The sequence below is a fragment of the Acomys russatus genome, chromosome 18 (genome assembly GCF_903995435.1).
Source record: "Acomys russatus chromosome 18, mAcoRus1.1, whole genome shotgun sequence".
Taxonomy (NCBI): Eukaryota; Metazoa; Chordata; class Mammalia; order Rodentia; family Muridae; genus Acomys; species Acomys russatus.
This window is the reverse complement of record NC_067154.1, coordinates 6,377,884-6,520,725: the sequence shown is the minus strand read 5'-3', so window position 1 is coordinate 6,520,725 and position 142,842 is coordinate 6,377,884. Positions and strand designations below refer to the sequence as shown.

The 142,842-nt window shown below is 46.3% G+C and overlaps 5 protein-coding genes across 5 annotated transcripts; 3 read left to right on the top strand and 2 right to left on the bottom strand.

Annotated features, from left to right (window-relative positions):
• The first annotated feature begins 23,380 nt into the window (after positions 1–23,380).
• Positions 23,381–24,476, top strand: LOC127202081 (60S acidic ribosomal protein P0-like). The gene has a single exon (XM_051160682.1). It carries the CDS (start codon positions 23,445–23,447, stop codon positions 24,396–24,398), a length of 954 nt encoding a protein of 317 aa, XP_051016639.1. The 5' UTR covers positions 23,381–23,444; the 3' UTR covers positions 24,399–24,476.
• An 11,434-nt stretch (positions 24,477–35,910) lies between these two features.
• Mtmr9 (myotubularin related protein 9) lies at positions 35,911–58,954 on the top strand. The gene is made up of 10 exons (XM_051160675.1): positions 35,911–36,480; positions 37,896–38,004; positions 40,286–40,411; positions 43,539–43,712; positions 48,148–48,365; positions 51,277–51,438; positions 54,219–54,360; positions 55,758–55,978; positions 56,831–56,982; positions 58,772–58,954. The coding sequence occupies exons 1-10, from the start codon at positions 36,299–36,301 to the stop codon at positions 58,933–58,935; spliced, it is 1,650 nt and encodes a 549-aa protein (XP_051016632.1). The 5' UTR covers positions 35,911–36,298; the 3' UTR covers positions 58,936–58,954.
• An 11,144-nt stretch (positions 58,955–70,098) lies between these two features.
• LOC127202080 (L-threonine 3-dehydrogenase, mitochondrial) lies at positions 70,099–87,050 on the top strand. Its single transcript, XM_051160681.1, has 9 exons — positions 70,099–70,178; positions 79,382–79,584; positions 82,037–82,079; positions 82,650–82,720; positions 83,526–83,675; positions 83,770–83,942; positions 85,161–85,251; positions 85,737–86,006; positions 86,681–87,050. Exons 2-9 carry the CDS (start codon positions 79,398–79,400, stop codon positions 86,809–86,811), a joined length of 1,116 nt encoding a protein of 371 aa, XP_051016638.1. The 5' UTR covers positions 70,099–70,178; positions 79,382–79,397; the 3' UTR covers positions 86,812–87,050.
• A 7,141-nt stretch (positions 87,051–94,191) lies between these two features.
• Positions 94,192–97,629, bottom strand: LOC127201981 (40S ribosomal protein S3-like). Its single transcript, XM_051160584.1, is given in 3 exon segments — positions 94,192–94,317; positions 96,872–96,909; positions 96,912–97,629. Coding segments are annotated over 3 exon segments (858 nt in total). The 5' UTR covers positions 97,606–97,629.
• A 25,990-nt stretch (positions 97,630–123,619) lies between these two features.
• On the bottom strand, positions 123,620–137,692 carry Fam167a (family with sequence similarity 167 member A). The gene is made up of 2 exons (XM_051160693.1): positions 137,064–137,692; positions 123,620–124,003 (listed from the first exon to the last, which is right to left on the bottom strand). The coding sequence occupies exons 1-2, from the start codon at positions 137,448–137,450 to the stop codon at positions 123,740–123,742; spliced, it is 651 nt and encodes a 216-aa protein (XP_051016650.1). The 5' UTR covers positions 137,451–137,692; the 3' UTR covers positions 123,620–123,739.
• Positions 137,693–142,842: the final 5,150 nt, after the last annotated feature.

The following is a 142,842-nucleotide window of genomic DNA, read 5'->3' as shown; positions in this document are numbered from 1 at the left end:
TTATTTATTTATTTCAAGGTGCGGTGTGTGGAGGTCAGAAGACAACTTGTGGAACTCAGCTCTCTCCTTCCACCTGTGGGTCCTGGGGCTCCAACTCAGACTGCAGGCCTTATTGGCAAGGGCCTTAGCTCACTGGGCTGTCTCTAAAGCCCTGTTATTCTTCGGATGGCCACTTCCTTTCATTCTCCAACAGGCTTTAACTTACTTGCAAGTTCTTCTCGAGTGTCATCAGGTAAGCTCAGAACAGGCAGTGGAGCACACTGAGCCACAGCAAGGCACCGCATGTTGACCAGGGGCTTGCAAGATTCAGAATCCAGAAACACCGCTCTGTTCTCTGGTCCTTTCTCAGCAGATGCTTTTTTTTTTTTTTTTTTGCTTCAGAGGCAACTGGGGAGCCCCAGAAGAAAAACACCGCAGGCAACAGCCAGCTTCCCACCCCCACGGTTTCTCCAGCCCTGCCTAGCAAGTCACAGTAATGTTTGCGATTGGCAAAGCAGCCTCTTTGCAGAGAGCTCAGAGCCTGTGCGATGCGTTCCCTCATTAATGCATGCCAACTCCTGCAGAGGAGGTGGGTGGCAGGCAATTTCAAATCCTTTTCTTCTCCACCTACCAAAGAGATTTAGCTCTCAATAGCTCACACGAATGAGTGAACCATTTCGGTTATAAGATTATGATTTGCTCATCACCCCCCATTAACACCATTAAAGCAACCTTTGTCCTTTTTAAAATCTGTGCAGCCAAGTGCGCACAGCTAGAAAAAGGAGCATAAAGACTGCCCGGGACAGTCTGCGGGTGAGACCCGGGGTTAGACAGGAGCTCCTTTGTCTGGTTTTAGAAAATTCCCATAGGACAAATAGGATTAAAGGGGACACTTTCCCTTCTCTGCAGCCTTCTAAATCTCACCCCGCCCCGTTTTACAGCCTTCTTGCCCTGCCACACAACCTTCCAGACCTCTGCCCTGGTGTCATGGCAGATGTCCACAAATCCCTGTCTCCGTGTCTTCCACCCCAACATGGCAGATTGATTATAACCATTGTTAGAAAGTGAGTGAACAAGCCAGAGGCCAGAGCCACAGGGCTGTGATGTAGCTCCATGGTGAACACTTGCCCGAGTGCTGGTGAGACCCTGGAGGCCATCCCTTATTCCAAAAAAAAAAAAAAAAAGAAAAGAAAAACCAAAGTCAGGTTACCAAATTTGGAGTATAACTGGAGTTTTTATGGCAAAATCCTGGGCTCCAGGAATCCTGAATGGCTAGACTTGACCACCAGTAGCCAGAACGCTGGTTAGAGTGACAAGAGGTGGTGAAAGCAGAGAGGGAGTGGTATTTGGAGTGGCCACACTGAACAGAGAAAGAATTCCAGTGACCCCCAAGTCTGTCTTGGGTACCGATGTGAGGTTTAGGTTTAGACAGAGGAGAAACTGGGACAGAGGTTGAGGTGTACACAATTAGCAGTCCTGGTCACGGTGTGCTGGGTCTAGTTAACATTGTCTCAATTCCAGGTCCTCCAGAAGGTCTGCATAAGCCTTCACTGTGGTCAACATTTGAGGGGATCAATCTGGCTCTTGGGAGACAGTGACTCCAGGGTGCATCCCCACCACTAGGGATAACGGGCGGGGGGAGGCATTCTTTCTTAGGGGATTCTGCTATCCCCTTGGACTTCGGGTTTAGGACCTGCAGCTTTAGTACCATGACTTATCCCTGTGTGTTCTGCCTTGAAGGGGGATGAGATGGATTGGGCAGATGCTGCTTATGTGCAGAAGTAAGCAGATACCCCCAAAGTAAAACAGGCACACACAAAAGGAAGTCAGAAGTACCCATTTTCCTCCTGTTTTTGTTTACCTCATCCCCCCCCCCCTTTTTTTCCTTTTTTTTTTTTTTTTTTTAGTAAAAGCAACTTCTAAGTGGCTGTTTCAGGAGTATGCCTAGCTCTTCCATCTCTGTGTCCATGTTGGTCTTCCAGAGTTACTGCCATGACAATCCACAAGAGCCCCCCTTAGGGCGGCAGCAGCAGTTGCTGACCTGCTTTAAAGCCATTATCACCTTCTTTGGGGCTGCCCTCTGCAGTGTAACTTGCTGGTGGACAGTGGCAAGTTCACTACAGAGAGGAAAACAGGGGCCAGCACGTACAATGCACCTGCTATGTGCTGGATGCCCGGCCCTGTTCAGCACCACTCACGAACACTGACAATCACTCGATTGGCACAGTGGCTTATAAAAGAGGCGCTAACATCTACACTTGGTGTTTCCCTCACTCAGACCCCAGGGACTCAACCCAGGGATGTTCTGTCCTCCCCTTCCCATCATGCCTCCTCTCCACAGTGTCACTAAGGCTCCCAGATGATGCCGGTGCTATCTTCTGCAGCCACTTGGCCCGGAACCCTTGCTTGACTCAGTCAACACAGAAAAGAAGGCCTGGGTTACCAACAGGCTCATCAGATTCTGTCTTAGCGGAGCTGCTGATCTCCATTGCCTACTGGACTCATACAGTCTCACAAAAACTCACTGCAAGAGGGCAGGGAAATTCATGAAGGCAGATGGACTGCTCAGGGGTGTGGGGGTGGGGTGGGGCCATAGCTGTGGCCTTGCCACGGTAGTAGAAGTCTGAAGATTGATACCTATAGTATATGGGTTTTTGTTTTGTTCTGTTTTTGGTTTTTTTTGTTTTTGTTTTTTTTTTTTTGACTTTTGAAATGGGGGTTTCATGTAAGCAAGGCTGGCCAATAACTCACTGTATAGCCAAATATGGTCTTAAACTCATGACCTTCCAGCTTCCACCTCTTGAGTTATTAGGGCTAGAGATGTGCTCATCTTCACATCCTGCTGCATGTTCTTTCTGACCTGGAGACCTGAACGCCATCCCCCTAATGATATCATAAAACCACACTTTGGGACCATGCTACACCAGATGCCCCTTAGCTTCTGTGTTGGACACTTAAATGGATTTCTGCCCACTGACTTATTTTCCCCCACACACTTTTGTGTAGTGCTCAGGGTCCTGAAGCTAGAAGGCAAAAGAATACGTGTACTGATTCTGAGGAGAAGTCAGATATGCATATAAATAATTATCATTTTAATAGAAGGTGGGTTTTGATAAACAGAAGAAGAAAACTAGCAAGTGTTTCGGGGTTACAACTGCTGCAAAGAGACTTAGAATGGATTTTTATGGTTCAACTGAGCCTTCTGAATTAATTTCTATTTCCCAGTAGGTTGGGAAGTAGTGAGCTGGAGGCTCAGACAGTAAAGCCCCAGGCAAGGAGAGCATACAGCACACGGGTTGGTGTATGAGACAGAGGCCAGAGGGAAGAGACCAGAAAGTCCATGGGATTTTGACAACATGACAGGTTTGTGGTTGCCATGCCTAGAGCTGACATTCTCTGGATCTCCTGGAGTCCCTCACAGAGGGTCCCATGACAGGTTGGGGTAGCCTACCCTACATGCTCCTATGGACAGTAGCTACCACAAGATTAACTGAGGACTCTTTCCCCTCCTCCCTTTGGAAATCTCTCATCTGCATGAACATATTTATTTTCCTTTTATCCTGGGGTTTGTAATCAAACATGAATTTAATCTGCCTAAACACATATATCAGAGAAGCAAAGTTTCTATTTTATCCAAAGAAGCTAGGCAGAAGTCAGGCATTCACACTCCCTCAGCTGCCGGGGTGTTCTTTTTTTCCTGCTTGAAACAAATGTTCGGGCTAATTACTGCAACTTCAGGACAAAGATCAGGGCACAGAGCCCAGCTCCATACTGTAGCTTGGATCTGTCATGTTGCGTTTGACTGTGCTGTAGTCACACCGCCCCTGTCATGAGTAAAGCCCAGCTCACCACCTACTTACTGGGTGCTTTAGCCAAGTTATTTAGCCTCTCTGTATGCTCAAAATTTTTGATGAAGTAGAAAACAGCGTGTTTTTATGTTCCCTCCTTGAGCAAATGTTGATCAAGATAGTTGTAAGAGTCAGAAACTTAGCAGTCATGTCTGACCTCCATAAACACTGTTTATCCACTTACAAAGACACAGGGCTGGCCCTTCCCTGCTGGATAGCTTTCATAGTCCTGGCAGATGCTTCTGAGGAAGAAACAGACACAGTGGCCTTACCAAGCATAGCGTAATGCCAACCTGCCAGGCAAGATATGCCTGCTGGTGCAATAGTGGCATAAAGGTTATGGGGCTAGCCAACCACTTTCTACTTGGATCTGAAACCTGTTTCACAGAAGGAAATTTGTGCCCTGTCATGAAAACCTGGCCAAAAGCCCACGACTTTGGAGTTCACGAGCTCTATTGAGGAATGGTTGTATTATCAACCTGCCTTCTAAATATCTGTTTATACCCACAGATTTGTCATGCTCTCAACCTCGGTCAGAGCAGCTTGTTTCTGCAATGGGCATAGTTAATGCAGACACTCATTACTGGTCAAAGTGTTGAAAATTGAGACTGTTTAAGCTCAGGCCTGAATGGGATATCTAACACACACACACACACACACACACACACACACACACACACACACACACACACACACACACACCATACACACAGGGAACATCATAGAAGAAGAAGTAGAAAAATGTATAAGTCAGAGGATGAAGGAATACAGTGAAATTCGGTCTTCTGGGCATGGTTGGCTGTTGTGCTCAAGAGCTTACATCAGATATGGCTACCTGGTCAGCATCCCAGTGTAGAAGAGATGGGGCTAACAGAGCCACCCGTGTCCCTGAGAGGCCATTGGCAGTTGATGGCTATGGATCGAGGGCTGGTTTTCCTTTAGGGTATGTGGCCACTGGTAGATTGTTTTTTGCTTCAGGGGGTGGTACCACATCTATGCATGTGTGGCATCACATGTTAGATTTAGTGGGAGAGGAGAAAGAGGGGGAAGTGATAGGAAGTGTGAGGGAAGGACATGTTGAGGGGGAATCCAAAGGGAGTTGGAGGAAGGGGTTAGATGGGTACAGTCAGAAAGCACAAATTTAAAGCTCTTTTTAAAATTTGTTTTCAGTAAAAAGGAAGTGAAGGAATAGAAATTGCATCCCTACTGTGTGTGGAGATGTCTGCTCAGGCATATCCATATGCTTGTGGATATGACTCCTGCCAGGCAGGGATTGGCCACGTTCTGCGGTGAGGAAGCCAAGAAACACCCACAGTAACTTGATGGTGCTATTCAGCTGATGAGTGGCAGAAGCCAGCTGGGAGCTGAGCAGAGTGCGAGATCCCAGGACCCACGGGATTCTGCATCACTGTGCCACTGTGGCACAAGGCACTGGTAGGGGAAGGCCCCAATTGTGCACTCCCTCCCTCCCTCCCTTCCTCTCTCTCTGTCCCTCCTTCTCTCTCCCTCCCTCCCTCTCTTTCCCTCCCTCCCTCCTTCTGTCTCCCTCCCTCCCTCTCCCTCCCTCCCTCTCCCTCCCTCCCTCTCCCTCCCTCCCTCTCTTTCCCTCCCTCCCTCCCTCTCCCTCCCTCTCTCCCTCCCTCTCTCTCATTCCCTCCCTCCCTCCCTCTCCCTCCCTCCATCTCTCTCATTCCCTCCCTCCCTCCCCTCCTTGGCTCTCTCTCTCGCTCTCCCTCTCTCTCTCTCTTGTTTCCTCCCTCCCTCCCTTGCTCTCCCCCCTCTCCCCCTCTCTCGTTCCCTCCCTCCCTCTCTTCCTTGGCCCTCTCTCTCTCCTCTCTCTCTCTCTCTCTCTCTCTCTCTCTCTCTCTCTCTCTCACACACACACACACACACACACACACACACACACACACACACACACACACATACACATGTGTCCCATAGCCTGAGATCTTCCTGCTTCAGTCTTTTGAACACTAAGGTTACAGTCACGTCACGCACCATCACAATCAGCATTTTTTTTCATTCTGAGACTCTCAAAACCGTCTCTGGATCTCTTGATAAGTAAGAAGCAGTTTCTTGGCCATCTTGATGTGTGCTTTTCTGCTTCCCGTTCAGCTTTGAAGGATGGATGCCCACAGTCTCAGCTCCCGCAGCCTTCAGGGACTCCTCGCCCATCCTGCAGGATCCCTGCTTCTGTTGATGTCTCTGGAGGCTTCCTGCGAATCACCATTTGGTCACTCCCTCTTAATTATTCACAATTACCCAAGTTCCCAGTCCTGTAATAAGCAGAGAGAGGGGTAGCATTTTCTAAGACATGTGTGTTTAGTGTTGCTGGCAGACTGGTAAACTTATTAGTGCCTCTGCACACCATATAATTAAGACCAAATTATCAGAGTTTAAAATAGTGCCTGCTGCCATTGTGCTGCTGAGAAGACTCAGGGGAACTTTGCCTTCTCAAGTTATACAGTTTACCATCATCCTTTGGCTGAAATTTCCATTCTCCAAGCACTGGACGCTAACTGGACTGATGTCAATGGCTCAGTATAAAGGCATTCGCTTTCAGAAATATTTCTTTCTTCCAGGCATGGTGGCATACACCTGTAATCCCAGCACTCAGGAGGCTGAGGCAGGAGGATCAGGAATCTTAGGCCAGTTTAGTCTACTTAGTAAATCTCAGACGTGTCTAGGTTACACAGTGACCCTATATCAAAAAATAGGAAAGAGGGGAGAGAGGCGCTGAAGAGAAGCCTCAGCAGCAAAGAACACATACTGCTCTTCCAGAGGACCTGGATTTAGCTACCAGTACCACATTAGGTAGCTTGTAGCTACCTGTGACTCCAGATTCAGGGGCATCCAATGCCGCTAGACTCTTCAGGTATCTGTAATCACATACAAAACCTTCTAACACACACACACACAAACACATACACACAGACTTAAAAATAATGAAAATAAATAAGAGGACCTAGGGAGACGGCCCAGTCAGCACAAGCATGTACAAGCAGGGAGACCTGCATTTGGCTTCCCCAGCACCCACAGAATAAGCCAGGCACTGTAGCAGATGTCTGTAATCCCACTCTATCTGGACAGGTGACTTTCCTGTTTAGTGAGAGACCCTGTCTCAGAAAAAGAAGGTGAAAAGTTGCTGGGGAAGGTGCCAATATCGCATGCTCCAGCCTCCACACACGTGTGTGCATGCACCTGAATACACACATGCACATGAACATGTATACATGTATACACCACACACAGGAGGGAGAGTGAGATGTATGTCAGAGCCATCAGATTCCAGGGGGCACAGTCTTGGTCATCTGCTGTAGCCCCAAGAGGTGAGCCTGCAGGTGAGTCAGCAGGCACAAGGCTGAAAAAATGATTACTAAGGCAGACACTGGCCTCAGCTTTAGTGAGCCTGGCACAAAAAGAGGCCAGAGCAGATTTTTTGGGGAGGGGACTTACAGTGTGTAAGTTATTGATACCTGGAGTCATAAGTAAACAAATGAAGGCAAGATTGTCTGCTCTGGGGACCCAGGGAAAACTATACAACAGAAAAGGGACACTCCAGGCGCATGTATGAATTGCACATAACAAGGCAAGACTCCTCTTGGCTATGTCCCTAGCGATCTAGTCAAGGGGGTGGGGTGGCAAAAAGGCTAAATGAAGGTGAAGGTGATGCGTGCCTGCAGGCTGGGGTGCTGAGCTGAACAGATTCGGGCAACTTTCTCTGATAGGCAGGTGTAGAGAAAAGCCCCCAGGGGCCAGAGCTCAGATGAGAAAGTCTGAGGTTATACAGGATGAGAAAGCGTGCCAGAGTGCCTCCCTCCTTTCTATGTCCTCTGGCCCGCCATCCTCAGCCATGGTGTCTGTGAAGATGCCACCATGGGTTTTAGGAAGACATATGCCATCGTGGTCGACTCTGCCGCCTACTGGCTCCTAGAATAGTGCCAAGCATACGGCGGCACGTAAGTGAAGGCGTGAGTCAATGGCAGAGTGCTAGCTGTGAAGCCGAGCAAACGGGTGGTGCTGAGTTGCTGTCTCCTCCCTGTCAAATGGAGAAAACCAGGGCTCACAGGACTGCTGAGAGAATGAACAGCAATGTCAAATGTTTGTACCAACTGATGCCTCAGGGCTTGGAGATGAGCCTCTGCCCCCAGAGACAGCAGCATTCCCACCACCCACCTGAGCATCGCTTCTTAGCATGGCATGAGAACCACCTTCTTTCAACCATCTGGAGCAGGAGAGGAACATTTGAAGGCATCAAGGGAGACAGCTTGGCCTTGCTGAAGACCTATTTGAGAGGGAAATATAAAACCACGATGTTCTAGGAGTCCCTTAAGTGATAGCCGAACCTAAGTTAATGGTTGAGAGTCCTGCATCAATGTTTTAGTTTATGGATAAAAATTTAGCCGATACATGGCTAGAGCTGAAGACATCAGAGCGACGCTTCTTGGTGAAGGTGAACCCTTTGCAGTTGAGTATGTGACTCGGTGACACAGAAGACCTTAATTCTTTGATGGAGTGATAAATAGACATCTGACACTGGGAGTCGAACTGTTTTCGCATGAGGTCGCATGATACTGGAGAAGCGATAGATCTGCCTTGACAAGGTTAAAAAAAAAACCCAGCACTTGATGTAGATAAGATGTAAACAAGGGAGAAAGTAAAGGAAGGGAAATAGAAGGTAAGGCTTGGCAAGAGAGGAACAGGAAGAGCAGATGTGAGCTTCATCCAGCTGTGTTGCTTGACCTCCCTGCTGATGTATCTATAGCCCTCACTGTGACCTCCAACCTTTGACTCTCACTGGGATGTACCACTAAGTCTGCTCTCTTAGTTCAGTGATGTTGGTCAAATCCATCTCTTCTTTTCCATTGCTGTTGCTCAATTTTAGAAACCTACCACAGAGTGCTTCCTGGCTAGTGTCTGTCTATATTTCTCCCACCAGAGTCACGCACCAGCTTACATAACATCACCAAAATTAATGTTCCCATGAAGCCTTACAAGTGAGATGTCCCATGGGGACAAGAAAAGAATATAGAGTCTGCAAAACAAGGCATGCTGGGGTGCAATTTTGAGTCACCCTGTGGCGAACTGTCTGTGAACTGGGCAAGTGCCTTAATCTCTCTTTGCCTTGGAATTCTCTTGCGTGAGATAGGGGTCGTGATAACAATGCCTCCTCTCAGTCAGGAAGATTAAGAGCTAACAGGTGCAAAGTATATCATTTTCTTTTTTGAAGAGACTTGTGTGGAGCACCTATGGAATTAGGGATAAAAGTCATAATTTTATCTGCAGATATATTATGTTCAAAGCCTTGAACATCCAGGCTGTGGGGAGGGGGAATCTCTTAATCGAGATGCTTCTGGGTCAGTTGTATTCTCACATGGGGAGAAGCAAACTATGATCCCTCACACCAAACAAGGCTATCACACCAAATGGACTGCATTCCTAATATGAAAAGAAGACAACAGAGACTACAGGGAAAAAGAAAACAGGAATTTGTTTGTTTGTTTTGTTTTTCGTGGCAGGATTTCTCTATGTAGTGCTGGCTGCCCTGGAGTTGCTTTGTAGACCAGGCTGGCCTCGAACTCACAGAGATTCTCTCCCCTGTGCTTCCCCAAGTGCTGGTATTATAGGCGTGTGCCACCACACCTGGATAATACATAGTATTTTAAATATTACAATAACGTATACAAAACAGTGACTTTAAAAGAAAAAAATGATACATCTTAGATACATTGCACTCAATTTTGGACATAATATACTAAACTTAAGAATATTATCATTACATGGAATTGTTAAAAGAATAAAAATAGGATTGGAAAGCTGGCTTTGCAGCTAAGAGTACTCACAGACTGCTCTTGTAGAGGACCCAGGTTCAGTTCCCAGCACCCACATGGTTCACAGCCATCTGTAACTCCAGTTCCAAGGTGTTCACCACCTTCCTATGACCTCCACAGGTGTCAGGCACACAGATGGTGCACAGACATACATGCATGCAAACACTCATATACATAAAATAAGTAAATCTAAAAATTTTGAAAGAATCGAATATGACCCATGGAGTGACAGAAGTTATTTAAAAAATGAATATACAAAAAAAATCTTTTATCCAGAACACATAATTCCTACAAGCCTATGTTTTTAAAAAGACATCTGTTCAATAGGAAAACAAGCAAAAGACCGGAGTCTCCTTAAAAAGACCTACAACAGAAAACAAGCCCGTGGGAAGGTGGTAAAATCCTTTAATCAGTGAAAGCCAATTAGAGTGGCTAAAATTTAAAAGGAAATATTAAGTATCGAAACCTAAGCTTCTCATACATGAGGTCAGAGTGTATGTGGCTGTGACCACGGTGCATGCTGTTCCCCAGCATATCCACTCTTGGATGTGCAGTCCACATGCAAAATGCACACCAAAAGATATTTGTAAGAATGTCCATAGCTGCTGTATTCACAAGAGCCAGAAGCTGCTACACAGAGGAAAAGAGACTTCCAGCACAACCTGTGGGTTGTGACCCGAAAGAGGTCACATATCAGATGTCCTGCATATCAGATAGTTACATTACAATTTATGCCAGTAGCTAAATTACAGTTATGAAATAGCAATGAAAATAGTTTTATGGTTGGGAGGGGGGTCACCAAAACACAAGGAATTGTATTAAAGGGTTTCAGCACCAGGAAGGTTGAGAACCATTGTGCTATAGAGCAGTGAAAGTGAAAATGAGTGAATATAGCCGTGCGTAACTTTCATGGGCATAGCGAGGAATGGCAAGAGGCTAGGCATGCACAAATACATGGTATGCGATTCCGCTCATGTAAAGCAAGGTGGGCAGCAGATCTGAGGGCCACTCAGAGCACATGTCAGGGAGGAGGATGAGCCTCAGACAAGGAGATCAGCTTCAACTCAGGAGGGACTGGGGTGATTCTAACATAAGCAATGCTTCAGCCACATCTCGAGGAGAGCCCGGGCGCTTTCCACGTACACAGGGAAGGGCGCTAGAAGAGCTGTGTGTTTCCGTGCTTCGGTGCAGTGGCTTGAAACTGCATGGAGTGTTGGTGGGAAACAGCGAGAGGCGGGTGCTCTGGCATGGAGACTGGACATGTCCCCGTTGGTGGCACGAAGTCACTGAAGGATGAAGCCGGGGAGGCGTGGCCCGGGTTGAGAGTCTTCAAGTGATGCTTGTGGCCACAGAGTGAACAACGGGTTAAAGGACACCAAAGCCTAGACAGCTTGGAGACGGCACTGTTGTTGGTCCAGGTGGGAGAGGGGAAGGGCTGACTGAGGTAATCGGTGGGAAGGGCAGGAAGACATTGACCCGGGTGCTCCTGTAGATAGAGAGTCTGAAGCAGCCCAGGTGATAGGCGGGAACTCACACATGCACTGTGAAGATAGAGTTTGCTTTTGCAGTTTTCCCCCTTGGGGCAGGAAAAAAATGTTGAAGAAAATGGAGAGAAGAAAAAGAAGAGGGAAAAACAAAAACAAAAAAACAGGAGTGGGGCGTGGGTTTCAAACAAGATACATATGTTAATGTTGCTTGGGAACTGAAACCAGCCTACACCTCCATCTCTTAGGGGGGAATTCACTTCCAGTTGAAGAGAACAATTTAAAAACACAGGTATGAAACAATGAGCACGTGAATCTGTGTTGTCCAAAAAGCCCCAGAGGAATGTTTTCCTCAGAGTAGTACAGCCAGCATATTGCTGCTCCAGCAAGGATCTGTACCATTGTAACTATGTGATTTGCAATGAGATTTAAAAAAAAAAAAAAAAATCCTTGCTTATCTAATGCAGGCATCTGAGGCTGCCTGGCTAGCAGGTGCCTAAGAGCATTGAACAGATGTCCGTTTGATGTACCAAAAGTCCTGCGTGTGCTCTGAAAGCACATATGCACTGGTTCTCTGCCAGAATGGTGGGGGAAACACCCAGGGAGACAGCAAAGGCTTTGCACATGCGCCTTGCTGACTTCTCGCCAAATGGTAAAGCCCGTGTTGGTGACTTCCCAGAGACGTCTGCTCACCAGCACTGGGGGGGCTTCCTGAAGGTATTTACTTTGTCATCTACAAGCAAGACTAGCTTCAGTAAGCAGGGTGTGGTGGTGCACACCTTTAAGCCCAGCACTTGGGAGGCAGAGGCAGGCAGATAGCTGTGATTTCGAGGCCAGCCTAGTCTACAAAGTGAATCCAGGACAGCCAAGGCTACACAGAGAAACCCTGTCTCAAAAAAAAAAAAAAAAAAAAAAAAAAAAAAAAAAAAAAAAATTAGCAAGATTAGCTTCAGTTTACTCTCTGTCTCTCTCTTTCTCCCTCCTTCCCTCCCTCCTACTTCACCTATTTTTTCTCACACCCCTTTGCGGTGTATGGACATGTGGGTGTAGCTGCCCTCACCTATTACCCCCCCATGTGGGTGCCATCACCTACACCCCACATGTGATGTATGGATGTGGGGGTATGGATTGTTCTCACCCATACTGGCAGGTATGGAGGTCAGAGGGTATAATCTCTATACCTCATTTATCTCTCCACCTTAATTTTTTTTTTAAAGACAAGGTCTCTCAGTGAACCCCAAGCTTACAATTTTGGCTAGACTAGCTATCTACCAACTCCCAGGGCCCTCCTGCCTCTGTCTTCCAGTGCTAGAGGTACAAATGTGTACCACTGTGCCCAGCTTTGACGTGGGCTCTGGGGATGTGAACTCAGATCCTCATGCTTGTTTAGCAGTCCCTTTACCTACTAAGCCAATTCCCCAGCTCTCCTCAAAAGTTTCTGGCGGCAGTTGGGTGCAGTGACACATGCCTGTAATCCCAGCCCTCGGGGAGGCAGAGGCAGGTGAATCTACAGAGGCCTGGTTTACAAAGTGAGTCCAGGACAGCCAAGGCTACACAGAGAAGTGCTGTCTCAGAAAGTAAAGTTTCTGAGGGCTTCTGATGAGCTTGTGTAGCCTTGCTGATGCATAGCCCCGCCCTTCAGACCCCCTCCCACCAGTCTCTGTCCCTTGGACACTTACTTGTTGCCACTTGGGCTCCTGTTCTACGTAGCCCTTCAGTCTTGTTAAGAAGACCCAGGCAAACCTTTGCCAAACAAGACATGAGGCACCACGATTGACCCTGACACCTGCTGCCTGTCCCTCCAGAGGTGCCCAGGTAGCAATCTCTATTTGACTCATATCAGAGGGAGGAAACAACCCATTTTACTCCTGCCCCAAGACCCTGGTGTTGGTTGGTGTGATAGGTGATCTTGATTATCAGTTAGATGGATTTAGACTCACTATGGAAACAAACCCCTGGGTGTGTCTGTGAGGGAACTTCTGCACTAAGTTCACTAAGCTCATTGAGGTGAAATGACCCATTCTAAACATGGGTGGTACCAATTCCATGAGATGGGGTCCCTGACTACATAAAAAAGGAGAAAGCTAGGTGCAGTGGCACATGCCTTTAATCCCAGCACCCAGCACTCAGCATTCGGGGGGCTGGGGGAGAGAGGCAGGCAGATCTCTGTGAGTTTGAGGCCAGCCTGGTCTACAAAGTGAGTCCAGGACAGCCAAGGCTACACAGAGAGACCCTGTCTCAAAAATAAATCCAAAAGGAAAAAAGAAAAAAGGAGAAAGCTAGCTGAGCAAAAGGACTCATGTTTCTCTGAGTTTTGACTGTGGCTACAAAGTGACCATCTACCTCAAGGCCATACTGCCATGCCTTGCCCACAATGGTGGACTCAAACTGTACCCCCAAACTATGAACCAAAATAAACCCTTTCCTTTTAAAGCTGTTTTTGTTGGATATTTTGTCTGGCATTTTGTCATAGCAATGAGAAGAGTAACTAAAACAGTCAACAAGTGAACAGGGCCTGAGATTTCACTCTCCTGGGAAGGTTAAAAAGTGAAATTGCTCGCTTTTATGGACGGTGGCAGAAGCCACAGAGCAGACCAAGGAGCAAAGGATCGCATTATCATCACAGCTTATCTTAGTAGCAAGCTGTCAGAAATGGGGCTTGTCTCCCAGTCCCAGGTTCTACATGGTGATGTGACAGGGACAGTTGTTGTCTGAGAAGCAGTGGGTGGCAGGGGGAAAAAAAGGTGGAGCAGTCCCTCAAGATTAACTAGTCCCCATATAGCTCAGAATCAACATGGAAAGATTCCATCTAGAATAATGTGAAAAACGGAAAATAACGATGGGTATGGAGGCGGTGGTAGATGTCAAACCTAGCATCTCTGAGGCTCTAGATTTAATACTCAACATTCCGCCCCCCCCAAAAAAAAGACAACCCTGCATTTTAGCAAGGAGACTTAAATTTCAGAAGAATGTGAAAAACAAATCAAGCCCCTTCCCCACCTACCCTCTTAGCCCTGTTCTTTCTCGGTTAATCCAAGACTAGCTCAGCAGTGAGGCTCGGAGATTTAGAAGTAAGCCACTCTCTGGGCAGTCGACAAGCATCTACTGAGGAGGTTCCACTGTGCTGGGTACTAGGAAGACAAACCAAACATATGCTCTTCTGTGTCACGAAGCTTAGGGTCTAGCTGCGGAGCCACGTGACATAGAGTGAGACCCCAGTAGTTGCATGTAGACCATGAACCACATACTTAGCACACGTCTTCCCAAATGAGAGGTGCTTTTCCCTGGGCATACACATGGATCTTGCTATTGAGAGCAGGAGGTAAAACCTGGACAAGAAATACACTGGTTTTATTCCCCCTTGCTAAAGATGGAAATGTCTCTGTCCCTATTGACAGTTCTGTCCTTGTTGAAGACCAAAGATGTCAGACATATTTAAGCCAAAATGCCCTTTGGTTCTGCCCTGAGCAGTGGCCAGGGATTCCAGGAGGGAGCGAAATCTGTGCTCTTGTTATCTCCTCCTCTAAATGAATGCTCCTGACACAAAACTACACACAAGAACATGATTCGAAACAGAAAGAAACCACGTGGACACCTCATGGTTGAGCCGATGGGACTGACCAGTTTATCCTCCTCCTTATGGCCCTAGAGTAGCAGTTTTATGACGTCACATTATGGGGAACCTATTCCTGCAATAGATGACTCTGTGTTCTTGCTCTTATTCTCCCATCTAAGAACCTTCAATAAAACTTTCTAAGCACATCTTCTCGTCTGCAAAGCTCATTGTTTGACTTTTAGCCAAGAACCCAGAGGCTACTGACTCTGTGGGAGTTAAAACTGTGAGCTGTGAGCCTCTCACGTGCTAACCCCTGACGTAAATCCCACTCAAGGCAAAAGAGAATGCATACATTGGATTCGAAGACACTTCGCTTTTCTCAGATCAGTATCGTCTGAATATAATTTGTTTCCCAAATCTATGTTATCAGAGATCAACACCCTGTGTTAGAGTGTTGGGAGGTGGTGAAGCCTTCAAAGGGCAATTAAGCCACAGGGCTTCACTACCCAACAGGGGTTACCGCAGCACCCCAAAGGAGTGGGTTGGTTACAAGGAGAAGAACAGATTGTTACGGAACAGACTTGGCATCCTCTCACTTTAGTCCTCCGTGTGAAGGTAAGTTCTCCTTGTGTATATATTTCCAGCTGGCTCCTGTGCTTTCCTGCCTTATGAGGGTGAAGACAGAGCGGGAAAGAAAAGAAAGAAAGAAAGACTGACTTTAATCTACCCCACGTCAATGTTGGTTATAACAACAGAAAAATGGCCTAAGACATGCCTGAAGACACGGTGTCATCCTAGACTCATGGTATGTGGCATAGGCAGAAAGAATTTGCTTCCTGGCACTTTTGTCCCCATCAGAGAGGTGTTTGTTTCCAAGGTTGGCCCAGCAGCACTACTGGGTCCTGAAGCCTCCCCTCTGGGCTGCAGAATGGTTTCTTGGTGATGTTGGTTGAACCGTTTGTGAGGCTGTCTCAATCCTGCTGCCGTTCTCCACTGAGCTCTTTGGAGATATCATGAGAAATTTCACAGCTCAGATGGGCATTCCTGTTTGTGTGTAGGGAGTTCCCTTCCATTACTAATCCTCACAGCCCTGCTTACTTGCTTAGTTGTTCTTATGCAGGGTCTCAGCCAGCTGCTGAGGAACTCCCATTCTGCGTCCTTAGCTCCCTGGTGCTGAGCTCATAGGCCTGTGCCACCACACCGGGCCCAGAGCCAGCTTTAATCACCGTCTCACCTGGGGCTGAGGAACAAGATGACTTGAGACACAGATGTTGACCCAAGGAAAATGGAACACTCATAATTACGCAGATGCAAACTTTTTGTTAAAAAAAAAAAAAAAAAAAACACCTAGGTGAGATGTCTGGTTGTTTAAATCGTGTCTCAGTAAAATGTCTCAAGTTGGGTTTCTGGCAGTCACGGTGATCCTCTCATGAGATATAAAAGTACACAGGAAGAAGAGCTAAGATTATTTTAGATTTTGTCCCCATCTGCTGCCGTCCTGTAACTGTGTGAGAAGGGACAGTCCTTGGAATCCATCTGCAGTGTGAAGACACGTCACGATCCCTCAGCTTTCGAGGCTTAGGGTCTGCTAGTTTGGGAGTTTGCTCTTGTTGTATAGCCTGCTCCTAGAAATCCCAATCCTGGGGTTCTGGTCTCAGAGGTCAGGTGAGGAGATGGTGAGCCTGGGGAAGGGTTGGAAGCAGTGTTTCCTTCTCAAAGGCTGCCCTGTGGTGACTACAGCTTGACTATGTTTTATCTTTTCCAAAAAAGGGGGATCATATGAAACTTTTTTGTTTGTTTGTTTTTTGTTTTTGTTTTGGGTTTAAATTTATTTTGTATACAGCGCTCTGCTTGCATGTACACCTTCCCACCAGAAGAGGGCATCAGATCTCATTGTAGATGGCTATGAGCCACCATGTGGTTGCTGGAAATTGAACTCAGGACCTCTGGAAGAGCAGACAGTGCTCTTAACCACTGAGCCATCTCTCCAGCTCCCCCATAGGAAACTCTTAAAAAGATGAGCGGGTGAGGCATACTCACCTCAGGATAGCTATTAATGCTGTAAAGTCATAAACTTTAGAACAGTTTGAGGGGTGTTGTTTGCTGGTTGGTTGGTAACTTTGTTGAGTAGTTTTGGAGCTTGGATTTCACAGATGACAGCACTGTGCTGTAATGTCAGAAAGCCAGACACATCAGGGCCCCTTCATACTAGTGGCTATCTCAAAGTAAAGCTTCATGGGCCAGGTCTCTGGTGTACTCCTTGTGTCTAACCATCTGATGTCCTGCCCTTCCTCAGGACTCTGCTAACAAAAAGCCATCAGTGGGTGGAACTCTTCCTTTGTGGAGCACAACTCTGAGATAAAGTAACTCCCCTCCCCCCTTTTTTATAACTGTCCCAGGCTGAGGTATTGGGTTATTAACCACAGAAAATGGAAAGAAGACAAACACTTTAGTGTCAGAGTCTGGCTCAGCATCACCTACGGCCTTATTGGAAGTTCTAAATCTAGTTCCCCTACCCCGATCCCCACCCCCACCCCTGCCAGAGGCCACAGAGGATTCTCACAGCCATGGAAGCTTGGCAAGCACTCCATCAGGGTGTCTATAAGTGTGGGAAAAGTCCTGAAGATGAATGGTGATCTTGCTGTCAGTCCAAACTTCATGGGGGAGTTGGGATTGTAGAGGACGTGGAACTGTAGAAAGCAAACCTCTGCCCTTTGCTAACCCACAAAGAAACTGAGGGGACAAGGGAAAGCCAGAGGAGTTCAGGCATGGAATAATGATATTCTGTGTCCCCATTTTGCTGAGAGGTGGAATGCAAATTTGCTTGATTGTTGTGTTGTTGCTGTCACACGTGGGCACTTGCCTGGGTATTCACCGAAGGGCACTTTGGTTCATACTCAGTTGCACTCAACCAGGGAAACAGGCTACCTGATGCCAAAGAAAGTCTAGAGAAACCAGGTGGCTGGGGCTGGATCCAGCAGTGGATATAATCCTGCTACCCTGGACCGCATGGCTCTGGGAAGGTCGGATAGAATCCAGTGGGTGTTTGTTTGCCTCTTCTGTCGGGCGTGGAGTGGGGTTGTCTCACCAGGTGCTGTGCCTCACTCTGGAATAGACATTTGCAAATCTTCTCACTTCACTCATCTAGAATGAAAATCACAGATATAGGTGTCCACGGGAACACTTTTAAAAGACCTCTTTGGCTCACATCTGTAATCCCAGCTCTTGGGAGAGTGATGCAAGGGCATTGCCTAGAGTTCAAGGTCATCCTGGGCTACAGTCTAAGTTCCAAGCCATCTGGACTGCAGAGTAGGACCATTTCAAAATAACAACAACAGGCCACTCCGATGCCTTACCTGTGATTTAAATGGAAAATTCAAATAATAGTAGATTTTAATGAAAAATTTTGAATATGTAAACACTTGGGCAGTCTGTTCGCCATATCTTCTGTTTTCAAGGCACTAGTGTATTGCACAACTGGGGACCTGCTGACTGTGGAGGGACCAGTCAGGCTTTTCTGTATGCAAACCACTCACACGCCAACTACCCCTGGGCTACCATGCATCTGTCTTGACCATGCAAGACCAGGGTCCATTCATTCATCTGATGACGGTCCCTGTGCCCCAGAGCCTGTTGGCAGTATCCACACTAACATACCCTGAACCTGCGCAGCTTGCCTTTCCTGTTTCTCCCCCATAGAAAGCCAACTGAAGGCTCTGGCCCCAAGTCCCTCCCCTTGCTTGGTTTCGTGAACTCCCACAGTGACATTGTGCCAACCCTTATTTTATAGATTGCAACAACAAAGGCTCTTTCTTATTTATTTATTTATTTATTTATTTATTTATTTATTTATTTATTTATTTATATGAATGGTCTATCTGCATGTACACCTGCATGCCAGAAGAGGGCATTAGAGGGTTTAGGTGGCTGTGGTTCCTGGGAATTGAACTCAGGACCTCTGGAAGAGCAGACAGTGCTCTAACCACTGAGCCATCTCTCCAGCCCCAAGAAAGGGTCTTTCAAAGGCAGTCACCTGATCTGATACTCACACTACAATCTCCAATTTTATAGTATGTTTTTACATCTTCTTTTATTTGTATTATTTTTGTTCATGATGTGTGTGTGTGTGTGTGTGTGTGTGTGTGTGTGTGTGTGTGTGTGTGTGTGTGTGTCTGTGTCTATGTGGAGACCAGAGGCTAAGATCAGGTATGCCCTCAATTGCTTGCCATCTTCTATTTTTTTTTTTAGATTTATTTATTTATTATTATATACACAGTGCTCTGCTTGCATGTACATGTGCAGGCCAGAAGACGGCATCATATCACATTATAGATGGGTGTGAGTCACCATGTGGTTGCTGGGTATTGAACTCAGGACCTCTGGAAGAGCAGTCAGTGCTCTCAACCTCTCAGCTATCTCTCCAGCCTTCCACCTTCTATCTTTGAAGCAGAGTCTCTTGCTGGCTTGCCAGCAAAACCCAGGGATCTTCCAGTCTCTACATTTCCAGTGCTGTCATTAGAGGTGTTCCCTCTGTGCCCACTTCCTGTCCATTCAGCTTTTATGTGAGTTCTGGGAGTTGAACTCTGACCCTCATGCTTGCGTGCAAGCACTTTATCTAGTGACCACTTTCTCAGATCTAACATATGGCTTCTGTGGGTTTTTAACTTTTGTTGTTTATTTTTAGACAAGTTCTCACTATGTAGCTCTAGCTGGCCTGAAACTCACAGATAGCTGCCTGCCTCTGTTTCTGGAGTTTGGGAGTTAAAGGCATGCGCATCTAACCATGTTAGCCATGGTCCCTAAGATATGTTTGGTTGGTTGGTTGGTTGGTTGTTGTTGTTGTTGTTTTGAGACAGGGTTTCTCTGTGTAGCCTTGGCTGTCCTGAACTCACTTTGTAGACCAGGCTAGCCTCGAACTCACAAAGATTCACTTCCCTCTGCCTCCCTGAGAATATATATGTTCTATAAGCTCTGTTCCTCTAGAGAACCCTCATACAGAGACTGAAGAAGCAGAGGGACAAAACCCAGTGTTTACTAACAGAGCCCAAAGCTTACATAAGATAGGGAAAAGACAAAAATCCTTGAAAGACACTAATATGAAATATAGATTGTAGAGGAAATAAGCAAGCAGCGAGACCTTAAATCAGTGTGGTGTCAGAATAGCTCCTGGTTATCACATGTGATGTCACAGAAGCAGCATCTCTGATGCCAGACTCCCATCACAGCTTGCCTCAGAGTGTCCTGCAGAATGCCTTCCGAACCTGGGTCAGTCCCTGTGCACGTGACCTCTTCTGGTGTCCCCCAGCCCTCGCTTCTACCCGCACTTCCTCTGAAGACTGTCAAGATGTCCTTGTAAATAAAATGCTAACTAGGTAATCTGATTCAGAACAGCGGGGCTGCACTGATGAAACACCTTACTGGCATTCTTCAAGGGGCCTACTATGGCCAGTCCTGTCATGATTCCCAACCATGATGGGTTCTTTTAAAAATTTTTTAAAATTTATTTATTTTTATGGGTGTTTTGCCTGCATTCCTGTCCGTGCACCAGGTGCATCCCTGGTGCCCACAGAGGCCACAAGAGAGTGTTGGAGGCCCTGAGATCAGAGTTATAGATGATTGTAAGCTGCCATGTGGGTGCTGGGTATCAAACCTGGGTCTTCTGGAAGAGCAGCGAGTGCTCTTAATCACTGAGCCATCTCTTCCTTCTCCCCCTGCCCTTCCTTGTAATGGATTCATATCTCTTTGGAACTGTAAGCCTAAACAAACTCTTTCTTCTATAACTGGCCTTGGTCATGATGTTTTATGACAGCAACAGAAAAGCAAAACACTTGCTTTTGTGAGTAAAATTATAAATAACAAATGAACACTTGAAATTATTTTCAGATCTTAATAATACAATTGAGGGGTCACTATGGTGTGCTGGCCATTGGGCTGCAATGGGGCCCTGTATCAAAATAACAACACCAGACCACGCTGAAGATTTAAATGTGAAATATGTGAAAGTATATTATAACAAATCATCTATTTGAATATGTAAATTATTGGACAATACATTAACTATCTCTTCTATTTTTTTTTTTTTACAAGCTTGGGCTTTGAAAACTGGGGACCTACTGACCCTGGAGGGGCTGTCCTTCACAGGGTTGGTCAATCGCTAGAGATAGTAAGGCCCCTGCTGCTGAGTCCCTCAAGCCCCCAGGCTTCTGACCTGGCAAGTGGCTGTATGGCCGGGGACACCACAGGGGATGCGGACATCTTTCAATCTCATCTTTGTCACTTGACAGCCGTGTGGCTATGGTCTATTCACTCTCTGTGCTAGCTCTGTGATCAATAACTTTGGAATCCGATGTCTAGTTATCAGGTAGTTATAAAGAAGCAAAACGGCACACAAAGGGCTGTATATGCTCAGACTTTCCAGCAGAGGGTGCCAAACACCAGCCTGGAACAAGCTTAAACTCCTAAATCAGTGACGTTGCAGGAAGGACTTTGCTGACTTCTATTTCACGGTTCTTCTCCCTTATCCTACAACACTACAAACAAACAAAAATCAGCTTCAAGGCTATTCATTTAAATAAAGTAATTCTGGAGTTGGAGAGATGGCTCCGGTGTTTAAGAATACGTACGGCTCTTCCAGAGAAGCAGAGTTCTGTTCCCAGAAGCTCTAGGACACCCTGTGCCCACTTCTGGCATTCATGGGCATCTGCACATGAAGAGATACACACACATGTGCAAATGGAAATAAATGTGAAAATATTTAAAAACAATTCTTACAGGTGTGTGGTCAGAAGACATTTGTGTAGTTGGCTGTTGCTTTAAAGCGGTGGAGAGAGATGGGGCAGAGCTACAGGTGCTGTCTCCTCCACACAGCAGCAGCCAAGACTGCCAAACGTGGTATTCAGCTGTTGGAAGTCATTTCCAATTACCTCGTGTGAGGTCTTCTAAGTAATGCCAGCAGGCGCCATGAGAAGTCTTCTGATCTCGGAAGGCCTAAGTGACATCTGCATTTTAGAGTTGCACTTAGCTGATGTATCAGCTTTAATCTGGCCTGTTTTCTTGTCTGGTAATAGTCCTGTTCTGTCTGAAAAGCAAGCGCAAGAACCACAAGCTGCCCAGAAGTTTCTCCCCCTATGAACTCTTCCTACTCCACGTTCAGGAATACTTTGCACTCAGAGTCTGCTCCCTCAGCAAACTGTCTCTAACTTTTGTGTTTAAATAGTAGGTTAGAAATAAGCCACGATAGCACACTAAAGGTAAACATTAAAAAAAAAAAAAAAAAAAAAAAAAGAAGCTCTGAAGAGAGAGCTTGGTGGTTAAGAGACCTTGCTGCTTACTTCTGTTCATAAATGCTGTGATCATATGTGTTGAAAAAGCCTAAAGACCCAACAACAGCAATAACAAAGTGCTTGCTTACCACATGTGAAACCATGGGTTTGTGCTCTAGAAACACCACACACACACACACAGAGAGAGAGAGAGAGAGAGAGAGAGAGAGAGAGAGAGAGAGAGAGAGAGAGAGAGAGAGTTAAGATCACACAAAAATATATAACGCTATAGTCCTTCATACTAAGTTAAGATTTTTCAAAAGTCTTCTCTTTTGAGATTCTCCTTTTCCGAGGAGGAAACGGTCAGATGTTTTAGTGTGTAGAAGACTTCCTTCTGTAAGGACTTAGATATCAGGACAGGAGCTGCGAGCGTAGCTGAGTCATGCTTAACACGCTCGAGGCTCTCGGTTTGTCCCCACCACCACAACACATATTCAAATTCCCACACAGATATCATTCTGTTTTGATTTGCAATCATGGCTTATTCAGACAAACGTCCTGTTTTATTTCTCTCAGCTGGGGAGTTTCACAGACGGCAGCGCCGACCGCATAGCCTGTTCTGTTTTGGCATATATCTCTTAAACCTTTTCTGGTTTTGTGGTGTCTTTGAGGTTCTTTGTCTTATTCATTAATGCTCATTGTAACTTCTAGAAACCATCACATCAGAAGCTGTACTGAATTTGAAAGACTTTCTGGCTGTGTTTTCTAATTCCCTGGGGAGCCTAGATGGCCTGTCTGTTCTCTGTGCCTTTCTGGACCGTTGCCTTGGTTCTGCCAGGGCTGTAATTAGTCCCCACATCTGCTATTACACGGATTGGCTTGTGGGTAGAGGTTTCACAGATTAACACAAACTTTTTTTTTTTTTAAGTTGAAGGGTTCTTAATTAGTTTAAAAATAGCTCTCAACTCAGCTCATGAGCAGCGGTTTATGGATTGTACAATGTGTTCTTGTACTGAGGTTGAGATGCAGATGGGGAAACAAGGTTGACAAGAGGCCATCTGTGGAAGAGCAACTTGCAAAAGAAAGGGCATGGCTGGGTCCTTGTCTTTTTCTGTCTCTATTGCTAGCTGCACACTGGGTGGGGTTGGGAATTCTATCCCCACAGCTTGGAGTCAGGGAAGGAGGGCTGAAGTGTAGGGGTGGGGTGAGGCAAAAGTTCCACGTAAGACTTAAAGCAATCGCAGGAGGCAGTGTGCTTTCACATCTTTAGGTTCAAGAGCCTTTTGAGCATGTCAAATATGCCAATGAAGGCCCCAGCAAGCTTAGGGGAGCCACACACTAGTCCCATATTTCCACTTGTTTTAAGCATCATTTATATGATACATGAACATATAAAAGTCATGAGTTTCGTCTCTCTCCAGGCGTCCTCATTAGAGTGACATCGTCTTTAAACCCTGCGTGGCAATCCCTGACGCACCGCCATGATGCCCAGGGAAGACAGGGCGACCTGGAAGTCCAACTACTTCCTTAAGATCATCCAACTTTTGGATGATTACCCAAAATGTTTCATTGTGGGAGCAGACAATGTGGGCTCCAAACAGATGCAGCAGATTCGCATGTCCCTTCGAGGGAAGGCTGTGGTGCTGATGGGCAAGAACACCATGATGCGCAAGGCCATCAGGGGCCACCTGGAAAACAACCTCGCTCTGGAGAAGCTGCTGCCTCACATCCGGGGGAACGTGGGCTTTGTGTTCACCAGGGAGGACCTCACTGAGATTAGGGACATGCTGTTGGCCAATAAGGTGTCTGCGGCTGCCCGTGCTGGCGCCATCGCCCCCTGTGAGGTCACTGTGCCAGCCCAGAACACGGGTCTGGGGCCTGAGAAGACCTCGTTCTTCCAGGCTTTGGGCATCACCACTAAAATCTCCAGAGGCACCATTGAAATTCTGAGTGATGTGCAGCTGATAAAAACTGGAGACAAAGTAGGAGCCAGCGAGGCCACACTGCTGAACATGCTCAACATCTCGCCCTTCTCCTTTGGGCTGATCATCCAGCAGGTGTTTGACAATGGCAGCATTTATAACCCGGAAGTGCTTGACATCACTGAGCAGACTCTGCACTCTCGTTTCCTAGAGGGTGTCCGCAATGTTGCCAGTGTCTGTCTGCAGATTGGTTACCCAACTGTTGCCTCGGTGCCACACTCTATCATCAATGGGTACAAGAGGGTCCTGGCTTTGTCTGTGGAGACTGACTACACCTTCCCTCTTGCTGAGAAGGTCAAGGCCTTTTTGGCGGATCCATCTGCATTTGTGGTCGCTGCCCCTGTGGCTGCAGCCACCCCAGCTGCTCCTGCTGCTGCAGCCCCAGCCGAGGCTGAAGTCAAGGAAGAGTCTGAGGAATCAGATGGGGATCTGGGATTTGGTCTCTTTGACTGATCACCTCTCAAAGCAACCAATTCAGCCAGCTTAATTTGAGAAACACGGGAATAAAGGCATACTTCTCTTAAAAAAAAAGTCATGAGTTTCTTTGGTGAAAATGTTTCCATTGGGCCGGAACAGGAACTGGGGTACAGCTCAGTTGGCGGAGTGCTTGCTGAATATGTACAAAGACCTGGGGTTGAGCTCCAGAGACTGAGTGTGGTGGCATTACAGAAATACTGCCATAGGTTTTTTTTAAAAAGTATTTTGTGAAGAATTGGCATCAAGTCTTTCTAAAAATGTTTGCTATAATTGAACAAAATCTATCTGGCCCTAGACGTTTAAAGTGTACTAATTTAATCTCTTGTTGCAGGTCTATCCATACTGTCTATTCTGCCTTGGGTCATTTTCAGTCACTTATGCCTTTCTAGAGATTTTTTTTTTTTCTTCCCGTCTACCTTGCCTACTTTACTGGTAGAGAGCTGTTCCGAGCATTCCTCTTCAGTCCATCATGTTTCTGTCAGGTCAGTAGCAAATGTTCTTTCTTATTTCTTGTTTGAATTTAGTCTTCTGTTAACTTGTTTTGAGACAGGGTCTCACTTTGTACCTGTGGCTGGCCCAGAACTTTCTATGTAGACCAGAATGACCTAGAACTAACGGAGATTCCCCTGCCTCTGCGTCCTGTGTGCTGGAATTAAAATTGTGTGTCACCATGTCCAGCTTTGACCAGCTTTTCACAGAACAAACTTGTGGTTTCCCTAAGAAAGATACATGTGATGGTAACTGGCGAAGTTAACAGCCTGACAATCCAGTCCCCACAATGCTGCCTACCAGCCCTTAACACAGCAGCTTTAAGGAATCCCTCATACCCAGCCCATAACACTGTCATTCTTGGTAGTCACACTTCACAGGAATATGGTCTTCCATCCCTTGAGAAGACACTTCTGAGTTGAGACGCATGTATCGGAGACAGACGAAGGCTTGCCAGCTGCAAACCTGTTTAGGTGAATGCTCTAAGGAGGCTAAGACTCAACTGTTGGGTTAAGCTGGAGGATCATGAGTTAGGTGGGCTTCGGATATATATCCCTGCTGAGGAACAAAACAGGGGAGAGAGAGAGAGAGAGAGAGAGAGAGAGAGAAGGAGGGAGGGAGATAGGGAGAGAGAGGGAGAAGGAGAGAGAGAGTAGGAGGGAGGGAAAGAGTGAGAGAGGGAGAGGGGGAGAGAGGGGAGAGAGAGAGAGAGAGAGAGGAGAGAGAGAGAGAGAAGGAGGGAGGGAGATAGGGAGAGAGAGGGAGAAGAGGAGGAGAGAGAGAGAGTAGGAGGGAGGGAAAGAGTGAGAGAGGGAGAGGGGGAGGAAGGGAGAGAGAGAGAGAGAGAGAGGAGTAGCTGGAGAGAGAGAGAGCAAGAGAGAGAGAGAGAGAGAGAGAGAGGAGGAGTAGCTGGAGAGATTACTCCAAAGACCCGAGTTGGGTCCCTACTGCTCCTGTTGGGTAGCTCAAAGCTGCCTGTAACTCCACTTCTAGGGGACAGATCACCTTGGGGCTCTAAGGGCAAACTATACTAACATGTAAATGCGTGTGCACGCCCGTGCGCACACGCACACACACACATAATTTCAAAAATAATAAAAAATATTTTTTAAAAGAAAGGAAGAAGAGCCGGGCGTGGTAGTGCACGCCTTTAATCCCAGCACTCAGGAGGCAGAGGCAGGTGGATTGTTGTGAGTTCGAGGTCAGCCTCGTCTACAAAGTGAGTCTAGGACAGCCAAGGCTACAGAGAGAAACCCTGTCTTGAATAACAAAAACAAAAACAGACAAACAAAAAAAAAAAAAAAAAAAAAAAAAAAAAAAGAAAAAAGAAAGTGTCCTAACAACTGTGAGTGTTTCCCATGGGGGACCTGGCTGAAAATGCACAAAAACCCTTGGAGCAAGGCTCTGCTTCTTCCCCTATGTCCAGGTGCACAGAAGGATTGTCTCTTCGCTGGAAATGAGACACTGTAGAAGTCAGAGAGCAGAGATGAGCCCTCCGGGTATACATGTAAGGTGGTTATGTGGTGTTTGTAGGCAAGTCGATTCAGTCTCTATTCCGCAACAACTGCTTCAGAAAACAAATATTCAATGATACGTTTTTTTGTTTTTTGTTTTTTGAGACAAGGTTTCTCTGTGTAGCCTTGGCTGTCCTAGACTCACTTTGTAGACCAGGCTGGCCTCGAACTCACAGTGATCCACCTGCCTTTGCCTCCCAAGTGCTGGGATTAAAGGTGGGCGCCACCATGCCCGGCTCAATGACACATTTGAAGTAAGATAAGGAAAACAGGCAGGCAGTGATGGCACAGAGGCAAGTGGATTGCTGTGAGTTCAAGACCAGCCCGGTCTACAAAGCAAGTCCAGAATAGTCAAGGCTACACAGAGAAACCTTGTCTAGAAAACAAACAAATAAACAATCCGAAAAACAAACAAACAAAAAGGAAAACAGCACTTGGGACCATGGTGATAAGAAATTGGCCCACTTGAGGTAGGGGAGAGAGAGGTGGGGTTCAAGTTCAAACACAGTCTGATTAAATAAGGATGCAAAGCCAGAGAAAAGGGTGGAAGTCAGAGAGTGGGAAAGAAAAGAGCATCAGCCATAATAGGATTCTAGCAGAACCAACCAATATGATTCTTGCTTAAGACAGGCAATACTGTCACATATGACCAGTGGATGGTGGAGGGTGGGAATCCTAGTCAGATCTCAGGAGCAGTGGGTAAAAGATGTGCTAAATTGACTTAGCTGGTATCTTAGTTAAGGTTTCTACTGCTGTGATAAAAACACCATGACTAAAAGCAACTTGGGAAGAAAAGGATTTATTTCACATTACAGATTACAAACATCACCAAGGGAAGCCAGATCAGGAACCTGGGAGCAGAAGCTGTGGAGAGACACTCATGGTTTGCTCATGTTTTTTTAGAGCACTCAGGTCCATCAGCCCAGGGGTGGCACCAGCCATAGTGATTGTTGCCATCCTGGGTCAAGACCCATCAAAATGGAACTGTCAGCATACCCCAGGTCACATGTGATGCTGAGCCACACTACTCATGATCATTATTGAATAACTAAACCAACAAATGCCAGACTTCTGCATCAGTGCCTCTGGTCTCACTGTGTGACACAGGCTGACCTTGAACTCACGGCCCTCTGAGGGTTGGATTATAGTGTGTGCTATCTTTCTTGGCTGCATGCTAAGTTTAAACTTTTAAACTCTTAAAAATGTAAATTTTGGAAATTTTTTATACCACATAAGTTGAAAGAGCAGTACAATAAACATTTTAAGCCCTTTGCCAGACTAAACAAATTCCAATAATTTATATTTGTTCACTCCTTCACCATATAATTGTTTATACACACATGTACATATAAATACATATTATATATTTAAATACATACACATAAATATTTGCACATACATTTTAAGAGGTAACTAGAAGTAAGCCACAGACTTACTGAGATGGCTTGTCTTTAACTACTCTAGTATACACCTATGGAGAAAACTGACAGTATTTTGTGTAATTTGTAACATTATATCCAATGTAAGAAAATGAAATTAACTCAGTAACATCGTGTGGTATGCAATCTGTGATCATACTTCCCCAAATGTCTCTTGCAGCTATCTTCTACGAGTCAATGAAGCTATGTCTGTCTGTCTGTCTGTCTGTCCATCTGTCCGTCTGTCCATCTATCCATCCATCCATCCATCCATGTAGCCCACACTGCCTTCAAACTGCTCCCCATGCTTAGATTCTGGTTCATTACTACTCAGGTGAAGCACATTTGCCACTGTGTCTGGGCGTTGTCCTGTTATCACAGGGCTGTGGAGAGGATCATCAGCTAGCGCCGCTTGAAGTGTTCTTTCCCTCTATAATATCACAATCATCGGTGAGATGGTATTTGTAGAACCCTGCTGCCCACCAGGAAAAAGATGAGGGCAGGTAGAGGGAAAGACAGTGAAGGGGGAAAAAGTGAAGGAGAGTTGGCTGCAAGAGGTGTCACATATGTTGAACCCCACTTAAATGGTGCCTGGGAAGAAGACAGGTGCATCAAAGAGGCATATGCCAAAAATCAGACTGATGTGGTTTCCTAAGTTCAGGGGACATATGTGTCCCTAGCACTAACCATGGAATTAGCATTGTTGACATTTGCACCTAGTTAATTTTCCTACTTTTAAATTAGCCTTTTATTTTAGATATGTCTCTTTATTTTAATTATATCCAATTATATGTAATTACATATTCTTAGTTCATTGCATTATGGCCATGAGCAGAAAAAGCACTTTGCCAAAGTAGTGTTTCGACTCTCCTGATGTTTCCCTCCCTCTTGTATTTAAAGTTCAGTGTGTCCGAGGAAGTGGCATTTATCCACAGGTAATCCATGTTTCTCACTTATAACAGGGCCCTGCATTACATGCTCTTAGTCACTGCTCCTATGCACAGATGGTATATGCCATCATGAAATTGGGTGGGCTTTTGTGACTCTATAAAGTAGTGATGGTATAGCAGTTTAGGTGACAGCAATTTGTCATATAACCCCATCTATCTTGGTAACCTGGCCAAAGTAAATGCAGTTTTTTTTTTAAATTCCAACTTTAATTACTAATATTAGCTCTCATATCATTTATCACACAGCAAATATATTTATATATTCACAAATCTATATCCATATATGGGTAACAGGATGAATACAAGTTAAAGAGGCTGCAGCAGAGTTCCAGAAGTTTCAGAAGAGGGCTGAGAGAGACTCTTTGTGGGAAGCTAAATTCTGCCAAGTCAGAAATCCCATGCTTAGGCTGCATGCTATGACCTTCCAGCTACTGATCTCTGCTGGAGGAGGTCTTTGTGTTCCAGGGCATCCTTGAGCCTTTGACCTTTGAAAGAAGTAGGGAAATTCCTACTGAGAAACACCTGGAGGGTTAAGGAAGTTCTTGCAGAGAGCTATTCAGGCTATTGTGTTCTTCTTGCCTTGGGAGCTAGGGAGAGAGGGATCAGAATAGATCCTATTGGTCTCACTATATAAAGTCTTACTCGTCTGCATTAAAGAGAATCTTGACCAGAAATTTCCTGACTTGATTCGTTATTTCTCGCATCTCTGTATCCTACTTTCAATCCCCACTCCCTCTTTCAGGTGAACCCTGATCCGATTTTTCCAGCGGGCCGGAACTCGATAACTCTTTATTCATAAGACAGTGGACAAAGCCGGGCGTGGTGGCGCACGCCTTTAATCCCAGCACTCGGGAGGTAGAGGTAGGCGGATCGCTGTGAGTTCGAGGCCAGCCTGGTCTACAAAGTGAGTCCAGGATGGCCAAGGCTACACAGAGAAACCCTGTCTCGAAAAACCAAAAAAAAAAACAAACAAACAAACAAAAAAAAAAAAAAAAACAGTGGACCAGAGCAAAGCCAGGAGGCAGCTGCTGCAGTCAAGGTTTGTGAGTGACGCTGCAGGGTTCAACTCTAAAATAAAAGGCCAAACTGGGTCAGGACCCGCAAACACCATGTCAGGGCCAGGGCCAGGGCCAGATGGATAAGCATGGGGACAGGCAGCAGTGGAGTAGGCTGCATCAATAGCAGGGGATGTAGCAGAGCCAAAGCTCCAGGGACAGCAATGGACTCCTCCTTGCTGGCCTTTGACCCACACTAGGTATGGAGGGTCCATGATACCAAAGCACAATATGTCCATCACTTTATGGGGTCTCAGTAAGGGAGATACACTCTTTCCTTGGTCTGGTGTGTTTGGCAAGTTCTTGGGCCTGGTTTCTGTGGTATAATTTTCATACAGTTATGTTGCCTTACTGTCCCAATTCATCCCCAATAAGCTTATAGTGTCTCCCTTTTTATTCCCAGAGACAAGTCACTTGTCAGGCTGTGTTGACTGATGGGTGGAACCTGGCAGATGTGCAATTGCTGGTTCCACCCAGGGGCTGTAGTCATCCGTCTCCCTCAAAGCAGAGCCAAAACTTTCTTGTAAAATGAAGTCCCATAGGGCAAGGTATAGTGTGAAAAACCACTGGAAAGCCCAGCGTGGAGTAGCTTAGAGTAGGGAATAACCTGGTCTCAGCATAGGCTAGGAGTCATCTTTTTTGAGACCCACCCCATGGGAGAGAACCAACCCCCGACAATATTAATGATACTCTGCTATGTTTGCAAACAGGAGCCTAGCGTACATAGGCTCCACCCAACAGCAGAATTAAACAGAGGGTGAGACTCAAGGCCCAACAGTAGGTAAGCTTGGGGAATCCTCTGGAAGAGTTGGGAGAAGGATAAAGGAACCCAGAGGGACAAGAACTCCTCAAGAATCAACTAACCTAAGGCAACACAGAGAAACCGTGTCCCACAAAATAAAGACAAAAAAAAAACAAAACAAAACAAAAAAACAAGACAAAACAAAAAAATAAACACAAACCTAAAACTGGAAATGCTACAGGGAAGGGTGGGGTAACTGTGAAGATATAGGTGTAGGCAGGCATTCCTAAAATGGACTTTAAATATATTTTTATTTAATTTTTAATTTATGTGCATTGGTGTGAGGGTGTCAGATCTTTGAGTTACAGACAGTTGTGAGCTGCCATGTGGGTGCTAGGAATCGAACTCGGGTCCTCTAGAAGAGCAGACAGTGCTCTTAAGCACTGAGCCAACTCTCCAGCCCCCCTAAAATGGACTTTAATAACAAGGAAAGTCATCTGAAGAACTGACACTGATGAATGGATTGTGTGAATCTAAAAGCCATCTTCACAGTGAAGGAACCAGCAGCAGCACAGAGAAGGGACAGCTTGCTGAACGGGAGAGAAATCTTTGCCAGTATATCTGGTAGAGGACTAATAGGTAGAATACAGAACTCAAGAGACAAGCTACCAAACAACCAAGCAATCTTATCAATAAATGGACTAATAAAATGATGATGAGCAAACGGCCAACAGATATATGCAAATGTGTTCAGCATCCTCAGCCATCAGGGAAATGCTAATTAAATAAACACTGAGATTCCATCTCGTTGCAGTCAGAATGGCTATCATTAAGAAAAGAACAGATGCAGCCTCAGTCAGTAAAATGCTTGCCACGAAAGCATGAGGGCCTGAGTTTGAGGCCCCCCAAGGACATGTGGAAAAGCTGAGTATAGGGCAGGTGAGATAGCTTAGCAGTAAAAGTGCTTGCCACCGAGCTTGACCCTTTGAGTTTGCTTCCTAGACCCCCAAATTGTTCTCTAAACTCTACATGTCCATGCATATGCACACACACACACACACACACACACACACACACACACACACAAATACACACATCTTTAATGTTCTTGAAGATGGAGAAGAAAAGTCCTCTTATACTGCTGGTGGAAATGTAAATTAATCCAAGCACAACGGAAAACAGTATGGGGGCTCCTCAGAATAAGATCATCAAGATGGTTTGGTAGGTAAGGATTCTTGCTGACAAAGCCTGCTGACTTGAGTTCAATCCCTAGAATCCTCATTCTGGAAGGAGGAAACCACTCCTTGTAAGTTTTACGAGTTCTCTTCTTGTGGGGCTCTGCTGGATAAGGCTGAAGTCTGACATCTTCAGATAGCCGTTTTGTGCTCTGGCTGCGAATGTGGACTCCCTTTCCTCAGCTGGGTTCCCGCTCCACCTGATCTGGTAACCTCAGACCTTGTACAGCGTGTCACATAGCCCTCAAGGAAACTACAGGCAGGACCCTTTCCTGATAAGGAACTTGTTCAACAAGCACAGGGAATTCCTGGGAGTACCCCCACCCTATGCTGAGGAGATCCTAACCTCCACAAATGACCTTCACTCATACCTAGAAGACATTCCTTCATCCGTAAGATAATTAAGTACTGTTTTCTCCTTTTTGTCATAGGATCTGGCACTACTGCGTGCATATGAGATACTGCACCGCTGTATGTAGATTAAGAATCCTGGCACCCTTGGCCCTAGCAGTCAGACACATGCACCCTCAAATCCCTCCCCACTGCCCACGGTTTATACATAAAGGCTTGCTAGCTCTCGTGCTCGACATTCCTCCATGATGACCATCTGAAACTCCATTTTTTTTTCCCCTGGGAGTGAGGGGGGAGAGCTGCTGACCCCGGTGAAGCATTGCTAGGCCTGCATCTCACCAGACCTGCCTGCCAGCAGGTTTCAAACATCTGCTTGCTTCCTATGCTGTGTGCTCACCGCAGCAGCTGAAATGAGGAAGGAGCTGTAACACTTTTGGTATCATCATTGGCTTGTAGAGCTCCCAAGTCTCCCCACTGCCTTCTGATACCAGCCATCTTGTTCTAAAAGGGCTAAACTATAACACTCTGTGGACATCACCCTGAGTGCTTTAGGCTGTCCTGGAGCAAGAAAAGGGCACCTTAGAACTCTTGACCTCGAAGCCTGGTCTCATCCAGAGGCAAGCAGCACCTGGACCAGCCCGCCAGAGGTGGATCCCAGTCCACCCACTGCCGGATGATGAATGACATCTTCTAACCTCTGTGCCTGTGTCATGGCACACTATCCATCAATGTAAAAAGAAATTCACTGGGGGAAAAACCCTCTAACAGCAGGAGTGCCACATGACCCAGCTAAACTAAATAGCTATATAACCAAAGGGCTTTCAATCAGCATACCACAGAGAGCTTTGCACATCAGTGATTATTGTAGCGCTGTTCACAGGAGCTGAGTTATAGATCAGCCACATATGTCAACACGTGAGTGGATTAAAAAATGTGACACTCACAATGCCGTTTTATTCAGATGTTTAGAAGAAATAAGTGTTTTTAGGAAAGCGGATGAACTTTTGACCTTGTTAAGGGAAATAAATCAAACTCACGTTAATTTTTTGTTTGTAGTTCCAAGAATAATATTTTGCTGATTACACATACATACCATTTCAATCTCAAGAATAGAGATAATAACAACACCTGCAAAACAATGAAGAAATTATTTTAAATTTTATTTTTTAAACATATTTACGTGTATGAGCGCTTTACCTTTGTGACCTTTGTTTTTGCCTAGTGCCTTCAGAGGCCAGAAGAGGGCACTGGATCTCTGGTACTGACTGGAGTTAAAGATGATTTTGAGCTACCATGTAGGTGCTGGAAACTGAACCTGGGTCTTCTGGAACATCAGTGACTACTCTTAATCTCTGAAGTATCTCTCCAGTGCTCTTTAACATTTTAATTACTTTTAATGGTGGGCGTTCTATATAAGTATATGCAGGTGTATATTACTGTGTTGGCCAGTGGGGTTTGGAGATCAGCATCAGGTGCATTTCTTGATTTTTCTCTCCACTTTATTTTTGAGACAGTGTCTCTTACTGGTTGGTCCAGAGTTTGCTGTTTCTGTTACACTAGGTGGCCCATGAAACCCCTAGGATCTTCTTGTCTCTGTCCCCATATCCAGGCACTGGGGTTTTAGACCCATGTTTCTGGTTTCGTGTGTGTTCTAGGGATTTCAACTTAGGTGTTCACACTTGCTCTCCTTTACCCATTGAGGTGGATTGAATAAGAATGGCCCCATAGGTTGATGTGTTTGAATGTTTAGAGAGTGACACTATTTGAAAGGATTAGGAAGTGTGGCCCTTGTTGGAGAAAGTTTCTGGGGGATGGGCTCTGGGGTTTTAAATGCTCAAGCCAGGCCGGTGGCTCTCTCTCTCCCTGCTGCCTGCAGATCCAGATGTAGAACTCTCAGCTCCTTCTCCAGCACCATGTCTGCCTGCATGCTGTTATGACCTACTATGTTGATAATTGTTGATAATGAATTAAACCACTGAAACTACAAGCCAGCCCAATTAAATGCTTTCCGTTAGAAGAATTGCTGTGGTCATGGCGTCTCTTCACAGCAATAATCACTGACTAAGGCACTCATTGATCTATCTTTATAGTCCTTGGATAAACTCTTTGAATACATTATAAATTCCATTATCTTCTTGGCTTATCAGAATCCGCCGAGACCCTTATTTCTTGGCTGTTTGGACAGTTAATATTTGACTACATCATTGGACTATTTTAATAGAATGTATGCATAGCCAATGGAAGCCTTTGAATTCTACTGCCACCTACTGCTCATGTAGGGAAGTGTTCCTCACAGTCTACCCATGCTATCTATAGTTCTAACTACTGAAACTTGGTTTTCTAAGCGCTCGTGAACTTTAAATCACAGTCGATGTATTTTTCTCATAGTTTTTGGCATTCCTTTATAACAACTCAGAAGATGATGATTTTTTTCTCATGGGCAAACAAACAACAATGAAACACCAAGTTATGGTTTCATAGAACATGAAATGTTTTTTAAACTTAATGATACAATATTTTCACAATTGATTTTCAAGAAAACCAGAAGGTTCATAGAATCCCTGGAGATTTTCTATCTTCTAACATATACTAAATTGGACGCTAAATTCTTCCATGGACATCGTCCATTCAGAGAGCTTCACGCACCCTTCAAGGCTCTACTTTCATGTTTTCTCTGTAACGCTTTCTATTGTTTTTCAGATTGGAAGTACTTTTCCAACCCACAATTGGTAGTTATTATAATGAGCCACGTAAGGAAGAAAAATGAAAAAATTCAGTTTGAAAAACAGCTTCATGATACTTTCCCTCATTTTCACTTAGTATCCATTCCTGGTTGGTTTGTTTGTTTTTTTTTTTTTTTTTTGCAAATAAATTGGAATCTCAGGAGTAATTTAAGAAGGGATCGTTTTAGGGAAGATAAGACCAAAAACAGGGCCAAGTGCTGTGCAATCTGGTCAGGTTCATTTTGCATACTCTAAACCAATTTACTGGTCTTAAGACATTGCAAGGTGAGAATTTCCAACGCTAAAAAAAGTAAAATCAGGCCAGGCCCCAAATGTAATTCTTATTCTGGGATAAAATGTCAGTTTAAAGAGGAGATATAGGAAGCAAGAAGGGAGAAATTACATGAGCAAAACTCTGTGCAGCTTCTAGACTGTGCTTAGCCGGGAGGCTATGAGGTGATGAGGTTTTGGATTTCAGACGTCCAGGCTTTGCTTCAGATTAACTGAGCAGTCTCCAAAGTCACTAGAGTTCTTTCACAGCTCGAGGATTAATCAGTTTCCTTTTCCATTCCCCTTTTAGGTGTTTATATGCTTTTCTTGTTTAAAGTCATGGCACTCTCAAAGAATCTGAGGCATAGCCCCCGTGACCCTTCCAGAAAACCAGAGGCTTCTTCTGGATCACAATCACTACTAGGCATCCCTAAGTAACCGATCCATGAGACTAGGCACCAGTTACTGCAAATGCCCAGAAGAGCCCTTAAAGGACACCACTCAAGCGGAGGGTGGCAGGTCAGCAACTTCTTCGCGTCCCACCTTCTCAGATAAGACGTATTCGAAGGGCAAGGACAGTGCGGGTAAAAGGTGAAAGAGTTTTTTTTGTTTTTGGTTTGTTTGTTGTTGTTGTTGTTTTTCCTTTTTTTCTTTTGTAGGAACATAAAGTCATTGTTTCTGACTGTGTTCCACCGGATCTAACAACGGACCAACTTCCGGTCCTTCCCCTATGTCTTCCGAGTCTAGAGTTCCCTCTATTTCTGCCCGGAGTTACTGCCGGGTGCGGCAGCCAGTAGCTACTTCCGCCAGAAGTCCCTAGCGGCTCAGGCTCTGGCTCCCGCTCAGATGCGGCCCCGACGCCGGGTCCTCCTCTTCCGTAGCCTGCCCGTCAGTGGCCCTTGGCAGCGAAGACTGCAGGGCCTGCGGTAAAGCCTTCTCTGCGACCAGCGGTGCGGAAGAGACTCCGGGTAGTGGCCAGGGCGGTGCCCGCAGGCCTTGACACACCCGCCCAGTCGGGGCGGGGCTCGACCTCCCGGGCCCGCCCAGCCGGTGTCCTGGGTCTGCGGATTAACCGCCTCGCACCTGCGGGAGTCGACACCATCCCCTAGGCTGTGGCCGCGCCGGGAACATGGAGTTCGCGGAGCTGATTAAGACCCCGCGGGTGGATAATGTGGTGCTGCACCGGCCTTTCTACCCCGCCGTGGAAGGGACCTTGTGTCTGACGGGCCACCACCTGATTCTCTCCTCCCGGCAGGACAACACGGAGGAGCTCTGGCTCCTCCATTCAAATATCGACGCCATTGACAAACGGTGAGCGCCCACCACACCCAGGTCCGTGGGGGAACTGGAACCGACGCTTCCAGGTGTTTGGTTTTTTGTTTTGTTTTGCATCCTCGCCCAGACAGCCAAATGGACCTTCTGTGGCCTAGATCTGAAAGCCGTCTGCACTGGCTACCTGGCTTTTGTTATTCCTGGGCTGAGGTCTCAGGGTTGCAGTGGTCGTTTTAACACCATTTGGGAGTTTTTTCGGTGTTTAGATTTTTTTTTTCTTCCATCACATTCCTTGAATGTTCTTGCCGTTTCTCGACGCATTAGTGGTTGTCAATCTCACTTCACGAAATTGTGATTGAATACAATTGAAAGACACCCCTCCCCTTCCCTTCCCCGAAAATGGACATGCTCACCCTTGGCAGCACAGGCCAGTCTTGAACTCCCGAGTCTCCAGCCTCAGCCTCCCAAGTAAGTGCTGGAATCACAGTTGGTCTACAGAGTGAGTTCAGAACAGCCAAGGCTGCACAAGGAACCCCCCTCCCCCTGCAAGGTTTAAATTCAGTACAGTGGTGGGAAGGCTGAGGCAGGTGGATGACAAGTTTGATACCTCCCTGGCTCATGCAGGGAAGACCAAGTTGAGTTTGTCATGTTTCGTCTTGTTTATTCTCTGGGCTGTTTACTTCCCACTGAGGGGCATCATCCGTCCTCAACATTGTTCAGTTTTGCTTGTGAGGAGAAGAAAAGCGCTGGCCCCTGAGGAGAGTATAAATGAATTTGTCTTTTTCTTTTCCCACTTCATCATTTGTAATATTTTATTTTTATGTGTGTGTGTGTGTGTGTGTGTGTATGTATGTATGTACACATGAGTGCAGATGCCCTAGGACAGACGAAGGTGTTGAATCTCATGGAGCTGGAGTGTCAGGCAGTTGTGAGTCAGTCCATGTGAGTTCTAGGGACAGAGCTTGGAGCTTGTGGAAGAACGGAGAGTGTTCGTCACTGCTGAGCCACCTCTCCTGCCTCCCACTCTACACTATCTGTGCAAGAGAGTATCACAGAGTCAACCAGCTGTGTATACCTTCATCTGTGCTTAGATTCTCTGCCTTCTCAGTATCCCTGCGAGCCCTGTGCACTCTAGCCAGGAGAAAGCAACTTAATTATCCACTTCACTAGGAAGTATGTGTGAGTGACAAAATACTTTCTATTGCTTCACCGCATACTTTGGGTGTTAAGATTTCTTTAGAGATTGTGCCTTAAGACAATCCGAAGTGGTAGTGTTACCAGCAGTTTGGGTGAAGTGGGGCAGATCATCCACACCGGCAGCGGGCTCATCTTTAGTGCATACATGTATTCAGTGGTCTCTCATGCGTGTGTGATAAAGGCTTTCTGTGTTCTGGCTCTAACATGTTGTCCTCACTTGTTTTCTTAGCATTCACATGATTTGCAATTTCTTACAGATTTGTGGGCTCTCTGGGTACCATCATCATAAAGTGTAAAGATTTCCGAATTATTCAGTTGGATATTCCTGGAATGGAGGAATGTTTAAATATAGCGAGCTCCATTGAGGTAAGTATTTTCAGCCAGGTGTGGTGGTGCACGGGTTTAATCCCAGTGCTCGGGAGGCAGAGGCAGGCACATCTTTCGTGAGTTTGAAGCCAGCCTGGTTTACAAAGGACAGCCAAGGCTAACATAGAGAAACCCTGTCTTAAAAAAAAAAAAAAAAGTCTGATGAGAAAGGTTATATTCTTACTGTGTACAGCCCTTGTCACGTGAGAATAATGGCGCTTCTTGTCCTTGTGCCCTTTTAGTGTTACTTTACATGAAATTCTTAATTCCATCAATTGCACAGAAGTTCATAGGATTTCATTTCAATTTCTTGGTAGAATTTCCTTACGTTCATATTGGTCAAATAATAGATGCTGTTTCACTTGAGTCTGAATGAATTCTTATTTAGAAGAAAATCCGGGATCCATGTGTCCTGTACAAATGTTGAGACAGTCCACAATGAAGGCAGTTTGTGAACTGTGGTTCTGTTTGAGTGGCTTTCTCAGAACATCGTATGTGGTGTTTGAAGCCAATGAATCAAATGCAGTTAGTTGGATTGATGACATGTAACAGTGAGTGGGCGTGGTCTCCCTGGGTCTAGTGTATTGTTGGAATAGATACAACCCTCGAGCCCTGAACAGTAGTACTCTTAATTCTGTGATGGTTGAGGCAGTATAGCTCTGTTAGTGTGCAGCCCGCCGGTGAAGTTCCTCACCTCTCGCAGATTGCCTTTTAGGGGTGCTGTAAAGTTACATTCGTGAGTATATGTAGAATGCTTAGTATAATACTTGGTCAATGGTAGCTGCCATTCGAGGGCCCTCCGTGAGAAGACTTTCACGCTGAGACTTTGTGGTAGAAATGGCTGCATCACATAAACTTCACTGTCTTAATGAGTTCTCAGCTTACTATTCAGCTGTGTGTCAGAAGTATATGTAAGAGTAAAGCAAGTGACTATCACCAACAATTGTCATCTGTGACTTTAGTGTGTCTGAAAGTATGTATTTGTTTTCACCAGTTCACTTACGATGTGTATATAAAAGTTTTGAACATTGGTTTTGGCCACGTAGAAACTTTGCTTGGCTAGGTTAAGGTCTCAATTGAAAGCTTCCCACTCCTTTTTCTTCTTTTGACTATTTTGATATGCTCCCCAATTTTAAATTGCCTTATTTTAAATCACTTCCACTAAATCATATCATATCAACTGATTCTTGCATTTAAAGTAATTTCTAAGTAATCATAGAGTCAAGCTGATTTTTTTTTTCTTTCTGTATAACAGATGTTTTGGAATTTATGTAAAAAAAAGTGAGTTTAGCTATTAAAAAGAGAGAAAGCCTTAAATCTATGATTAGAATTTTGTTTGGTTTTAAACAGGAAGTAGAGGATGAGATGACGTGTTATTAAGGGAATCACACACACACACACACACACACACACACACACACACACACACACCTCTGCCTTTACTGAATCTGAAGAAATGAGAGTGAGTTGAATAGTCTGCCATATGTACTTGTCATTTGGATGCACAGTCTTGACTTGGCTGTATTCCACAGCGTGAATGGGAAAGCAAGTTAAGATATGTTCCACTGTTAGGAGAAAGGAATACCCCAGGCTCACTAGTGTAGCATAGAGATAGGACAGTGCCTAGCCAATTGGCAGGTCCCTTTAGGAAGGAGGAAGTGAGCATGGGTGCAACTTTTATATGCGTATGTCTTGTAAGAACCCAGGTTATTATGTACTATGTGCTGAGGTTGGCCTGTTGGATGACATCTCTCCATGAAGACTCCCAATGAGCCTGAAAAGTGTCCTCCATTCAACATGGCATAGGGAGGCTATGTGACAACCACTGTGTAACTGGGCTTTGGAGCTTGAGGCTTCTGATACTTGGCAGCTGGCCAGAGTTGAGCATGCCTTTTTATAGTGACAAGCAGGCATAGATTTTTTTTGAATGACTCCCAATGTTTAGTTAATTACTGGATTTGTAGCTGAGCCTTTACTAACTGACCCAGACCTCTTTGTTCCCCAATGCCCAGACATTCTTGGACGTTTTTATCGAGCTTTGTTAAATCGTGTCAGGAAGCATTACTTCGCTGGGCACAGACTGTCCCATTTCTTGTGTCTGTCTGTCTGGTGTTTTGTTAGATGCTGAAGTGTGGTGCTGGCTGCAGTCTGACTATAGCTCCATGTAGAGATGTGACACTGAACACCTGCACTGGGTTCTATCTTCGCCAGGTCCTGTATGCTGACTGCTGCTTTGTTAGAATGCTTTCAGTTGTAGAGTCATTATCTTTCTGTCCTCTAGGCTTTGTCCACTCTGGACTCGGTCACCCTGATGTACCCTTTCTTCTACCGACCCATGTTTGAGGTGATGGAAGATGGCTGGCATTCCTTCCTTCCTGAGCAAGAATTTGAGCTCTACTCTTCTGCTGTGAGTCTGCGTTGACATTGTGGGTGATAAGAACTAATGCAACACCTTACTTTACCTGTGAAAGCACTCCTTTCCCTTTGAAGACTAGTGAGGTGGGGGTGGGGGTGGCTCATGCCTAACTTTAGACTGTGCCCTGGACTAACTGGCTGTTGATTCAGCCTCTTTCATTCCGGGTTGGTCCCTGTGTTGGCATAGTTGCAGCAGCTGGCAGTGCTTCTCCTTCTAATAGATTAACATAGTCCTGGTATTTTAAATTTTTTGAAAATTACATTTATAAATGTTGTTTTAAAAAATAAGGGGCTGGAAAGATGGCTCCGAGGTTAAGAGCACTGGCTGTTCTTCCAAAAGTCCTGAGTTTAATTCTCAGCAACCAACTGGTGGCTCATAACCATCTATAATGAGATCTGGTGGCTCCTTCTGGCCTGCAGGCAGGCATACAGGCAGAATACTGTGAAATGAATGAATAAATAAATAAATCTTTAAAAACAAAACATTGTTTTGCTTAAAGCTCCCTGGCAGACCATACATTAATTAGTAGGTGTCTCTTGAGTAACAACTTAATATGTAATGAGTTTTGAGCCACTCTTTCAAACGGATAGTGAACCCACAGTATACCTAAGATGGCTCTGGGAACCACCTGGCTCATGTGCTGCTCGTGGGTTAACCTGGACTGGTCTCCAAGGCCAGCTTGCTAGAACCAGGTTTTCTTTCTTGGCTATTTGACTTCTTTCCTTATCATACCTCTATAAATTGTCACTTGGAAATCAAGAAGTAGAGATTAGGGTGCCATGGAGTTTGAAGAACGAAGACACACATGATGTCAGTGGAAGAAAGAAGGGAGTTTTATACGGTAAATACCATTGACTATGGTGAAAATATAGTTTTTCCTAGAGCTTGTTTGAGAGATCTAGATGAAAGATGATATGTTAACAGGAATCATACTGTATGTTATGAAAAGCATGGGGCTAGGGGGAGCCAAAGACTCCTGGAGGAAGTGTCTAAAATGAGAAGGGAGCCAGGGTCTGAATCTACTGAGAAGTGGGAAGAGCAGTTTATACAAAGCATCCTTGGAAGTGTGAGGAAGCAGCAGTCTGATGCTTACTGCCCTCCTGGGCTGGGAAGCAAGCAACAGGAATGTGTGCTTTGCAATGTCAGGAATCATGAGGTGTTTGTTCCTGGCACATGACCAGCAAGTGGTAGGTAAGGATTCAGTAAGTAAATCAAAGAATGTAAGAATGTATGCATTTGTAGAATGGGACAAAGGACCAGGATCTTGTGTCTATCATTAAAAAACCTTTGTAAAGGACAGGCATGTGTCTTGATCTGTAGTCATTGGAAGGCTGGGTTGGTTTGTTTGCTTGCTTCCTTGCTTGCTTTAATCTTTTTTTGTTTGCCAACCACATTCTAATCATAGTATTTGCCACTTCTGCTTATCAGTTATTCCCCCTATACCTCATGCAATGTGATATTAAAAGAACAATATTTAAAATAGGTATAAAGAGACCTCATTAGTCTCACTTGGTGGCTTTGCTTAGAGGTTGGTATGACTGTGGCATTGATAGTACAGAACAGCTTGTACTCTGAGAGGAGCCCGTGTTCCTCTAGGGGAAAAGCCAGAGGCAGGCGCAGGGCCTAAGATCATCAGTGATGCAGGAGAGCAGTGAGGAACCCTGGGAAGGAGTAGTCCCGAGAAGGAAAACCTTTAAGTTGTGTGCAACCCAAGTCTCTGGCTGACTGGCATGCGGGCTGACAACAGAGCAAACGTGGAGCTGAGCCACCATGCACCGCAAAGCTAGCCAAGGTCTAAAAACAAAAGTTACCTCCTGCACCAAGCATATCTGCATCCACAGGGTCTATGGTGCAACCAAAATTGAGTCATAAATGTCACCCATTCTCCCAAGAAAGAATTAATAAGCACTCACCCAAAATTGGCCCAGATGTTTGAAGGGTGTTAAAGTAGTAGTTAAAGCTGCTCAAGGAAGTAAGAGAAAGTGACCATAAAGTGAAACAACAATAAAATCATCAATGGGGGCTGGAGAGATGGCTCCATGGTTAAGAGCACTTGCTGCTTTTCCAGAGGGCCTGAGTTGGGTTCTAGCGTCCACATGGGGCAGCTTGCAATCACCAGTAACTCCAGCTCCAGGAAATCCTATGGCCTCGTCCAGCCTCCACAGACACCTGCACACACGCTGTACAGGCACATATGTGGGCACATACACTTGCTTGCACACAAATTAACCAAGTAAGCAAAATAAATAAAACTTCTGTAAAAAGTTAGAAAATTGAAGAAAGTAATTAAAATTCCTATAAGTTTGATCTTAAAATAAAAAGTTTCTGTTAAGTTTCACATTTTAATTTAATTTTCTATTAATGTAAGTCAGGGTTGATATGTTGGGCCAACTTGGATTTCTAAGTACATTAAAATTTGCACATGTTATTTTGTTTTTTACATTTTACATGTAGTTTTCAGTTTTGCTATTTGATGGTTTCCTGTCGTGTGCTTCCAGGACTTAGAAATGATCTCATGACACCTAAGGGCTTTCCAGGAGTGTGTCCATGTTGTCTTAAAGATGAGCCGATCTCACTGTGTTCTTCCTTCCTAAACAGCAGAAGGAGCAAAGGATTTGCTATATGTAATGTCTCTACTTCAGTAGAGCATTCTGGGATGGCAGTCTGTTGGTAACTGTGTTAAGATGACTATTATCCAAGCAGTACCCAGAAAGAGATGGCTGGGCTGATGTTGGCCCCTATAACCGCGGAAAGACTTGGTATATTCACTAAGGGGAAAGGACTGTCTTTAAATCTTTGCTAGGCTGTCTTGCAAATGGAGGGTTTAAGCTATGCTGTCTGAATTGTGGTTAACCTGATAAAGGAGCTCCAAATACAATAGTTTTGGCCTGGCATGGGGAAGAACCATCTAGGGTCAGTGACACCATCCATGCAAGAAGCTGGTGGGGCTGGCCTGAAGAGTGGAGTTTTTTTTTCCTCTAGAGGACTTGAGGTGGGCTAGATTTCCAAATTTCCTGCTGAATGGCTTCCCTGGAAATCATCTCCAAAGCCTTTCAACCTTACAGGCTTTATGACACTGAGTTGCATGCTTGGCTTTGAAGTGCTGTGTGTTTTTCAGACCAGTGAATGGAGACTAAGCTATATCAATAAGGAATTTGCCATCTGTCCTTCCTACCCACCAACCGTCATTGTGCCCAAGTCCATCGACGATGATGCCCTTCGGAAGGTGGCAGCCTTCCGACACGGGGGCCGCTTCCCAGTGCTGAGCTATTACCATAAAAAGAATGGCATGGTGAGTCTGAGGGGCCGCTGCCCTGCTGACAGTGTGGTCTGGGGTTGGTGGGATCCTTTGCTTAGGAATGTTCCCTCTTCTGTATGGCTTGGGCTGAAGACATGGGCCGGATAGTTTTCACTAGTACATCGCTCATGGAAACTGCAGGGCGCCAGGAGTGGGATGCTTTCCTGAGGAGACTCTATGAGATCTTCCAGTACTGCTCAGCTTTAGAAAGGTTGAGTTTATGTTCAGAGCACAGTGTGAAGGAAACTGTGCTTATTTTATGCTTGCTGCAATGTTTTTAAGACAGAAGAGTGACATTTCTCTTCGCAGAGCCCTGCTTAGATGTTTATTGTAATTATTCTCACCAGATTTCCGTGTGAAAGGCGAGTTGAACAGACACTGATTCACAAAAGAGAGAATGGCACGTGCCATTTACTCATAGTTTAGGGAATCAGGGAATTAGGTATTGCTGAGACCAGTGGTGTCTTCAGTCCCTGTGCTCTGACGGGGCAGCCAGGCAATGAATAAAGAATGGATGCTATAGAAAAATCTGCTGGGCACAGTGCTGCATGCCTGTAATCACAGTACTCTGGGAGGCAGAGGCAGGCAGACCTCTGTGAGTTCAAGGCCAGCCTGGTCTACAAAGTGAGTCCAGGACAGCCAAGGCTACATAGATAAACCTTTTCTCAAAAGAAAAGAAAGATGGATGGATGGATGGATGGATGGATGGATGGATGGATGGATGGATCTGGGATCAGATAGGCTCTGATGTAATGGTACCAACTTTGCTGTAACCCGAAATCTCAGCATGTTTATTATGTACAGTTTAGGGGAGGGGTTAGCTAGTCTAGATAAGAGGTCTTTGTAAGCTAGCAGTCTCTGTGCTTGCTAGTTTTGCATACACTGTCAAGATCTACAGTTGGACTAGAGGAAGGTTGTGCCATTTCTCTGACCTGACCTGGGGGCAGGGCTTTGTCAGTTTCCCGTGGGTTTGTGGCACTGGTCTTTAACACATGGCCTGCTCACAGTAACAACATACTTCACTCAGGGCTTTCTCAGTTCCTCACAGGGGATGCAGCAATCCAGAGCTTGCTGCGTGTAAGCTTTCTAAATTACTTTGTCCTTTCCTCCCCTTCCCTTTCTCTCTCTCTCTCTTTCTCTCTTTCTTTCTTTCTTTCTTTCTTTCTTCCTTTCTTTCACAGAGTTTCTCTGTGTAGCCCTGCCTGGTCTGGAACTCCCTCTGTAGACCAGGCTGGCCTCAACTTAACAGAGATCCTCCTGCCTCTGCCCCCTGAGTGCTGGGATTGAAGGAATGTGCCACCATGTCTGGCACTCTTTCCTCTTGCTTTTCAGTAACATTTCCTTCTCATTCTGTAGCCTATTTTAAATTAGGCAGTCACAGCTATCTTTCATTGCTCTTTCCCCTGGGACTATGAGAGAGGGGATCAATGTGACGGAGTTTTAGATTTTTGCTCTTTTGTCAGCAGGCCATCTCTCCTGCTAGCACTGATATCGCTCTTTGGTGTTTATTACAGAGTGTTTTAACAACTGGCACTAAATGTAGTTTTGTGACCCCTGGAAGCATCAGTATAAAATAATTGCTGTTTATCCTGAGCCAGACAGTAGTTGCCTGCCCTGGGTGACATGTTTTGGCAGATCTTATATGAGTCCCAAATAAAAGAAAAGTACAAGTGATACACTGGTGAGAGCCTTGTTAGGTGGGTGCAGCAAAGCAGAGAAAGCTCTTCTGTAGGTTTCAGATGTCACAGCTTTAGCTTTTTTAAAAAATATATTTTATTAATTTACTCATATTATATCTAAATTGTTACCCCATCCCTTGTATTCTCCCATTCCTCCCTCCCTCCCATTTCCCCTCACTCCCTTCCCGTATGACTGTGACTGAGGGGGACCTCCTCCCCCTGTATATGCTCATAGGGTATCAAGTCTCTTCTTGGTAGCCTGCTATCCTTCCTCTGAGTGCCACCAGGTCTCCCCATCCAGGGGACATGGTCAAATATGGAGCACCAGAGTTTGTGTGAAAGTCAGTCCCCACTCTCCAAACAACTGTGGAGAATGTCCTGTCCATTGGCTAGATCTGGGTAGGGGTTCGGAGTTTACTGCACGTAATGTCCTTGGCTGATGCCATAGTTTGAGCAGGACCCCTGGGCTCAGATCTGCCTGTCATAACGTTTTTCTTGTAGGTTTCTAGGACCCTCTGGATCCTTCTATTTCCCCATTCTCCCATGCTTCTCTCATCTAGAGTCCCAGTAGGATGTCCTCCCCTCTGTCCAACCTATTCCACTCCTTGGAATATACCCAGAAGATGCTCCAGCACACAACAAGAAACTTTGCTCAACCATGTTCATAGCAGCCTTATTCATAATAGCCAGATCATGGAAACAGCCTAAGTGTCCCTCAGTAGAAGAATGGATAAAGAAACTGTGGTACATTTACACTGTGGAATGCTACTCAGCTATTAAAAACAAGGAATTTCCGAAATTTGTGGATAAATGGATTGAACTAGAAATGATCATAATGAGTGAGTTAACCCAGAAGCAGAAAGACTCAAATGGTATATACTCAGTTATATCTGGACACTAGGCCAAGGGACATGTCCCCATGAAGGTCTTCACAGCTTTAGCTTTAGGGCTTACAGCGATCAGAGATTGACCACGCCTAGTGGTGCATTCTACAAGGCTTTCCTTGTAGTCACCAGGATATTGGGTCAGATACAGAGATGGGCAGTTGTTGTAGAGAAACAGCTTAAATGGAGGAAGGATGTCTTCTGGCTTACAGAGTTTCAGTCTCCCATCCTACTGGCTCCTCTGTTTTGGGCTTGAGCTATGCTGCTCTTAAATTACCAGTATGGCCTAATAATGTTTATTATCAGGCCTATAATTGTTACTACAGCAGTGTTTTCTAACCCACTAGCAATCAATCAAGACACAGACATGTGTTATATTTTAAAACAACCTTAGTTAACCTGGAGCAGGGCAGATATTAATCCTCTAAACTACTTCCCATAGTGGGGCAGGTATGGGATACATGTCCCAGTCCCATGCCATCTCATTCTAATAATTTCTGTCAAGCTACCTCCTATCCACAATCCCATATACTTGCGAATGTTCTTCATCTGGGCAGAATCTCCCTCTATGCGGGCCATGTGCTTCTCCTCCACCTAACCCATGATGAGGTAACCTTCTTCTCCTCTCCTCTCCTCAGGTCTCTTTTCTCCCAAGATTCTCTGTCTCCCCCAGCCCAGGAACCTTAGCCAGCCTATCCCATTTGCCTTGCCCAGGGTGATGGCCTTTTATTGGTCAAATAGGTTAGGCTCTTAAGTGGGTTGGGTCACAGAGACAGCAAACAGTAATCAGCATCAAAATACATCAGACCAACCTCCAACAAGGCTATTGACCCACCAGCACAAGGAGTATATGCTTTATTTTGTGTTTCTCTTTGTAATTCTTGCCAAAGCCTGCCAATCTCATGTATATAAAGTAGAAGTTTACTCTTTCCTCCAAGATTCAGTAATGTTAGTCTGTCAGATAAAGTCATAGAGATATAAAGAGGGAAAAAACATACAGATTTTATCCTATGTCTAAGTGTGGGACCATGAGACTAAGAACTGGAAGGCAGAGGTGTGAGCTTTGGGCAGGGGGAGTGAGTAGTTGGTTGCGGTGTGGAGGAAGATACATGCACTCAGCAGGTTAGTTTATTCTATTGATGGAGCCTCCGAGGTCACAGCCTCTGCTGGGTGTCAGACCCAGTGTCTTACTGAAGGCTGCATGGGCAGAGTGAACATCAGACAGAAAGGCTCTACCTGCTTCCTCTGTTGCTACTATAGACAGATGGATGCTTCTTTTTCTAAAGGGGAGGCTCTTTGGAGCCACTGTTGGGTCTGCAGAGGTCTGCAGTTTTGGTATGGGTTATTTTACTCTGCCACAAAGCTCAGTTTAGTGGCTCTTAGGCCATTATCTTCATTATGGGGCCTGATCTACTGCACATCAGTTCATGCACTCGATGAATAGTGCTTGATCCTTTTTTTTTTTTTTTTTTCCCAGGACAGGGTTTTTCTGTGTAGTCTTGGCTGTCCTCGACTCACTTTGTAGACCAGGCTGGCCTCAAACTCACAGCGATCCACCTACCTCTGCCTCCCGAGAGCTGGGATTAAAGGCGTGTGCCACCATGCCCGGTTGTCAGTGCTTGATCCTTAACAAGGCGATAAATGAGTTCACTGTGTTTGAGCTAGCGGGACAGTGATTGTACCAATGTGCAAGAGTTATCTTTGTTTTTACGGTTATTAACTGTTAATATATGCAGGGTTTTGTGTATGGAATGCTTGCTCATCAGAGTCCATGGCAGAGTGCCACAGATTGTTTTTGAGAGAATCCTGACCCAGCTCCTTGTCAGAAATGTCAGCTAACTGCTGTTGAACTCTCTCTGCTTCCAGGTGATTATGCGAAGCGGCCAGCCTCTGACTGGCACAAATGGGAGAAGGTGCAAGGAGGATGAGAAGCTGATAAATGCCACCCTCAGGGCGGGAAAGCGTGGCTACCTCATCGACACCAGATCACTAAATGTGGCCCAGCAAGCCCGAGCCAAAGGAGGCGGCTTTGAACAGGAAGCTCATTATCCCCAGTGGAGGCGGATTCACAAGTCCATTGAGAGGTAAAGGGTAAAGGTCCTGGGCACTCCCTAGAGGCTGATTGGCGAGGTGGTCTTGTGGCTGTTCAGAAATCACAGCTACTCCACATAATCGAGGGTCTGCAATAGGCTGGACAGCTTCCTGTGGCATCCTCTGCCCCATCTGCTTTACTAAGGTTTAGTGGACAGAAATGTATGTTTGTCAGTGCAAACAACTCTTATCTCAAAGGGAGTGAGAGTGAGTTCACTCTTGAGCCAAATCAGTGACTCTGGCCCAGAAACACACATTCGAGTTGCCACAAATAACATGTTCCAATGTGGAAGTGGCTTCATGAATTTTTCATAGTCATAGGAAGAAAGACAGAAAGTAAGGCATTTTCCAGGTACATTGGTGGGAACATGTGATAGGTGGGTTACAGCAAATGGGGGAGCTCTCTGCTAACAGGCCTCAGATGTTGTCTGAAAGCATTCTTAGCTTCCATGCTAGAGGTTTGCCAAGTTAATACCTTCCTAAGTTTCACTGGTGGAGAAAAGGTTAGGCCAGACAGAGATGGGCAGTGGGTGGCTACTAAAGGGACAAGAGACAATCACACATAATTTGTTGACTCTGCAGCTCAGCCAGCCTTGCAGTCCTTAACATGGGTGTGGCTATTTTCTGCAGACTTTACTTCATACTGCTGTGTGTGATGTGCAGTTTGGATTCAGCTGTGGATTGCAACATGATGAAGCAACGTATCCATCGTCTCACCCACCTGTCTGTTGCAAGAATACATGTGTCTTCTCTGTCAGCAGTTTCCAAGTGGTCTTGCAGCTGCTGCCACTGTGTTCTCTTGGGTCCATGGCTTGCAACATCCTAAAAGAATAAAGCAGGGGCCAGATACTGGTGAAGAAGGGTGGGTTTTAAGCCAGAAGAGAAAGGAAAGAAGGTTCCTAATTCCTTCTGCCATGGCTGTGTCAGTGTTAGGACTTTCGGAAAGTCATGAGACAAAAGCCAGAGATCCATAGATTGAGCTGTCAGTGTGATAAGTCCTTTCCTAGGAGAAGGTGACTGGGCCACCTCCATTCTTGGCATGGCGAGTGTGCTGTCCAGGCCCAGGCAAGTTTTAGCATTGTCTTTCCTTCTGTTTCCGGCAGAGTGCTATTAGAATTTTGTAAGGGGTTGTATAGAGTCCTGTAGGTTGACTTGGGTAGGATGGCACTGTTTTTCCAGTGATTTGTTCTACGTTGATTTCTTGAGCATTTTATAACTTTAAGTGTACAGATCTTTTACGGTCTTGAGTAAATTCACTCCCGAGTATTTTATTTTTTTTTGTTGCCCTGTGAATGAGCTTTCCTGTTTCTTTTTACATAGTTCACTGCTAGGATGTAGAAGTATACCTGACAGGGACTGGGGAGACCGCTCCATCAGTTAAGGTGCTCACTTCCCCAGCACCCACATAAAAGGCCAGATGTGGTGGTATATACCTGTAATCTCAGAGACAGGAGGATGCCAGAAACTCATTGGCCAACCAGTCTAGCTGAATCAGCAAGCTCCAGGTTCAGTGTCTCAGAATCTGTGGTGGAGAACAACAGAAGAGACACCTACCATCAACCTCTGGCCTCCATTCATATACTTGTATACACATGCCAATGCATACTCATGAATACGCATGCACGCACGCACACGCGCATGCACGCACGCACGCACGCACGCGCGCATGCACGCACGCACGCACGCACGCACGCACGCACGCACGCACACCCCCTTGTGAAGCCTTCAGGACCTGGCAGATTTGATGGCAGATTTTTTTTGCTTTTTGTTACTGATTCAGGTTTTTGTTTTGTTTTCGTTAACTCATTGAACTGTTCACATTTTTTGTTTCTTCCTGATTCCCAGTTCTGTTTTGCCAGGACTGCACTCACTTTTTAGGGTATTCGGTTTGCTGTTGCATATTGTTCATAGACATCTACAATCCTTTCTTTTCTCTTTTCTTTTTCCTATTGAGACAAATTCTTACAGTATAGCCCTGACTGGCTGGGAACTCACTATATAAACCAGACTAGCCTCAAACTCACAGAAATCCACCTGCCTTTGTCTCCAGCGTGCCTGAATTAAACAGTGGTCATGCCACATGCATGCCCTATGGTCCCTCCTACTCCTGCGGTATCACCTGCAGTATCTCCCCTTGCATTTCTCATTAGATTTACTTGAATTTGCTCTCCTTTTTTAATTTAGTTTAGCTAAAGAGTTTTCAGTTTTAGTCAACTCACTTTTTTGGGTGTGTGGGTGTAGCAACTGAACACAAGGCTTGGGTATATTAAGCAAATGAGCTCCACCCCAGCCTTCATTGAATTTTGTAAAATAAGCAAAAATCTCATGTTGAATAAGCACAGATGAGCCTTACTAGATAGCAATCTTTTTAAATTCAGCCCTGAGCTCTTACAGTGTGTCAACTGTTGCCAGACTGGCAGAACAGATTTGCTACATATAATTACATCTTTCTGCATTAGAAGGCTTAGAGGTTTAGTCTCTCTTGTATCCACCTGTTTCTTCCTTGTGTTCCCTCCACCTGCTTCCTCCTCCTTAAAGGAGGACTTTACAAGTTCTGGCTTGGGGGGCTAGAGCTAAGATGAATAGATTTCTGCTGGTCTTGCATCTAACTGCAGAGACCTGGATGTATAATCTAGATCATTCAGTGCCATAGGGTCGGGGTGTAAGTTACCCCCAGTGTTGGGGCCAGGCAGTCACAGGAACAGTTTGCCATGAGACACTGAAGCATCTTTGCATTGGTGCTAGAAGTTTTTCGATCCTTAATCCTCAATTTGCTTCATAGCAGAGTAAGTTTTCTGAACTGCTTCGCCACTGGATGCTCGGGCGATGGATCTGGGCTTGCTTGGTCATTCTGTCTCATCTATCTGCCTTTCTTTCTGGAACGTTCTCTTTCTTGTTTTAAAGATACCACGTTCTTCAGGAGAGCTTAATCAAACTCGTGGAAGCATGTAATGAGCAAACCCACAACATGGACCGATGGCTGGGCAAGCTGGAGGCCTCCAACTGGCTGACACACATCAAGGAGATTCTGACCACCGCCTGCCTGGCGGCGCAGTGCATTGACAGGTAGCATGTGTTTGGCCTCCCTGGATGACCAGACATCGTTGTTATCCAGCCATGTGTGCACAGAGCAAATGAAAGTCTATCCCACTCCATAGCTTCCAGGTAGCTTTTATCAGATGCCCTGTGAAGGAGCCTGTGTGGGGTGATGCTGAACAGACCGTGACTGCCGAGTAGATGTGATTAGTGTGTACATACATGCCTCTGATGACGCAGGTTTTAAGTACCATAGGTCTACGTTTTGTGTGAAATCCTTAAATTATGAACTTACATGAGAAAGAATGAAAGGAAGTTTTGCTCCACAGAATCCATAGAATAATACTGCCCCGTGCTATCGCTGTCCTCTCCTGTGCTGGGTTTCTCGTTCTAAAGCACTTGGCCTGGGTTCTCAGCTGGGAAGTCCTCCTGGCGGTTGAGCAGCTTGCCAAGTAATTTCAGTATTCCCTCGGTTAAAGGCTCCTGACCCTTGAGACTCCAGGCAGAAAAATGAGCAGAGGCAGGAGGATTGTATACATTGTTGCAGAAGTATAGAGCTTTTTAAGAAGGGGGTGCCGCCATAGGTATGCATAAGCATTGTCACCATCTCCCTGGTGACACTTGGAGATGTTATAACTTGTTTGTTGCTTGCAAAGTAGGGAGATTCATTTTCTGTGTCCCCCCCCCCTTACCCTCCCCTCCAGGCTCAAGAGGAGCTGGAGCCCGTCGCTTAAGATCTTGTGATAAGTCAGTAGACAGGCAGAGACCCTGGGCTCTGAGACGGCAGCTACTGCTGCTCTGTTTTAGGGTTAGATTAGATTAAGTGGGGGAATTAAAGACAAAGGTTCTGTGATAAGAAGTCAACAGCTCAGAAGGGCGAGCTGCTGACCTGCCGTTTTTGTTTCTTTTAGCCAGTCTACCGAATGACTCCCTATGTCAGGAGTCCAGTGGCTTTTTTCTTCGGCGTCTCATGTAGGCCAGGCTAGCCTAGAACTTCCTTTGTAGCTTTGCTTCAACCTACCAAGTACTGTGACTGCAAGAATACACCACTACACCTAGTTTAGGTGGCAGGGAGGATAGAATCAGGGCCTCCTGCGTGCTAGCAAACACTTGCAGCTGAGCCACGCCCCCAGCCTGCACCTCCATCTTTACCTTTTCAGCAGTAGTAACAGGAGGGAACCCCAGGAGCAGCCACCATCAACTCTCCAAGGGGCTGCATTTTTACTATGTCTGGGTTCCCTCTTCTGATTTGTTGAGATTTATACCTCCATTATAATTTGGCTTTATAATTAACTGCTCAAAATGAAGAAATCAACTTTAAACTAAGTAGAATAAACAGCACTCAGGGTTAAGAAGTAAACACTCAATATATATGAAAGCCATAAAGCACCTATTGACACTCTTTGGCATAATCACTAGATTTTGTTCCAAGAATGGGGTTATGTAACCTAGGTTTCTATTGCCATGAAGAGACACCATGACCACCTCAATTCACATGAGGGAAAATATTTAATTGGGGCTGGCTTGCAGTTCAGGGGTTTAGTCCTTTGTCATCATGGCGGGTGCAGGCAGACATGGTGCAGGAAGAACTGAGAGTGGTCCATTTTGGTCCACGGGCAGCAGGAAGAGAGACTGAGACACTCTGGCCAGGCTCGAGCTTCTTAGAATTTAAACCTGCCCCCTGTGCCCCACTCCCTCCAACAAGGCCATAGATCTCAGTAGTGCCACTCCCTGTGACCAAGCATTCAAACCCGTGAGTATGTGGGGCCATGCCCATTCAAGCCACCACAGCCTGCCATTGGTGGAGCGTGTTGGTTGTATATTCCCACAGACACATACATCAATCATAGTATCACAAAATGTATAGGACTAAGTAGATTATAATTTCATCACTTAATGGAATATTATATAGCCATTACTATAGTAATTCTAAGCATGGCGTAAAACATTGTTAATGTGTACAATAAAAATGAAAACAGTGGGAGATTGCCTTTCATTATTACTATATACTATGTATATGCATGGGAAATAATTGAGAGTAGATTCTAAACATGAGTTTTTCCAAAATTGTCTTTATGGTGGGTTCAATAAAAAGGGTGGAAGGAGGAAGAATGTGTAGTCCAGTTTAGTATCGCTTTAGGATTATGGGGTCCCAAGCACCTGTAACTCTCATGGTCAGAAGTGTCCTTGCCAGGCTTTATGGGATGATAGTTGCATGTTTTTGCTTTTTCCCACTTCTTTTGGCTTCACAGTATGGCTTAGGACTTGTCTCTTGGGTCCACTACAGTTGGTGAAGGCTGATAGGGGAAAGGCTGAGCTCAAAGCTGGAAATATTTTTTTTTTTCCCCAAGATATGTCAGTTTCTATGTGTGTAGCCTTGGCTGTCCTGGATCCCTTTGTAGACCAGGCTGACCTCAAACTCACAGAGATCCACCTGCCTCTGCCTCCCAAGTGCTGGGATTAAAGGCGTGCACCACCACTCTCGGCTTTGGAAAAGTAATAGATGGGAAAGATTTTACTCAGCCACTGATGCAGTGAAGGCAAGTACCTGCCGTGACAGCGACACTGTGTCAAGGGTCAGATGGTCAGCTGAAAGGTGCTGTGAGATTTGTTGACTTAAAAAGAGTCTTACTGTGTGAAGTGTGTGACTTACTGTCGTCTCGTGTTGTCCCCAAGCGGACTTCCCATCTGCCCAGTGCTCATTTAGACTCCATAGCCTACAGACAGCCAGGGCGTGAGACTGCAACACTCCTGTCATGGAATGTTCACTGTTAAGGAGTTCTCATTTGTGCTGTGGGCTTCCCTCTCAGGGAAGGAGCGTCAGTACTGATTCACGGCACGGAAGGAACTGACTCTACCCTGCAGGTGACTTCTCTGGCCCAGATCATCCTAGAACCAAGAAGCAGGACCATCCGAGGCTTTGAGGCCCTGATAGAGCGAGAGTGGCTGCAGGTGAGCGAGCTGCTGCGTGAGAGGGGGCCTCCAGCCATTGAGAGTGAAATCCCAGTTGTGAATGAAATTTCGACTATTTAAAATTTTTAAGTTGTATGATTTAATTTTCTGTGAGTCAGTTAATCTACCTTCACCCAAATAAGTGTCTAGGATCATTACCAGTTCCAGTTTCTCAGTCTCCCATGTGTGTTGTACTGGGCCTGTGTGCGTGTAGGCAGGCAGTCCACCATGGAGCTGAAGGCCCATCCCAGCATCTCTCTTTACGTATATGCTTCACTAAGTACTTCATTCACTTTCATAGCTGAGCAGGTTGAGCATTTCTAATGTGAAAATCCCAAATGCTCCAAACTGCTGACCTCTGACCTCCCGTGGTTACTGCAGTGCAAGTGCAGGTGGAGAAGAAGGTCACACAGAACCACCCTCAGGCTATATAGACAGGATGCATGCTATATAGGAGACTTAGGTTCTGTCCCCAAAATAGCTCATGTGTGTGTGTGTGCACATTTTTCAAAATATGAAAAACCCTGGAGCCCAGAGCATTTCTGGTCCCATTAGACAAGGGATTTTCAGTTTGTTCTTTGTTACCAACAAGAGAAATAGACACAGAAGGCTTCTGGGCAGTTGAGTCTTGATACTGATAGGCCAGGGATGAGCGAGGGTGGGACTGTGACTACGAGAGAGGACCTCAGCACGTTCTGCCTTTTGTCCATCTGCTCCAGCTTCACCCTTCCTTTAAGATGCAGTTAAATGCCATCGCTTTGTTTTTGTTTGTTTTGTTTTTCAAGACAGGGTTTCTCTGTGTAGCCTTGACTGTCCTGGACTTGCTTTGTAGACCAGGCTGGCCTCGAACTCACAGCAATCCTCCTGCCTCTGCCTCCCGAGTGCTGGGATTAAAGGCATGCGCCATCACGCCCGGCCTAATGCCATCGCTTTGGTGATGCGTTTGAGACCTAAGCCTCATTTTGCACATGAATTGATTCACTCCCTTCCTGTCCTGTCTTTGCAGTTAGAGACTCTTATCCTGTTCACGTATTTCTCCCTAGGACACAACACCACCGTGTACTGTCAGTATAATGCTGTGTAATGACGATTAACAGACAAGCCTTAAACTGTGCTTGAAATCAAGTCAAGGTTTTATAAATCTGCCATGCATTTGATGTCTGAAGGACATTTGCAGTCCCCATGTTCATATCCTCACTACACAGCTTCTCTAAGGACTTGTAATTTTTCCTTGTCACAGAAGTTGTTTTAAACCGAAAACTCACCTAGCCAGGAGCTACCTCGGTTTTACGATGGTCTGGTGACTAGGAGCGCCACTGTGACTGTGTGAACTGCTGTTCTTGGGTGTGCCATAATGTGGTTGGGCGGGACTTTCACATTTCTGTCTTTTCCCTTAGGCTGGTCACCCATTCCAACAGCGCTGTGCACAGTCAGCCTATTGCAACAGCAAGCAGAAGTGGGAAGCACCCGTGTTCCTTCTCTTCCTGGACTGTGTGTGGCAGATCCTGCGGCAGTTCCCTTGTTCCTTTGAGTTTAACGCGCACTTCCTCAGCATGCTCTTTGAGCATGCTTATGCCTCACAATTTGGAACATTCCTGGGCAACAATGAGAGTGAAAGGTGGGCAAGCTCACCTCAGATCACTTCCTAAAGAGGCTGGGCTGGGGTGTGTGTGTGTGGATGCTCTTTATAAGAAGGCAGACTCTGCAGTTAAGTGCAAACTAAGTGCACAAAGTACAGATGTCTGCGAGCCAAGCGTGTGCTAGGTGAGGGGACCCTACGCTCTCTGCTGCTGCATCAGAATGAAGTGATGCACTGCTTAAGAGCTTGGAGTAGATTAGGCAGCCATTGTCTTGTTAATGTCTTGATTATGATCACAGTTTCATATGTTTGGGAGACAACTTATCGTATGACCAGGCATGCCCTCCACCCATGTCTGCGGTTTAGGAGAATTAGACCAAGAGAAATTAAGTGGTGTCACAGGTACACAGCTAGAAGGTCTGACCTGGGGGCTGGAGATGGCTCAGCAGTCAAGAGCTCACACAGCTCTTACAGAAGACCCAAATTGTGTTCTTAGCACTCTCATTGGGTGGTTCACAACTCCTGTAATTCCAACTCCAGAGGATCCCGTGCCCTCTGAGGGCAATTGCATCCATGTGCACATATATACCCCACTTCAGCAGACGCATACTCAAAACTGAAAACCTGAAAACTGATCCTGATTACAAGTATCACCTCAGTACAGGTCTCTGGCTCCCGTTTTACCTGGGAACTGTCCCCAGACCCCAAGTGACAGTGCTGCTTCATGGTCCTCACTGCTGGGTTACAGAAGGTTTAGGAGTTTCACAGCAGCTGCCCCTGACCAATCTATTCGCCCCTTTCTGTCACACAGGGAGTAGAAGTTAAGAGCAGTACTTAAGGGTGGTTGTTAGTCATTAATGACTTTAATGGTGATTTTTCTTTCTTGAGCAGATGTAAGTTGAAACTACAGCAGAAAACAATGTCGTTGTGGTCATGGGTCAATCGGCCCAGTGAGCTGAGTAAATTCACCAATCCGCTCTTTGAAGCCAACAACCTGGTCATCTGGCCCTCTGTAGCTCCACAGAGTCTCCAGCTGTGGGAAGGTAATTCCCCCACTGTGTGCAGGGATTTACCCATTCCAGACGGTGCCCTGAGCTTGCCTCGGGTCACATGCCACAGTAGTTGGTTTTTGAAGATGACCATCTGGAGACCCACAGATCGGTGTGTGGGTGTTAGTGTTTTCTCAGTGTGGGCGTGGCAGCTCACTAACATGCAGAGGTTAGCAGGAGCACTTTGATAGGAGTTAGTAGATGGCTGGGACATGAACAAATTATAAGTTTCTCAGAGGAGGTTTCTATCTGTTTCATTAAGCATTGTAACAGTTAAATGAATGTTAAATGATGTCATACAGTCATTCCAGTGGGTTCTGTAAGTCGGTACAAAATACCATCAGTGGAACTGCAGATGCCAGGGTTCATGTAGAATAGCAGTTCATATGCATTTCTAAGTGCATTCTAAAGCAGATTCTTACATATGTAATTTTTCACACCACTGACTCTAATCTCCTTAAATAGCAGAGCTTGTGTTTTAAAAATGACCAGGTTGGGCCATAGTGGTGCACATCTTTAATCCCAGGACTCAGGAAGCAGAGGCAGGTGGATCTCTGTGAGTTCGAGGCCAGCATACTCTACAAAGTGAGTTCCAGGATATGACTCAAAACACCAAACAATAAAAAAGGGACAGATAACATGTAAAGTATGTTAGATGTTCATTCCACTGGGACAACAGTAGAAGTTCCATCCAATTTATTAGTCAGTCAGTTTGAAGACAGTGTGTCTCTGTGCATGTTTGCACTAAGCATCATAGTTACAGAATGGCTGTTCTTTGGTAAGTTCACCTAGGTTACTGCGCATGTCCATTGACAACTCCTTCTGATGAGTTGTGCTCTCGGGATAGCTCATGTATCGAAATGACTTGCCCATAGCGTGATGCATCCTCTGTCTGGTTTGCCTCTTGTTCCTCTTGGCTTGTCTCCTCAGGCTAGATGCCTCCCCCCTTAGAGTGAGAGGAAGCTAAGTGCCTCCATCAGTGTCTATGTTCCCTGAGCAGACCCCTCTGACTTGAATCCGTGAAGGAGTTTGGCTGCCTAGAGAAGCTCTCTGCTTACTCTCTGGATTGTTGTAGCCAGCCACAGGTCACAGACTAAGTGATTTCCTGAATGAGAGAATGCTGCTAGGCTTCCTTTGTAAAGATCTTGCGGCTGGTGCAGTAGCTCAGTGGCAATCTGAATTCTGTCCCCAGGACTCATGTGGTGGAAGTAAGGAACCCACTGGCTCTGGCAGCCTGTCCTCTGACTTACACACACACACACACACACACACACACACACACACACACCTAGCTACACATGCATACACATATCTAAATAAAGCGTAATATAAATGTTTACTGTTTCTGAGACAGTTTACTTAAAAGCCACTGCCATACTTAGTCACTGAAATGAGAGGCCAGCTGTTTGAGTCAAACACTCAGTCTGGAGTTGGGTGGAATTTTGAGATAAGTGGTGGAGGGAACTCGACTGCTGTGTGTTTACATCCTTGGAGGAATGAACAGCGACTTGGAGACTGACACAGGAGGATCGTAAGTTCCAGGCTAGCTTGGGCCACATAATGAGATCTGTTTATCAAAATCAGGAAGGGCTGTAGCTCCATAATAGAGCATTTGCCTGGCACATGCAAGGTCCTGGGTTCAGGCTCCAGTGCTGCAAAAGAAAAATCTAAACAAATGTAAGGAGTTGTGGGGAAGTGTACAGCAGTGCATGGAGATGCCAGTGACGTAATACTGCTCCTCTGAGCATCCTACTCCTTCTGTTTTTCATTCCCGGTCCTGCAGGGATCTTCCTACGTTGGAGCAGATCCTCTAAGTATCTGGATGAAGCATATGAGGAAATGGTTAACATCATTGAATACAACAAGGAGTTACAAGCCAAGGTCAATGTCCTGAGGAGGCAGTTGGCCGAATTGGAAACAGAGGATGGGCTACGAGAAAGTCCTTGAAAGAGGCACTGCCCTGACGACCTGTCTAGGCCTGAGTCTGTCTCTCCCTCTGTTTGCCCTTCAGTTCATGTACACAGTAGCCTTGAACTTGGCTGTAGACATGGGATCCCTGTACTGTTAAGGCCTTCTCAGCACTGCAAGATGGAAGTTGCTCTCACACACACGGATATGGCCTGTTTGGCCCTTTGTTTTGGGAGCAGGAGGTGCTGTCACCTCACTAAATATATGACACTTATGGCCTATGCTGCCCTCTGTCACCACTCTCTAAACAGTGGTCCAGACTAGTTAAGAATCCATCTACAACATGGGCCAGGCTTGCGTTCAAATATAGAAGAATGGTTGAGAAGCCAGAATTGTGTGTTTAACATGTCACCCCATCCTGTCCTCCACCCTCAGGTATAAAATGAGCGTTCTTTTTAAAAACAACTTTGGACTAACAAAGCCTGTTTTGTCAAGAAGGAAAATCAGGACAGTTATTTGCGATAAATCTTTGTACAAGGGCAACAGGTGTGGTCCTCTGATAATTTCCTTAAGAAAGGTAAATTTACAAGTCGACACTGAAGGTGTGTGCCATAGAGAGCCTAGCAGCTCCATCTGCTGCTACCATTGCATTAGCATCTCATGTTTCTGTCATGGGTGTGAGTGAAACTATCGCCTGAGTAGAGCTCACCTTTTAGAACTATACAACACATAGAGCGCCCATAGGCCAGGCATCTGGGCCCTTACTGCACGGGTTGGCATCTGCTGCGTGTGACTTATTTTACTTTTAAATATTGTAAGAGTTGGCTCGTGCCACAGCTAGCCCTTCATGTCAGTGTGAGCCATTTGTAACTCCATCCTGTGTGCCGCTTGTTCTTCCTGTCTTAGGCAAACAGGATTGCAATGGAGCGGGGACCTAGGAAAGTCACCCAGCTGGCTGAAACCTTGCTGTGTCAGAAGCACTGGTTCAGTGGTTGCGCTGTACTGTGAGTGCTGCATCTGGGTATGTCTGCGCTTGGTGCTTTCTGGGTGTCTAACTGCTTGCTGTTGCAAATGCTGTCATTTCTAGAAGAGAATAGTTGCAGAGTAACTTTTAAAGCCTTGTCAGCTTCATCTGTATATAATCTTTCCCCTGGACCCTCTTTGAATTGTGCATCAGTTTGAATATAGGATATAGAGAGGGTGGCACCCCTCTAATTGCAGCGCTTGGAAGGCTGGGCCAGGAGGATTTTTCAGTTTGAGGCCACCCTGAGCTATATAATGGGTTCCTGGCTAGCCTGACTCACTGAGTGGGAATAAATTATTAAATGTATATATTTTTTAAAAAGAGTCTAGCAGGATCTGTGGGCCCTGCTGAAGCATTGGGAAGTGGCCACTGCTTTCCGTCTCTAGTTGCCCCGCCTCCTCTCCCCTTCCAGTGACCTGTAACAGAAGGTCAGTCCCCAATCAGCAGTCCCAGTTCTGTTGGTGGCTTTGCCCACTGCCACCTCCAAGCTCAGCTCCACTCTGGACCTATTCTCGGCTCACTGAGGAGTGGAGCACAAGCAAGACTGTCTTGCTGTAGGCCTATTTATGTGATTTGTCTATCTCAGTTTCAAAGAAGAAATTGCCTGGATTTCTTGGGGCTGCTCAGTCACCAGCCGTATCTGTCACTCTGCCATTGCTCAACATGCGGGCGCTCTCGCGCTCCCCCCACCCCCTCTTGTCTCAGCTGCACATATAGGAGTCCTATATTTCTCAGCTGATGGACCCATAAGGAAAACCATCTGGAGGGTTTTTTTTCCCTTTGTGGTTCTTAAAAAGCGATTTCCACTGCTGTGGACCCACCTTAGGGCTTCTGTGCACAGAGCCATGGGATTTTACTTTGCTGGGTCAGGGAGAGCTCTGCTGCACTCCCGCTGTGCCTGTACAATCCAGAGTCATACCTGGTACACCAGTACCTTTGCCATTTTTCTCTTCCTGTGAAAAAGCAGCCATCACTGTTTTGACACGCTTGCATTTTAGTATTTATTTATAAATAGACATTTATCCAAATATCAGCTTTGAAAACAAACCTTGCTATCAGTCCACTTTCCAGGGGTCATTTAATAACAGAAGCTCTACATCCCGAAGCTCAAGAACTGCACCGGGCACAGGCGTGTGATCACTGTGAGCTGGGGGTCTTACGGGTAACACTTATCCCCTGGCTGCAGTGAACAGACGACAGCTTGGCTCAGGAGACTGGTTCAGTGTGGTGCTGAGTTGCTTGCAGGACCGTGGCTCTAAAACCTCTGGTGAAGAGGATGGAGCACTTCAGGTTTGCATGTACCCACGGTCTCTGCTTCCATCTGTGGGGGTTCACAGTGTAGGCCACAGACTGTGACAGTATCAGCATCCCTTACCCTCCTTTGTCAGCAGTGCAAGGATGCTTGAGTTTAAATCTGTAATCTTTTGAAAGTCAGAAAACCAGAGTTACTTGATCATCTAAGAAACTGAAACTTCTCGTTGGCAAGACTTGACAGTGATGTCAGTGATTTTTTTTTATTGTATGCAGTGAAGAGAAAAGCAGAAATAATAAAATCTAATAGTCTTAACATGTGTTTTAAACTGTTGTATTTTAAACTGGGAAAAATTTAGTGTGATCTTTTCAACAAACCTGGGCAGATGGTAGCAGACGGTCACTGAAAATTCCATATCCAGAGTCTAAAAATTCTTTGAAAAAGGCCCTGATCTAGGGCCTTACCATTGTTTCATTTTAAAAAGTTAGGTTTACTGAGATGTTAGCCTTTGATTTGGTCAAGCTTTGGTTTGTGTTACGTGAAGTCCATATCACAGGAAAGATGTGACCAGAATCTAATCTCCGGGTGTGAAAACTGGGTCAGAGCATTTGTCCACATCTAATTCTTAGATGCCCAGCTGCTTGGAGGTATCTGATTTGGCATGGAGCTGTTGTCCATCTGAAGCCAGTGACAGCCGCATGGGGGCAGGGAACACTTCCCCTCCAGGGCAGGAACCGGGCAGGGCTGACATAGTCACCACCCCAGCCTGATTCTGGAAGCTTTAGCCTTCACCAATAGATGGTGTCATGGGCACATCTGGAACAGATTATAGCATGGGCTCAAGATTGCATCCTTGCAGTGTCGGTAGGAAGAAAGCGCCCTCTCCAGAGCTGGGACTTTAAGTCACTACTGGAGAGTGTTTTTGTGTTTTTCATCATCCTAACAAAATGTGAAGAGACTGGTTTCTCCATTTGTATTTCTTGGCAGGTGGTACAATGTGCAAAATTTCCTTTCTACTGTAAGTTTCTATGTTTTTATTTCTTCTAAGAAAACTGCTTCTGTTTTCACTCTGTCTCATAATCAGTTGTGCACAGCAGCTTCTTCCTTTGAGCAGCTCTCCCACAGGAAACCCAATATTGTGGGACTGTGCTGGAAACTGCTAGCCTCATCTGACTTACTATGAAGGGCCCTGCGGGAATGCAGATTATGCACACAGTCAGGGAGCTCCCTGTGGGGATGGCATTGTCCTCATGGAGCCCACTTTCAGAGCCTTTCTCTTTAGCCTCCTGCAAGCCAAGGATGGACTGTGTGGCTTGTCAGAGATGACTCTTACACCTGTTAAGCTAAGGCATTGGCTGCTTCATTTTGAAATTGCACATCTTGGGAAAAATAGGGTATTCCAACATGCGTACCTAAAACCCTGTTGCTTAGTCCTTAGAGATTTGCTAGGTTTACAGTGAAAATAATTGTACTTGCACACTTTGCCTACTGTAGGAAAAGAATATGTAATTCTTCAATAGCTGAGCATTAGGATTCACTCTGTATGTGACTGTGACTCCGGATAGAAGTGCACTGTCACTCATGTCTTACACAATAAAGTTGCACTGTGTGGCACACATGTTTAAAATGTACGTTTTGTTGAAACTTGAGAATGCTGTACGGAACAGTGTTTACATTGTGAGGTTGTGCACATGCATGCGCGCGCACACATATACTCTTAGGGAAAATTCTAAGCGTCTGTAAGTCTGCACAACATTTCGCTCCTGCCTGGAATGTTCACTGAGTGATGAGTTGATTTATGTCATCTAAGTGGAGCCAGTTCCCTTGAGTCAGCTGGTGACTTGGTAGATCCCATTGAGAAGCAGCCGACTGAGCGTGGTACTCTTCAGTGTGTAGTATTTTGTGTCATGTTCTCCCTCCGCCTCAGAGGACTGTTACTTAGATGCTGGTGTTAAATTTCTAAACAATAGTAATAAAATTAGAATATATTCAAATGCTGCTATATGGAATATGATTTTACCATCTCTGAAATGTTTGTGAGGGCTTTTTGTTGTGTTTCAATTGAAATTGCTATATTTATTATTATTATTAGTAATAGTAGTAGTGATAGTAGTAGTGGCAGTAGCAGTGTTTTGTATGCGTGTTTTGCCTGCCTGTGAGTCTGTGTACAGTTCCGAAGGAGGCCAGAGGAGAGCATGAGAGCCCCTGAGACTCTAGGTACTGACAGTTGTAAGCTGCCACATGGGTGCTGGGGGATAAAACCCAACCCAGGTACCTGGGAAAGCATCCAGTACTTGGTTATTGCTGACTTGAGGCATCTCTCCAGATATTCTTTAAAAATTAAGAACTGTAAAACAGTTCAGTCAGTGATCTCTTACGTGCTGTTCTTCATTCAGGAGTGAATGAGAACATCGTGTGTGTGTGTGTGTGTGTGTGTGTGTGTGTGTGTGTGTGTGTGTGTGTGTGTTTACTACTGTTGTTTTGCCAAAATATGTGCAAGTAAGCCTCAGATATGACTCCCTAATAAACAGGCATTTTCCATGTAAGATTGTGTATTGTAGATACCAATGACTGAGTATGGCTTTTAAAACATAAGTAAAGATAAGAGGAGAGTAAAATGACAGCTCTTAAATGTAGGCGACATGATGAGATGGGAAAATCATCACCATAATTGCGTTAGGTAGCATCACAGTAAAACTAGCAAGCAAAACTTGTGGGCGCAGGATATTGTGTGTATGTATCCACTTGTATGTACGTATATGAGTGGTGAGGGAGGGGGAGTGTGTGTGTGTGCGCGCACGCACGCACATGTGTAGACACATGCACTTGAGTTGGACCTGGTGTGTCTTCTTCAGTCACTCTTTACCTTAATTTTTTGAGACAAGTCTTCTCACAGAACCTGGCTCACCCATTTGGCTATACCATCTAGCTGGTCTTTGCACTGCAGTGATCCTCCCATCTCTGCCACACCAATATTGGAAATACAGATATGTACCACTATGCTTGGCTTGTTCTGTGGGCGCTGGCATCTGAACTGAGGTCCTTAGGATTGCATGGCACCAGTTAACCAATGGATCCATCTCCCCACACCATAGCATAGTTTTCAATCCACAACTTTTTGCCAGTGTCTCATTTTAACTTAAAGACTATCTGAAAAATTGATCCCAGGTTCTCGTCTCTGACTCTACTGACCCAGAACAGGCTGAAAACAGAACTGCCATGAGAAAAACTTAACCCTAATCCTAACCTGATAGGCTGTGGAGCAGGGCTGCCCCTCCCCCAGCCAGGGGTCTAGGGAAAGGGGATAGAGCAGAAGAGGGAGGGAGGATGGGAAGGGGAAGATATAAGTGAGGAAATAACAGGATGTATTATGAATAAATTATAATTTAAAAATTAAAGAAATGGGGGAGATGAAAAACCAATTCCCCTGTTCATGTTTGGGACATGTAGTCAAATGTATACTAGACCTAAGACCTGAGGAGAAAGGCTTAGGTAGAAAGCTGGGACAAATTCCCTGACAAGGTAAGACAGCTTTCAGAGCAATCTGTGTTCAGGAAAGTCCAGAGGGCCATGTGCATGCCAAAGAGAAACGCCCCAAAGACTTTTGAAATTTTCATAGGGGTAATCTCTTCAAGTCTGGTCACACCTGCCTAAGTGTTGAGGAGCGCTGGTATAAAACTGATGTGCCGACACAAAGTGCCTTTGTGTGTTGTTTAAAGTTATGTTTAAAACTTCTTGTATTCAGGAAAAATCTCTTTCAAAATATTATTTACAGAAAAAGTGAAGGAACAAAGTTCAGTGACCACATGTAAGAAATACAGTCTTTGAAAAGGTAATTTGAAAGAAGTGACGCAGACTACCACAGCCTTTGGTAGAAGTAAAGGTGTTAGTATGTTAAAGTAACCAAACATTTTACAGTCTTCACTAACAAGAACAAACACCAAAGAAGGCTGAGAATCTGGCTTGCATTATAATCAAATACCCCGTATGATACATACAAGGAAATGAGAAATTGCTTAGAGTTTATTCAAAAGAACAAAATAAATAAATAGAAAATAACTATACTGTACAGGAGGAAGTCCAGACCTTGGGTTTATGAAACAAGTAAACAGCTTTCTTAAATGGGTTCAGAGGGTTGAAGGCAAACATTGACAAGGTACTAGATAATGCTTCAGCAAATTGAAAATTCAAACATGGAAACTGTAGAACAAAAATGGAAACCTTGGATCTGAAAAATACACTACAATAAAAGGGTTGGTGAAAATGTTTAGCAATGTTTGATCTAGCAGAAGAAAGGATCAGCAGAGCTGAAGAACAAATTAACCAGTGTGCGGAACAGAAAGAATACGAGTGAACCTATGGTACTCCCTCAAGTAGACAGCATATGTATAATGAGAGCCTCAGCAAGAAGCAAAAGAGTGAGAAGGAAGGGCTGAGCACTCCATATATATGATGAGAGGCATAAGTAGACAAAGTCAAGAAGCTGAGCAGCCATCAATGGTATAAACTCCAAACCTATGCCAAGACCCAGTATACTTGAAACCATGAACACACACACACACACACACCAGAAAAACTTATTACTACTAGTCTTCAGTGAGAATTACCAGCTGGTTTCTCATCAAAAGCCACAGAGTCCATAGGTCAATTGTTGATATATTGAGATTTTATATGTCTGTCAAAAATGAGGGAGAAATCCAGATATTCCTAGATAAAGGAAACTGGGGAAACTTATTACCAATGGGCATGCTCTACAGAAATACTAAAGTGAATCATACCAATGGGCATGCTCTACAGAAATACTAAAGTGAATCATCCAGGAAGCAGCAAGGGGTGCAAGGGAATAATTGTTTGAACCTATAAACAAAACAAAAATGTCTTCAGTATATGTAGTTACAGGGGCAACTATAAAAATCATTGCTACTGGGATTTTAATTTGTAAATGTATTTTTAAAAATAATGTGAATGAAAAGAAAAGCTTATTAATGTATGTTAAGGAGTTGATTACCGCTAGATATGCTCACAGGGTGAAATAAAAGGGTGCTATAAAATAACTTGAACATTGGTGAGTAAATGTTTGGATTTGATAGGAGAGAATGAGAAGGTAAACAGAGAAATTGGAATGATTGCAGTTTGCCTGGAAACTTCATATGTTTGCAAGAATAAAGAAATGCATAACATTTTATCTGTATCATATGTAAAGATTTGGGGTATTGGTGAGAAAGGACGAGGAACAAAGCAACTTAGGAGTGGGACTTCTATGCTATTGAGGTTAGTTTTTTCTAAACTATTGAAGAGTCCAGTTATGTTTGTTTATAGCTCCAGATTACTGTGTTTGTCTCTTATTCCTGTGATAAAATGCCCTAACAAAACAAACTTAAGGGAGAAAGAGTTTGTTTTATCTCACAGTTTAAGGGTTCACAGTCCATCCTGACTGGAGGTCTCGGCAGCAGGAGCTTGAACATCACATCACCTCCACATCCACATCCCGGAAACACAGAGGCACTGCCACCCACAGCGGCTGCCCACAGAGGCACTGCCACCTACAGCAGCTGTCCACAGAGGCACTGCCACCTACAGCTTGGCTTTCTACAGAGGCACTGCCACCTACAGCGGCTGTCCACAGAGGCACTGCCACCTACAGCGGCTGTCCACAGAGGCACTGCCACCTACAGTGGCTGTCCACAGAGGCACTGCCACCCACAGCTTGGCTGTCTACAGAGGCACTGCCACCTACAGCTTGGCTGTCTACAGAGCCACTGCCACCTACACCTTGGCTGTCTACAGAGGCACTGCCACATACAGTGGCTGTCTACAGAGACACTGCCACCTACAGCTTGGCTGTCTTCTCTGCCTGTGCAGTCCAGGACACACACCGACTCCCATACATGCTCTGGGAATGGCCCTTTGCACAGTTAAGACAGGTCTTCTCCATTCAATTAACAACCAAATTAGTCTCCACAGGCCTGCTCAGAGGCTGGCCTCATCTAGGAGGTCCCTCAAAGGCGTCCCCAGAGGCTGGCCCCCTAGCTGATTTCACATTCTGTCAAGTTGACAACCTTGATCATCATGGTTACTGTATTAATTCTCATTGTAATCAGAAAATACCAATAGGAAATGAGAAGGGAATAAAAATACATCACTATGAAAAACAAAACACCCAACATCTCAGTATAGAAGATAGCAGCAAGAGAGGAAATGGTAGGAAAAAGTCACAACTCTGAAAACAAGTTACAGGTAACACTCTTCCCTTATTAGTAATTCAAATGTAGCTTTCTGGCATTTCCTGGCTTATAGATATATTGCCTAATCTTTGCTTTAGCCAGCACCATGGGGGAAAAAAACCTCTGTGTGTTTCTGTACCCTAATCCTTTCCCATCCTTACTGTGTTAAGTCACACACTAATGGACTCGTCTTAACTACACCCATCCATCAGTGCCCTCGGGGCATTGGTTCGAGTATTCCTGGCATAAACCAAATCCTGTGGATCCTCTGTGTCTTGAGGGTTTCACAATATTTGGTTTTAAACTTATGACAAAAAGTTAAAATTTATAACTCAGGGTTACTAATTGAAAGTCTGTGCTTAGATAATCTTAAACCGTGTTCTGGGATATAAATGGCATGTGGCTGGTCGCCATCTTAACTGTGAGATAAAGAAGGTGCCGTCATAGCTTCCTCTCCATCTTGATTAAGGCTGGCAGCCATCTCTGTTACAGGAAAGAGATAGGGCTTCACCGCCATCTTAACTAAGGGCTGTCAGTATGCCAATCTATACTGCCTTATAGACCCTCTGCATGTTTTCAAGGTTAAGTCTAGCATGGGTAACTAAAAACAAGGAAAGTTTGTCTATTCAAATATACTTTAGATAGATAGATAGATAGATAGATAGATAGATAGATAGATAGATGGTTGTGAGCCCCTGTGTCAGTGCTGGGAATCAAAACCGAGACCTCAGAAGAGAAGCTGGTACTCTTAACCACTGAGCTGTTTCTCCAGCTAAAATTATAACATTTTAAAATACATGGGTAGATCTGGGTGTGGTGGCACATGTCTCAAATCCCAGCACTCTGGGAGGCAGAGGCTGGCAGATTTCTGTGAGTTCAGGGCCAAACTAGTACACAAAGTGAATCCAGGATAGGTATGGTTACACAGAGAAATCCTGTCTCAGAAACACACACATGTGGTGGGAACATCAGGTCTGCAGTGGCAGTGAAGACAGAAGTAGCTACTGTTGTAGCTCAGACATTTATCAGAAAGCATTTTTTTTTTTTAATGTATATGAGCACTCTGTCTACATGTACACCTGTATGCCAGAGGAGGGCAGCAGATTTCAGTATAGATGGTTGTGAGCCACCATGTGTTTGGAATTTGAACTCAGGACCTCTGTAAGGAAGAGCAGACAGTGCTCTTAACCACTGAGCCATTTCTCCAGCACCCTGAGAAGGCATTCTTATTTGGATTTATCCTTATTGCTTTCTATTGCTGTAATGAATACCAATGACCAAAGGTAACAGGGTTGGGGGCCGGGGGAAAGGATGTTACGTTTTACAGCTTATAGTTCAGTGGTTCTCAACCTTCCTAATGCTGCGACCCTTTAATGTGTGACCTCATGTAGTGACCCCCAACCATAGCATTTTGCTGCTACTCCGTAACTGTAATTTTGCTGTTATGAGTCATAATGTAAATATCTGATATTTAGGATATCAGATGTGACCCCCCCAAAAGGTTGAGAACCCCTGTTACAGTCCATCATGAAGGGAAGCTAGGACAGGAGCTGAGGCAGGGACCATGGTGGAACCCTTGGCTTCCTTAGCCTTCTTTCTTATACAACTCAGGCCTACCCGCCCAGGGGTATCATGTACACAGTGGGCTGGGCCAGGGCCCTGCCACATCGATTGTTAAGCAAATGTGCCTCACATTTTCAGGCCAATCTGAAGGAGGCAATTTCTCAATTGAGGATCACTCTTCCTAGATAAGACTAGCTTATGTCAAGTTGACAACACACACACACACACACACACACACACACACACACACACACACACACACACACACACACACACTGGGGTCTTGTTTGTACATTCCAAAAGGATTTGCCTAATAGTCACAGGATGTTAGGTTACATAGACGGGTGGGCAATAGATAGCTCTCAACCTGTGACACTCTGGCTTTCCACCATCAGTTAATAAATCAATGTTTAACGTTGGTGCTGCCTCCTTGTCTCCCTCCACTCCTTCCTGGGAAATTTACTTCCTATCCCAACTTCCCAGGTAGTGGCTTAAGAGATAGCTGAGTGGTTAAAGATGTTTGACAATCTGAGTTCAATCCCCAGGACCCCTGGAAGCTGTCCATCAACCTCTGCAATGCAAGCCTTGGCTCTCGCCCACGCTACCTCCTGTAATTAAACATAAAATACTTTTGCCTGGGCAGCACAGCTACAATATTGGCCCATCAAAGGAGATACACCCATACCTGGGATCTTTCAACTACAGCCGGGGTCCCTTTGGGTGGAGGTTGGTACTCGGAATTTCTAAGTCCTTCCTTCCCAGACAATGCCCCATCCTACTTAGCCCTTGTCTTGAAAGCTACTTAATTTGACATTAGTGTTCGCAGAAAGGAATGAGAATCGACTAATTGCCTGGCTCTTGCCGGCTATGCTACATCTCCAGACACGGGTCCTGCGGCAGATCCTTCCAGATGAGGCTTGCGTGTTTGAATCTAACCCCTGTCAATTGTGGAGCGGGAGTGGCCGCGTCCTGGTGCAGTAGCGAGGGCAGCTCTGTCCCAGGTGTGGGTGTGGGCTCACCACAAGCGTCCTGGGGCGGAGGTGAGGTGGTGGCGGAGGGGGCCGGGCAGGGGGGTGGGGGATGGGAGGAGGGGCGGCTCCCGCGGCAAGGCGGGTCCAGGGCAGAAAGTAGATAAAAGGCCAAACCAAACTCCTGACTCCACACGTGCTCCTCCGGGTCGCCAGCAGCGTTCTCAGCATCCAGCCGTCTGCGTCTGCAGGTCAGTTCCGCGCCTGTTCCCGGGAGCCGAATTTCCTTTCAGGGAGCGGGACGACTAGCAAACCGCGCTGCCTGGGTTGGGGTCCCGGGCGACCGCATGGCGCTGCTGCTTCGCTGGCCCTGGGTGCGAGAGGTGCGCGTCCGCACAGCCCGGGGTGACAGAACACCGCCGGCTCCCTTGCTTTTTAGCAGTGCTCAGTCTCCCAGGAATAGGAGCGGGCACGTGTTTCCCCAAAAAACTGGTTTGTCTAGTAATCTGGAATGCAATCTCCGAAAAGGATGGCTTGGGAGGGCCCCCACACCCTTTTCACCAGGGACCAGGCCGAGGCTGGCTGTCACAGGTTTCTCCAGTGGTTTCCCAACCTCAGCAGGTGAAGGCGGGTCAGGGTGGGCCGAACATCCCTCTGTGGCTCACACCTGAAGCGTTCTTGTTTTCAGTGATCACTACGTAAATTCCAGACTTTCCCGATTCATTTTTTTTTTTTTTTTTTTTAATGACATGATTGGGGTTAACATGGACAAATGCCTTTCCTAGGTTGTCTGCTTATATTAAAGCCTCTCAGTATGGTGACACTGTTGTCCGATTTCTGAGGATAAGGAGACAGGAGGCTACCCAAGCTCAGCAAGAGCCTGGTGGTAAGGCACCTGGCCCTCATCCCCAGAAGGACTCTGTGGAGGGTGGAGGAATTGTTGCTTAGAGCTTTGTGGCTGGCTGGGAGGTGTCGTCCAACCTGGAACTTTCTTAAACCCAGATCTTTTTGGGGGGTGGGGTTGCAGTTAAGTTAGAAGTAGGGCCTAAGAAATGTTTATTATTAGCCCTATAATTATTATGCAGCAATTTCTAACTCGCTAGCAATCAATGAAAACACAGACACCTGTTATATTTTGTAATAGCATTGACAGGGCAGATATTAATCCCCTAAACTAATCTCCCATGTTGGGGCAGGTATCCCATACCCTGCCTCAATCCCATGCCATCTGCTCCTAATAATTTCTCTTGAGTTAACTCCCATCCATAATCCCAAATACTTGCTAATGTTTGTCATCTGAGCCAAATCCTGCATCCACAACCAGCCATGTGCTTCTCTACCTCTTTCATGGTCGCCTCTTTCCTTCTCCCCCCGCCCCTCCCCCCCATCCTCTTCTGGTCTCTCTCTGCTTCCTTTTCGAAGAACCTCTTGCTTTTGCCAACTAGGGAACCTTAGCCACGCCTAACCCGTTTGCCCTGCCCCCCGGTGTGTTGGCTTTTTATTGGTCAAACAGGAATAAGCTCTTAGGCAAGGTTACAGACTTTTTTGGGATACATGAGTCTGCTCATTTGGGAAGCAACTAGACCAAACCCCAATGGGGGGGATTAGGGAGGCTTGAGGCAAGGTTTCTCTGTGTACCCGTGGCTGTCTTTGGAACTTGCTTTTTGTAAACCAGACTAGCCTCAAGCTCACAGGTCTTCCTGACTCTGTCTCCGGGGCGCTGGAGTTAAAGGTGTGTGCCACCACTGCTCAGCTTGATCTTATTTTTCTTTTAAAAAGCATTTATCTATCTTAGGTTCTTCCTCGTGTGTGCGTGTGGGTATGCACCTGCCACGGTGCTTACGTATGGATCGGATAACAGTTTGTGGGAATCACTTCTCTCTTTCCATCATGTGGGTTCCAGGGGATTGAATCAGTGTTGGTGTCAGTGGTGACAAGGGGGTTAGAAACTTGGCCTGGAGACATGGCTCAGAGGTTAAGGGCACTGACCGCTCTTCCAGGGGTCCTGAGTTCAATTCCCAGCAACCACATGGTGGCTCAGAACCATCTATGATGTGATCTGATGCTCCCTTCTGGACTGCAGGTGTACATGCAGACAGAGCACTGTATACATAATAATAAATAAATAAATCTTAAAAAAAAAAAAAAAAGAGGGTTAGAAACTCAGAAAATCACTCACCTCCTTTGGTCATCAATGTCCACCTTACCTTGGGCACTTGATCCTGCCAAATGGGAAAGGACTCCATCTTCAGGGAGGATTGTTGGGTTAAATAGGATAGGAGGTAATTCACTGTTCACTGCAGGCACCTGGCTTTTTCATGGGCCCTTACTGTTAAAACAGGGCCCTTACAGTTCAAGGCATAGACTGCCTTCACTGCTGTTCCTTACTAGTTCCAGAAGGCCTATGATTGTGATGTATAGACCTGGTGAGAATGAGGGTGGGTGTGGCTAGCAGTACCAATTAGCATGGGCAGAGGACACTGGCGTCAGGATGCTGGCACCTTTCCTAAACAGGTTTCTGGGCACAGGGCAGAGCTTTGCTTTGCAGGATTAAAGACAAAGCAGAAAACTTTCCTGTAGTGACAGGAAAGAAAGATCAGCGTGTGAGGAACAGAGGCTGTGCCCTTGGGTGAGGGTTACTATAGGGTTTAGGGTGTGCATGGTGTCCTGGCTCCGTGGTGGTGGTGGTGGTGGTGGTGGTGGTGGTGGTGGTGTGTGTGTGTGTGTGTGTGTGTGTGTGTGTGTGTGTGTGTGTGTGTGTGTGTGTTGTATGCATGCTCTGAGTACACTCTGAGTCTGGGAGCTCCTTAAACTCTTTTCTGTTTGGCCATGGTTATGGGCAGCTAACAAGAGACTTACATTAAGCTCTTTTTGTTTTTTTTTTTTTTTTTGAAGTTAGTGATGTGGGGCTGAAGAGATGGTTTAGAGGTTTAGAGCACTGACTGTTCTTCCAGAGGTCCTGGGTTCAGTTCTCAGCACCCACATGGTAGCTCACAACCTTCTATAATGGAATCTGATGCCCTCTTCTGGTGTGCAGGCATGCATACGGACAAAGAATCCATATTGATAAAATACACAAATAAATGATCCTTTAAAAGGCGTTAGTGTGACCTATGTGCATTGTTGTAAGTGGATCTCTGGGATCCCCCTTTCTCCCCATTACTCTGTTTCTGTGAGTTTTGACTATAATATACATGGGTGAAACCAGGTGTGCATGCCCTTATTTCACTCAGCACCATGTCCCCCAGGCCGATCTATACTGTAGCATGTGTCAGGATTTCTTATTTTTGTGGGTTTTTTGTTTGTTTGTTTGTTTTTGTTTTTGTTTTTTGTTTTTTGTTTTTTTTTGTTTTTTTTGAGATAGGGTTTCTCTGTGTAGCCTTGATTTACAGTCCAGGCTGTCCTCGAACTCACAGCGCTCCACCTGCCTCTGCCTCCCGAGTGCTGAGATTAAAAGAGTGCACCATCACTGCCTGGCCTTTTTTGTGTTCTTTTATTTTAAAGACTGACTAAATTCTGCTGTGTATATATACCATCCCCCCTTTAATCTACTCAATCATTCAAGGTGGTTACTTTTTATTTTATGCTTTCTGTGCTGGGCTTGTGATGTCATAGGTCTCGATTTAGTCTCTGAGGCTAAAATTGATTGCAGTTAGGAATTCGGGGTGAAGAAAACCAGTTGCCTGTCTTTGTGGAGAAGGCTATTTCTAAAGAGCTCTACTATTCCTGAGGCTGAACTGTTTGTCCCCAGGAGAGTTATGATGGAATCCCACTTCCCAGAGGTAAAGCTGAGTCGTTTGTGTCCAAGAACAGACTCAGAGTCCAGAGGAGGTCCTGGCAGTATCTGGTCTCCATGCACTTCTAGGGCTGGCCGTGCTGCTGGAGCTGCCCTCTGGGGGATGCAAACACTGTCTCCGGAAGCCAGTGCAACCAATGCTGGGTGCATGCCTCTCACCTGAGTCCTTTCTCAAGGAAGCCTAGGATTACAGCAGCGGATGTGAGGCCTTTGCACCCGAGCACAAGTCCATACAAATCCAGCTGAGCGCTGAGCCCATCTCTATCAGCCAGGTCGCTGGTGCCAGTCCCCTCTCAGTGGCGTTCCTGAGGGAACAAAGTGTCCTGTTACATGTCGGGGAGAGTACATTGTCCTCTCTTTTTCATTCTTTGCAGTTAAAGTCTGCAAGGTGCTTGGAAGAGAGTCCACAGCCTACTATTTGATTTTTAACAAAGAGAGACTAAGGATCTTTGTTTGCTCTATGTAAATATACTTTCTGGCTAGCCGGGCAAATATGATATGGGGACCCCTGGAGATCCTTGAGACCTTTTGTAGAGTCCACAGGTCAAACTGCTAGAGGAAGAATGCTGCTTCTGGCATTTTCTCCCTCGTGCACTAGGCTTCTCTCAGAACATCTATGGCTGAGTTTGTCCTCTGGTAGCCAATGAGAGGTATTCTCCTGTTTCTAGAGCCTTCTAATGTTCTAGGCTTGGGTAATAATTATATGTTTCCAGAGATGAAAGTGGTCTGCTATACTGTGCCCCCTTTTGTTGTGTTTTGTTTTTAGTTTTTTTGAGACCAGGTTTCTCTGTGTAGTCTTGGCTTTCCTGGACTCACTCTGTAGACCAAGTTGGCCTCAGAACTCACAGAGATCCACCTGCCTCTGCCTCCTGAGTGCTGGGATTAAAGGCCACCATGCCCGGCTTCTGCTGTCCATTTTTTTTTGTTTTTTTTTTTTTTTTGAGACAGGGTTTCTCTGTCTGTGTGTACCCCTGGTTGTCCTGAAATCACTCTGTAGACCAGGCTGGCCTCGAACTCACACAGATCCGCCTGCCTCTGTCTCCCGAGTGCTGAGATTACAGGTGTGGGCCACCACGCCCGGTTTCTGTCCATTTTTAAGCCTGTTCTTATCTCTGTGGCTTTGGATTCAAGTTTTCCTGTATCCATATAGAAAGGCATCAAAAGGCAAGAGTACTTCATCATGACTGGAAAATTGCACTAAATATCTAAATGATTTCAGATTGTCTCTAAATTTAATAATACTGCAATACAGGGATATCTGTTCATACATTTGTATGCTAAAGAATGAGTTATTGGCTTGTCAGGGGATTACAGAAAACTTGATTTTCTAGCCAACAGCTGATGGTGCCATCTGTGACTGTGAGTGCAGGAAAGAGTGACCAGGAGCATCCACCCTGAGCCTGTCCTTTGACTTACGAAGAGGACTTTACCCAGAGAAACGTGCATAACTGAGTAAGAGGGGCTGACAGTGCCCCTCAGCTTCCAGCTCCCCTGCGGATCTCCTGTCAACCCAAAGTGCTAAATAACACAGTGGTGCCAGGAGCATACTTTCAACACAAGCCACTTAGGGTTTTCTGTGACCTGAGTGGCTTACGTACCTAGTTCAGACTCATTAAAAGTTCCAGGTTATTGTAGATTTTCAGACTAGCAGTGCATCTGCTGCTGTTGAAGCATCAAGCTTGGCAGGTTTCCAGACTGAGCATCAAACAGGACAGATTATCAAATCATACCCTTCAGAAGAAGCAGAGTAGTGTCCCCCTCAGGGGACAGCACCCCGAAGGATCACAGCACTTCTGCTCTCCAATGGTGCACCGACAGGTAGAGACTTAGCTGCACATACAAAGACTGAGTTGGTGTCATGAGTGTGTTTTTCCTCAGAAATGGATGAGTTTTCAGTGGCAGCTGAATCCACCATGTTGCTTGTGTGCTTATGGATCCATGCCAGACCAGTCACGGGAGAGACTTGTAGAAGATGGCTGGAAACAAAATAGTCCAAGTGTTTGTTGAGTTGCCTTCTCACGTTCTGTGGAGCTGGGGTGAACTTGTGTTAATGATTCATAGGACTTAGGGACTGCTGGCGCCTCTCTATCGATGAAGGCCATGCAGCACACTGCCGGGGGTCATTATATTGTTGGTGGCCACAGGCTGCCAATGAAACAGAATTGGGGAGTGATAACTCAGCAGTTAAGACTGTTTGCTGTTCTTGTAGAGGACCTGGGTTTTGCTTCCAGCACCCACATGGCAGCTCCCAACTGTCTGTAACCCCAGTTCTAGGGGAACTGATGCCCTCTTTGGGTCCCACAGATAGCTGCACTCATGTGGTGCACATACATACATACATATGATTAGGCACAGGCGCACACACACAAAACACAACAAAAGAAGCAAAACCCAACATTTTCCAACGGCAGGAAGATCCCTGAAATGCATTAGCTAGCCAGCCTAGCAGAATGGATGAGCTTCAGGCTCAGTGGGAGATTCCTTCTCAAAAATTAAAGGTGGAGAGAGGGATGGAAGAAAGAAACCCAACCTCAATCTCTGGCCTCCAATCACATGCACATACAGAGGTCCGGGCACACTGGTCCTAACGAGTATAGTTAACACACACAAAGTTAAAGGCTAGTTAACCTTTGAGCTTTAGAGAAGTATCAAAGATGCTTATCTAGAGACATCTGCCTTCCTCGCCACTTGGCTGTGCAGTTTGCATTTTCTTCAGAAGCTTCAGTGAAAACTTAAGACAGATTGAGCATGGAAGCCAGCAAGGCAGTCAGCTGGTGTCTGACTACACACTCTTCTCACTGTACTGTGTTTACTTTAGAAAACAGTTTCTTTCACAAATGTGTGTATGTTGGCTTCATTAAATGAATTACTAAAAATAAACATCTCTAATAATAGAAACAATATTAATAAGTAAATAGCAGCTGGTGTTCTTCACATAAACTCTTCAGTCCACAGGGATTAAAGGCATATGCCACCACATCCTACTTTCAGCTCACAATTGTTAGAGTTTAAAGGAGGCTAGGTGTGGTAGTCTCAAATAATAATAATAATAAATAATAATAATAATAATAATAATAATAATAACAACAACAACAACAACAACAACAACAACAACAATAGCAATACTACTAATAATACTAATAATAATATTCCAGGTGCTGTGGCACAAGCCTGTAATCTTAGCACTGGGGAAGCAGAGGCAAGCAGATCTCTGTGAGTTCGAGGCCAGCCTGGTCTACAAAGCAAGTCCAGGACAGCCAAGGCTACACAGAGAAACCCTGTCTCGAAAACAAAAACAAACAAACACAGAATATAAAGGAATCTTGAAATTGGAAAAATGGAGGACTGCTGCTTTGAGTCTAGTCTTGCGCACAGAACAGTGGAGGCACACCAGGAAGCGTCATTGGGTAATTTCATCACTCACCTAGCTGGTTATAGCATCCTTCTGCTCCTTCACCATGTTATCTTATGGTCTGTGTGGCCTACTGTGGAGCCAAATAGTTCTGTGCGGTGTGTGGCTTGTCATGATGAAGGGGGCAGTAACAAAACGGTAGTCTTGACATGGAAAAGCAGCTCTGGGGGTAGAAGCTTCTGTGACTGTGATTTGACATCTCCACGTTAAAGCTCTCCCCATAACACATCCTCAAGCTGGAGGGCAGGGCACCAGGCATTAACATACAGGATTAGAGCGGTTCTGCTGGCCTGTGGCACAGAGGGAGGAGCAGCATTGGTTATTAGTGATTAGGAAGAGTCGGCACAGGTCCGCTGTCCCTGCTGCCTGGGTAAAACACTTGTCCTTTAGCTAAGAACCCATCAAGCGCCTCCTTGTGGGCATGATGAGAAGGTCAGCAGCACTGTAGCTGTTTTTGGCCTTGGGAGTTTGCTTTTTTCTAGGTCCTTTCAACCAGATTCTTTTGCTTTTGGGAGTTGGAATTTGTCATTTGTGTTTCAATGCCCTGGGGAATCCAGTGATTTCAGGGCCTCCTTGAGCTTGCGGATAACTGACTCAAAAGATCCAGATTCTTACCGGGTCTTGGCTGCGGGAGGGATTTTTCTAAGGGCGTTCTTCTTTCTGAGGGTGGTTAAGGGAAGTCTCAGAAGTTCCCTGGAACATGGCCAGCACTGGTTACCTCTTTTCTGATGCTAACCAGAGCAGGGAAGCTGGTGGTGTACTCAGGACAGGAAGGCTGTCTTCTAGGCTCATTTATGAGTCAGCAGGGATGAAGGGCCTCAGCTGCTTACAAAGCATCCCCCTGCCCCAGCCGCCACAGGAACTCTAACACCTTAACTCAAGCTGCTATCCTTTTATTGCCCACAATCATGAAATATTATTTGGAGTATCTCGGTCTGTGCTCTTGGGTCAAAGACACAAAGACAATTTCATTGTCACAGAACAAAATGTCCTAAATCAAGGCACTTTTTAAACCCACTGGGAGCGTCAGGTAGGTGGGTTAGAGCAAAGCAAAGACTTCCTTGCTATGTTTTAGATACAACCTGATGACAGTCTTAGCTCTAGGACTGGTGGGAGTGAGCGGTCTGATAAGTTGATACACTCTGAAAGGATTTATCTGGCAAGCTAAAGTTAAGTTAGGTACAGTAGTGGGCAGCAGGTGGCAATTGCACAATTACAGAGACTAGTGACAACCCGAGGTAAATTGAAGTCGGTTCTGTAACGTCTCAACTCTCCCACAGTTACACGTTCTAACTTCTCATTCATCTGTATGGTCTGTAACAGAGGTGTGGCTCCCCCACCGCTGCCCCCCCCCCCAACTTTGTTTCCTGGGAACTTCATAAATCATGTGTGTCCGAACCACTTAACATCCCCGAGACAAAGCATCCCCCTGCCCCAGCCGCCACAGGAACTCTAACACCTTAACTCAAGCTGCTATCCTTTTATTGCCCACAATCATGAAATATTATTTGGAGTATCTCGGTCTGTGCTCTTGGGTCAAAGACACAAAGACAATTTCATTGTCACAGAACAAAATGTCCTAAATCAAGGCACTTTTTAAACCCACTGGGAGCGTCAGGTAGGTGGGTTAGACAGTTCCACTGTCGGCTGGTAGTGCAGTTGAGGACCAGGAGTAGGAAGGACTTAAATAGACCTTTGCAGTCTTGGAAGCACTAAGAAAATCGCACTTGGGAATGAGCCCTTCAAAGGATATAGGAGTGAAACAAAGGCTTGCTAAACATTCACAGCTTACTAAATAGTGCCAGGCCTTTTTTCTTTAGCTATCTGCTTTTCTAGCCTGGCTCATTTCAAAGATAACATCCGAAGAGTTAGCACAGATTGCCAATGCTTGGCTGTTTAGTGTGGAACTTGCTTGTCCCCTCACATGGTTGATAGCGACTGTGGTCAAGATTGCAAGCTCTCACCAGAGCTGTGGTTGGTTTGTCTTGGGTTTTGGTGGTAGTGCTGTTTGGCACTTGCTGGTTGTGCATCTGGCTTGGTTTCAGTGTTACCCCTAGGTTAGGCTTTGTGTGAACATTTATCCCTTTGTCACTTGACTGGCTTCCTATGGGTTGAGTCGGCTGCCTTCCTGAATTACAAAGGAAAGCCTTGCTCCTCAACTGGCAGTGGTTTCAGGGGGGCATCTTGTTTCCAGGAACTGGACAGATGTAAAGTCAGCAATGGACTCCATCCTTCTTTTCTTCCAGGGTATCAGAAGAGCAGATGCTGGTCCTTGGGATGCTAAAACAGGTGGTCAGTGGGACAGCACAGAGCAAAGCCTCTAGCTACTGGAAGCTTGTGTTGCCCTTGCGGCGGTTTCTAGGCAACTCCCATCATGGAATCCCAGCAGATGCCACCTTCCACTCCACCTCATTCTCTGAAGCAGAGCCTCCCCGGGTCTTGATCACAGGTTGGTTTCTCTCCTCCTCGTGTGTGTCATGAACCTGGGCTTCCTCTGAGCTGCTTCTTGGTGACTGGGAGTGTGCTGTGCTCTATGAGAGCCAGCTGTCAGGTGCCCCATTGGAGCTGGGGTTAATGGCTGCATTGTGGAAAGGGTCTCTGCATGAGGCGTGTCATCATAAATAACTTTTCATTGGGGTGCCAATCCTTTTTCTGATCAGAAACAGCCTTATTTGGAGAGTTCTGGGTTTGGATTAGAAGGGATTGTTCTTTGGGGGGGGGCGGGGTAAGAGATTTATCAGAAGAATTGCTGACACTGTAGACAGGGAGGCAACAGCGTAGCAGGGGCCCTGAGGAAAGCTCAGACATAAGCAGCAGAGTGGGAGCCTCCTTCCTACAGGGTTCAGAGGACAGGAAAGACTATACCATGTAGCTGATGAGTAGCTACGATGGTGAGGAGGTCAGGGATCCTGAAAACAGTTCCTTTACTTCTGAAGCCAAATTGCTGTAGTCTTGTTGCTACCTAGGGCTCTTAAAGGGGTTTGTTTTCTCTGCCAGTGAAAGAATTAAAAGGCAGGTAGAATTAAGAGGCTCAGCAGGTAGCAGCAGTTGAAGAAGGGCCTTCTTTATGAGGGGGTGAGGAAACACACATATGGCAGGCACACAGAGAAAAGGGTGCTCTGCAAAGAAGAAGGAGAACAGAAGAGAGACAAGGGAAGCCGGAAATCTAGTCTCTTCCTGAGGGCTGAGGATTTTGAAGGCTCCGAAGATTTTTTTTCTTCCCTAATATAGGATTGGCCGGTTTAAAGAAAGACAGGCTGATTGCCTATAAACTGTGTGCAAATGTGTCTGGCCTTGAACTTGTTGAGTCCGTCCATCTTCAGGGCCCTGTTGGTAGGAGAAAAGCCCACAAGAACTTTGTCTGAGGGTCAGGAAGGTGAGGAAGGAGCAGGCCATCTTGGAAATTCACCATCTTTGTTACCTAGTCATGGCCTCTCTGCCTACCAGGATGCCTGTCTAATGTCTAGTCTTCCAGTTTTGGGGAAAAAAGCAGTTCAACTAAAATGGAGGAACCGACAAAGTGGTGCAGGTCTAGCTGACGCCTTCTGTCTTCAGCTTCCCTTACTCATAACTGCCATGTGTTTGCTTTCCCTAATGAAATCTTGTTTTCTGAATGGACCTAGGTACTTGGAACTTGATTTCCTTCCATATTATAGGTCAGGGTAGCAGAACTGAATGGACAGGAAGGGTGCCAGTTTTGGAACACATCTTTCTCCGAGGCACATCTTTCCTTGGTCAGAGCCCTCATCCTAAGGCCAGATTCACCCATCCCAAACTGTTACTGAACTCTAGTGTGCTGGAAATAAGATAGATCTGAACACTGGCTGAGCTTCTTGTTGCTGTTGAGCTCATCACTACCAGATCCTCTTCTAGAGCCTCCTTTTCCAGAACATGCTGTGCCTGGCTCCACCCCCTCTTCACTCTACACTCCACGTCGTCACTTCCAAGCAGCCCGAGACAACCTCTCATTTGATTGACACAATTTATTTCTCCCTCCTCTGCCATGTTTTCACTCCTTTCTGATCCTGTTGTCTGTGTTGCTTTCCTTCTCTGTCTCCACTCGAGTTTTAGTCCTGAGTTAATTGGCAGGAGTCTCACTGCTATATCTTCCTGCTATGTAAATGTCTCACCTGAAATTTACCGTTGTCCTCCTCCAAATGTGTTCCTAGTCCCCTGGCTCTGGCTTCCAAGTTAGGGAGCTAGTATCATTTATTTTTTAGTGGTTCCTCACTGATTCTTCTTCTTCTTCTTCTTCTTCTTCTTCTTCTTCTTCTTCTTCTTCTTCTTCTTCTTCTTCTTCATCTTCTTCTTCTTCTTCTTCATTTTCTTTTTTGAGGCAGGCCTATGTAGCTCTGGCCATCCCAAGCTGGTCTTGACCTCAAGAGATCCACCTGCCTCTGCTTCCCAAGTGCTGGAATTAGAGGTGTGCACTACCACACCAACTTGTCCCCTTTTGTCACATGGCTTCTTACTCTTCCCTGTTTGGAGCTGGGCCCAGCATGAATGTTACTTTCCTTATGTTTCTTTCCTTCTTCCTGTTGTACACTTCCAAAATGCTCACCTGCGTTGATACCAGTCCATGATGGGCAGTGGCTGTCCTTTGCTCTGAGCACTGCAGTGCTGCTGAGAATAGTCTACAGCAATTGCATCAGCTCAACACCTCACCCCACCCCTATGCCCCACCCCTACCCCCACCCCTATGCCCCACCCCTACCCTTCACCCCTACCCCTCACCCCTAGCCCCCACCCTACCCCTCACGCTTAACCTCCACCCCTACCCTCAACTCCTACCCCCCCCACCCCTGCTTTAGCTCACTAAGACTGGAGGAATATTATCCCACTGTTAATGCTCTGAGAATAGATTTGCACTTGGGTCTCATCCTGTTTTCTTCTTCACCTAGGGGGTCTTGGCCAGCTGGGAGTAGGACTTGCTAACCTTTTGAGGTAAGAGCCATGGTAGTAACGCTTAGCACTTTTGGACACTCCGGCCTTGAAACTTCTCCCAATCTGTTTTCTTGCCTCTGGCCTCTTTCTGCTTCTAAGATGTCACATCTAAACAGATGCTTAAATCACATTTTATTTAACTCTTTGCTCTCAGTCCTAACTTGGGTAGAGTGAGACTCATCACCCCAAATGGACCACTTACCTTTCAGTTGTTTGGAAGCAGAGGGCAGGGGCAAGTGCTTATAGGAGCTGGAAGGGACTCATCTGGGGTTGAAGACAGTAGGGTGAGAGGATGAGGGAGAGGAGGAAGTGCCAAGGATGTGCAGGTAGCATTGGTGACCAGTGCAGTAGGGGAAGGCCATAAGTAACCAGGCTGTAGGAAAAAGGGGAGGCCTGAACTCAGGGAGGCAAAGCTGAGGGATGTGTGACAATGACAAAGAGGAAGGAGGTGACTGGAAAAGGCTCAGAAATTGCAGTGCCTGTTTGAAACCATCATCATCAGTAGTTACCTAAGACCTGCATCCTTGGTGTCACTGACTGGTTTTGGGGTGGTGCTTTCTTTCCCTACAGGAAACGATTTGGGAAGGACAATGTGATCTTATCAGACATAAGGAAGCCCCCTGCTCATGTCTTCCACAGTGGTGAGATACGGACAGCCCTTGATGTTTTACCTCCCAAAATGCAGTCACAGAGGCAGTTCATGGAGTTCACATGTGAATAAAGAGGGGCTGGGCATGGTCCTGACTTAAAAGTGTGTCTTCAACGCTGCTCCATTCAAATGGCAAGGACTGGGAGTGCTCTGCGGAACCTGGAGTTTTGGAGTAACATACTTTGATATTACTTAATGTCTTAGAACTAAAACTTTTGATTCCTATCTTTTGAGCTTTTGGTTATCTGACTGGCTTAGAGAGCCCACAAGGAAAACCTAAGTTCTCTGAAGAGGAAAAAAGCTTTAAGAATATGGATAAGGGGGATGGCTCAGTGGTGAAGGGTTCTTTCAGAGGACTCAAGTTGGGTTCCCAGCACCCACATCAGGTGGCTCCCAACCACCTGTAACTCCAGCTCTAGAGGGCTCAAGACTTTTTTAGGGTTCCATGGGTATACACACTCACAGGTATTCCCCTGCCCCATAACTTGAGCACCCTCATCTAGCCCACATACACAGATACACAGGGAAAAAAAAAAACGAAAAACAAACAAGTAGCAAAGGATCCTGGGAAAGCCAGACATGGAGGATGGAGCATGGTGCTCAGTGCTCAGAAGGATGGAGCAGGAGGACCACAAGGTTCCAGTCCGGTTTAGGCTACATGACCAGGTTCTGCTCCAAAAAGGTTAGGAGGGAGGGCAAGAGAGCCTGAGACTGAGATCTTGTCAGGTCAGTGGCAGGAGACAGGGAGTCCACTTAGCTCTTCACTGTGTGCAGCCCTTCTCACTCTGCGCTTGCAGGCCCATTTGTCTATGCCAATATCTTGGATTACAAGAAACTTCGAGAGATCGTGGTGAACCATCGTATCAGCTGGCTGTTCCACTACAGTGCTCTGCTGAGTGCTGTCGGAGAAGCAAATGTGTCCTTGGCCAGAGATGTGAATATCACTGGTGAGCCGCTGCCTCTGGTCTAACGGGGCAGAGTTTTCCCAGATCTCAGTAAGAAGTTTTATCTTCACATTTTCATAGTGTCTGTGCGTTTCAGGGCTGCATAACATTCTAGACGTCGCAGCCGAATACAACTTGCGATTGTTTGTGCCCAGCACGATTGGAGCTTTTGGACCTACGTCTCCTCGGAACCCTGCACCTGATCTCTGTGTTCAAAGGCCCAGAACCATATATGGGGTATCCAAGATCCACGCGGAGCTTATGGGCGAGGTAAGCAGCATTTCTCAGCAAGACAGATGATTCCACATGTCCAACCCTGTTCTTTCTGCCTCAGATACCTCATACTTCATGCTGGGAAACGTTGGCATCCCAGGAATGCTCATTTAGCTGGTGTGTTTGTCATGTGGTAGACCCCGTATAGGCATGGAAGAACTCCTTAGCTGTTGGTTGCTGCTTGCCCACAGCCATGGTAGTAATAGCACTCCGGCCTTGAAACTGCTCCCATTTGGGCTTGCTGCCCATCTTATCCGTAAGGCTCTCAACACTGCAGTTACTGGTGGGAGTGTTAAAACGTCTTCTGCATGAGAGAGAGAGACAAAGACATAGAGGGGGTGGGAGGGAGGGAGGGACAGAATATATGTAAGGAACATGTGCACATATTCATGTGTGTGAAGGCCGGAAGTTGGCTGTCTTCCTCAACTCCTGTCCACCTGAAATTCTGAGTCTCTTACTAGAATCTGGAACAAGCAGGCCAGGCTTATGGGCACTGCGCCTTCGGGATCCTGTCTTGGATTCCTTAGTGCTACATTACAGCCACGTGCTGTTCCTTGCTTACTTATGTGGGCTCCAGATGATGTAACTTAGCTCTTCATGCCTGTGCCAGATGCACTTTACCACCTGCGTCATCTCCCCAGCCCAGAAACCTCCCTTCTAGTGTGGAAAATTCCAACCATGTTTTCACTCTGCCTTTATAGCAAACTGTAGTCAGTGTCTGGCCCTTCAGCCTCCGGACATCAAACTCCCTTCAGGGGAGCAAGCTGGAAGTACTCAAGGCAGCGAGCAGCAGCGCCACCTGCAGGCTGCTTTACCATTTGCCGTGCTGATGTAGCGCCAAAATCGAATGTTATGTTACTAAATAAAAGGGAAAAACTTTGAAATTTCGAAAATCCCATTTTCTTTCTTTTAAAAATTGTGTTTGTGCATATATGTATGCACGAATGTGCTGCAGCTTGGTGTGCAGGTCAGAGGACAACTGCGGAGTCTCTTCTTCAACCTTTATGTTGGTTCTGAGAATCCAACTCAAATTACCAGGCTGTGTGGCAAGTGCCTTTACCCACTGAACCATCCTGCAGGACCCAAAGGCTTATTCTCTTGAGGGACATTTTGACTTGACTGCATGTGATGATATTTTAGGAAAAAGTTATTTTTGTTTTATTTGATCTACAGGATTATTATTTTTTTTTAAAGCCAGCTCTTTCTTTTTCTTAGTACTATTATTACCGGTATGGGCTAGATTTCCGGTGCCTGAGATATCCTGGAATCATTTCTGCAGATTCCCAGCCTGGAGGAGGAACAACTGGTAAGTGCTAGCGCCAGTCTCCATCTTTAAAGTCTCTTGTTTCAGGGAGACCCTGCTAGTCCATAAACTGGCACCTTAGTTTCCTTGTATTTCAAGAGAAATTAGAAAATAGGAAGTGTTTTTTAATCTCCCAGTCCCCAAAATGCACTAACTAAAAAATTTCTCAGTCACCTGTGTATAACAGCAAAACTTGAGCCGGGCGCAGGGGCACAGGCTTGTAATCCCAGTGCCCAGGGAGGCAGAGGCAGGAGGATCTCTGTGAGTCCAGGACAACCAAGGCTACACAGAAAAAACACCCTGTCTCGGAAATAAGCAAGACAGTAAATCACAACGTAGCCCATACTATTCAGATCTTTTTTGGGGGAGCCTTCCATTTTTAATAGTTTAACGAGGTTCTAAATTAAGATCACTGGAGAGCTGGCACCACAGTCCCTGAGCTGCCTCCTTCCTGCCGAGAAAACCCACGGGCCAGGGTTCTCTTTTAGACTACGCGGTCCAGATTTTCCACGCTGCGGCCAAGAAGGGCACATTCGAGTGCAACCTGGAGGCCAGCACCAGGCTTCCCATGATGTACGTCAGTGACTGCCTCAGGGCCACCCTGGAGGTCATGGAGGCCCCTGCAGAGCACCTGTCCATGAGGACCTACAATATCAATGCCATGAGTTTCACCCCCGAAGAGCTGGCCCAGGCTCTCCGCAAGCACGCGCCCGACTTCCAGATCACCTACTGCGTGGATCCCCTCCGTCAGGCCATAGGTGAGCCCCCATGACGGTCCATTTGAGAGTCCCATGCCACTCCATTGGGGAGGCTTTAAGGCTGAGGAGCTGAGGTGGTCCTCCATCACAGATGCTTCCCTATGGGTTTCTGAGGAGAAAGGTTCTAGAAACATTTCAGCACCATTTCGCCTTTTCACAGTTTAATAAAGCAGCGAGAAACAGAAGCACTCAATGTCATGTGCACACGGGCTTGGGCCTTCTTCATTTGGTGTTAGTATCACCTATGGCCTCGAATACCCTTCTGGATATAAAAATGTTCCCTTACAGGGGCTGGAGAGATGGCTCAGTGGTTAAGAGCACTGTCTGCTCTTCCAGAGGTTCTGAGTTCAATTCCCAGCAACCACATGGTGGCTCACAGCCATCTATAATGTGATATGATGTCCTCCTCTGCCTGCAGGTGTACATGCAGGCAGATCACTGTATACATAATAATAAATAAATCTTTTTTAAAAAAATGTTCCCTTACAAAGTCGTATAAGATTTTAATAACGTGGAAGTGTCCAGTGTTTTCTGAAGAGGCGGCCCTGTGTGCACTAGTTCTGCCCCAGTCAAAGATGACATTTCCTTCTCTGTGCCTTTATATAAAATTTGTCCAGTCATTCACAGATCCAAAGCCTGGACCACCCAATGTCCTCTCCTGTGTCTTTCCCCAGCGGAGAGCTGGCCCATGATCCTAGACGACAGCAATGCCCGGAAGGACTGGGGCTGGAAGCACGACTTTGACCTTCCGGACTTAGTGGCTACGATGCTCAACTTCACGGAGCCAGCAGCAGTGCTGCCCTAGCTAACCGAAAGAGGAGGAGCAGTTCCCAGGTCCTCATGGGTGCAAGGGACATGCCACTCTCTTAAGTTGGAGAACTAACCGGATTGGATTTTGGCAGCTCACATGGAACTTCTGGGTGGGGTTGGAGTTCCTTTACACATAGCCTCTGTTGTGTGCCTAGACTGGTCAAAGTACACGTGCCACAGAAATGAAGACCTAGGTGGTGCTGGCTATTTGCAGCATTTATATTAAATTAAATTAAATTTGAGCAGCACTCTCAAGACTCATTCTGTTAACCAAAGATTACATTTTAAGGATTTTTTCAAAGATGTTCTTCATGTTTAAGACTTTCACACTTCTTAAAAAATGATCACTTACAACTTACGTTTTACCTTGGATTTATTGAAGCTATTAAGAGAATGGAAGATGATGCAGTTCATAAGAGGGTGGAGCCTTGTGGGTTTTGATCCCATTGGAGGGATGCTAGAAAGCTCAGCGATGTCTATAGGACTTTAATTCCCTGGCCTGGTGACATCAGCAGCACTAGAGAGATTGTTTGAAGATGCAAGTTTCTGGGCTTTTCTCCCTCAGACTGACACAGCAAGGTGGAGTGAGCTGGCTGTGGCCCAACCCTCTTAGGTTTGAGGCACAGTTTCTAAAGAACACTTTCCCGTGTTAGTAGTGAACCCACCAACAGAGGGATTGTTCAAATGCTAGTAGGCATGCCTGGCTACCCACAGATATCACAGCAAGGGGAGCTTCTGGCTAGGCAGTAATTTTCAATAATAGCTGCGCTTTTGCCATGGATTAGCAATGGTACATTGTTACGTATTTAGATTTTAGGCTTCTAGGTTGTGGCATAAGTTTTTTGTTTTGTTGTTGTTGTTTTGTTTTGTTTTTGTTTTTTTTGAGACAGGATTTCACTGTAGAGCCTTGGTTGTTCTGGAACTTGCTCTGTAGACCAGGGTGGCCTGGAACGCACAGATATCCCCCAGCTTCTACCTCCCAAGTGCTGGGATTAAAGACATCACCACTGCCTGGAATGACTGGTCTCTCTCTCTCCCTCTCTCTCTCTCTCTCTCTCTCTCTCTCTCTCTCTCTCTGTGTGTGTGTGTGTGTGTGTGTTTTGTGTTTTTTTTGTTTTTGTTTTTGTCTTAACTGGATTTTAATATTTTTGTTTAACTAGAGAACATTTAGAATAGAGTTTTAATGGCTACGATAGTATCGGTTATCTGTTATCTGTCACACACGTAGTATAATTAAGCTTACGTTTGTGGATTTTGTTTCCTAAATTCCTCTTTATTTTATTGACACATAGTTCATATACCTTAAAATGTATAACTTGGGGTCTGGAGGGAAGTCCCAGTAGTTAACAGCACTGACTGTTCAGTTTCCATCCTTTACATGGTGGCTCACAACCTTCTGTAGCCCCTGTCCCAGGAGATCTGACACCCTTTTCTGACCTCTGTAAACAGCAGTACATGCTTATGTGTGCACAGTACACACGTCTTAAATGCAGACAAATGCTCATACATATAAAGATAAATAAATTTATATTGCTTTTCAGTACGTTAGAGTTGTAGTCTTGATAGCAACAGAGAAACCACATGTAAGCCCCCTCCCTCTGAAGCAGCGCTGTGGTCCTCTGTCTCTGCATGGGGCATTCTGACTATCTCACAGGAACAAAGGGCCTCGGATTTGTTACCCTGTTAGTCATTGAGGTTTCATGAACGTCACTCAAATTTCAAGTTCACATTTCAGATTAAAGCTGCTTTGGAGCCTGGCATGGTAGCGCACGCCTTTAATCCCAGTACTTGGGAAGCAGAGGCAGGTGGATCTCTGTGAGTTCGAGGCCAGCATGATCTACAGAGTGAGCCCAGGACAGTCAAGGCTACACAGAGAAACACTGTCTCAAACACCCCCCCCCCCCACCCACCCAAACAGCTACTTTTGGAGTCACCTAACAGGTTAAGAGCAAATGATGTTGGTTGTGTAGGAAGGAGAAAGTTTATGTGTGACTTTAGAAATCTGTGCATGTGGTGGGCCTCAAGCACCCTGAGTAGATATAGTGAACAATATGTCTGCACAGGTAACCATGATGTGGGTACAATTGTGCGTGCACCCGGGCTGCTGGAGTTGGAACTTACACCCACCAGGCCAGTGTTCTATCGGTAGGCCACATCTTCAGCCCCATCTGCTTGCTTAAAGGCTCTAACGCTCTTCATTGGCTCGTTTGGGAGAGAACCCAAACCTCATTTCTGGTGCCTTCATTCATGACTGCTGGGCCATAAACTCATGGTTTACTTTCTAATGCACAGTAAGAAAGCAAAGTCATTCTGCTGAAGTCTCTGATTGTAAAGCTCACTGTGAACAGAATAGCATTCTCAGGATAGCGAGGATAAGGACAGCAGCAAACCCCTTCCCCCACCTCTGCCTGCCCCCTACCCCCCTCTCCACCCCCGCCCCTACCTCAGTGCTATGTTGGCACATGGGTAATAGAAGTGGCAAGGAGCAGGAGATAAAGATCTGAAAGGGAGGGAGACGGATCCTGACACTGTTTTGAAAACGCAGTTTCCGTTCTTAAATGCACACGCCTCTGTCCAGGAACCACGCCCCTCAGCTCCTATCTTCAGGCATCATCGCGGCTGTCAGAACCACAGCTGTGGACAGCGCTCAGCTCGCTTGGGCCCTTCTCAAACATTTCTACCACTCACAGCTCATTTTGTATGAGCTTGTGTATGTGTGTGTATGTGTGTGCGTGCGTGTGTGTGTGTGCGCGTGTGTATGTGTGTGTGTGTGTGCGCGCGTGCGCGCGCGTGTGAAATAGTCATATCTGTCAAATGCTTGCTGATAGTACACCATGAAAAAATCTCTCTCTCTCTCTCTCTCTCTCTCTCTCTCTCTTCTTCCTGAGGCAGGGTTTCTCTGTGTAGCCTTGGCTATTCTGGGCTCACTTTGTAGACCAGGCTGGCCTCGAATTTACAGTGATCAACCTGTCTCTGCCTCCCGAGTGCTGGGATTAAAGGAGTGTGCCACCACGCCTGGCAAGAAATCTATCTTAAATAAGTCTTTTGTATACAACTAATTCTCCCATAGATAGATTAAAGATGAAAGCAAATTGGTGTACTAGCGAGATCATGTGCTTGTTGAATTTTACATAAAGCACTAAACCTTGGCTGGATATTTAATACTGCAGGATATACGGCACCTTCAGTACACCTTTAAGAGTTGGCCAATATTTCGATTTTTATAATCATCAATATTGAGGAACGCTCCCCACACAGCTAAGTAGTATAAAATGGCAGAAGTATGATTAAGACCTGAGGTGGTTTGAGTGTGACTGTCCCCCCAGGCTCAGATGTTCAAAGGCTTGGTTCCTAGGTGGTGGGACTACGTGGGAAGAATTAGGAGGTATAGCCTTATTGGGGGAGGTGTGTGACTGTGGGTGGTGTCATTCTGAATGGACTCTCAGCTTCCTGTGTGCTATTGAGATGTGAGCTCTCAGCTGCTGCTCCAGCCAACATGCTTGCTGTCACGCTGCCCCACCACCATGGACTCCTAGTCCCTGAAACTATAAGCCCAAAATAAACCTTCCTTCTGTGTTGCCCTGGCCATGGTGTTTTACCACAGCAATAGAAAAATAACTAATATGGTACCATCTCAGAAGATTTTGGAACTTCCACCTCAATCCTGAGCTAAAATAAAGCAAGCTGTCTTTTTAAAAATGAAATTCAAGAGCAGTTTTAAAAAGCAAAAATTCTAGTGGTGCACGCCTGTAATCCCAGCACTCAGGAGGCAGAGGCAGGCGGATCAATGTGAGTTCAAGGCCAGCCTGGTCTACAAAGCGAGTCCAAGACAGCCAAGGCTACACAGAGAAACCCTGTCTTGAAAAAACAAAACAAAACAAAACAAAACCAACAACCAACCAAACAAACAAAAAACCCAAAACAAAACAAAAACCCAAAAGAACAAAAACAAAAAGCAAAAATTCTAATACAATACAATCCAAAGATATTCTAATTTGAGACTTACATGCCTAGGAATGACAGTAAGAAGTTTGCTTCCTATAATTAAACAGTTACATTTCTGTAACAGCAGAAAAACATTGTCTGGGCTGAAACATACTGAAGCTCCCGATGTTGGACAGCCTCAGTCTGAACCATGCTTCCTGCAGTATTTGCAAGCACTGCATGGAGTGATGGCCACATGATGCAGAGTGCATGTGTCCATCCGGCACCATGGTGCTGTCTTTTGACACACAGGTGAACTCAGCCGTAAACACGGTGCACTCATTCTGTGTCTGATTTTGAATTAAATTTTGACTGCTTCCTGATCGAAACTTCCACATTCCATTTTTGATTCACAGGGTAGGAAGCTGGGGGGTCGGGTTCGTGAACAGTCTCTGATACATCACAATATAAGGAACCCACAATAGACTGGTGGTTCTGCAAATGTCAGGTGACCTAACAGCCTGTTTTTTCTTTGCTTCCCCTCACATCTTTGAACATGCTTATCAGGGCCACTAGAAACCTACATTTTCTTCACGCGGTGTGGAAATCTGGCTGTAGAGGTTGAATTTGTACATATGGGAGGGAAAGGAATTCTGCTCACTAGTTTGCCTCAAAATATATGATTTTTAAAAAAGATTTCTTTTAGGTTGGAGAGATGGCTCAGAAATTAAGAGCAGTAGCTGCTCTTCCAGAGGCCATGAGTTCAGTCCCCAGCCGATCGCATGGTGTGCTCCTCTGGCATGCAGACATTACATGCAGGCAGAACACTGTATACATAATAAATAATCTTTTTTAGAAAGATTTATTTTTAACTTTAAAAAAAGTCACGTGTATGTGTCTGTGTGTGGGTATGTGTTCATGAGTGCAGTGCCCTGGGAGTGATGGATTCTCTGGGGCGGGAGTTAGCTGGCTATGTGCCAACATGTCTGTGCTGGTGCTATGAACGGAACTCAGATCCTCTGCAACAGTAGCCAGAGCTCTTCACTGCTGGCCAGCTCTCCATTGTACAATCTTAGCTAGGTCACTTTCGGTCCTGACTCTCCACTGTAGAGTCTGACTCTGCCGGGTGAACGCTCTCCAGCTGTGCTTAGGAATTGCTTTCCATTCTGCCTTCTCCCCGGTACTGTTCCATTTTGGGGCTTGTGTGGAAAGGTGGTTTTTTGTTTTGTTTTGTTTTGCAGCTGCTGTCCTCACTTCCCTGGCTGATAATTGAACACATCCATTTCCTTTGGCCCTTTAAATAATCTATTGTGAAAAATATCTTACCTTAAAATATCCTCCTTAAAATTACTCAACATGTTTACATTAAGGCTCAGCATGCTCACATTTTGGTTGTCTTGTCAAGAAATAGATAAAATCTACAATATGGGATTTCTTTTCTGTTAAAAAAATGTACTGGAACAATTTTTTAAATTGCTGACTTTATTACATAAACACACATTTCTGGCTTTATTATATACGTGTGTGTGTGTGTGTGTGTGTGTGTGTGTGTGTGTGTGTGTGTTTGTGTGTGTAACAGTGTCTCAGACTGGCCTTGAGCTAGCAGTTGCCCCTCTTCATCAGCTTCCCATGTGCTGAAATTAAAGATGTGAACCACTGCACCTGGTCCCTAGTTTTCTGCTAAGACATATTGTTATTTTGGGAGAAAAAGGCTCAAACATTTACTAAATATTGGCCATACGCTTTGAAACTGATTTCTCAGTGTTTAATAACTTTCAGAAATGAACCACATGCTGGCATATTTATTCAGTCTTGGAACAGATGGGTGGCTGCTAGGAAGAAACAAATCCTTTCTAAGAAGCTAACCCTTTCAAAAAGCTTTACCGCTAGTACTGAATTGTGGTCACGTGACAGCCCCGACAGTTGTGTAGAGACTGTTTCAAACATGTCTGCATATTAATGTGTTCATACTATTTCTGTTTTGCTGTCATTTTCCCCCAGAAAATCAAGAAGAAACCTAGAATGACCTCACTACTCCTGTGCTGAAATCACTCCTATCCCTAGGCCTGTCACTGTCACGTAGGTTTTATTGCTCTAGAATTCTGTAAAAATCAACCATACTTGTGCAGCTGCAGCTGGCTGCTTTTTGCTCCATCATGCTTGCAAAGTCCACCCGCACAGCTGCACAGAGCAGGAGCCTGCTCATTTTCAGTGTTGTAGCGTATCCCAGGGTACATGTGATGAAGTTAGAAAGTTTCCTTTTCATTGTGAGGGACATTTAGATTGTTGTCAGCTTAGGGGTGTTCGGGATAGTAGTAGGACACGCCTTCTTTCTTGTGTCTTTGGTGAGTATGTTTGGTTTCTCTTGGGTATCACCTAGGTCTGCGATGAACCATGTGGCCGTTCAGGTTTAGCTCCGGCACCTGTTGCGAGTTCCTCCCAAGCTGTGCACACCTGCTCCATCTCCCCACCATCACTTAATTTTGTTGAGGCTTTTAGTGTGAGCCACCTGGTGAGTGGGTGCCATGGGATTTCAGTGTGCTGTGTCTTTTTTGTTGTTGTTCCATTCCTCTTGGTCCTGGAGGCTGAGCCCAGAGCTTTGCCCACACCGAGCTATGCTCAGCCCATGATTTCTATGTATACCACACCAAAAATCTGCAAGTTTTACGAGCCGACTTTTAAAAATTTGAGGGGCATTTGGTAATTTTTTATTACCTAAATAGGCAGATATTTTATTTTATTTATTATAATTTATTCACATTACATCCCGACTGTTATGCCCTTGCTCTTATCTTCCTGTTCACACCTTCAATAGGCAGATTTTTTAAATATTAAAATTTATCTATTATCTGTGTGTGTGTGTGTGTGTGTGTGTGTGTGTGTGTGTATCTGTCTGTCTGTCTGTTCACACCACAGCTTGTATATGGAGGTCAGAGTTGTTTCTCTCTTTTCACTGCAGTTCTGGAACCAGATTAGATTGTTAGGCTCTTGAGATAATCACCTTTACCTTCGGAGCTATCTCTTTAGCCTTAAGTGGACTATTTTAAGTTTACTGATATGTTTATTTTTGTGTGTATGAGTGTTTTACCCACATCTATGTCTGCGGATTATGTACATACAGTTCCCAAAGAAGTTAGCAAAGAGTGTCTGATCCTCTGGAACTGGAGTTACAAATGATTGTGATCTGCCATGTGGGTGCTGGGAACCAAACCTGGGTCCTCTGGAGAAGTGCCCAGTGCTCTTGATTGCTGAGCCATTGCTCCAGCCTTAAACAGAATATTTTTAAAAGCAAGTTTTGGTTCAAGGCATCCTTGCGATTACACACGCAGAGCCTCACAAACTCCCATCACTCCACATGGGAGAGAAACCTTTGTTACAACTGGATCTTCATCGATGAATCACTATCGCTCTAACGCTATAGTTTACACGAGCATGTATTTGTGAGAGGAAACTACACTTTTAACACTCCCATTCTCTGTGTTTTCACTCTCACTTCAATGTGGCCCTTTCTGTCTTTGGGCAGCAGTTGGTGAAGCTTTTCCCTGATGTCCTGTTGTCTGGATAAGGCTTCATTGTTCTGCTCACACAAAGTTTTAGAAAGAGAAAATTCATAAGGATGACTTTGCTTTCTTTTTTTTTATTTTTTAAAGATTTAGTATTTATATAGTATTCTGCCCACATGTGTGACTGCACGCCAGAAGAGGGCACAAGATCTCATTATAGATGGTTTGTGAGCCACCATGTGGTTGCTGGGAACTGAACTCAGGACCTTTGGAAGAACAGACAGTTTTCTTAACCTCTGAGCCATCTCTCCAGCACCCCCCCCCAACTTTTATTAGTTTTAAATTTTTTATTCACTTTACATCCCAATTGTAGCCCCTCCCTTGTCTCTTCTGGGTCCTACCTTCCCACCCTCCCCCCTTTTCCCCAACACCCCTCCCCTAGTCCTCAGAAAGGGGGAGCCCTTATTCCCTACCATCGGACCCCAGCCTATCAAGTCTCATCAGGACTGCCTGTATTATTTTCATCTGTGGCCTGGCAAGGCTGCCCCATCAAGGAGAAGTGAGACAGGCATCAGAGTCCATGTCAGAAGACATCCAGCTCCCCGTACTATGGGACCCACATAGGGACTCTGCTGCATAACCACTATATCTGAGCAAGGGGCCGAGGTCCTCTCCATGCACGGTCCTTGGTTGGTGCATCAATCTCTGCAGGTCCCCCTGGGCCCAGATTTGTTGGTCATGTTGTTGTTGTGGACCTCCTGTCCCCTCCAGGTCCTTCTATCCACCAACTCTTCCATAAGACTCCCTGCGCTCTGTCCAAAGTTTGGCTGTGAGTCTCAGCATCTGCTTCAATCCCCTAGTAGGTGGAGTCTTTCAGAGGACGTCTGTGGTAGCCTCCCATTCTGTTCCCTCTCTTCAGCCACTTCCAGTGTCTACTCTATTTGCCCTTCTGAATGAGCATTAAGCATCCTCCCTAGAGTCCTCCTTGTTATTTAGCTTCTTTAGGTCTGTTGATTATAGTATGGTTATCCTGTATTATATGCCTAATATCCACTTATAAGTGAGTATATACCATGCTATACCACTCCTGGGCATATACCCAAAAGATGCTCCACCATAAAAGGACATTTGCTCAATGGTGTTCATAGCAGCTTTATTTGTATTAGCCAGAATCTGGAAACAACCTAGATATAACCCAGGCCCAGAAAGACTTTGCTTTTTTAAATGTGGACTAGAACACAAGCCATGAATGGAAACCCTTTACCTGTTCGTGCCTGGGGTGGGTGCGCACCGGATGTCTGATCATCGCAGCCTGTTTCTGCTGCCTCCTGCCCTATCCCACTCAGAATCATGATGGTGGTGTGGAATGCCAAAATCTTTATTGCACACTCAGGTGTGTCTCAGAATGAGAGGACAGCACAGCTGTGGCCCTGTCTATCTTCTTTGCTCCCATGAATGAGTCTCTTTTGGTTGCTGTGGAATTTTGAGTACAAAATAGTAGTAGTAGTAGTTCTTCTTCTTCTTCTTCTTCTACTTCTTCTTCTTCTTCTTCTTCTTCTTCTTCTTCTTCTTCTTCTTCTTCTGCTTTCTTTCTTCTCTTCTTTCTTTTCTTCTTCTTCTTCTTCTTCTTCTTCTGCTTCTGCTTCTTCTTCTTCTGCTTCTTTTGCTTCTTCTTTGCTGCTGCTGCTTCTGCTGCTGCTTCTCCTCCTTCCTCTTCCTTCTTTTTTCTTTCTCTCTTCTTCTTTCTCTCCTTTTTCTTCTTCCTCCTCCTCCTCTTTCTTCTCAGGGTCTAAGACTTTGTCTGAGATAAATGGCAAACAAACAAACAAAACCAATAATGACACACAGTGAAAAGTTCTAAATAAAAAGAAAGCCTCTACTGTTTCTACACCTCAAGCATGACTAACATGGATCTCTTGGGAACAGAGAGCATGTGAAAGGATTTGAAACAGAAACAAAGATTACCAATGCCCTCATTTAAATTATCTGTGCTGCCCAGTTAATATCTTCAATAATCTTAGGTCAATTCAGTGAGTCCATCTGTATTAAAAGTAATACAGATGATTCTCCTCCCTACAAGCACAAATGAATTTGGTTTGATGGAGACACAATTGGTCCCTTCACCAAGAATCTAGTTTTGTCTCTTAATAGAGGCATCGTGACACTGCATATATGCAAGTGCATGCCTATGTGTGTGTGTATATGTGGGCGCACATGTGTGTATGTGTGTGTGATATTCTCTGCATTCTTCTGTGAGTCAATTAAATTTTACTATTTCCCTCGTTAAATGATGAGATGAAAACAATCTTCATGTTGTCTTATATTGATATGTCAGGTTTGATTTAGTCTCTTAAGAGCTTTAACCATTGTGACCCTCCCCTGGTGGAAGAGCATAAACTGTGCTGGCTAGGAGATGAGCCTCCTCCCTTCAGCTGTGCTCCAGGACACACCTTCTAGGTGACCAGAGGGGATCCCGAATGGATGGAACTTCAACTTGGCTGCTTGTATTTTTCTTTTTTTTTTTTTTTTTTTTTTTTTTTTTTTTTTCTTTGTGCAAGATTTATTAAATGTCTTTACAGGACAACATCCAGCCTTCAGATACAGCTGCCAAAACCCTGTTTCGGTTACGTTACTCGTAGGCACGGGCTGGGGCATGGCAGGCGGCTCTCTGGCTTCCCACCCTTCTGCTCTGAGATGGGCGTGGTGGGCAAGATTTCATCCTTAGGTTCCACGATGCTCACGTGGTCAGGCAGAGGCTTCTTGGGGCCGATCTTACCACTGGGGTCCCAGGGCAGCATGATCTTCACCTTGATGCCCAGCACACCCTGTCTGAGGAGCACATGGCGCACGGCGGTGTCAACGTAGTAGTTAACAGGGTCCCCACTGTGGATCATCAAGCCATCCACAAACTTCATGGACTTGGCCCTCTGTCCTCGGAGCTTCCCAGACACCACGACCTCGCAGCCCTTGGCCCCACTCTCCATAATAAACCGAAGCACACCATAGCAGGCCCTTCGCACAGCAAGCCCTCCTAGCAGTTTGTAACGCAGAGACTCAGCCTGGGCAATGGCACACAGACCTCTTGTAGCTACCTTCTCTGCATAAAGCTCTACACTGCCTTCAGGGAAGCCGAACCTCTTCTGAACCACTGCGGTCAGCTCTCTGATGCGACGACCTTTCTCCCCAAGAACATTCTGTGTTCTGGTGGCCAAAATGATGATTTCTGTTCTGGTTGGTGTAACTCGGACTTCGACTCCAGAGTAGCCATCTTCGGCCAGCTCCCGAGTGAGGAACTCATTCAGTTCGGCTTTGAAGATGCCATCAGCCACAAACTTCCTCTTCTTGGAAATCTGTACCGCCATCTTGCAGCCGCTCGCTGCCGAAAGGAAAGGCGCTTGTATTTTTCTAGCTCCCCACCACACACCTAATTGCTACAGATCGATATCAAATTATATATATACATATGTATGTATGCATATATATAACTGCTATAGATATATAACTATTTATTAGTTATATGTCATTTGGGATTATAAAATACTTTGCTTGTATTTCTGGGTCTTAGTGGCTGGTAAGCAGTTCCCCCTGGACCATGGCAATGAGGGAAGTTAGTTTTGTCTTTAAACATCTATTCTTCATTGAGTGACACTCGATCTTTGTTTATTCTTTTTTCCGTTTGTCTATTGCAATTAGCTAATTGTTTTTTCAATTTAAGACAAAGTCTTACTGTATATTTCAGCTGGCCCAGCTTCTGTATCCTGTGTCAGCTTCCTGGATGCTGGTATTATTATTCCTAAGTGCTCTGCTGTTTGTCTATTTTTAGCTCATATCATTAAGAGTCATGTGTCTATTAGGAAGAGCAGGCCTTCGGCATCTTACACAAAGTTACATTGGGCCTGATCTAATTCTTTTGTAATTCATTCTTGACAAGTATCTGAATTTACAGATTAAAAACTTTGAGTCCACAGAGCGGTAGTGGGGCACACCTTTAATCCCAGTACTTGGGAGGCAGAGGCAGGTGGATCTCTGAGTTCGAGGCCAGCCTGGTCTACAGAATGAGTTCTAGGACAGCCAAGGATACACAGAGAAACCCTGTCTAGAAAAACCAAACCAAACCAACAAACAAAACCTGTGAGTCCTCTATGTGTCTGTTGCTTTCTGTGAGTGTGAAATGCCTGTAAATTCCTGGGGAGAATTAGCACATTAGAAATAAAGTTCCTTGATTTAATGGAGCCCCATTCTGACAGGCCATAGAGATTAAAAAGGGTTCATATAAATTGAACATGCTTAGAATACTCATGAAACACAGAAATAAAATTTCCAATGCCAATTCAGAGCCATTTTAGAGTACAGGTTAACATAATATTAGTCTTTGGTAAGTAAGATTAATTTAGTAATTTAAATTTTAGAAAGCCATGTCACTTTTATTAGTTTTCCTTTTTTATTGTCAACAGAATGGGCAATATATATTGTAGTTTTAACATATTTTGGTTACTGTTGTTACAATATTAAATCATTAAAAATTCTATGTACTGATTGAAATCCTAGCTATTGTTTAGGAAAAGTTATAGAGCTCAAATTATACATCATCAATATGCTTTCTAATGGTAGAATTTATTTTTCTTCACAAAAAACTTCTCTTATCTTTCAATATACAATACACGCACAGTTTTATTTTTCTTTGTTTCCTAAACTTATCCTAAACTCATCAACTAGGCAATTATTTTCCAGCATGGGTGGGTGCATGCTTGTAATCCCAAGGCTGAGGGAGGAAGATCAGAAATTTAAGTGGCTTCCAGAGCTGTCTCCAAGATCCCCCTCCTGTTATTCATAGTTATATTATCATTTGGATTATAAAATATGGCACAGTATGTTCAACTACACTCAGTGACACCGGCAAACATCTTGTCTTAGCAATAATTGTATGTGTATGCACACTTTTTGGTGACTTTAAGTTTTGGCTGCTATTCCTTTCACTTAGTTAATGGATAATCTCTAGATGTTTACATGGTATTGATTTCTAAACATAATTTTGCACCTGGCTTGTGTGCTCCAGAAGGGACATTTCTTGTGGCCATATGACTATTTCAGAACACATGGGGTGGTGGCGGTAAGGGTGCTTAATCACGTGTGGCCATGAGCTTTGCTCCTCTGCTAAAAAAAGACTTACAATCTGTGGCTCACACTCTTGGTCCTCCCTTCGTACCTCTGTAGAGTTCTAAAAGTCAACGTAGTAGTTGAGCTGATGGGGGGGGGGGGGGGCGGTCAATTGTAACACCAGTAAAACCGAGCTTGGGATTTCGGTTTTCTGTAGAACACCCTTCCATCCCCAAACACATTGATTCTTAAACTTTCTGAAGAGTCTTCCACCACAAAGCAGGAGCTTCAGGTTTTCCTCAGACTCTTCCGGAAGTCTTACCCGCTCATCTATCTCTCTGTCTGATGCTCAGAGGTCCGGTCCTTCCACAAAAATGATGGGTGTCAGACATATATTTGACCTCCCATGGGAGCCTAAGCTCTCCCGGAAGGTGAGAACACCCAGCTCTGCTCAGAATCCATTTATTCATCATTACTGACCTAGGTGCTAGGGGAGAAATAGTTATGAAATTTGTGAAGAGTCATGTTTTAGGGGATCGTGGTGACAAAGAAGAGAGATGGACTGGAGGTGTGTGTGCATGGTGGTGAACACCTGTATCCTAGTACTTGGGCAGTAGAGGTGGGAAGATCAAAAGTTCAAGGTCGTCCTCGGCTATATAGCAAGTTTGAGGTCAGTTTTGGATATTCAAGGCTGTGTTTAAAAAAGCAGTAGCAGCAGCAGCAGCAGGAGGAAGAGGAGGAGGAGGAGGAAGAAAATAATCGAGACAGCCTTTGTGAGTGTCCTGCATAGTAACTAGACAACAGGTCATAGCATCTGAAGTCTGACTTCTCTGCTGGCTCAGGTCCCCTTCCCAGAATGCAATGGTGCCATTTCACATTATCTCCTCAAGGAGCTTCATAAAAACCACTACCAAAGGGCACATTCGGCACTAGCAGGCAAGGCCACCCCCTGCCATCCCCCAGGCTGGACTCCACAGAGACTGGATTCATCTTTTTCTGCTCCACAGTATAGACAACTTGTCCGGCTCGCATCCAGGCAGCCAGGCTCCTGCCCAGTGGGAAGACATCTGTCCCATTGGCAAGGTACTAATGCTATGTCCACCTGCACTGTTTTGGAACATCTGGTCTGGCTTCACTCTGCAGGAGTCAAGCTTCCACTGAGACAGGAGAAGCTGGACCCGCTTCTTCTGTTAGGCAGCCAGCCAGTGCATGCAAGTCTGGGACGCAGATACTAACAAGATGCTAACAAGGATCAGAAATGCAGAAAAGGATAGGCCAAAGATGCAGTCATCTCTCAGTGTGGCTTGGGGATAGCACCAGTGCAGGTGGCAGGGGAGGGGACAGCCAACAGAGGGAATACTGGAAAGGAAAGAGACCGGTCAGGAAAAGGAGCGGGTCCTCAGGTGGAGTCCATAGTCCTGACCTCAGAATCTAGGGCCGGTGAGACAGATGCTCAAAAAGCAGTTAGGAAGGAAAGGACTTCAGGCAGCAGCCACAAAATCTGTGGCTGCTGGGATTTGGGGGCAGTGGTATGCTCATGGAGAAGAGAGGTCTCTGAGGGGTCCAAAGGCTGACCCCTCACACAATGGCCCCACACCACATAGTTCTGGAGAAAGGGTGCTGGCTTTATTGGATTCTCAAAGGGTCTCCTTTCAGCTCACCACATGAACCGTGGCAGGAGTAGGATCAAGTGCATGCAGACTTTGTATGGAGGCATAGCTTGCTGCCTTCGTCCATCCTCTGCTCAGGTAGCAGGTATCGCTGGGAAGTCCTCCAGAGCCTAGCAGGGCCTATGCCAGAGCAATCCAAGGCCACTCGTGCACTTGGGCTGGAACAATTTCCACACCACTTACTTACCAGGGCTCTGTTCAGGCCTTGGCCTTGTGAGCTCAGGCCTTGTGAGCTGATAGCATCACCCCGTCTTGCCAGAGTCAACAGGGCGGCTGCGTGCCTGTGAAGTTGGCAACCTTTTCTGTAAGGGAGGGGAGGAGAGTGCCAGGTTGACACCTGGCAAGCAGGTGTGTTCAGGTTTTGTCTTGACAGGTCCAGCTGGCTCCCACCCCTTATCTTTTTGTCCTTAAGGGGCACACAGTGGATCCCGGCCTCTCTCCTCTGCCTCAGAATCGCTGAGATTTCTGATAATAGCCACAATTCTTCAGCTTTAGGCCCCTGGACACATTTTTTTTTTTTTTTTTTTTTTTTACTGACGGAGACACTGTGCTTCTAGAAGCCATTGTGCAAGAGTTCAGAGTCAGCTCCTGGGTGGGTGGGAGCTTTGGATGACTATCTTTAAAATGTGAAAAATAAGATGCCAGGCAAGAGATACGATATGGGGAAGTTTATTATATGAGAGAGCGTGGGAGAGCAGGGAAGTGGGAGGGGAGAGGGGGGGGAGAGAGAAAGAGAAAGAGAGAGAGAGACAGACAGACAGACAGAGAGACAGAGACAGAGACAGACACAGACAGAGACACAGACAGAGAGACAGAGAGGTAAGAGAGAGGAAGAGGAGCGGGAGAGAAAGAGATAAGATGGGTTTGCTCTTTTTATAATCCCGGGCAGGGACACTCCTAGTGCGGGCAGGTAATGACATCATAGGTTGCTAGGCAGACTGGGTGGGGGCAGTATGCTAACACTGTTCCTGGCTCTGAGGGCCTCTTCTGCAGAGGTGGACAAAGGTTGGAGGTGAGCAGTACCTTTGCAGGCTGATTCTATGTGGTGATGTCAGTTAGTTATCCACCACTATGACAAAACACCTGAGAGGATCAAACTGAAAAGAAACAGAGGTTTACTCTCCTCATGGTTTCAGAGGCTTTAGTCCACAGTTGGTTGGCTCCATTGCTTCGGGGACTATGTAAGTCAGGCATGGGGAGGGAGTAGTCAAAAGAGGGTTTCACATCACGGTATCTAAGAAGCAACGGGAGAGTCCTAACATCCCTTTCAGGGACACACTCCTGCCGACTTAACTTTCTTCCATAAGCCCCAGCTCATAAAAATCTCCTAAGAAGCAGGAAAGAAGTGCCTTGTCCACAACTACATCAGGACTCTTTCTGCTCAGGCTCAGCTTGCAGGTAGCACGCTTTGCACACCTGCTCTGGTTTGGATCTTAGACGGCCCCCCCCCCAAGGCTCTTGTGTGGAAAGGATGAATCCTACCTGCAGACCCTATAGGAGGTGGGGCTTGTGGGAGGGAGGAAGACTACTATGGTCTAAAGGTGTGTTCTTGAAGGGCCTATTAGGACATGGCCCCTTCCTGGTTCACTTCTTGCTTTGTAACACCATGATGTAAGAGGCTCTCCTTGTGTCTGCCTGATACAGGCCCTCACCCCCCCCCCCCATCCCCCACCCCCACCCCTGCCCAAATCAGAACATTAGTGTAAGCACTGCCCTTTTGCTGTTTGCTATCACTGTGAGATTCGCAGGCTGTAGCACCGGTGCTATCTCCCAGAGCTTGCTGGAGATGCAGACCCGCAGGTCCCACCTCAGATGCCCGCATCACAATTAATTAACTTTGTGGGCATGGGAACACTTGGACCTGTGCTGTGTCAGCTACTCTGCTGCTTGTGAGAGTTCTCAGTATTTAAATGGAGTGGCTTGTGTCAAGCCCTGACCTAAAATAAAACAAAGCCAAAGAAGGGTCCCAGAAGATACCTTGTGTATTGCATAAACGTTGTGTAAGAACAGCTTCCGGGGACCAAGAGAACCACAGCCCTGTTGGGAGACCACTGTATCCCTAAACAGAGAGAACGCCTGCAAGGACGTGTGCCCAGTAACTGTCCAGCTTCTGATGAGCGCTGTTATTGAACACTGTGGCCATAATCAGTATTCCGGAAAAAAGCGTGTGCAATCTTCCTCATTACGTCTTTAGCCGTCTTCAAGTTCCGTTTCCTTGTGCCACACTCCCTGAAGATGTGTCCCGCATTGCAAAGCTCCCCTCTCCCTCCCCAAAGAGCACTGCCATCCTTCGCTTTCTCTCTGCCTGTTAGTTAGGTGGACAGTCTAAGCCAGTGACATCGGCATGGCAAAGCTGGCTAACTGAGCCGCAGAGACCTGGTCTACATACTCTGCATCTTCTCACCGCCACGCAAGGACTTGCTGTAAACATCTCAGTTCCTGTGAGCCTCTGTTTCTGGGCTGGCAGGAGGAGTTGCTGGGTGATGCTTATGGGAAGTTCCTGGTGCCTAGCAGGTGCGATTTCTCCTCCGTAGCTCCCTTTCTAGCAGACTTTCTGGGGGTGGGGCTTAAGGGTAGATATCCTTTGAAACCTCCAGGTAGCTCTCATGCAGAGCCAGGTGACACTGCTTCCTATGGCTTATAGCACCTGACCCCTGGCACTGTACCCAGAATGTGCACTTGTTCACTGGGAAGGGCTGACTGGGATTGTCCAGTAAAACTCCACAGTGGGGAAGAGATGAATTCTACACATTGGCTGCTGGGAGACAGGGTCCCATCCTAGAAGCCATCTGTGCTGTCTCCACTGAAGCATAGCTGGGGGCTCTTAGGAAGGGAGGGGTCTGAAGATGGATGTGTCAGTTTCGGATCAGCCACTGGAGGAGCCTGCCTGGGAAAGGACAGATACTTGAGATAGCAGGAGTGAAGGTGTTTTTTGTTTTTGTTTTTGTTTTTTGAAGGTGGTTTTAAGAAAGGATAACTAGTACTTAATTTAGCACCTGACATTTTATAAAGGTGGATTTTTAAAAATTTGGGGGTGATTTAATTTATTTGTTTGTTTGTTTTTGCTTTGGCTCTTGTTTGCTTGTTGAAAGTATAAAGCATGCAATATATAGAAAGTTCACAAACCAAATGTATGACTATCCAAACACAAGAATGTGCACTTCCCCAGTTGGCCACCACCAAGGACTCAGCTGCCCCATGACTTGAGCCTCCTCCAACCTCTTCCCTTGCCTTCTGCAGGCAGGTAGACAGTTTCTATTAGCAAAAGGAGTCTCTGCTATGTCCACAGTCAGAAACTGCCACTCTTTGTTGTTGTAGGTTTTGTTTGTTTTGTTGTTTTTTGAGACAAAATCTCTATTATATGTAGCTCTGGCTGTCCTGTGACTTACTCTGTATACCAGGTTGGCCTCTAACTCACAGAGATCCACCTCTCTCTGTCTCCCCAGTGCTAGGATTAAAGGTGTGTGCCACCATGCCTGAATTTCCACTCTTTGTACCACTTTGCCTGTGGCAGGAGGTGGGAGGGGTTTCCACAAATGCCACAGCCAGGAGAGTGACAATCTGCATGAAGCAAGAAGGAAATACGGTTCAAGTCAGGGTGATGGACTGCTTTCTGCTGGCACTGAAGATTGATTCCGTGTTTTTAAAAAAATCAATGGAGAAACAGCAGGAAGACCCTTACTACTGTTCAAGGAATTGCTGGTAATCAGGGTAAAAAGAAGCCAGTGCGGATGTTTAAGAAGAAAACTGCCTGCACTGGCACTATAACTGAACAGCCACAATATGAAAAAACTCAGCTACAAGGTGATGAGTGCAAGAGCATTTGCCAGTCCCAGCAGACATCGGGTGGACTAGGACAACCAGGTTCGTGGGTTTTACGTGCTTGTGGCTTCCTGACACTTGAGTGAAGCTTCCTGGTAATGAGCAGAATTTCCTTCTGTCCCTTGTCACAAGTTCACAAACCTCACAGTTTGTTTAATGTAGTCATTTGGGGTCCACTTTTAATCTGGACTAGTATCGCTCCTTCATGCAATGAACTGAAAAGAGTGGCCCCCATCCCCCCACAAGAGAATGTGTAGCTTAATGAAGGCAGAACCTATGTTTGGGGTTCTGTGTCCTTGGGTTCCACCAAATGCAGATCAGAAATGTTCAAGGTGGAAAAATCTGTGTCTGAACTGAATACTCAGATATTTTTCCTTGCCATGCCCTAAACCACCTAGTACAACAGCTACAGGCACTTACATTAGGTATTCAAATTCTAGTAGGCGTCATTTAAATGATTATGTAATAGTGTGTCCACTTCCTGTGCCAGACATGAACGTCTATAGAGTTTGGTATCTGTGGTGTCCTGGAACCAACGCCCCACAAGTGGAATGAGCAGTTGTGATCAGGATGCAAGTGGTAAGTGCTAAGTACTTAACTGTATGTGCTTCCTGCACAGGCCAAGCCCCCTCGCAGAAGCCACGTTATCTGCTTTAATCTGCAGCCATCCTGTGCACAGTTGTCCTTACTTACATAGGAGCAAATTGAGAAGGAGATGGGCTAACTAGTTCCCTTGGGCCATAGAGGTCGTGAGCACAGAGCAAGGCTTCCAACCCAGTCTGCCCACCTTTCTACCATCCATCTAGATGTCATTTATCTACATAGTCAATTATTATCAACCATCTACCTATACATTCAACTATCACCTATGTACCTATCCATCATCTCTCTCTCTCTCTCTATGTATCTATCTATCTATGTATCTTTCTTCTTCTTCTTCTTCTTCTTCTTCTTCTTCTTCTTCTTCTTCTTCTTCTTCTTCTTCATCCTCCTCTATTTAGCTATTTCAGAAGAGGAAGGGGAGTAAAAAAAGGCAGGTTAGAAGAACAAAAAGAAAAATGGGAAGTGAGAATGATCAAAATTCATGATGTAGCTGAGCAAAAAACCACTGCTCTGACAGATTCAAGGACAGTATCATCGCCTTCAGTAGTATACTTACTGGTGACCGCACCAGGCCCAATAGATAGTTCTAGTCAAATATGCACTCAATGGCCCTGATTAAACTAAAAGGGACAGCAAAGCCAATCCAAAGAAATTGGACTGGAAGGGATGGTAATATGTGTGTGTGTGTGTGTGTGTATACATACATATACATATATATGTGCATATATACCCTCTTCATATATATTTAGACCATATACATATATATGTATATATATGTAAATTAATATATATATATATGAAATTGTCAAAGGACAAAAACTAATCAATAAGAATGTCACAACAAATACACATTATTACAAAATTAAGACAAGCAAGCCAACAGAACCCTTAGTGTGTCTGAGGGCAGGCCCTATCTAGGCAGGACAGCCCTAAGGTTGGCAGTGGGGCTCGGGGCATGAGCTCAGATTGACTCTCCCCAGCAGGGAAGGGACAGAGAGAAGCACAGAACAGTTGCTTTGCAGTGAAATCTGTGCCCCTGTAGTTGTTCCCACCTCTCTCTGCTAGTACCAGGAGCAGTCGTGGGGTCAGGCAGAGGCTGGAGAGAGGAGCTCTTGCCCCTAGATCAGGAGCTGGTAGACAGCTTACCTCGGAGTTAGTGCCTCAAGCATGGCTGCATCCAAAACCAATAGGGAATCACTCCAGGGGGAGGGATCCCTGGGAGCCAGCTCAGCGGAAAGAAATGTTCTTTTGATTTGCCTATGTGGTTCATATCAGGCAATAACAGGTCAGGAAACACCCAATCGGGAAGAAGGGATTGCCGTGGTCATTAGGCCACCTTTAAATGGGGTTATTTCTGCTTTTCCGTAAACAGCTTGGAATCTCTGAGAAATATTTATACAGAAATAAATCATAAACTTAAGGACACGGTGACAAAAGTTACCATGGAGTTCCATCTGCCCAGTTCCCACACCTCCCTAGGTAAACTGTAGTCTTAGTCTTTTATGCATCTTTTAAAAACTTTGAACACATATCTGAGCCGGACAGGGTGGCGCATGCCTTTAAATCCCAGCACTTAGGAGGCGGAGGCAGATGGATCTCTGTGAGTTCAAGGCCAGGCTGGTCTAGAAAGTGAGTCTAGGACAGCCGGGGCTATTACACAGAGGAACCCTGTCTTGAAAAAGCACAAAACCAAACCAACTAACCAAACAAACAACACCTACCTGGGTTGAAGAGATGTCTCAGAGAGTAGATGCACTGTTTGCAGAGCCTGGTGACCTGAGTTCAAGCCCCAGGACAAGAGAACCCCATAAATTGTCTTCTAACTTTCACATGGTATTTCCTCCCAGTAAGAAATAAAATAATTTTAAAGTAAAATGCATATCCTTGCAAGTCAAACCTCAGGTTCATATCTCTCCTCTCCCTGTGAGTCTGTGCATTTTGGGTGATGCTTGCTTTGTGGAAGTTCTTCCTTTGTGGGTGAGGTCACAGAACCATACCCTCCTCTCTGCTACAGGGAAGCCACATGACTAGTCCTACTGTCCCATCCCCTAGGAAACAGCAGTGTGATCTAAGGCAAATGTGCTCTGTTAAAGCCTGAGTTGTTGAAGTTCCTGTCTGCAGTGCTGCAGTGCGACCTACCTGGCAGGTGGATGCTGTGGGGATTCAAGGTAAGCACAGACATGCACAAGCCCAGGAGAAGACACGGAAGCAGCTCTCCGGCTGCACTTTGACCTTGGGTCTTCAGCTTCCAGAACTGTAAGGAAATATAAGTATCTGTGGTCCAGGCTGCCTGGTATTTGCTAGGTGGCTGACTTTGCAATCTGACACAGAGGTCCTCCTTGGAGCTGGCAAGTGGACAATGCAAAGAGAACCTGTCATTGTGGCAGATGCTCTAAGTTGGAAGGACATGAGGTTGGGGGTGGGAAGAGACAGCATGCTCAGAGGGACTGAGCAGAGGTGGGTGAAGAGGATGGAGAGGAGAGGCTTTATCATGTAGCCTAGTCCTGAGCCTCCGCCCTAATCTTCATTCTTGGGACCCCCAGATCATCCCAGCACTGCAAGCGAGCTGGAGTTGGGACAGTAGGAAACAAAAGGTGTCTCTTACTCATCCATCATCAAGTTCACTACTGACTACCCTATTAGAAATGGCAGACTAACAAGAGAAAAGCTAATGAATTGGTTAATCAAAGGTTTACATAGCATCAGAGCACTCAGAACTGAAGGCACGGAGGTCTGGATAGAGGGGCCTCTTCTATGCTCCACCTGTTGGCAGCAGTGACAGGTTATAGAGAAACAGGACAAGGCAGAGCTAGTTAATGGTGAATGGTAAAACAATTTGAAGGCAACCCATCATATACTCAAGAAAGCTTTTGTTTGTTTTATTTTGTTTTTGTTACTTAGAGGGTATATTCCTGTTCTTGGAATGCAAGCTTTCATCGCTGCTACTATGTGGGCCTTGCTTGCTGGATGAGTTGTGTCTATGGTACAGATGTCCTGGCTGTATGCAAGAGGGCTGGCTGGAGTGGCTTTCAGACAGCTTTTCCTCTAAAGGGAGAGAGAGAGAGAGAGAGAGAGAGAGAGAGAGAGAGAGAGAGAGAGAGAGAGAGAGAGAGAATGGATGACCATAAAGACAAGATGAACCATGATGCAAAAGTTGTCATGAAAATTTTCTTTCACAAAGAGTAGGCAGCCTTTCATGATTGTAATCTTTGTGTTTCTAAAGCTTGGGTGGAAGGCAGAGACAGGCATGAGGCAGAGGGAAAGAGGCAAGCTGAAAGGTCTGGGTAAGAGGAAGAAAGCCAGGCTTCATTTGTGCAGGTAAAGGCCCAAACTAAGCTTTGAAACTGGCGAAGCCGATGCAGGAGAATGGAGACCCCTGGGGCCTCCGAGACAGAGACTAAGATGTAAGAAAACAGGGAGGCTTCTCATTTTTAATCCTATTGGTAAAAACGGCTGCATAGAGCTGTAGGCTTTGAACTTTTAAAATATATTTTCATTTTGGTTTCTTATACCTCTGTCTCCCTTTTCCACCTTAATATTCCGTACACATACAATTCATTTGAAAACATGATATAAAGTTCTAGTCTTTTTAAATACTTTTTAAATTAATTTATTCATATTACATCTCATTTGTTATCCCATCCCTTGTTTCCTCCCATTCCTCCCTCCTGCTTTCACCCTACTCCCCTCCTCTATGTCTGTGACTGAGGGGGGCCTCCTCCCCCTCTATATGATCATAGGGTATCAAGTCTCTTGTTGATAGCCTGTTATCCTTCCTCTGAGTGCCACCAGGCCTCCCCCTCAAGGTGATGTGGTCAAATGTGGGGCACCAGAGTTCGTGTGAAAGTCAGTCCTCTCTCTCCGCTCAACTGTGGAGAATGTCCTGTCCTAGATCTGGGTAGGGGTTTGATGTTTATTGCACATATTGTCCTTGGTTGGTGCCATAGTTTGAGCAGAACCCCTGGGCCTAGATCTGCCCATCACAATGTTCTTCTTGTAGGTTTCTAGGATCCTCTGGATCCTTCTATTTCCCATTCTCCCATACTTCTCTCACCTAGAGTCACAATAGGATGTCCTCACATCTATTCCAATTTCCTGTTAAGTGACGACTTCCATGGGACGTTCCCCTTGGGCTAGTGTCCAATTATGAGTGGGTATATGCCATTTGAGTCTTTCTGTCATTATGATCCTTTCTAGTTCCATCCATTTGTCCACAAATTTCGGGACTTCCTTGTTTTTGATAGGTGAATAGTATTCCATAGTGTAAATGTACCACAGTTTTTTTTTTAATCCATTCTTCTACTGGGGGACACTTAGGCTGTTTCCAGGTTCTGGCTACTATGAATAAGGCTGTTATGAATATGGTTGAGCATATGTCCTTGTTGTATGCTGGAGCATCTTCTGAGTATATTTGTCACCATGCATAAAACTCAAGTCCAAGTGGATCAAAGACTTCAACATAAAACCAGAGACACTAAATCAGTTAGAAGAAAAAATGGGGAAGAGCCTGGAACATATTGGCACAGGAGACAACTTCCTGAACAGAACACCAACAGCCCAGGTCTTAAGGTCAACAATTAATAAATGGGACCCCATGAGGCCGAGAAGCTTCTGTAAGGCAAGAGACACTTAACAGAAGAAAGCCTACAGCCTGGGAAAAGATCTTCACCAACCCTACATCTGACATAGGTCTAATATCCAAAATATATAAAGAATTCAAGAAATTAAACATCACCAATCCAAATAACCCACTAGAGAAATGGGGCTCAGAATTAAACAGAGAATACTCAACTGAGGAATATCAAATGGCTGAGAAACACTTAAAGAAATGCTCAACGTCTTTAGTCATCAGGGAAATGCAAATAAAAATGATTCCATCTCACATCCATCAGAATGGCTAAGATCAAAAATTCAAGTGACACCACATGCTGGTGAGGATGTGGAGAAAGAGGAACACTCCTTCATTGTTGGTGGGAATGCAAACTTGTACAACCATTTTGGAAATCTATCTGGTGCTATCTCAGAAAACTAGAAATAGGGCTTCCTCAAGACCCAACTATTCCACTCCTTGGAATAAAGTTCTGGTCTTATGAAAGCTAATTATGCAAACTGTTCAGGATGATTGGCGATGTAAGTTAGTAGTTAGTCACCTATAAATAATCTTACTTTTAGTCTTGTTAGATGCTACTTTAGTTAATTACAGACGTAAGCTTTATTTAGTCTCTTGTATATATTTTCAAGGTTAAACAGATAGGACATAGCTAGAAACAAGTAATGTTTGTCTATTTAGATATACTGAGGTAGGTAAGATTATACACTGTATAAAGGTAAATAGATGGTCTTCAAACACTTCAGAGATCTACAGAATATGGCATTTGATAATAAAGGGCTTTTCTGACAGAGACACATTTGCACCTGGAAGCATCTCCATCAATGAAGATGATGGGTTTCAAAGAAACGAATGTGTCAAAATAGCCATTGGGGCGAAAACTATTCTTATCTCAATTGCTGATAGCAGGCTGACTGTCCAAACTGTGAACAAGCACGACACTGGGAAACTGGCTGTCTAGCTTTGCAGAGACTAGGTGGGCCAGTCCTTCAAAATTCCTGCTTCCCAGAAAACTTTGTCAGATATTCTGGGCCAGTAGGCTAAAGATTGGATGCCCCAACAACACAAAAAAAGCTTTGGTTACTGTCCGAGGATCAACTATTTCTGTCATTTCTATACTTTTGGAAGCTGCTTGCTTGCATTTCCTACATATTAGGTAATATTTCCTTCTCAATTCTCTGATGGGGTTGAGGATTAGATGGTCATAGTCTTACTACAAGTAAGCTTAAGTTGTTTAGGATCTGAAAACATGTTTTTAGGTTAATAAATGTAAGTTATGATAAGAAAATGATGTAAGAGGAACTTTGGACACTAGGCTAGGACTCACTAGGATAGGATAGACGGTGGAATACTTTCTCCAAGATTGTCAAATACAAATGGGCTGGACATTGTAAATGTAATGTTTGCCTGATAATTATCATAATTATTCTTATTGTACATAGTTTATTAGTGTCAGAGAAAAACAATTTTAACAAAAAGGGGGACATGTAGTAGATATAAACCTGTTTTTGTTTTGATCCCAAGTGTGAGATGTGACAGTGCCTTGTGAGAGGGAACATGATATTTGTGCCGTAGAAAGGGAACTGCCTCATGTTGGGGGGCACAGTCTTTGCCAGATGAAAAACATCCTGTATGGACCAGGGGAGAGTATAAATAGCCCCCAAACCAAAGACAGATTGCTTTTGCAGCACTTCCTATCTCTGCTTCCCATTGCTTCACTTCAAGATGTTTCTACGGAAAGACACCCCAGAGAACACTTCAGAGTTCCTGCTGCTGTAATTGCTGCTGCTTTTACTTGATTGCTGGTTTGCTGTTTAATGGGTCTGCTGGAGTCCTGACAGTGAAGAGTGGAATTGCCCCAAGGAACTGAGTCTAAAAAGTCTAGCTCTCCTCTCCCTATTAACCTCTTTTCTCACCTACCTAGAGTTGGTAGGTTGAAAGGGAGGTAGACGCATTAAGAAAACCCAAATAAAGTAAGTTTTAAAAGATTAAAATCTACATGGAGCTGGAAGGGCTTTGAAAACTTAGGATGGCTCAGTGGGTAAAGTGCCTGATGTCAGGAGCTAGAACCTGTGTTTGACCCCTGGAGCCCAAAGGGTGGATGAAAAAAACCAGTTGTCTCTCATCTCTACATGTGCTCCTTTGTGTGTGGGTGGTCTCTCTCTCTCGCTCTGTCTCTGTCTCTGTCTCTGTCTCTCTCTCTCATGCACACGCACACATGCACACATATACACATATACACATATACACTAAATAAGTAAGTAACTAAGTAAATAAATAAATGTGGTTTTGTTGTTGTTGTTTGGTTTTGCTTGTTTACTTTGTTTAAGTCAAGGGGCTGGAGTGATGGCCAGGGTTAAGAGCACTAACTGCTTTTGCAGAGGGCCAGTTCTTAGCAAACACATGGAAGCTCACAACCATCCATAGTTCTAGTTCCAGGTAATCTGATGTCCCCTTCTAACCTCCAAGGGCACCAGATATGCACATGGTACACACACATACATACAGGGAAACCACTCACGCACATAAAATTAAATACAATCAGAGGGCTGGGGAAATGGCTTAGTGGCTAAGAGCACTAGTTGCTCTTCCATAGGACTTGGGTTCGACTCCTAGCACCCACATAGTGGCTCACAACCACTTGTAATTCCAATTCTCTGGGGCCAGATGTCCTCTTCTTGTCTCCATGGGCAGCAGGTGCACAGAGTAGGTGAAAAACTCACACATATAAAGGTTAATTAATTAGTTAATTAAAAATAGAATCAGCTGGAGAGATAGCTCAGAGGTTAAGAGCACTGCCTCTTGTTCCAAAGGTCCTGAGTCCAATTCCCAGCAACCACATGGTGGCTCACAACCATCTATAATAAGATCTAGTGACCTCTTCTGGCCTGCAGGCACACATGGAGGCAGAGTACTGTTAAAATAATAAATAAATACATCTTTAAAAAAATAAATAAAATCATATTTTTGAAAAGCCCAAACCACAAAGAGAATTCCTCTTGGTGTATTTGTTTTGAGGCACTTAGTTACGTAGTAGTTACTTGGTTTCTGTACTGTGCTTCAACCCAGTTGGGACTTTACCTGTCTTCCTCATTATTCTGTTTTCACTGTTGAAATGGAAGGAATCACTGCTAAACCAACTGCCAAAGATGTCCCCAAACTTTCTACACACAAATCTGTCCTTCTCCAAGTCTGTCTATCTGTCTGTCTGTCTATCTTGGAACAAGATGCCCACCAGGATCACCCCTACTGGGTTGATGTGTTCTGATGGGACTTGGAATTACAGAGAGTTGGACAAATTCCAGGCAACTGAGGTTCGAATGAGTTCTGGAAACACTGCCAGTCTCTGGAGCACAGAAAAGATCTTTCCATATTGTGAACTGCTCCATGAAAGTGGTTCCAGTGACCCTGGATGGTATCAGCTGGGAGAGAGGAGGGGAACTTAAAGAGCAACTGAACAGAGGTGTCACCGGGTGGTGGTGGCGCACGCCTTTAATCCCAGCACTCGGGAGGCAGAGGCAGGCAGATCGCTGTGAGTTCGAGCCCAGCCTGGTCTACAAAGTGAGTCCACAACAACCAAGGCTATACAGACAGACCCTGTCTCAAAAAAAAAAAAAAAAAAAAAACAGAAAGAAAGAAAGAAAGAAAAAGAACAGAGGCATCTGCAATCTGGCATGGCTTGGATCAGCCCAGCAGGCCTTGCTGTTATCATGGGCCAAGTGGGACACATGCTCAAACACTGAACACAGTTTTGAGGAGCATCAGTTTACACTCCAGGCAGGCAGATACCTATCTTTATGTGAGTGGGGAAATCATCGCCATCACTTTCCCCAGCCTCATCCAGCTGTCTGACTCATCTCAAGGTTGCCTGGGCACCTGGGCTTTGAGAACTGGAGCCAATCTTCCCACTTAACAGTTTGCGGTAGATATCTAGGAGTTGTCTGTACCCTGCACTCACGTGGCTCACATGAAGGTTCTGTTGCTTAATTTTTATTTTTTGAGACAAGGTTTCTCTGGGTAACCCTAGCTGTCCTGGAACTCACTCTGTAAAATAGGCTGGCCTCGAACAGCCTACCTCTGCCTCCTGAGTGCTGGAATTAAAGGTGTGCGCTGCCACCACCTGGCAAATTTTTTCTTCTTTCTTTCTTTTTTTTTTTAAATTTTATTTTATTAATTTATTCATATTACATCTCAATGGTTATCCCATCCCTTGTATCCTCCCATTCCTCCCCCTTTCTTTCTTTCTTTCTTTCTTTCTTTCTTTCTTTCTTTTAAATTTGAGAGTCCTTTAGGACATTTGTGTGTCTTTCTGGGTGCTACAGATCTGAGCTCAGGTCCTCAAAGAAACTTGTGGAGTAAGAACCCTCCAGGAGAGTGCTCACTTACTGGAGAGAGGCAAGCAAGTGCACAGTAGACCAATAGGTTTGCATCCTTTCGGGATGGGCACCACCCCTAGGCATGCGCACACTCACAAAGTATTTGTAGATTTTTAATTCTGGCAGATTATTGCAGTTGGAGATTTCATGGTTAGTCCATGGAGAATATCATCAAAATGTGGGTTATTTCAACAAAGAGCAAATTCTGACAATCAGAGATGCCAAGGAAACCGGTAAACGCTACTTAATGGCTTTGCCAAACTGACAAAAAAAACACACCTACAAATATGTTCCTTATTTCTCCAGCAGAGGGCACCATAGGCTTTCCTAACTGCAATGGATGGCAAGCCAGCAGTTGGAAAGCCACTTGAACAAGGAGTGTATGGAGGTGGGAAGGCTGTGGAAAGAGCCTGGGGAAGAAGCCAGGAGACCCTGGCTCATCACCAGCTCCACACTGATTGGCTGTTAACAGGCCAAATAGTGTTGGTTCTCAATCCAGTAACAGGAAAGAGTTTGCCCCAACTGGTGCTGATGTACCTCGCTATAATAGCTATGTCCCAGCAAACCAATGGAGTCAATAACACAAAACTTTTGTTTGTTTTTGTTTTTGTTTTTCTAGACAGGGGTTCTCTGTGTAGCCTTGGCTGTCCTGGACTCATTTTGTAGACCAGGCTGGCCTCAAACACACACAGATCTCCCTGCCTCTGCCTCCCTGAGTGCTGGGATCACAGGCGTGCACTGGCATACCAGGCTCCAGAAACTTCTCCTGCTTAAAAGAAATCAGTGTGTGCCTCCTGGATGCCCTGGCACATTTTTATGGTGGTAGCTTCAGCTTCTTGTTCCTGAGACTGGCAGCTGTGGAGATCACGGTGATTGTGATCAGGGGAGGGATACTGAAGGTGAGTCCCATTGGGGCCCCTGGAGATGAGGGTTGGGGAAGATGACCTGCTGAGGGCTGAGTTAAAGGGATGAGTAGGAGCTGAGGATACCGCTGGCTGAAGCTAGGGGTGTGGCCTCACAAGGACACTAGGTGATGGACAAGCCTCTGACTGGTGGAGCCCATAGGCCTGGGGTTCTCCTGCTAAGTGGCTAGATCTACTACCCACTACTGTCCCTTGGGCCTCAAACTCAGAAGCTATGCTTTCTAGACCCTGTTCTTAGAATTTGCCAGAACATTATTTACAGGAGAGAAGGGAGATGGCAGAGCAGGCAAGAAAGGCCAGTTCATGATCTGAGATTTAGGACCAGTTTCACCAGTTTTCATCATTAGAAGGCTCCCTCCCTCCTATCTTTTGCATTTTCTTGTTCCTGTTCTTCAGCACCCCTAGGCCACATCCTCTGTCCTTTCCCACCTTTTCCTTCCTCTCTTATTCCCTATCTTGTGTGTTCTTGGGCTTCTGGCACGGGCTGCCCCATGGAGCATAGCTCTGAATAGAAAATCGGGGGCTCATCCTTTTGCTGGAAGACTGACTGGCATTTGCAGACACCTCCTGCTGGGGCCAAAAAGGATGTGTCTGGGCTGTCTCCCAGAAGAACACAGTTTGGGCTCCAGTCCCATCTAGCACAACCAAGGACCACAGCAGGCACAAGCCAGCACCATGTCTGCAGACAAAAGCTGGCTGCATACTTGTTTGCTTTTGTGTATTTCGTGTGTCCTCCCGACTTATGTATCACGTAATGAATTGCTGAACTGATGTCATACACATTTTACATTTCACAGAAGTTAACACCACTAGCAGAGGTTGTGATCATTTCTTCTCACACCCAACCACACTGTCCTGCTGCCTGTCAGGGAGGGACTGACACAGTGCATGTCAAGTCCTTTTACTAAATAGCCCTTGTTGCTGCACCTGATGGAAGATTCCTAACTACTTGGATGTTCGTGGCTGTGCACTTGGTTACCGATTTACAATTCCAGGTCACACAGTCTGTCGTTTTGTGGAAGTCAAGGCAGGAACCCAAGCAACTGGCCGCATCATATCACAGTCAAGAGTGGGGAGAAGTGAATGTACCCATGCTGTCTGCTTGCTTGCTAACTCTCTGCTAATAGCTCACGCCCCATGCCTAGATTTGGAATAGCACCTCTCACAATGAGCCTGAGCTTCCTACATCAATTAACAATCCAGACAATCCTCCTACGGACATGCCCATAGACCTGATAAAACACAGTTACTCAGTCAGGCTATCAGGTGAGTCAGGTTGAGAGTTAAAAACTAACCAAAACAGTTGTTATCACACATACCTCAGAGTGGGTGGCTCGAACAATAATTCCTATTGTCATGATTCTGAAAGCCAGAAGTCTGAGTGTGAGCAGGGTGAGTCCCTCCCGAAGCCTCTTTCCTGGGTTAACAATGGCCATCTTACTCCCGTGTCCTCACGTGGCCACCTTCTGCTTGTTGTCTGTGTCTTAATCACTTTTGAAAAAGAAAGATACCAGCTATGCTTAAGACTTCACCTGAGCCTGTTGCCCTCATGAAGGCTTCATTTCCAGAGTCATCTATTATGAGGTCCTCAACGCTTCAGCATCTGAACCTAGGAGAATGAAGTCCAGCTTGCAATGCCCAATATGGCTATTGTTTTCCCAGTGGCCACAGCAGGCCCAGGACAGAGCCAAGGTGGAGCCTAGCAATGGCTCCTGAGGAACTCATGGACCCTGCCACCCTGTAGGAGACTCCCAAGCCTATGAGCTCCACTGGTCTTCAGAGAAGCTTGCTCATCACCCATGGTCCTTGTGAGGCCACACATCAGTGAGCAGAGCTCTGAGAAATCACTTCCATTGGCAGTCTTCCCAGGCTCCCCTGCTCAGCCCTTCGTGTGGTTCCAGAAGCTCTCAGTCCTCCCCTCCCCCTCCTTTTCCTTTCTGGAAGTCTCAGAGCAGCTTCCCTTTTCCCAAACGCGTACTTGACCCACCTCGGGCAGGTGAAGTTTGTGTCCCATCATGAGCGCCTTGCAAAACTTCCCAGCAGGCTTGGCGAGGCAGCGACTTTGTGAGACACTCTTAGGCCTAGCCAGAGTCCATCTGGCAGGGGAGCTTAAATGGAGGGAGCAGGAGCCTGGCTTAGCATTTCTTGCTCATTTTCTCTAGAGATCTATCTCACTCCGTGGCATGGCAAGCGTGCCTCTTCACCTCTGGAATGGGCAAGAAGCAGAAGCAGACAGTGTGGGACTTTCTTCCTAACAGATGGCTTAGAAACAGCTTGAGAAACAGAGCCTCTGGAGTCTTGCTGCTGTTGCTGCTGCGGCAGGACTCACCTCCTCGTGACAGATGGGGCCATCACTTCCAGTGCCTTTATGCTTTTCTGAGGTTTCCTTTCTCCAGGAGCTCCCTGTAGGCTAGGCTCTGTAGCCATGTGCTTTGTGCCTAGGAACAGGGTATCTAAACAATAGCCAAATCCGTAGCCTTCTGCCTGAGCAGCTCCCATCAGAGAGGTGCCTGGGGGGCCAGGCCTGTGTGCACAACAGCAGTGGCTCTGCTGCATGCCATTGTTTTCCTTAGAGTAGCAGCCCCCAGCCTTTCCCCAAAGCCAGTACAACCCTAGACAGCAGGGTTCTGATGTGGAGCATGAATGGGGGAAGGGGGGAGGGGAGAAGGGGGAGGGGGTGGGGAATTCTCTGTATTCAGTGAGAAGCAGGAAAGGCTATGGAATCACTTCCTCTTCCCCAGCATCCAGAAGGCCAGTGAGACTCAGAGTCTGGGATGTGGAAGCTGCAGGGCAGGCTGGTGACAAACCCCCAGAGCATATTTAGACAGTTGACCCAATAATGAAGCCCGGCTGCTTTTCTGAGAGGTCACATCCACGTTCCTCTTAGTCTGATCAGTACCTGCGAGCATCTCTATTCCTCCGTTGCCCTGTGTAGATATTTCTAGTGATGGGAGAGGGGTTAAACCCCACCCTAAAAGTAAGCCGTGCCTTCCAATAAATGGTCAGAGGAAAGCACTGCTCACCCGGGTAGCATGGCCGTGTTCCCCTTTCTCCTTGGCCAGCCTGTGTGTCACTGCTGTGGCTGTCCCCCACTGACATCAGACTCCTTTAGCCTTGGAATGTGGATTAACACCAGTGGCTCTCCATGGAGTTTCCAGGTCTTTGGCATCTGAATGGAACTGCTGAGACTTCCGGCTTCTCAGACAGAGTAATTAACTACTGGGTTCAAGAACACAGATTACTATTACTGGATTACCTGATTCTGTCATGTAAACTGGTGTAATATACACCCATTTACAACAGATATGCATTTTATTGGTTCTTTCTAGAGAGCCCTGCTTAGTATAACATCCAAGCGGTTCCCTTGTTCAGCTGGCTTGATCTCCAAAATACATAGGAGAGTATATGTCCAACCATCCACACATGACTTTCCACAGCTACTGTTCCATCCAGATCATAGAATTGTTCTTCTGGGCTTTATTGCTGCCCCAAATCCCTGCTACTTTCTGGTGTGTGTACATGCTTGTGTGTATGTTGGGGGCCATGCATAGTCCCCTCCCCCAGGTGTTGTTACTCAGGTGCCATTCACCTTGTTTCTTAAGGTGGGGTCTCTCCCGGGGACCTAGACCTTGCCAGTTAGGCTAGGCTGGGCTGTGAGCCCTAGAGTCCTGCCTATCTCTGCTTTCCTGGTGCTGAGGTTACAGGCACATGCCACCATGATTGCCTTTTGGGGTTCTGGAGACTCAGACTCAGGTCCTCATGTTTGCAAAGCAGGCGCTTTTCTGACTAAGCCGTTCTTCACCTCCTTGGCTCCACTTTCTATACATCAGCTAAGTGCCACCTTCTTAGATTTCGATCAGATCTCTCTTGGATCATCTATCGCTCAAAAACCTCCGAACAGTTCCTATATAACCCAAAGAAAATCTGAACTTCTGAGGCCCAAGAAGCCAGTAAGAGCTGCCGCTAGCTCCTATGGCTCCCTAGGCAGTCCTGGCTTTACTCCCCCATCCCTCTCCCAGAGAACACATCCTTCCTTCAGTCTGTGTCCTGCCTCTCTGTTGCTAGCCCTTTGCCCTGGTTTATTCATGGTTACGACATGATTTTTACCAGTTAGAGCAGTCTCTCTCTTCAGGGCTTACTGCCTCACTCTGTGTGTGTGTGTGTGTGTGTGTGTATGTGTGTGTGTGTGTGTGTGTTGCACATACATGTACATGTGAAGGCTAAAAGTCGATGACTGATATCTCCTTCAGTCATGTTCAACCCTGTTTATTGAGACAGGGTTTCTCACTGAGCCTGGAGGTCACTGGCTCAGTAGACTAGCCAGCGAACCCCAGAGGCCCTCATATTTCCACCTTGCCCAGATTCTTTTGTGGGTGCTGGTCCTCAAGCTTGTTTAAGCACTTCAGTAATTAAACAATCTCCCTGCCTCTCACCTTCTGTCTCCTGTGTGGCCCGAGGAATTTCCAAGGCCCTCAAAACCAGCCTGTGATGTCAGAGTCACCCGCTACCGTCAGATTCTGCCTTTAGCTTTGGAATTCGGCCTCATCACCAGCAGGTTTCCAAGAAGCTTCTAGTCTTTCTGACTGGCACTGCAGAGGCATCCAGCTGTGAGGACTGAGCAGCTAGCAGATTCCAACACAAACATGATTGTTGGACCGACATGTGCCAATCTGCCTGCCTTAGGTGGGGACATCTGAAGGCTGCCCTGGACTCCCTCACCTCGTAGCCACAGGTTGCATGCTACGTGATCTTTGAGAAAGTCCAGTCACATCTACTCAATCTTCTGGAATTGCCAACAGGTGTTCCCCAAAATGGAATTCGTGATCCACCTTGAGCTCTGACATGGCCTCCCTAAGGTTAGGAAGACAGTATTATTTACAGACCCTGCCTACCCTGGGACCCTTGGTCTTCTGGGGCATGTTGAAGAGCAGATCCCCAGATCTTCTCTGGAACTGCATAGCCAGCACCCAAGTCTCCAGGCCATTTCCACAGCTCTCTTGTGCTTATTTCCCATTTAAGAGTGAGAAGTGGATACAGTCAGAAGCATATATCTCCCTAAAGCAGTGATAGGACCACCTAGTAGAATCACCACAGAAAGGCCACAACAGGTGGGAGAGGGTCCCCTCTGCTGTGGCTTTGGTCAAAGGCAGGCATGATGGGTATGTGAGGTATGTTCACACAATCTACAGGCTGGAACTCCATGGTAACCACCTCCACATGGCCCTTCTTAAGTCCTAGAGAATCTTTTCCTCCCTTCCACATCTTCATCTAATTTCAAATTATCCTTTTGTTGTTTTGTTTGTTTTTCAAGAAAGGGTTTCTATGTGATGCCTTGGCTGTCCTGGACTCGCTTTGTAGACCAGGCTGGCCTTGAACTCACAGAGATCCTCCTGCCTCTGCCTCCCTGAGTGCTGGGATTACAGGTGTGCACCACCACACCCAGCCAAATTACCCATTCTTGAATCCATGAATCCATCTGTCTACCCACTCATCCATCCATCCTTCCTTCCTTCCATCCATCCATCCATCTTTCCTTCCATTCAGTTATGGTCCAGATCTTGCATATGCTGTAACCATGACAAGCAAAAATGAATTAAATGTCTCTATTTGGATATCTTCTTTTGAAATATGTTTATTTCACTTTTTCTAACAGTAATATAGAAACAAATAATCATAAAAATAAAACTGTAAATTGTCCATTGATTATGTAATAGCACTTGGTATTTCTACAGGGGTAGATCTTGGATGAGGCCCTCTAGGCCTCTGTGATTGCTACTGAGCCCATGAAGGCATTGGACATGACCCTGTGGCAGCACAGTGGATATTTCGCGTCTCACCTGAGGCAGGGGGTCGTGGGGCACAGGGCATGGAAATGGCTAATGAGGAAACAGCAAACAGGACTGTGTACACTTAAGAAGCCAGGAAGCTGGCTGTGGAAGGCTGCTAATGTCACCACTGACCTAACGATATCTCTGCAGAGATTGTACAGTCACAAGGAACAGTTAATGGTTACATCCCACCATGCAAGGCAGGGAGCTAGCAGGTGCTAGGCTGCGTGTAAGGAAACAAAAGAGTTTTCCCTTCCACTTTCTTCATCTCCTCCCCACCTCCCCTCCTCATCCCAGAATAAGAGTCTCTTGGGATGAACAACTTAAGCTGAGACACCTAACCTAGTCAAACCCATTCCTAGGACAAGGTTTCCTCAGAGAACAAAAGCAGGAAGAAGATGCTGGGTTGGCCAAGCACAAACTGTTCGACCACATCCTTAGTTACTGACCACATTCAATCTGGTCACTCTGCTTCGTTTTAAACTAACGTGTTTCAGCTACTGTAGTGACTGATGTAAAATGACCGTTAAAAACAAGACAAAACAAAAATTCCCTTTTTAAAAATGTTTTTGAGATATAGTCTCATGTAGCCCAGGCCGGCCTGGAGAACTTACTATGTATGGTAAGCTAGTCTTGAACTCCTGATCGCCCTCCCTCCATTTCCTGGGTGCTGAGACTAAAGATGTGTACTGCCACGCCAGGCTAATGATTCATTTCTTACAATCAGTTTGGCACTGTTTTTAGAATACAGGATGGGCCTTCCTTATTTTGCGTGTGTTCTCTGTGACACGCTGTGTGAATATCAGCTGGAGGGTGGCTAGAGGCAGAAGGTTAAGGCCTCCTGGGACTTGGTAGTCTTTGTGTAGTAAGGAAGGGACTAGGGTCAAGGCCTCTGGACTTCAGGGCTCTTAAGAAATCTTGGCTACCTTGTTCTACCTTTAGAGAAAGAAACACAAACCCGCTGGCTCTTTGAAATCATAAGGAAGAGACCATTCAGTTATCCTGCCATTCCTGCTTCTCCCTGGGTGTGTTGTAGCGTGGGTGGACACAGCCCGTGGGGATTATCAGGAGGAGGAGACATTATATACAGACAATAGTCAGTGTGGACTGCAGGCCTATGACCAGTGAGATGTGCCAAGGCTGCCATCTGGGCATATGCTGTGAGATGAACGAGTGGGGGCTGAGAGGGAGGGGAGAGAGAAGTTGGCAATGTGTGCGATTGGCCATCAGGACCATGTTTTGCAGTTCAAGTTCCTTGGCAAGGAGAAAGAACAGTCTAGGCCTGACTCACAACGACTTCACCCTTTAATATTCTATAGCCACTAAGCATCTGGGTAAATAGAGGGAAGCCATTCTCCTTCCTGGCTTCACTTTGCCCCTCTGCTAATGAGCAGGCCTCACTAGACACACCCAGGGTCTGAGAACCTTGTGTTAACAGGATTACACGTGGCCAGGTGTGCTGTACCAAGTCTTTCCTGAATTGATGAGCTTAACATTCTTACTGATCTCAAGCTTGCTGCTAGGGGGAAAAAAATACCTTGAAAACTAAACTTCAAACTCTGCCTGGCTTACTCAACTGGTTCCCCATCTGGACAAGAATCAGACAGGTATTAATGAATTAGCAACGCATTAGCTAACAGTCATGGTCAATTAAAATGCATTGCTTAGGTCAGGCCATCTTGGGAGAGGTTCAGGATGGGCTTCTGGGATCCCTGGGATCTTTGGTGTTGAGGATAAGGTGATGCAGATGACATCATCAGGCCCCACCTCCTGGTCTCTGTGATGTCCCCTATGATAGCATTCACTTGTGGGAAATCTGTCTCCTATCTGCCTGGTTTAATTACCAGTGGGTTGTTAGGTGCTCTCCTGGGGTTGTGGGTGGCAGTGAAGGACCTGAAGTGGTCGTGATGGGAGATAGCTGGGCATCGAGGTTGCTCCGCCAAGGGTATACAAGGTGCACGTGTCACGGAGCAAGCTGGAAATAGCACGGCCTTGTAGCAGCAAGGCTGAAGTTCAGTGGGCGGAGCTCCGTCCCAGGAATGTTGGCGGCCATCAAAGAGAAGCCTGCGTTCCTGTGTGTCATCTCGTTACATCTTTACATTTTCCTGTCCTAGCACACACATCCCTGCCCAGGTTGCTGAGTCACCTTCTTAAGGGCAATTAGAGCCAGGACTCAGAGGGTAGTAATAGCACATGAGAGATGGATACACTTTATACAATCTCATCTTCCCAGATTCCCTTGAGGAGAGCTTTCTGTAAAAACAAGCTTTGCGGGGAGGGGTCCCCTTTGGAGTACAACATCGTAGCACCAGTGATTTTAGGACATAGGCGGGGATGGCCACGAGGAGACTGCTGAAACCCCTGGCTCACATAGTGTCTGCAGACTCTTTGGGTATTAAACATGAAGACCCAGGTATGCAAAGCTGAAGCCCCTAGCGTACTACCATCAGGTCCTGGGGCCTTTCAAGTCCCTAACACGGCATCACGGAGACCCACTTTGGGTAACTTGGTCTGAGACCCCTCTTCCTCTCACCCCTGGCTCTGGTCCCCCTTCACCCCCAAGGCTTCTCAGCAGAGAGAGAACCTTCTGGTGTTGATGTTCATCTTGGTGACACCAATGAGCTTGAGTGGTGTGGAGAGGCTGAAGGAGGATGCCAGAGGGGAGTCGCAGAAGAGGTCGGAGAGCTCGTCCCGCTCCTCCAGCTCAAAGGCAGCATCATTGAGCATTCTCCTGTGCAGGCGGCAGGTCTGCTCGATCTTCAGCTTGCTGATGTCTCCACGGAGACGCATGAGCTGCCTGGCCAGCTGCTGGTCCTGGAGCCGCATCTCTGCCTGGAGAGAGGGGCAAGGGGGGGAGAGGCCAGACATGAGTTAGCAGGGTGCATTTGGTGGGTGCAGCTCCGTGAGCTCTGCTCAGGGCCCTCATCATTAGGAATCCTAACTGAAGTCATGGATCGTTGGCAGGTCCATCTGGCAGCAGGCGTACTTCCTGGCTCAGCGAGGTGACAAGACACTGCGGATGGCATGGGAAAGTATTATTGCCCAATGAAGCCTTGTGCCAGGCTAGCAAATATGTCTAAATATTTCTCCATGCCAGTCCCGCCTTAATGTTACTTCTAGCTCATTCCCAACCATTGGTGTTCAGGGTGGGAGGTTCAAGCAGAGTGAGACTACAGAGGAGTAACAGACACCAGGTCCTGGGTGGGAAGGAGAGATGTGATGGGCAGGACAGAGGGGGCTTTCTGCTGTGACATCCCGATCATGTATGTGAGCTGCCATAACGTGCTCTAGTTATCATTTGAAAGTTCATACATTTTACAATGTATTTTGACCATGTCCATCTACTACTACTGCCCTCCAACTCTCCCTAGAGCCCTCCCGCTCTTCCAACCCATGTCCTCCTTTGTGTGTGTGTGTGTTGTGTGTGTGTGCTGTGTGTGTGTGCGGTGTTTGTGTAATTAATAACCCTGATTGCAGTTAGCACTGTCCATCCATATGCACACAGGCTTTGGCCATCTACTAGGGCATGGGATATTAAAGAGGAATGATTCTCCCTCACTCTGCACCCTGCTAATTTTTCCTTTCATCATATCTCTTGCAATGACTCACTGATCTATGTTTTCTAATAAAGGCTCCAATCATAAAATGGAGCTGATAGTTACAAGCCATTTTACTATGAATGAGGTACCGCTAACACACTAGAGTTAATCCTTACGAAAGCCTGTGGAGTAAACTTCTTACTTTGTCACAAGTCACAGATGGGAAGGTTAGAGTCAACTGTCAAAAAGGCCCTTGGTGATAAACCTGGGATAGAAGCTCGACCACGGGTACGCGCGGGCTGACAAGTCCGTTCTGCCTCTTAGGTAGAGTGGAGCCTAGGGTCCAGAGCTGATTAATGCCCGGGGACCCTGTAGAGGGTTTATGATGTGCTCAGCATCTCTGTGTATCTCTGTTTCCTGTTAAGAAAGGGGTGTGCTGAGAACAACTCCCAGCAACCCTTTTCAAAATCCATCTCCACACCAAGCCCTGCCGGTACCTCGCAGCCTCCCTGAGGTAAGGGCAGTGAAGGTCTATATTCTACAAGTCAGGACACTGGAGCTCGGAGGGCTCCCAGGTGTGTCTCAGCTTCACAGTTGTGACTTGACAGAGAAGGAATGCAGCAGCTACCTCACTAGGCTTCCTGGGGCAGCAGTTTCCCATTAGCAAAAGCTTTGTCACTAAGACAGGCCACCAGCTGTTCCTACTTGACCTTAGAGCCAATTCCAGCCTGTCATTTACTCTACCCACACCTGCAAGTGGCTATTGTTTCAGTACCTCTGTGTCCTCAGACTCTTCTCTGTAGCCTTCCAGGTGCACAGGAGCTGACCGAGCCCCCCTCCCAACACACACACACACACACACACACACACACACACACACACACACACACGTACCCAATGGTTATGCAAATGAATGCAAATGTTCCCACTTTCTCCATTGGGTTTGGAATACAGAGCAATTGCCCTTGAAGAAAATTAGTGAGCATTCAGTCCCCCTCTCTGCCCCCTTTCTCTCTCTCTCTCTCACACACACACACACATACACACTACATAAATAAACCAATAATCTTTTTTTCTTAAATGTGAAGGGCTAAGACTCCAAACTTTAAAAAAAAAAGTAAGATCCACATAATATAAAATGTTTCCTCTTGGTCATTTTGAAGCACACAGTCCAGCAGTGTTAAGGACATGCGTGGCTGAGCAACCATTGCCCTCCTCACCCAACTCCAGAATTTTTCCATAGTTCTCAACTAAAATATGTGCTCATCTCTTCCCTCCATTCCACTGCCTGCCTCTATGAACTAGATGAGTCCCCCCCGCCCCATGAGCAGGATCCTACTGTGTTTATGCTCACGTAATGGGTTTATTTCGTTTCCCATTATGCTCTCTGAGTTCACATGGCTAAATTCCCTTAGCAATGCCGAAAGGACACAGGTCACTGTGGATAACATGAATGACAAGATCTGTACCCTGGCTCTCTGACTCCCTTGCACTTGACCTGAGCTGTTTCCCTTACTCCCCCTCCACATCCCCTCCCCTTCCCTGACCCCCCCCCCCCCACCCCAGACCAGAGGCATCATATTTAACTGTCTTACAGATGAGGAAACTAACTCAGGCCCAGCCCTCCTGGGAATGGTGGCATTCCGATCCCATCTGGGTCACACAGTGGCTCTCCCAGGATCTGCAAGGAGGGCCCCTCTCCAGCTGGCCAAACCAGTCACTAATGCTTCCTGAACTAATGTCTCCAAGAAGAGATCTCCAGACCAGACAAGAAGCCTTACATGGAGGCCACACTGGCTGAATGCAGGGCGGCAGCTACTCATGGCCAAGTACTTCCCTCTAGGCCAGCGTGGGACCCACAGGAGCACCTAGGCTGGGACACTGGTCCTAGACTTCAGCCTAGGGGACTCAATTCAGCATAGGTCGAATACTGTCCTCTAAAGCTAGGTGTAGAATAATGTACTGGTTTTCCATCCCTCCCTCAGGGTGGCTTGCCCTCCTTCTGCGGAAGACAGGCACAGGCTGGATTCAGGGGTGTGGTCTGTTCTTCCAGTAATCCCATAATCTGGGCACAGTGCTTGCTGAAAGAGTTGAGATGTCACTGTTCAGGGTTAGGGTTAGGGTTAGGGTTAGGGTTAGGGTTAGGGTTAGGGTTAGGGTTAGGGTTTCGGAGGATCGTAGGGAAAGGGTCTCCAGGGACCTGAGGTGAGAGAGCCAGTGCTGTTGTTCAAACTCCTCTCCTGCTCAGATACTGGTGATGTTGAGGCCTGTTTCTTCAGGTAGATGGTAAACCCTCAAGGGTAGGATTAGCTAACTAAACAGTAATTACAGGGCTCTGAAAAAAGAAGGGTGAGATTTCCTGACTTTGGAGCCCACTGTAGAGTGAGGAGAGGCTGAGGGGAGATGAAAGAAGAAAGCCTGAGAGTCCGCTGGGAGAATCCAGAAGAGAATCTCTCAGGTAAAAATACGCCCCAGTTTACCAGGAAAAGATCACACCAAGAGCTTCCCTGAGGAGAACAGTAGAGCTCACACTTACTCTATGAGGGGTGGGATGACAATGAAGGCCGCAGAAATCACCCGGATGTCGCAAATAAACTCAGCGGTTACCATATGACCAGGAGTTTCACCCACAACAACTAGAGGCAAGGACTCCAACTGCACACCCCAACTGCAAGACAGATGAGCGCATTCTATCTACTCCCTTAGCAAGGAGGAGATTGGACATTTGTCACACATGGATAAACCTTGGGGGCATTATGCTAAGTAACATTAGCCAGCTACAAATGGACAAACATGTGACCCACATATGTGAAAGCAGCTGGAATAATCACATTCTGAGCTGCTGGGCAACAGAAAAGGTTTTGCAAGGGTGTGGAGACTGGCGATCAGTGTTCAAAAGTCAGCACAGATAGAAAGAGAATATCAAGGTGAAAGGTATGTGTCTAGTCCCTAAGTCTGGGGCTCCTGTGGATGCTGTCGCAGTCTAAGGGCCTCCATTTGTCTCTGATGGATGCTGGAAAGAAGTGGGTGTGAGGGCCAGGAACTATCTCAGCACATGTGAAGGGGCAGGGCGTGTTCCATTTCCACATGGTTGGGCAGCTGAGACCTAATTCTTTTTTTTTTTTTTTTTTTTTTTTTGAGACCTAATTCTTGAGGCTTGCAAACAGTCTTTGTATTCTGTCCGGGTGTTTGCCTAGCTTCACTCAAAGGTCAGCCATTGTTATAATCAGATATGTACAATGTCAGCCATTGTTATAATCAGTATTGTGTTGGAGTCTGTGTAGAGCCAGAACAATGCAGCACGCTTTAACCTTAGTTTTACCCCTAGGAATGCCGGACTGATGAGGGTGGAAGGAGGCAGGTGGTACGGGTTAGGTGTCTTGCTCAATGGAAACCTGAGTTTCTGGGAACCTGTAGAAGGAAAAACTCAAAGGTTCCCAGAAGCAGGCTCCACATTGTGAACTGGTGTCCAGGGGAGCTGTGGACTCAGGTGGAGGTGGGCGTTTCCTGGAGAGGAGGTAGCTGGGCTATAGGTGGGAGTGGCCTCTCCCCACAGTGGGGGAAGGCCCTGTGATCTGTAGCCCAGTAGCCTGGCCTGTGGGCTGGAGAGCTGACAACCTGGCTCCAGTCCCCTGGATTGCTTCAGTAGGAAGGAGGGCACCTGTTCTATTGCCTCCTCTGTTGGACCTGGTCTCCTTCCTGGGCCTGTATGGATTGGGTAGGTCAGACCAGAGACCAGGGCTAGGAAGAGCGCCCAGGGCCCTACAAGCACTCCTGGGGAATTCCTGACAAGTGTGAAGCTCTAAAGATGTGATGAGGGTTTCAAGTTTTCATACTTGAGGGTCCCCAGACAAACTGTTTCCTTCTCTATGAGAGGCTGGACTTTCAGAGCTACCAGAGGCTCTGGCTTCCAGTCCCCAAACAACCCATTATTAGGGTGAACATCTCTGGGCAGGTGTGAGCCCTTTGTAGACAAGGGAAAAGGATAGTTGCCCCCTACCCACTCTCCCCTTCTTCATCAGCACCTGGTGTGTGAAGGACGACAGTGCGCCTGGAAGGGGCACACAACAGAGAGAAGCAGAAGACGTGAGGAAGTGAGGATGGGTGGAGACTTGAGTTGACATCTCTCAGAAGACGACAGTAGCAGGAACATTTAGGAAAGACAGGGGAAATACAAATCAGAAGGGCAGCAAAACTGGGTATGAGGCCACACACCGGTGACTCCAGCCTGTAGGAGGCCGAGACCGGCAGAACACCAGCTCAAGCTTAGCCTGGGAGGTGTTATAAATTCTGGCTAGCCTGAGATGTAGGGTGAGACCCTGTTTCAAACAAACAAACGAACAAACAAACAAGCAAAAATCTGGTAAAGGCATAAGGCAGACACACACACACACACACACACACACACACACACACACACACACTGAACTACCTTGACTGCCTGAGCAGTTAATGTATTTCCATATTTACTGAAGGACTGTCCACTATAGCCAAAACATGGAATGGACCAGGATGTCCACCAATGGATGAATGATGTTTAAAAATGCAATTTATTATCCCACCTTAAAACTGTGAGACCTTCATGTTTGCAGCAATGTGGACAGAACCAGATAACACGTTGTGTTAAGTAAAATAAGCCAGGCACAGAAAGACAAAAACCACATGTTCTTACTCATCGGTGGTAAAGTTAACGTTAGAGACCCCTGAAGGCTGGGAAGGTGATGAGGAAATAGAGAAAGACTTGGCAATGGGCATCAAGACAGGGAAAATCCATTCCACTACTCTTCTGGTAGTACTGGGGATTGAACCTACGGCCTCATGAATGGGAGATAAGCACTCTACCACTGCAGTACAGCCCTAGCCCAGTTCTATTAGTCTGATGATACCCAGACAATTAGTCTAACTTAAGGAGGAGTGTTCCCACCACAGAAGGGGTAGTGGAAATGCTCGTTTTGATTCAACCACCACAAACACACTTATCTAATTATATACTACCATACCCCGTAAGAGGTCCACACATGTTGATTTAAATATATATTTAACATATACTATAAATCATATGTATATACATGCTGATTTAGATATATATTTAATATATAATATATATGTCAGAAAGGGATTATCCATCCTAAAGACATGCTTAGACTTAATTAACCCTTTTGATACTTGAGACCACCATGGCTGGCCTGTGTATAAGCATAAGACCCCTCCTCATACACAGTGAGAAAATTAAATTCTCGGAAGGAGGGCAAAACGAAGTTGACTTTGGAGAAGAGCACAGCCCTGTGCCAGGAGTTGAGAGGATTTGTTGAGTAAGCAGAAGGCGCCTTCATGCTTACTGACTGAATGAACAGTGGATAAGGCAGCCATTTGGAGCGTGTGCTCTGAGGCTGGGCCGATAGGAGTTCAAATCCCCATGTTGATAAGTAGCTCTCCTACCTGTAAAACAGGGGCAATGCTATCAAGAGTGCTGTGAGCATGGAGTGTTGTGCCTGGAGGAAGCACACACAGCGCTGACTCTGGCCTTTGGTTACCTTCTTTATTTTCCTTTCTCAACACCCTGACAGATAGGTACTTGTCACCCCCGTTTTACGGTGACAAATTAGGGAGGACTAGGTACACTGCAAGTAGGATGTAGTACAGTGGATCAGAAGTCTAATCTAGTTACAGATGGACGCTTTTTCCACCCCACCCATGACCAGTTACTGGGCCAGCTGCTTTACTGTCAGCTGTGGCTGCTCAAGAAATCCCCAAACCGCTCCAGGTTTATAGCATGGACTTCCATAGAAGCCTGGAGGGACCTGTCCTACACAAATGCCCTGGGTGCTCTCCCCTCTGCTAAGCAGGGCTCCACCTGCAGGTCCCAGGGTGATGTCTGCCTTCTCTCGAGGGAGCTGTCTATGAACACCAGAGCCCATCTCACCTGCCTCAGCTCCACAGCCCAGCCACCCAAGGTCTTCATCTTACTGCTGGGATGTGGTGTGATGGGAAATCCCCTCTGGCCTCCCGTGGTTGCCCTGCGCTATGCCTCTGTTGAGCTGCAGTCCACCGGCTCCTCTGTTTCCTTCTGGACACTGCATGGGAGAAGGAAGGACTGTGGGCAAAGCCTTGGGCTGGGGCCAGCTCCGTCCTATTGGCGACGGTTCTCAAAGCTCTCAGGTTCAGAGGCATGTCTGGGGATGGAAGGCCTTAGCTCTCTCATCTTGTTCTAGCAGACTCTTTTCTGCAGCCTGCAGGGTGAGGCACGCCTTCCAACTACAGTGGCAAGACAAAGGAACCCAATACTTTTCTTTCTTTGACCTTTTATTTTTAATAGGCCTTTTCTCTTTGAATACACACAGAGAGAGAGAGAGAGAGAGAGAGAGAGAGAGAGAGAGAGAAAGAGGGAGAGAGAGAGAGAGGGAGAGAGAGAGAGGGAGAGAGAGGGAGAGGGAGGGAGGGAGGGAGAGAGAGAGAGAGAGAGAGAGAGAGAGAGAGAGAGAGAGAGATTCTATTTTATAAATTTCTGGAAATTATGGAAAAATAGAAACAATGACATTAGTAAGAAGAAATGAATGTCACCTGTGCTCTGATGTCTTTCCCCTCCTAGTCCTTTATCTGTAAATTCTCTATGTATTTGTTGTTTGTTTTGAGACAGAGTCTTGCTGAGTATCCCTGGCTGGCCTGGCACTCTCTATGTAGCTCAAGCTGGATTCAAAATAAAAGTCCTCCTAACCTCAACAAATTAAGTGCCTTCCCAGACGAAGAGTCTGTTATTCATGGGTAGAAGAGACCAGGCTTGGGCAGACAGACATCTGGACTCTTATGAATCAAGGCCAACTCTGGCTGACTGGCTTGGAGTATTTTATCCCCTTCACCTGAGACACAAAGGTCCCAGCTACGTGTTCTGAGGTGTGGCTCGCAACCCTGTGGGGCCTAGAGCATTCTCTTCTGAATCCATGAGGCTTTGAATGTGAGCCTTTGGCAGCATGTGGTCCATAACATCAACACATGATAGGCCTCTGAAACAGGAAAGATTCCTGGCCCCGGAGTCAGGTGAGTGCCATTCTATCAGGCCTAGCCAGATCCTTGGCTGTCAGTTAACCCCTCAGTCTTCTCCTTTGTAAAATGGGAGGATCAAACAGTCCAGGCTTCTGGGAACCCTCCATGAATGCGCTCTGGGACCTTAGAGACCTCTCTCCCGGCATTATCACTCGCCTCCACCCCACACAGTGAGCTGACCTGTCATCTGGCTGGGTGTCCAGCAGATAAGGATCATGGGAGCTGGTGTCATGCATGCCGGAGCTGTGTGCTAGCCAAAATTTACCACTGAGAACTCCGACTGGTTATCCAGCTGAGGCCACAGGACGCCACCAGAACCTGGGTCTCCGGGTGGCTGGCGGCTCTGACACACAGGCTCTGCCTGATTAGCACCTGTCAGCTTTCTTCTTGTTTTCTAACAACTATAAACACCTTCTGCCTGCAGAGACCAAACACCTGCAGGAAACTAACAGACAGTGTGGGTGCAATGGATTCTCGGGTTCTCACCACAGAGTGCATCAGGAGCCTGGGAGACTAAGAGTTTTACTTTTGTCTGCCCCTCACAGAGCAGAAGGTGTTCTGGGCCCTGTTCCTTTTTCTTTCTTTTTATTGTGTTTGTTTGTTTGGTTGTTTTTTGTTTGTTTATTGAGACAGGTTTCTCTGTGTAGCCTTGGCTGTCTTGGACTTGCTTTGTAGACCAGGCTGGCCTCGAACTCACAAAGATCCACCTACCTCTCCCTCCCTGAGTGCTAGGACTGCAGGTGTGCGCCACCACTCTAGGCTCTGTTTCTTACCTCCTTGGCTGTCAAGGGCACTCCTGAGTAAGACTGCGGAAACAAGACAGAAGGCAGGCGACTGGCCGTGACACATGACTGGTAGGAGCTGAGGACTCCTGCTGCCCAGAGCCATGGACTTCCAGAACCGCCACCACCTCATCCCAGACCACCCCCACTAGGCTACCTTCACTGCAGGGGCAGTGACCTTCTGGTAAGCAGAGCAGTCTAGAATCAGCAAAGGATCACAATGGCTATTTTCCAGGACCCTGAGGACAATGAGTTTGTATACCTCTGCCTGGGGGTGTCAGCTGACCCCAAACCACCACCACGCACAGAGGCTGCAGTTGCTTAAAGTTGGCTGGCGATATGGTCTCTAGATCTAGTTGGAGCATATGGCAGGAATTAGTTGGATATCATATATTTACAGTTTGAGAATCAACGAATGCATGGAGATTCAAGATGTGTATTGAGAGAGCAAGAAAGGAGTCAGGAGATCAGATGGGGGACGTGGGATGACCCCAAAGCTTAAGTGGTAGGCCCTGTTCCTGCCGTAACTGCTTCCATGTGGCCCAGGGCTCAGCCTGCAAAGTGTCAGAGTGAAGGAGCTCAGTGCAGTGGTCCAGGAAGCATACTCCTTCAGAGACGGCCTCAGGACCTTTGCAGATTTGCTTCCCAATATCCCCAGTGCATTAGCCAAAGGCAAAGCCATTCTACTTTAGGTCGACAGGGATGTTGGCAGTAACATGCCATACCTTGGGGGTGAAAGCCAGGATGGACTGTCAGGAGGGAGCCTCCAGCCCCTTCTTTGCTTTGGAAACCTGTCCAGATCCTGCAACCTCTCTCTCTGCTGGCCCCAGAGGAGGCAGGGGAGGGTAGACAATGCTTCCTGTGCACAACTGCCTCCCTGGCTGTTTTAACTTCTCCCAGAAGGACCACAGATGGGATGGAGGCACATGGCCCTCTGCTAGGACCAAAACTCCCATTAAAACTAGGGCCTGGTGGCAGAGGCCTAAAACTGCATCGGAGGCAGGAGGAGTTCAAGTTTAAGACCTGCCTGGGCTATAGTGTGAATTCAAGGTCAGTCTGTGCAACCTAGCCAGACCTTGACTCCAAAAGTGTAATAGGAGGAGGGCCAGGGATAGAGTTCCATGGAGGGGCACTCGCCTAACATGGGAAGGAAGGTCTCTAAATGCAATTCCCAGGACTATAGACAAGCTTCCTTTGAGTTGAATGTTGGCAGTGTGGAGTGGGGGAAGCCCACATACTGACTAGAATTGCAGTCTGTTTCCTCAGACACGTGGGAGAAAGGCTACATTCCCAAATGAGCAAATGCTCTGACAAATAAGCAAGGGGGATGTGGGGGCAGGTACAGAGAAACCTTGATTCGGCATTTAAATAAACACAGCACAATAAAGTTTATGGAAACTACTTTCACTGGGGCTTTAAAAGTACATGGATATTAAAGGTACCTTCTTGATGGTGAACACAGGATAAATTAGGGGAAAAAATAGCACTGAAACAGAGAAGAAAGCACCTCAAACACCTCAACCGAGCTGCTTCTGGCTTCCAACTAGGTGTTTTACGAGCTGCCTTTGCTGGTGTCTGATCTTTGACAGGGCAGAATTGGACACTGAAGCTGCTGTGGCCTCTGGTGTGTGTGTGTGTGGTGGGGCGCGCATTGCTAAGCAGGTGGGGTTCCTGCACCACTGTGCCGGGGATGCCTAGTGATCATTGATTTTGTGGGGGCAGGGACAGGACATGGAGCTCAAGCTTGGGGACTCCAGGATCGGATCTGTCCCCTGAAGTCTCTTCACAGTCCCCCGGGGTCTCTTGATTCCCTGTTACTCTAGATGTGGTACGGCACATGACACGTAGTGTCCCTTGGAATATTGGAAATCCCAAATCCCAGACCCTATCTCAGACCCTCAGAACATAACCCTCACCCATAAAAGAGACGGGGGTGGGGGTGGGGGCTCTGTATGCACATTTGGAGCTCCAAGGCCAAATGGCTTTTCCAGCTGGGCCTTCCCCAGTCATTTTACCAGATTCCCTCCTGCATTTCCCAAGAGTGAGAGAGCTAAGTCTGAGTCGTGGCTTATGTCACTTCCTAGTCAGGTTCACTGGCTCCCAGGAGCTTCATCGAGCTCATCTGTGTGGTGAGAGCAATGGCGCAAGTGCACGGGACCTTTGTAAGACTGACCGGAACACAGTGGTCCTCATTTCCTCATTCAGCCCATGGAGGATGCTGTCCTCTGCGGCAGCAGCTAAGACTAGCATTGGCAAAGTGACCTGGCGGCCCAGGGTTCAAATGCCAGCTTCCTCATTCCCAGCCGAGCGTTCCTCTCTTGAGTCTTTTTGGTCTTCTTGAAAATGAGAGTTTGGGAAGGCGGGGTCACATGACAATGAGAAGTGAGTAGCATAAGTGAAGTGCCCCCGGCACACAGTGAGCACGGTGACACATCTGCTGTCCTCGTTCTCACCAGCACCCACCCATGGTCACCCAGGAGAACTGAAAGCGTTACGCAGATATAAGGCACGCCACTAATGCACGTATTTCTTGTGTCTGTACCAGACAGCCTTTGACAGCCAAATTAGTCCTAACCATGACTGTCTTGCCCTGGGATCCTGCAGTCTGAGTTACCTAAATATGGCTGGCCTCCTCTTCTTAGCCAGCATTCTGGGTAGGACACCATTGCCTCATTTGGTTTGATGTGTCTTGGCAGCAGGCGTGAGTGTGCCCAGTAGATCTCAAAGTCCTCAGCCTAGGCTGTGTGCTGCTTTAATCACCCTTTATTTGATGGTTCTAGATGTTAAGCATCATATCCTAGGTGTTCATTTCAATGGTCTGGGGTGTGGCAGGGGCTCTGGGATCTTGGCAAAGCTCCCATGGTACCTTTCTATCTACAGGGTGATGGGAGGTGCCTAGCAAGTTTCAAGGACACCCCTACTGTTTTCCATTCACTCAGAGGAAAATTTTCCTTGCTCCCCACTCCAAAGGGGAGCCCACAAGGAATGTGAACTTATTTAAACAATGAACAACTCTGCTCCTAGAAGCAATAAACTCTCAGATGAACCCCAAACCAACAAATTGCATCCTTGGCTAATGGGAATATTTTTTTTGTTCCTATGTGAAAAACAGATCAAAGCAGGTTAGCCTCAGGAATTCAGGGTACAGCTCTCAGGGTCTGTCTCTGGCCCTGCATGCCCACCTCTCCACCTCTCATACTCTTGTGAGCACCCTGGGGTCACAGAGCAAGAATCCACAGGGGCCCTGTCTTCTGCCAAAGCAGAGAGCAAGCATACCCATGGTTGGCCCTAACAGCATACACAGTAGAATAGTATTTTCTGAGCAGTCTCAATGGCAACTAAAGAGGTAGCCAAATAACCAGATACCCAACCTCCTGAGCTGCTACCACCCTGAACCCCAATGCTTTATTTCGACCTATGAGGAATTTCAGGCCCCAGTGGAGAAACATCTTGCAGGACTCAGAAAAACAAACCAAGAAGGCCTCTGCTTTCCTGTCTGCCAGAGAGTTACCCCAGCAGTAGAAAGCAGCTTGCCCTGGACTGCTGGCTCCTTGGGAGTCAGATGGTCCTGTAGGTGATTCACAGAAAGCAGCTAAAGCAGGGGTGGGCGTGGATCTGGCTGGCTTTGTTTCAGGTCTGGCTCTGCTAAGAAGCTGCTGTTATTAGGGGAGCCTAGTGGTTTTCCTGGGGCAGGATGGACAATGCCCCACCTCCTTTCCCAGGATTTTTGCGGTGGCGGTGGCGAGAGGTTCCGGATGGGAATCTGTTTTGCTTGTGGGCAGTAAAAGGATCCAGCTGCTGCCCAGCTCAGCATCCTCTCTGCCTTTGCTCACTCATGCCATCTGGAATGCCTGACCCACCCTGACTTCTGGGCAGACTCTTAGTCAACATCCTTTGCCAAAGCCTTCACCCCAGCCGTCACCAGTCATTTGTCCCCTTCTGGCAGCTCTTGTACACCTTGAACTGTTAATCAGCACTTCCCACGCCGAGTCCCAGTACTTACAGCTAAGAACCCCACACTGAGAGTCCTTCCTAAAGCGGGTCACCCAGGGAGACCCACTATCTAGCTAGTGTCAACTCCCAGCTCAGGGAAAGAGGCCACTTGCTTGCTGAGTGAGTAGTGGTCCTCAACCCTGTAGACAACTGTGGTTGGATGGGGGAAGACGGTTTCAGAGAGAATTAAGTACAGGTAAACCCTAGGAATCCCCTGCATGTCCGGGAATAAGAGTAGGAGACTTTGATGCTGGCGAGGAAAGGGAGCAACACCTTAATGTGGGCTCAGATCCCTTGGGTTAACACTGGCTTCCTTGCTATCTTTAACTAGGGGCTGACTGACCCAGACCCCATGTATCCGTTGAGAAATGAGATCTACCCTTCACCATAACAGCAAGATGAATGTGCAGAGCAGAAGCAGGCAGAGACAGAGGACAAACATCGCATGGGAACACAGGCAAAGTCAGACAGAAAGAGGGAGGGAGGGAGCACGCCTGGCACACTTTCCACTGGGCCTCTTGCAGGCCAGCTACTTACCAATTCTTTTCTGACCCAGGTTATAGCTTCATCAATACTCCGGAAGCCTTCTAGCTTGCCCGTGGTCAGTGGCCTGTCACCCCTGCTGGCACTCCTGGCAGGTGGGAGAAGCTCTCTGGGTTCCCTTAGAGGTATCAAAGGCTCTCCGCCTCCTCCACAGGCTCCCTGCTCCAAACTTGCCTCTTGCTGGGCAGCTTGCCTCGGGAAAGACCATGTCTGCTCCTCCAGTCTGGCCTGCCACTCCAGGTAGGAAGGTCTTCGGGTCTCTAGCCTCAACTTCTCAGTGAGGGCCTTCAGGCTGAGGAGGTGGTCATCGGGAGGTACGGCTGCCCCCGCCGGCCTGTCTTTCTCACCCACTTCTTCCACTTGGATCCGGGGCACAGACATTTTCTGAGTATGCCCTGGTAGCCAGACATGAGAGGTGGGGGAGCAGGGCACTCAGGAGGCTTGCTGGGTAGCAAGGTCAAGTCCTGCTCTGCGAAGGGCTCATACAGCTGTGGCCATGGCTCCTGAAGGCATCGTTGGGATGGGAGCGAATCTCAAGGCTCGGCAGCACCTGGAGCCAAGCAAGGCTGTAAAGTGTCTCTCTGAGAGCAGCTGTGCAGCTCAGGGTCTATGATTTGTCCCGTAATCCTATGGAGGCCATGCTTTTCGGAAGGCAGGTTCGGACAAGACAGCCTTCTCCAAGATCGTTCTATGCTTGCTGGATACGTGTGCAGGTCAGAGACGAACGAAGTGCCAGAAGTGGGCCTGTAGGAAGGAAAAAGAATCCTATTGGCCCTGGTCTCACTCCCCAAGAGGGAAACTGAGGTTCAGGAACAGGACTTTTACTTGCCAGTTCTTGGCAAGAAACGAGGCGTTTTTCACAGACTTCATGCTGAGCAATTGGTAAAACTGAATGGAGTTTCACTGTTTGTAAAACCATTCTCTCTCTCTGAACTCATGGAAGTCCTTGAGGCAAGTTTAGAGGTTTGTTTTAAAATACCCAATTCACAAAGGAAGAACCCAAGTCTCCGAGAAGCTAAGTGACTCACCAAGCTAGATCCCTCAGCGAGAAATCAGGGGACAAGGCCAGCTGGTCTGGATCTCAGGGCACAGGTCTCTCCTCTGGGCAGGTCCTCAGAGGCAGCCGACAAGCCAAGTAGGATCCTGCACGGACTCAGGACAGGTGTCTACTGCCCCTGGCCACCCTCCACAGCCCCACCCTCCATCCACACTCAGCTTCCGGCTCCAACAACAACACCTGACCTCACCTCTTCAGAGAAAGCAAACACATCAGAAGCTGCCAGTGGGAGGCTGGGCTGTGAAGCTCACTCTTTTGGAAAGCTGTTTCTCACTTTTACCTAGAGTGGTAGCAGCACCTTGCAAGGGATCCAGCTAATGTATGCTCTGAGCTGATCACCATGGCTCTAGCGGAAGGGTATAAGGCAAGACTCAGTCCATCCCACCAAGGTGTAGGTAGAAACGCAGCTGAGTTAGAAACAGGCCCGAGGCCTTGCGCTTTAGCATCTCATGCACAAGAGCTGGTGAGCTCTAAGCATGAATGAACTAGTGTGCAAACACATCCCAGGTGAGACTCAGAGGAAAAGCTATAGGCTCGGCTTCTTGGAGCACATGCTGTCCTTGGGTGGAAAAGGAGGGAAGAAACAGAGATGGTTATGGACTTGTGTGTGTTTTAATCCCCTGGCTTCATGGTGACACAAAGAGGTCACGGTCATGCCGCCCTCACACAGGCACTATCTCCACCCTGATGATGATTTGATTTCTATCTCCATACATTTTCTATTTGAGGACGCACCGTTGTTACCTCATACAAGCTCAGCCTTCTTCCCGTGAGTGTGGTCCACTTGAGATGTGGCTGTGTTTCTTAGTGAATGGATGGAATACAATTGTCTTTCTGCGTATTGAAATGTATGAAACTGTTTCCGAATTTTAGGGATCGTGAATAAAATCAGCATAAAAAGGAAAAGGGGAGAGGAAAAAAAAAAAAAAAAAAAACCCTGCTCAAAGACAAATTGGTTCAGGTGACCATGACAGGAATTGGGAGCAGATGGAGGTGAGGACTGAGAAAATCAAGATGGGGGAAGTGCGGGAGCAAACTGGCAGGCTGGATCATTGAGGGGTTCTTCTTGACAGATACTCAAGAAGGTGAGAACAGAGCTTTCTGCCCAGGACCACTCCTTCAAGCCGAGGCTGTGAGGAGAGCTAACCCTCCCCAGGCCCTGAGCTTACTCCCATTAGGGGGTCACAAGGCAATGAGGAAAAGCGTTCCACCCCACAGACAGCAGAGAAGCCCAGTTTCATTTCTTGCCTTATTTGGGTAGATAATGGTACCTTGAAGATCACTGGCCCCTCCCGGGGATTTTGAGCCCATCCCTCAGCAGCCCCCTCAGCTTCCCAGAAGCTCCAAGTGCATAGCCAGAAAACCTTCTTTAGAGATGCTGAGCTTGGCATCTGAGCCTAGCTCCAAGCTGTCAGGCTCAATGAGCTTCAGTCTGGCTTTCTGTTAAAAGGGGTTGATAGTGGCCTGGGGAACACTGTCTGCTCTTCTAGAGGTTCTGAGTTCAATTCCCAGCAACCACACGGTGGCTCACAACCATCTATAATGTGATCTAATGCCCTCTTCTGGCCTGCAGGCATACATGCAGGCAGAGCACTGTATGCATAATAATAAATAAATCTTAAAAGGGGGCAGTGGGGGGGATGGGGGGGGGGGAGGGATGAGTACTATCTGTCTCTTCACATATTATCTCTGACTGTTAGCATGCTGGGACTCTCCTGATATTCTGGCCCTGCAGTTTCTCATGATGGCCTCCCAAGGGTGAAAACTTGGGAGTGGCTTTCTGGCGCCTGCTGTCTGCTTTTCGTGCTGAGGTGCTCAGCCTTCATTCTGAGTACACCTGGAGCAGCTGAACCCCAGACAGCTTCCTTCCCCACACAACGGAAGCTCTGGTACAGCCAGCAGAGCTTTTTGGTCAAAGTCCAATTTAGACAGGCTGATGAGCAGCTCCTACTCTTCAAATCCTGGGAGAGACAACACAGAGGGGATGGGCCTTCCTACTCCTGCACGCTTCTCTGCAGTGGGTGGCAGCCTGCAGGGTTAGGTAAGGGTCCCCATTTGAGTCTCACCGGGTGGCTTTGTTTTAATTACTGTTTCTGAATAGACTCGGAGAAGGTCTGAGCAAGAAGAGTTCAGTGAGCTGACTCGGCCGAGGGGAGCCTTTGATCTACTTCTTTCATGAAGTACAGGGTATACTTGGTCTCTTTAGGCTCACCCTAATCCAAGAGGCAAGGGAGAGAGTGGGTGCTACAAAGTGGGGGAGCACAAAGAGGGGAAAAGTGAGGTGCTTCCACGAGCTGGCCACACAGTTGCCATCTGGGACCTGGACACACAGCACCACATAGTTCCAGCCTGTTTCTTTGTACCCAGCTAGCTCAGAGCGGGAAGACCGCTGGAGAAGGAAGGCAATCCCATAATCCCACCAGGCTCAGGTATGCCTCCTGTACCAGACACCCCATTTGTAGCAGGGACAAGCCTTGCAGGTGTGCCAGCCTTTCTGAAGAAATGCTGTGTGATCTTGGGGTCCCACTCTGCACACAGCACATGCCAGCCATTCTGAAGAAATGCTGTGTGGGTCTGGGGACCCACTCTGCACACAGCACATGCCAGCCTTTCTGAAGAAATGCTGTGTGGTCTTGGGGACCCACTCTGCACACAGCACATGCCAGCCGTTCTGAAGAAATGCTGTGTGGGCCTGGAGACCCACTCTGCACACAGGGCTGTTCAAACATGCTCCCTGGCTTCTAGGCCAGCACAGGAGGCTTCGCCAGCTGTGAGCTAATTCCTAGGCTGGCTGGGGGAGGTGGGTGGGTACAGTTCCATCCCTCAGCCAACACCTTGTCTCATTATGAGATAATTTGTTCATCCGGAAAAACCTTCAAACTCACTTCCCCAATGGGCTCCTGGGCAGAGGAAAGCTAGGGGTCTGTTGACTAATGCTCTCCACAACTCTTTCCACTGGGGCCCATCATTTCCTGTTCAGGAGATACAATCTAACACACACACATACACCCTCTCTCTGCCCGCACCCCCCTTAAATCCCATAACTTTGTATAGCTGTTTCTTCCCCCACTCCTTTCTCTACCTCAGTTCTCAGGGATTTGAGGCCCTTCTCCTTCCGGGAGATTTCTTTAATCTTTGCTGGCTGAGTGCTGTGTTCTGGTAATGACAGGAACACAGGAAAACAATGATGTCACTGGGAGATTAGCTAATACTTGCTCAGAGCAACCATACCAGGAGTCATTCTAAAAACCAAGCCTGTCCTAACACAGGATGCACAGATTACTGTCCCCATTGTACAGATGGGGAGACCGAAGCCCAGACAGATGTGGTCATTTGCCTAAGGTCACAGAACTAGTCAGCAGTGAAGTTGGGACTTGAGCCTTTGCTGTCTTTGTTTAGGCTATCACTTAATGGCTGGACTTCTTGCTCCTCTTAGACCATCATATTTATAACAGAATCTTCTTTTTATAAGATTTACTTATACATGTGTATGGGTGTTTTGTCTTCATGTATGTCTGGGCACTACCTGTGTGTAATGACTGAGGAGTCCAGACGAGGTTGTCGTATCTCCAAGAAGTGGAGTTACAGACAGTTGTTAGCCACCATGTAGGTGCTGGGAGTTGAACCTGGGTCCTCTGGAAGAGCAGCCAGGCTCTTAACCACTGAGATATCTCTCCAGCCCCTACCAAACCCTTCGTGCTGGTCTCATCTACCACACTGTGATGTTCACAGTGTGACCCAGTACTTGGATCCTGGATCCAGAACTTAGCACAGTGCTGCCATCTGTAACCAACCCAGAACGAGTGGTCACATGGAGCAGACCCCTGTCTCTGTGGCCTGTGCTTGCTCATGTGTGTGTGCCAGCTGAACGGGCTCAGAGAAGCAGAGGTGCAGCTCCCGGGCTTCCTGTGCACATCTCCTCTATCCGTCCTCAGCAGCTGCCACACCCACCCCTTCCCTGCCCTGACTGGGAAGTGCCCGAACAAGAATATGTCTGAACCGCTGTGTGCCTGGTCACAGAGATCTTTAAAAGCCTCTTCCCGTCCCCTTCTCCAGGCAAATCAGGAACAGACTCAGCTTGGGCCCTGTCCTGAGACTTTGAACTGAGGAAGAGAGAACTTCCTTGGTGCTCAGCATTGTATGGCGGCCATTTCCACTTGGTGGCTTCTCCTGCTTTCTGTCCTCCAGAGGGACCACTCCACTTTCCTTAGAGGAACCCCACCCCTCAGTTCCTAGGGCACTGGCATCCCCTCTCATGCCAGTAATAGTCATGTGACTTAACTGAGCTAATACCCCAAGCTGGCTTTCCTTCCAGCAGTCACTGGGGGTTACTAGGGACCTCTTGCTATCACAGAGAAAACATTTGCCGGTGTATAACACCAAGCACACAAGATAGTTTGAGCCCCACCCCACCCCCCAATTAGACCTTGTTAGAAGCCTGATTGTGGTGGAACATTGTTCTCTGGACAGGACAAGACTGTTGATCTTTTGAACTCTCAGCAGCTGACAGAACCCACAGAAGACCTACACAAGACTGGGCTCACTGGTGGTCTGTCAGGGGAGGGAGGAACTCACGAGGCCCACCTTTCCTGAGGAACATAAGCAATCAACAATTGCTAGCAGGAGGTGGCATTTTCTTCAACAGTGAGGAAGGAGCCTGGGTTCTTACAGGTGACTCCAATTGTCACCTAACGCCATTGGTTCACTAAGCTAGGC

Bases quoted from the DNA above. Each gene is read 5' to 3' on its own strand.
- Mtmr9 (XM_051160675.1), top strand. From the start codon at position 36,299: ATGGAGTTCGCGGAGCTGATTAAGACCCCGCGGGTGGATAATGTGGTG. The intron at 38,005-40,285 runs GTAAGTATTTTC...TCTGTCCTCTAG, and splicing joins ATATAGCGAGCTCCATTGAG to GCTTTGTCCACTCTGGACTC. The intron at 40,412-43,538 runs GTGAGTCTGCGT...TGTGTTTTTCAG, and splicing joins TTGAGCTCTACTCTTCTGCT to ACCAGTGAATGGAGACTAAG.
- Fam167a (XM_051160693.1), bottom strand. From the start codon at position 137,450: ATGTCTGTGCCCCGGATCCAAGTGGAAGAAGTGGGTGAGAAAGACAGG. The intron at 124,004-137,063 runs GTAAGTAGCTGG...CCCTCTCTCCAG, and splicing joins CCTGGGTCAGAAAAGAATTG to GCAGAGATGCGGCTCCAGGA.
- LOC127202081 (XM_051160682.1), top strand. From the start codon at position 23,445: ATGATGCCCAGGGAAGACAGGGCGACCTGGAAGTCCAACTACTTCCTT.
- LOC127202080 (XM_051160681.1), top strand. From the start codon at position 79,398: ATGCTGGTCCTTGGGATGCTAAAACAGGTGGTCAGTGGGACAGCACAG. The intron at 79,585-82,036 runs GTTGGTTTCTCT...TTCTTCACCTAG, and splicing joins TCCCCGGGTCTTGATCACAG to GGGGTCTTGGCCAGCTGGGA. The intron at 86,007-86,680 runs GTGAGCCCCCAT...GTCTTTCCCCAG, and splicing joins TCCCCTCCGTCAGGCCATAG to CGGAGAGCTGGCCCATGATC.